The 105,397-nt window shown below is 34.7% G+C and overlaps 7 protein-coding genes and 2 pseudogenes across 9 annotated transcripts; 3 read left to right on the top strand and 6 right to left on the bottom strand.

The window, feature by feature from the left end:
• The first annotated feature begins 14,774 nt into the window (after positions 1-14,774).
• On the top strand, positions 14,775-17,762 carry LOC142523629 (uncharacterized). The gene is made up of 4 exons (XM_075627331.1): positions 14,775-15,217; positions 15,452-15,749; positions 15,866-15,993; positions 16,431-17,762. Exons 1-4 carry the CDS (start codon positions 14,942-14,944, stop codon positions 16,914-16,916), a joined length of 1,188 nt encoding a protein of 395 aa, XP_075483446.1. The 5' UTR covers positions 14,775-14,941; the 3' UTR covers positions 16,917-17,762.
• Positions 17,763-18,140: 378 nt separating this feature from the next.
• On the bottom strand, positions 18,141-22,506 carry LOC142524349 (eukaryotic peptide chain release factor subunit 1-3). 3 transcript variants are annotated; one of them, XM_075628297.1, is made up of 3 exons: positions 22,369-22,478; positions 21,782-21,879; positions 18,141-19,790 (listed from the first exon to the last, which is right to left on the bottom strand). In XM_075628297.1, the coding sequence occupies exon 3, from the start codon at positions 19,741-19,743 to the stop codon at positions 18,430-18,432; it is 1,314 nt and encodes a 437-aa protein (XP_075484412.1). In that variant the 5' UTR covers positions 19,744-19,790; positions 21,782-21,879; positions 22,369-22,478; the 3' UTR covers positions 18,141-18,429. The 3 variants fall into 3 exon arrangements, with proteins under 3 accessions (XP_075484412.1, XP_075484410.1, XP_075484411.1); XM_075628295.1 differs by lacking the exon at positions 21,782-21,879 and having other exon boundaries at positions 22,369-22,506; XM_075628296.1 differs by lacking the exon at positions 21,782-21,879 and having other exon boundaries at positions 22,308-22,474.
• A 769-nt stretch (positions 22,507-23,275) lies between these two features.
• Positions 23,276-35,626, bottom strand: LOC142525126 (uncharacterized). The gene is made up of 7 exons (XM_075629293.1): positions 35,415-35,626; positions 35,270-35,336; positions 34,868-34,951; positions 24,330-24,369; positions 24,009-24,077; positions 23,789-23,898; positions 23,276-23,547 (listed from the first exon to the last, which is right to left on the bottom strand). Exons 1-7 carry the CDS (start codon positions 35,422-35,424, stop codon positions 23,418-23,420), a joined length of 510 nt encoding a protein of 169 aa, XP_075485408.1. The 5' UTR covers positions 35,425-35,626; the 3' UTR covers positions 23,276-23,417.
• A 436-nt stretch (positions 35,627-36,062) lies between these two features.
• LOC142523695 (exocyst complex component EXO70A1-like) lies at positions 36,063-46,942 on the bottom strand. The gene is made up of 12 exons (XM_075627430.1): positions 46,662-46,942; positions 45,405-45,500; positions 43,508-43,713; positions 42,675-42,926; positions 41,042-41,180; positions 40,748-40,960; positions 39,905-40,110; positions 39,029-39,229; positions 38,847-38,946; positions 37,351-37,460; positions 37,103-37,249; positions 36,063-36,482 (listed from the first exon to the last, which is right to left on the bottom strand). The coding sequence occupies exons 1-12, from the start codon at positions 46,839-46,841 to the stop codon at positions 36,365-36,367; spliced, it is 1,968 nt and encodes a 655-aa protein (XP_075483545.1). The 5' UTR covers positions 46,842-46,942; the 3' UTR covers positions 36,063-36,364.
• Positions 46,943-61,507: 14,565 nt separating this feature from the next.
• LOC142524823 (U11/U12 small nuclear ribonucleoprotein 65 kDa protein-like) lies at positions 61,508-63,378 on the top strand (annotated as a pseudogene).
• Positions 63,379-63,543: 165 nt separating this feature from the next.
• On the top strand, positions 63,544-64,762 carry LOC142524952 (putative protein phosphatase 2C 1; annotated as a pseudogene).
• A 368-nt stretch (positions 64,763-65,130) lies between these two features.
• Positions 65,131-68,193, bottom strand: LOC142525300 (uncharacterized). Its single transcript, XM_075629551.1, has 2 exons — positions 67,216-68,193; positions 65,131-65,718 (listed from the first exon to the last, which is right to left on the bottom strand). Exons 1-2 carry the CDS (start codon positions 67,987-67,989, stop codon positions 65,503-65,505), a joined length of 990 nt encoding a protein of 329 aa, XP_075485666.1. The 5' UTR covers positions 67,990-68,193; the 3' UTR covers positions 65,131-65,502.
• Positions 68,194-69,536: 1,343 nt separating this feature from the next.
• On the bottom strand, positions 69,537-70,437 carry LOC142525514 (LOB domain-containing protein 12-like). Its single transcript, XM_075629829.1, is given in 3 exon segments — positions 69,537-69,821; positions 70,186-70,292; positions 70,295-70,437. Coding segments are annotated over 3 exon segments (444 nt in total). The 5' UTR covers positions 70,347-70,437.
• A 10,045-nt stretch (positions 70,438-80,482) lies between these two features.
• Positions 80,483-84,336, bottom strand: LOC142524951 (protein DOUBLE-STRAND BREAK FORMATION-like). The gene is made up of 4 exons (XM_075629111.1): positions 84,112-84,336; positions 83,553-83,696; positions 81,537-81,678; positions 80,483-80,961 (listed from the first exon to the last, which is right to left on the bottom strand). Exons 1-4 carry the CDS (start codon positions 84,334-84,336, stop codon positions 80,801-80,803), a joined length of 672 nt encoding a protein of 223 aa, XP_075485226.1. The 3' UTR covers positions 80,483-80,800.
• Positions 84,337-105,397: the final 21,061 nt, after the last annotated feature.

Here is a 105,397-nt window from a genome sequence, read left to right as displayed (position 1 = left end):
AACCCTCAGTTCGGAGGTCTTCGTCAACATCTATCAATGGAATAATCGCGAATATACAAGGTACATGATATAGGCTATCTCACATAAAAAAGTGCAATAATTGATGTTGCAGCGAAGCTGAAAAGAGAAAAACTTCCAGAACAGTTGTCAGAGTGACAAGACATGTCCTAAGGAAGCACATGCAAATGCAACAAAAATTATTATTGAGTCTTCATGTACGATCAGCGGAGCGCCTATAAATACCAGACCAAGACCATTGAAGACAACAACACCAACATTGACAACAACAATAATACAAGTGTGTGAAAAAACTAATGGCACGCTTATTTCATATCAGCTTACCAGAAGCAACTAGCACAGCTGTGTGAGAACACCTTCGTGTTGTACTGATTAGATCAGTTCTCACACATTCACACACAATCTCTCACATATACAGAGACTTGAGTTCATTGTTTAGCTGAGTGATTCTTGCACAAAAACGTTAAACTTGTAGTCTTTAACACATAGATGTTAAACATGTATTAGCTGGAAGGTGCTACCTTCAGTCTAGACTAGGAGTTCAATTAAGCAGTAGCGCAAGTCCTAAGCTGATTGGGTTTGTACAAGGTGTTGTGTAAATCAAAGTCTTGTAATTGATCATACCCGAGGTGGTAGAAAGGGTGACGTAGGAGCAGTTGAAATCTCCGAACATCCATAAACATATCTTGTGTCCCTAACTGTTTAACTATCGTTTTAAAACTGATTTGATCGGTTCAGCTAATATCAGCTCAGTTCTTCCCATAACTGAACTGATGCAAGCCAGAATTGATCCTTCTTACCTCAGTTATTCAGTTTAAACACAAGCTAAAAGTTTTAAACTGTTCAGTTTCGTAGCAAAGGATTATTTCGAGTATCTTACGCTTGGTTTAAAAACCAAACTCAATTTAATCCATCGATGTATTCATTCTTAGAACATAAGTTATTGCAGCTTATGAAGAATATTGTGTTTGAAGCACGTTCAAGGGTGTCAGAACGATCATACATGGTAGTCACTCAGATCAGTCCCTTCCTCCACTTACACATTATTTTCAAAAAAAAAAAAACATATCATGCATAACCCAATTCGTATAACACATCATCAGCATAAACATAAGCATATCTTGGTTTAGGCACTGAAGTTCCTCTACTTTCTATGGTTTGCTGATATCAGTCCCTAATTCTTACTCCTCTAAGGGGACGAGGCCATATAACGATTACAATCTCACTGTGTTAGAGCCATAAAATTATCGTATTTGAGAATCTCACTCATATCCAGTTGAATCCTCACAGTACCAAACAAAGGAGCATCGTACCACAAGAAAGAGAATAATAATAATAATGCTCGACCAAAACTTTCGAAAATTAAAAAGGCATAACCGAAATTATACTTTTAAAACAACGCCACTTACTTTATATCTTGAAGAAAACGTGAAGAACTATTTCTTCGCTTGGCAGATTTCGAAATCCTCTTCGGACGTAGAATGCGACAGAGCTAGTGTAATGCCCAGGATTTTATATATTATAATCTGAGATTAATCTGAAATGAATTATGGATTAATTGATGTGATTATAGACGAAAAGTATTAGACCGGGAAAGAAGAGAAAAGACGCAAAAGATGTGCGAGGATAGTGTATTCGTGTACATGCGCGACTTGATGCGCGACTTGATGCGCGACTTGATGCGCGAGCCATGCGCGATCTGGCCAGAAGACCCCGCGCATATGCGCGGAGTGAGGGCGCGCATATGCGCGAGGTGTCCAGTAGCATTTCCAGAGAGTTGGGCGCACATGCGCGGAGTGGAGGCGCGCATATGCGCGAGGGGTAGAATGCACGAGACAGTAGGTCTCGCGCATATGCACGAGCCGTCCAGTAGATTTTCAATCCGACTTCAGTACTGAGTTCCTATCGACGCAGGCTACAACTGGACGTAAGTTTTGTTACGTTTAGACATGATTTGAAATTATGATATTGTCAGAATTAAATATGAATCATATATGGTGTTTCTGATATCGTAGACATCGTATAATTGAAGTCAGATTGAAGAACAGACTGTGTATGTATTTGTTATGATTTTCGGAGTTGATTTGATTGAGATTCGATATCATGGTTGTATTGTTAATGATTATAAGTTGTATCGATATTGATTATGAATTCTGGTATTATATCTGTGATGTTGAGACTGACTGGGTTATCGAGGCTGTATTGTGATACCGTCGAAACATCAGTGGATTGATATTGATCAGATTCAGTAGCGACTTCGATTATATTGTGATATCGTCGATATGGATCAAATTGTATCTTGATTCGATATTGATCAGATTATGTTTGATTTGAGTATTAATCAGACTAGATTTTGAATTGAGTTGCATATTGAGATTGTGCCTATGTGATATTGTATTTCAGATTGATATGGACAGATTTGACTTCGAGACTTCGACTTCGTCAGACCGAGAAGATAAAGGTATAAATTAATGTTGAGTTGGGATTGCACAACTCGAGTGGGGTTTGACTCAAGTTTCCCTAAATCACATACTTTACCTTATTGCATTGATATTTGCATGGACTTGATTTGATATGCTTGTTCTATTGATTTATAGAGAGCGGGTATTAGATGAGTATTAGACGAGTGATCTTGTGACAGAAGTGCCTGATAGTGGTGGGATCGCCACGGGCACATTGCACGATGTCACAAGATAGGAAGTTGGTGAAAACGCCAAAGTCTGTGACAGTTAGGTCAAGACACTGGATGTTTGGTTATATCGATGTGGATAGAATTGGAGTTTCTTCTATTACTGGTGATCGATACCATATCGATGTGGATAGAATTGGAGTTTCTTCTATTACTGGTGATCGATACCATATCGATGTGGATAGAATTGGAGTTTCTTCTATTACTGATGATCGATATGGAATGCCAACGTCTGGAAACCGAGATCCCTAGACTAGGATTGAGTCTAGTCTAAGTCTGAGAGTTACGGATAGTGATTCATTGATTGATGTTGATTTATGTTCCTAATTATGGTTCATGTTTAAAGTATGATTTATATTGTTTTGTGTTCCTGATTATGGCATAAGGCTAGAGTATGGTTTATTATTGATGTTGATACATGTTCGGATTTGGATACATGTTATAACTATTTGTTATATGCTTTTATATTGTTTATATGATTGCATGTATACATGATTTATACTGGGAATATAATTCTCACCGGAGTTATCCGGCTGTTGTCTTGTTTGTATGTGTGCATGGCAACAGGCGGGGCAGGATCAGGGTCGAGAAGATGAGGAGAAATCGTGATAGAGTGGAGACTACGGACTTTATTGTAAACAGGATTTGAACACTTGATATTTAGTTGTTGAACCTTAGTTTTATTGAATGTAGACCGTACAGGACTTGTACTTTATTTTATACGAATATGTATATTAGTTAATTCTATTACGTTCCGCATTTAAAGAAAATTTTTTTTATGACCCAAATTCCTTGATTAGTAAATTGATCCTAATGATGATTAAGAATTGAATTAGCGTCCGGGTCCCCACAGCTAGATACTCGGTAGAGCTTAGAGAGCAAGAATTTTAAAATTTGAGAGCACCTTGAGAGAAAATTTTCGAAAATATAGCTGAAATTTGGTTGTGAATTTTCGAATGACATAGGGTGGTATTTATATTTGGTGTGAAAATCTTACAATAATTTAATTGATATTTTTTTTCCATAATTTTAAGATAATTTTTCCATACTTAATACCATGCCAATTTTTTTAAAAAAAACTTGGTCACCAATTTATCATAATTTCGAAATTATATAATGGACGGAGTATGAATGTAGACTACTTTTTTGTGCAGATTCATAATGTACATATACCGCACTGAATTTGCTAGCTTTGTTGTTGAGCAAAAATTGTATTGCATGTAATATTTTCTTCCACTTTGATTGATATCTTAGCCTTAATTTTTGTGGGGACCCGGACGCTAATTCATTCCTTAATCATCTTTTAGGAATAATTCAAACGATTATAATAAACAGGGTCTAAATTTTATTTTTTTAAAAATACAAAGCGGAAACGTAATGTAATTCAATTCAAATTACATATTAAACATAAACATACAAATCTTGTATTATCTACAAGAATTCAACTAGGTTCAACTATATCTCAGTGCTGAATCCTAAGTTGCTTCGAAGCCCGGATCTCCATGCTATCTAGTCCAGCCTCTTTCTCTTCTTGACCCTGATCCTATCCCACCTGTTGCCATGCACACATACAAACAAGACAACAGCCGGATAACTCCGGTGAGAATTACATTCTCAGTATAAATCATGTATACATGCAATCATAAAAACAATATAAAAGCATATAACAGATATGTCTAACATAGTATTCAAATCAGAATATAAATCCATATCAAGAATAAATCCTATTCTAAACATGTACCATAATCAGGAACATAAATCATCATGTACCATATTCAGGAACATAATCAACGTAACTCAATATAACTGTCAATTAGACTCATGACTCCACATTTTAGACTAGACTCAATCCTAGCCTAGGGATCCCGGTTTCCAGAAATTAGCATTCTCATATCGACCAACAGTAATAGAAAAGACTCCAGTTCTATCCACGTCGATAGGGTATCGATCACCAGTAATAGAAGAAATACCAATTCTATCCACATCGATATGGTATCGATCATCAGTAATAGAAGAAGCTCGTATTCTATCCACATCGGTATAGTATCGATCACCAGTAATAGAAAGAACTCCGATTCTATCCACATCGATATGATATCGATCATCAGTAATAGAAGAAGTTATGATTCTATCCACATCGATACGGTACCGATCACCAGTAATAGAAGAGGCTCCGATTCTATCCACATCGATATAATATCGATCATCAGTAATAGAAGAAGTTATAATTCTATCCACATCGATAGCCAAACATCCGGTGACAGACTTTGGCACTATCGCCAATACACTATCTTGTGACATCGTGCAATGTGCCCGTGGCGATCCCACCACTATCAGGCACTTCTGTCCCAAGATTACTCGTCTAATATCTGCTGTCTATCAATCAAGAGAACAAGTACATCAATCAAATCAATACAATAAGGTAAAGTATGTGATTTACGGAAACTCGAGCCAAACCTCACTCAAGTTGTGCAATCTCAACTCAACATTAATTTATACCTTTATCTTCTCAGTACGACGAAGACGAAGTATCGAAGTCAACTCTGTCCATACCCAATCTGATAATGACAATCGAATAGATACAATATCAGTACATAACTCAGTTCAAAACCTGTTCTGATTAATACTCAAATCAAAACATAATCTGATCAATGTCAATCGACATATGATACCACGATACCATCTCAATCAATACCGAATCTGATCAATATCAATTTACGGATGTTTCGACGGTATAACAATACAGTCTCGATAACCCCGTCAATTCCAACACCACAGATATAATACCAGAACTCATAATCAATATCGGTGCAACTCATAGTTTCAACGATAATATAAATCTGATATCGATTTTCAATCAAATTGACTCCAAAATTCATAACAATTCCATAATCAGTCTGTTTCTTAATCTGACTTCGATTCTATGATGTCTAACATGTCAAGAACATCATATATGACGTGTATTCAATTCCAACAATATCATAATTTCAGAACATGTCAAAACGTAATAAAACTTACGTCCAGTTGTAGCCTGCGTTGATAGGAACTCGTTACTGTCCTTGGATTCAAAATCAGACGAACGGATTTCTCGTAAATCGAATTCTAAAATCAAGAAGTAAAACTTCCCCTCAATTCTCGATTTATCCTTATTACGTTTGTATGTATATATATATACATAACTCGTGCATGATAGAAACGTGGCATGTTCTTGTTCTGCATGACTCGCGCATATGCGCGACTCCGAATGGCGCATATGCGCGAGACCTACTGGTCTCCATGCTCGGCTTCGCAACTACTGGCGCATATGCGCGCCTCAATCCGGCGCATCTGTTCCAAAACGTTGGCTTCTGGACTGCTCGCGCATATGCGCGACATCACTCGGCGCATACGCGCGAGACACCATTTCTCGGCGCGTGTGTCTCGGCATCTCTCGCGCATATGCGCGCCTCACCTCGGCGCATATGCGCGAGGTTCTCTGGACAAAGCATACTATAGCTCGCGCATATGCGCGCAATCACTCCGCGCATATGCGCGGGATCTTCTGCCCAACTCGCGTACAGCTCGCGCATTACGTCGCGCATGTGCGCAAGTGGCACCTCCCTCGCACTTGATTCGTGTCTTTTCTCGTCTAGTCCCGGTCTGATCTGTTCCGTCTTTAATCACCTCAATTAATCAAGAAATCATCCCAGATTAATCTCAGATTACGGTAAATATACCCAAATCATTTCCGATTACGGTAATCAAATTCTCGGGCCTTACAATTTTCGAAATTAATACATATCTTGTACTGAATTTTGAATTTTATGTATTTATTAGGTTGGAAATTTTGAATATCATGTATTATTTAAATTAATACCAAGATTTCTAAGTATTTATTCTATTATTACCTATATAAACGAGCCAATGTTTGAGGATTGTGCATTCCTTTTTAAATCCTTGATTAATTAATTATTAATGTTAATTCAAGAGTATATATTATAATTAATTATTAATATTAAATAGACTTTAAATAATTTAATCATATATATAAATATAAATATAAATATAATATACATCTTAATGGATTATAATTAATTATTAATATTAATTCAAAAATATATAATCTATTTATTTGTATTACCTATATATTGGACTTTAACTAATTCAATAATATATATATATAATACTATTATAAATATATGAGTTTGAATTGTGAGCTTACCTTTTTATCCTTTTATTTACTTTATAATTTGTCATGTTCCTTTGGTTTTTAAGTAATTTCTTATGTTAATTAATAGTGTACTTAACTTTTATTTGTGAGTTTTCTTTTTTACCCTTTCATTTGTTTTATATTTGTCATACTCATGGGGTTCTTTAAGTCATTTTTCATGTTCATTTAATATGATAATTAATAATGTACTTAACTCAATCAAATCTAATACTATTATAAATATATGAGTTTGAATTGTGAGCTTACCTTTTTACCCTTTTATTTACTTTATAATTTGTCATGTTCCTTTGGTTTTTTAAGTAATTTCTTATGTTAATTAATAGTGTACTTAACTTTTATTTTTGAGTTTTTTTTTTACCCTTTCATTTGTTTTTTATTTGTCATACTCATGGGGTTCTTTAAGTCATTTTTCATGTTCATTTAATATGATAATTAATAACGTACTTAACTCAATCAAATTAATTATTATTTTGATTTTACTTATAAATTTATCATAATGTTATACATTTAAAAAAATTGCTAATATTACTAACATCTATTTTATTTTATTTTTAATATGATAATTAATAGTGTACTTAACTCAATCAAATTAATTATTATTTTGATTTGTAAACTTACTATTTTACCATTTTTGTTTTATAATTTGTATAATGTTCATGATGTTCTTTAAGTTATTTTCTATGTTAGTTTAATAGGATTATTAATAGATCACTTAACTCAATCAAGCTATTTATTATTTTAATTTTACTTTTATTTTTAAATTTAAATTTAATTACTTTAATTTATACAATGACATCAAATTAATAGAAAATCACTCTCATAATGTTATACATTAAAAAATTTATTAATATTACGAACATTAAAGTAATAATAGGAAGACGAATGGAGATTAGTGACATTGAAAAAAATTAAATAATTAAAAAATATTAAGGTCATATAAAACATCTTCTTCTCATTTACAGTAGAGATATTTTAAGACTACTTATGTAACAACAAATATATGTGATTGAGAGAAAATATTTGTATGTAGGTGATTTCAATATAAGCATTTAAGCCATTTAGTCAATTTTCGATATATGATGTTAAATAAATATTATTATTTATTAAATATATGATTTTCATTTGTAACCTTACCATTTTTTGTTTTACAATTTATCATGTTCATGATGTTATTTAAGTCATTTTTTATGTTAGTTTAATAAGATCATTAATAATGTACTTAACTCAATCAAACTAATTATTGTTTTAATTTACTTTTAAATTTAATTTTATTTACTAAATTTATACATTTCCGTCAAATTCATGAAAAATATCTACCATATTGATGATAGGTAATAATGGGCAGATGAAGGGTGATGACTCGGATTGAATAAAAATAATTTATTAATAAATATTAAGGTTATATAAAACTTCTTTCTCCAATTTAGAATAAAGATATTTTCAAACTCTTTATGTGTCAATAAAGATACATGATTGAGAGAAATGTTTGTATGTAAGTTATTCCAAACACTATTTTTAAGCTATTTAGTCTATTTTTTATATATGCTGCTAAATAAATATTACTAAATAATATGCTTCATTTGATCATTTTGTGTTCTTGCAATGAGATGAGTTTTTTAACATAGCATTAAATGTTTTGGTGTTATATGTTGTTTGTATTGATAATGTTGTGTTTGGATTTCTTATGTGATTTGTTTGTTCACCGAAAGAAAATATAAAACAAAACCATAAATTCCACAAAAATGATTATTTTAAATTTTTGTTACTTGATATATTTTATTAATTCTTAAACACATAATGCATGTTTTCAGTTTGCTTAGATTACTTAGTTTGAAGCGAATTAGAAAATATTAAAAATGATGAAATGTTTCTTCGTTTTTAGCTTATATATCAGAATATAAAGAGATATTTTTTTATATTGGGACAAATGTATTTCCAGACTTCTGTCTATAAATTAGTATTCAAAATTTTTACAACATTATTATATTCTCTATTCAAATTTTTTTATTTAAATTGATTGAAGGTATTTGAATTTGAGTTTTTATGTGCTTGATTATATTATTTTTTTTGTATTATTTATTGTGAAATTAATAGGTGGACTAAAAAAATTAGTGGATCTATGAGTCTTCTGGTAGACGACAAACATGGATAAATTGTTAAAAGAGATAATATCAAGTAGATTTTTGACATACGATTTTGTTCTAATTAAATGATTATGCATTATTCTAAATTTTAATTGTATCACAAGTTAACGTATGTTTTCTCGTTGCCAGATATATTTGTCAATGGTCTAATATTTTTCTTTGATTTAAGGAAAATTGTGTGACTTCGTATTATATTTTTATTTCTTAAGGTTTTATTAAAGGATTTTTCATGATGATTTGAGGCACCATTTTTTCCTTTGTGTGTTTTTTTAAAAAGTAAAATATTTATGAAACCATGACGTTAATAAGACGTCTTCTCTTTATTTGAAAAAAAATATTGAAAAATTTATAAATTTTTTGAAAAATATGAGTTAGTATTTAATTCGAAAGTGATTTATGTTTTTTGTTGCTCGTATATACTTCAACTTCTTTGTTATTGTACTAAATAAATTATTTTTGAACTTTGAGTTATCATTTTTTTATGAAGGTTGTTTGTGTCAAGAATTTTTAAATTCATTTTGTTTAATATTGTTGACGGCAATTGATTTTTCTGATATTCTATTATTTGTCTTGTTGTTTATATGAAAATATGTATGAGAGTACACCAATCGAAGCCACATATTTTGGGCCTTATGTTCTACGAAGAGGGTAATATATGCTTTCTGTGAATTATATGATTTATTGGTTCTACATACATGTAGTTAAGAAATGAATCAAATTTTGAACAAAAATTTTATGACAAACACAGTGGATGAAAAAAACATGTTAAAAAAAATAATATTGCGTATTACTATGTCCCTATTTCTGTATGATACAATTCAAACACAGTTTTTTAGATATTTGAAATTAGGTATAACTAAGTGACATGAAACATATGCATATATATTTGAAGGCGTATTTTAAAGCAAAATATTAAGATAAAAAATTATTCATATTTAAATTTCAACGCAACACAATGAAGAAGAAATTGGAAAATTTTATGTGTAAACCTTTAAGGTTTATATAGTGATTATGTTGTTACTTCATGGTTTGCAATATACTGAGCCATATAAAATATCAATATTTCTCAAAGAATAAATAAAAAAGAAAAATTCTTAATTCAGAAAAAGAAATACATGAAAAAAATTGTGTATAATTCTCATTCTATTTTTAATTATATGAGAACAATTCTAAAGCTTTGTGGACACAATAGATCAATTTTGTGCATTTTTAGTAAACTGGGACATTGAGGGTATCTCCAAGGCTGCCTCTCCAATGGCGGCTGTGCTATTTCACCAAAATAGCGCAGCCCCCCTCCTCTGCGCCAAACCCCTGCGCCAAATTTGGCGCAGGGGTCATTTTTTTTATTTAATTTTTAATTTTTTTATTTGTATTTATTATGTTTATTTGTATAAAAAATTATAAATATTATTTAAATAATAATATAATATTTATTTTATTTTTTTAATAATTAGATATTTAATCATAAAAAAAATAAAAAAACTAATTGTTGATTTTAAATTTTTTTTTATTTATGTTAATTAGTAATATTTAAAAACTAATTTGATTTAATGATTTTTAATTAATATAATTTAATAAAAACACAAAAAATTAACATAACTTAAATATATTAAATAAAATATAATAATTAATATATGTAAAATAAAAAGAATATTTTGAGAATATTATTTTTGGTGTAAGATTTGAAGTAAATGAGTTGGAGATGTATGTTGTATTTGGTGCAGAAAACGCACTATTTTAGTGTAAAATTTGCACCAAAATAAATTTTGTGGTTGGAGATGACCTGAGCCGGTTGCACTTTATTTCTTCCAAAATTATCTCGATAGATTTCGAGGTGGCTAAGAGGTTGTTTTTGTCTATTTTTTTAGTTAAAGTGGCTAACAAATTAATTCATGAGATATATGATAGTAACATAGAGAACTACTCGTCAAATAAATTCAGTAGCCGAATAGTGAAATTCAAATTGAATTATACAATATTTCATCAAATTATTTTTGTCTATTATAAGATGCTCATGAGATCTAAACAGTTGTATTATTAGATGAGATGTTGAATAAGACAAATACTTTGATATATATATTTGAATGATATCTCATATACATATCTTAATTACGTTATCCGTGTCCTTCTCAAGATTTTTAAAATACAATAATTAATTTTGTAAGTCATTCCACAATATATAAAATATTATAAAATAAAATGTAAACTCGATAGAATAAAATTTGTTTTGTTTATGAAATTGAAACTATATCATCCACATGATATGATGCACGCAATCATTGTTCAAAATCTTCTAACAAATGACGAACGAAATGACTTTTCTGAATTGCGTCAAATTAAACGATGACACAATTCTATGATATAGTCATTTGAAAAGATTTTCAAGTTTTTTCTCACACTGATTGAGAAATAATTGTTAAAAATTTATTAAACTTATAGCTATATGTTGATAATATCGATACTAAATATATAAAAATGATATTACAAATATCACGATGTTTGAAGAAATTACAGCACCATTCATTGATTATGTTGTTGAAGAATATATAGGGTATACATACTTTTAGTCACAAGTAAAAACCAGTCACGACTAAAAACAACATTTATTCTTATGAGTTATAGTTCATGATTGTCAAAAACTGAAAAATCATTCAACAGTAAAATAAATATTTGGAAAATAAGATTACTGGATAAAAACAATGTAGAAAACCGAAAAAACATCCTGATAGAGAAGTAAACTACGAGCATGTCAGATCCCAGATGAGGGTTTTAAATAACATAATAGATGTTAAAGACGATCATATACTTGCTGAGTATACCAAAATGGTTATATGTATATTATAACAAACTACGACAAAGAGTTGTTGAGTTATCAAAATCAACCAAGAAGTATATTGAAAAGTGTGTCATGTGCATAAGATAACTTCTCCGATTCATATACCGTCTATGGTCATGATTTTTGATTTGTGATTTGGTTTATTTCAATTAATAAATGTCATTAGCCATATTTTAATTCATTTAAATATTATCAAAATTTCGTACTTATATTTCCAGCAATTTAGTTGCTCACGTGCAACGCACGTGCACTTTTCTAGTATATATATATATATATATATATATATATATATAAATCTAATATATATTTATATATCTTTATCCTTTAATTAATTCAATAATATATATATACATATAGTTTGTCTTTCTTCATTAATTAATGGACTTTAATTAATTCAAAAATATATAAATATAAATCAAATCTAAATCTATATAATTTTAGATATAAATTCATGTAATTCTCTTCATTAAATTAAATAGTAAAATAATATCCTTTTCAATTGTTTTGTGTGTATTTTCTTTATTAATTAATTAATGAATTTTAATTATTAATTAAGAATATATAAATATAAATATAAATCTAAATCTAAATTTATATGAATACATATAAAAATATAAATTACATGAATGTTGTTTTATTTATTATTTATATGTATATCAGTATATGTATTCTATGGAGTTGAGTAAATGACTGATGATTTAGTGATGTGCATGACACTCAAGAGTAAGTCAAACAATATTTAATTCTGGCTCATCGAGTAAGAATATAATATAATAATAAACTATTTGTCCAAATATTAGCTTTGGATGATATTTGAATGAAATATATTTTTATTTTTTCTTTCTAATTTCAACTTATGATTAGCTTGTTTTCATCTAACTATTTTACACACATACCCTAATGAGGTATTTATTTAAAAGTGTAAGTTGATTTGTGTGTCGCAAGAATTGTCCTTCCATCTATTAATTGTGTATTGGTTGTAATGCCCCAAATAATAATATAAGATTAATGGTAATTACTGGGTCAAATCAAAGTTATAAGAAAAATGTGCAGTAGAAGAAAATAAGGACTTTGACCACTAAAGTGTACACTTTGACCACACAATTAAAAACTACATATAGCATACCTACACACACACCCAAATTTACCATAAATAGAGAGAGAATGAACAAGGACGAAAAAAAAAGAAGCCATTTCCAAACCCAATGGCCAATTCTCGTCATCACTATAGCAGCTGCCGTAGAATTGTCATAACTCATCTGTCCGAACTCAAAACTTAAAAAATCTTGAATGGATGTGTTCTTAACATCCTAAGCTTCGATTCAAGCTATAAATCAGTAATTTTGGACAAGTATTCAGCTGGATCGAAGATGCTGTTTTTTAGCTCGTTTCCCAGCTTGTTTCAGTTAGTTTCTGGTGAGTTTATAGCTTTTGCTTATGGTTTTTGGGTTTATGTGTATTGTACACTAAGAATCTCGACTTGTGGTCCAAATATAACTTGTATATCTATTTGTCAGATTTTTGTAGCCGCTAGAAAAATGGAATTCCAATTAGAAACGGATTTGATATAAATTTTCTACCAAACGGTGTCACAATCGAACTATGTGTTTGAGCTGTGTAGAATAACTACTATAATTTGAGGTTATGACCTTTTTGCAATTGGATTCTGGATCTTTGGTTAAATTAGAAATTGTAGATCTATGTGTTATCTTTGGAATGACACTGAATCGTTAAATTCCATTAAGAATTGAATAAGTTATGCTCGTTTTACTGAAACTGGTCATTTATAGAATTCTCTCCACGAATTTCGTGAGTAGCAGCTTGTTCTTGTTAATTCTGGGATTAATATATTAAGATTATGAAAATAGTTTCCTCTAGGAAAACTTAGAAAATTGAGTTTCCTTTTGAACAAAAACGACTATGTTTGGATAAATAATCCAAGTTCTTGACTTGTGTATTTTAATATTCGGTTGAAGTATCGACTTGGATTGCCTCAGGATTATTTATTTTAAGAGTTTTGGTAGCGAATCGAGGTTTGTTTATCGGTATATCATATTTTTAGTTGGTTTTGGGTCGAATTCTTGGATGTAATAATAATTTAGTTGAGATTGTATTTTGTTGATATTATAGTAGACTTTGGGCGGTTCAAGACTTCTCAACCGCACCTTTCGATCTCTTTTTGGTAATATTCGAAAGGTTTGTTACAGTCGGTAACATACGAGGTAAAAGTTTCATTTTTATTTTAAATTATAAATTCTATGGCTCGATGAATAACAGATGGTAGAGGTGGGGACAGTGAAATGCAATCATTATTTACTTTGAACTTCTTTAAGCAAAAGAAGTGAAACATAGGGTGATGTTTTGGATTTTCCCATATCTGGAGCTTGTAAGCGACTTCTCCCATTTGTTCAATGATTTAAAAAGCAACTCTTAACTTTTAGATACATGTCATCGTCAATGAAGTAAAGCAACAAACAACTTTTAAAAATTCTTTTATATTTGTACAACGGTCAGAATTGACTACATTTTGTTCTGTTTCCATATCTTTGTCCTCAAGGTAGCACCACACGAGAACTTGGACAGTAATTTGGAATAGATGGGAATTATAAGGAATGACAATGACTTAATAAGTGCTCGAGTCTTTTTCTATTTCTAAGGGACTAATTGAATGAATTTTCAAAATGTGAAAGGTTCGAAGAGAAGCTGAATAACCTTGAGTCGAAGAACAGTTCCTCGTCAACAGGCTTTTTCAATGGCCCCAAATAAGTTCCTGTCTGGGCGCTCTAGATCCATTATCCAGGTATTTATGTCATTACAGAGTGTGCTGGACTTCCATTTTTTTTTATTTGGTGCCTTACAAAGTTTCTGGTGCTTGTGAATGACAGAGGAGTTATAGCGGGCATATGTTTGGGGACAGTAAGATGCATGTGGTAGTAAAATCTTCTTAACGTAACTCAGTTCCTTGCAAATCCCTGATTTTGAACCTTCACTTGTGTTTTCCATGTGACTCATAGGATCTAAATAGCCCGTCATTTCTGAAGGCGATGACAAACCACAAAAATCACTTAATGAGAAACAATATCATAACAGCATTTTGTAACATGGGTAGCGTAGAACATGCAATTCGCATTGTTGAAGAAATGAAAAGGGAGAGACATCAACCCTCTACGAGGACATTAATGCCTATAATTCTAACTTTTGCTAGAGCAGGAGAAATGAGAAAAGCTTTAGAAGTTTTTTATTTTATGAGGAAGAGCGGCTGTATTCCCACTGTGCACACGTATAATGCACTTATTCATTGCCATGTCCAGAAACGGCAGGTACATCAGTTATGAAAAAGGCATTTTTAATCTCTTTAGTTCAAAGTTAGTGTGTTGTTACATTACATTAGAACCATTCTAATTAAAAATTGTGTACTTGACCATATATGCTTTGTTGCTTCGTGTGTTTTAGTGATCACATTTTTCTTTTGAATGGAAAGATTGAACATGGTAACTCAGACTTGTAACTTTTTTGTAAATGGTTATATATTCATGATTATTTATTACTTGCAGATGGAGAAGGCTGTGACTATTTTAGAAGAAATATTGCATACGAGCATTAATCCCAATGAGCACACAAACACTATCATTATGGATATTTACGCATCGTTGGGCGATACTGGAAAGGCTTTTGAATACTTCTCTAAACTGAAAAATGAAGGGCTTGAGCTTGATGTATACACTTACGGGGCTTTACTCAAGGCGTTCTGTAAAGCAGGAAGGATGCTAAGTGCTTTAGAAGTAACGAAAGAGATGAGAATTCGAAATATCCCAAGGAACACATTTATTTACAACATATTAATTGATGGGTAAGATTAATCTGCACTCTTATGCGCTATATTTCAGCATCCCCCAGGAACTTCAGATATTCGCTAAGTTGCTCGTGCATATCTATTCTTGATTTTATAGTTTTTGTTCAATGCAAACGGGCTTGCCGAGGTGATGTTTGGGAGGCTGCAGATCTGATGCTACAAATGACGCAAGAAGGGGTACAGCCAGACATCCATACTTGTACATCTTTTGTAAACGCTTGTTGCGAGGCAGGAGATATGCTGGTAAGTTTTTTGCACTTCATGCAATTTATTTTTCACTTCTGTTACTGAGATATCGTGTTTCAACAGGGTGTATATTAAAACAGAGTTTCATTGTTCCTTTTTCGCCTGATTATATTTTTAATAATGAGATTTCTGCCGTGTGTTCTCTGTTTGAAATCAGCATTACAAAACAATTTCTCTTGCTTTTCTGTACTTGAAAATATTTGAGACAGTATCATGAGCTAGATTTTAGACTTCATTATGCAACCAAATTTGAAAGAATATATCTGATAATTATAGATGGAACCTTGAAGTATATTAAAACAATTGCCCCATAGTGAATCAAACTGCCGTACATTCTTCTTGCAGTTTCTGGTTGAATCTATATTTTCTAGAGATATCCTGACAACTTGGTATCTATTGCTGATGTAAGTGGAAATTTTATCTTCTGTCTGGAGAGAGCAATGAAAACGTTAGAAGAGATGGAAGCACTCGGAGTGAAGGCCAACATCAAAACCTATACAACACTAATACGCGGCTGGTCGCGGGCGTTTCTCCCTGAGAAGGCTTTAAAATGCTTCATAGAGATGAAAGTTGCCGGATTAACACCAGACAAAGCTGTATATCATTGTCTAATGACGTCTTTGTTATCTATAGCAACTGTCGCTGAAGATTACATTTATAACGGAATTCTTGGCATATGTGAAGAAATGGTAAATTCTGAGTTAACTGTTGATATGGGAACTACAGTTCAATGGTCAAAATGTTTACATAAGATTGAAAGGAGCTGTGGTGGAATTACCGAGGCCCTTCAAAAGACATTCCCTCCCGACTGGAATTCGTACAAAACTCTTGATGCTGTTTCTAGAAGTAGTGATGAAGCTTACGGTAGTACATTGTATGACAGTGATTCAGATGGTGAGGATGGAAGGTTCCAGTTTTAACTTGATTGTATAGGGGTGTGTTGATTTTTGCATATTCTTTGTTCTGGGCTAGCTTTGATGAGATTATATTATCTCTTTTTGAGTTCTTAGTTGTAAATATAATCTCGATATATTTCGAGTTTCTATAGCCACTCGCTGCAGTGTAAAAGAAACATACACAATGGTCTGATGGAGAATTATTTGCAAACATTCTGGGTTCTTTCTTCAAGTGTCCCATTTGGTAGTGATGTAAAATGTGATAAAAATGGAATACCTCCATGTGACAAATAATACTGAGCGGATGATGAGCTGGCCTAGCTTTCATGAGAGCCCATGGAGCCTGAAAACCCCGAAGAAATCGGTTAGAGGATGTTGGGTTTTCGCCTGGGCTTATTACCTCCTACGCCAAGACAGGATCCGAGAAAGGAGAAATGACTGAGGGAAGAAAAAAAACTCTGGAAGTGTATCTCAATTATGTGACACATCTGTGAGTGTCGAATTTTGTGGGATATTTACTATTATGGTAACATAGTAGTCGACTGGTTCCAGAAGTCTGAATGAGACAAGAGGTCTCAGGCCGAAAGGAGATATGAAAAAATCAATCTAGCCCTCTGTAACAATTGTCCCGCGATCGAGAAGTGAAGATGGGGTTGTTGGATGATGATATTCGTCAGTATTGTGTTTCCTGAATAGATAAATCGGATGGAGTATGCCAGTTCTCCAGTCATTTCTAGTATGAGGTCGAACAATTATCTTAGGAGGCATCACTCTTGTAGTCTTGTTGAGTGAATTTTCTGAAGGCTTTTTCCTTGTTTATTATGTGTGGATACAAACTTGGTTTGTTCTAAGAGGTTACTGTATTATTATTTTGTCATGCAAATGAATGATTCCAATATGATAAATTGATGATCAATAATCTTGAAACTGTTTTTGATAAAAGATGGTGTTTCCAAAAGCACGTAGGCATCCATTGAAAACTGTCATTAGGGTTGCGAAGCCTGAAAATATACCCTTGCAACTACATTATCAACTCTTTTGAAAAGATCAAAAAATAAAAACAGAAACCCCATTAATCAAAAACATCAAACCAGCTGATAGCAACAATCGAATCTCGATGCTAGACATCTTTCCATTTATACTCCAAAGACTAATTAGAGCCCAAATCAAGGATTTCAAGGAGTTCAAAATTCAAAGCGAGTCTATGACATTCAATTGACCGTTACCAGTGCCTTGTGGGACTTAAAATGTAATATAAACTTTTCTAAAAAGTGCAACTTCTTTAAAGCACAGAAGCTCATAGAACAAGCAAGATACGTTACTTTTTTTTCCACACACACACACTGGTGTGATGTGATGTACCAAATGCGACTGGGAAACAAACTGCTCTATTAATAAGTAGTGAAGTCCATTCAATGCAAAAATAAGAAAAGAAAAGATCCAATCCAAGATAATTTATATAAAAAAAAAAAACTGACAACAATTTCAAGCAGTGGCTCTCATCTTGTCATCACCAAGTACAGGTAGAACGATTGCTTTAATCTGAATCCTCGTAGATTTCCCCTTCGTCGGATGGCTCATCAAAAGATCGCATGTCCAGCTGGTAGCGAAGAACTCCTCCAATGCCACCAAAGCCTCGGCAGAACTGAGAGCCTTCTTGAGATCTATTTGTCACAAACTCAAGTGAACATCCAAAATTTTTGTATTCGTTAGCAAACCACTCAAGCAGAGGCATTTTGTCTTGAACCTCTAACTCAGCAGAGGTAATTGAATCCTTGAAGTTGCTCTGATCAGTTTCTTGATCCTTATTAAAATATTTTATGACAATCTCACTGGTCGTACTGTTTTTGAGCACACAACGGTTGATATCCAAGTTTTCCCACACAATCAATATTTCGACAGCTCCCATCTCCAAAGCTTTTATAGTGTCATCCACACCAAATACATATTTTCCAGTGTCCTGACTGATTTCTTCAAAAAATTTCCCTATCAGACGCTTTTCTTGAATGAATTTCACATTGGACAAAATTTCAGCAGACAATTCGATGGCCTGATTGAAACCATTTTCTCCACCATATGAGACGTCTACCACATTTAGTATCTTGGCCTGGAGGCGAGGATCAAACATATCAGATTGACTCAGTTCGGTCTTGAAATCAGCTGAACCAGCAAGTATTAGACCTGATACATTTGGCTGGCTGGTAGCAGGATTAATAAAGAATTGGGTAGCAAGCTCTGCAGTCTTCCTCACATAGTTGTGGCGCTTCTCCATTCGCAGACGAGCAAATCGAAGAGCTGATTGTCCACCTCTTCCATGTTTTTTTGGAAGATCAACCGTGAACTTGTGAAGTACTTCCCTAGTGTTACCACTCAAGGTCCCAAAAAGGGTTCCATTTCCATCCATGACAATAAATCCAAACTTCTCATCAGATTCTAGGAGTTGAGTAAGAGGTTCAGTGTGAAATTTATTGTCACAAAGGTATAAAGAAGCATTTATGGGCTTGAAAGGCATGAAGTCAAAAGTCACCTTTTTTTCTTTTCCATCATCAGTTACTATAGTTCCTGTATAAAGCACTAATCCATTAGGGGGTACCTTGTTATACAGTTTAAGCCTTTGCTGAGCAGATGTGATTGCACCCAACACAGATTGACGATTCACCCTGCTTTTAATATTTGAAGCCGTCCCATATTCCTCAGCAAGCATTTTAGTGATCCGGGATATTTGATCACCTGGTGGAATGATAAGGGATATCATGCTGGTACCATTTCCTCTAGCAGATTCAAGAGCCTTAATCAATTTCTTTATTTTCCATATTTCAATATTCTTATCGTTTTCTTGACCATCTGCCATTGTGATTTGTGAATAATGTTACCGCTTCGATCAGGTACCGAATGAACCTAACAAGATAGAAAATAGAGAGACTTCATAAAACAGTTTTCACAGTGATTATTTAGAGCTCAATGAAATGACCAATATGCTTAAAGTTTAACAACGCACAGAACAGAAAACAGGATATATGAAGCTTATAAATTGATAGTAACTAAGGTCGGTCGAAGAAATCATTTGATAGTACAATATCAAAAGGCTAAACATAAAGGAATTGAAAAATTAGCTTCCTAAGAGCAGACAGAGAAGGAAATTAGCATCACAGTTGCAGACATCAGAGGACTTTAAACAAGATTTTAGACATTTTACAACAATATTATGATGTCCAATCCTCAGCAAACTAAACAATTTCCTTAAATGTAGCCTTTCCTATATAGACAGCCCGATAAGTTGATTAAGCATTACGAATACTTCATCTAGATCACATTTCATCATCCACTATAAAAATTTTCGATACTTTATTCAGATTGAGATTTCAAATTTTTAATAGATTCAAAGTTGAAAATGAGTTGCTCCTTCAAAGTCTTTTCTTCTCTTTTTCACTTTTCGATTAGTAAGGTTCATAATGTCCATTTATATTTTATTATTATGTTCAAAAAATGCATGCATTGTTGCTTCCAATATTCTACCACTATCAAAGGAATCATCTTTTAAGTAGTAAAGAAATTTTTTTATTTAACTTGGATAGAATATCCAAAGGTAAGAAACTTAGGTTGAAAGTTGTAAAAAAAAATATTTAGAAGTACAAAAAATTTCCACAATTCGCAAAGTCTCTGTGGATGGTAGCAAAAAAGATGTATTCAAAGTATTTAGGATTCGCCAATAATCTTACTACTTATTTAAAGTTCTTAATAACCTCTTAGTTCCTCACATGGGTTGAAAAATTACCTATAATTAAATCATAATTCATTGGTTAAATGTTTCGACCATTTCTTGTGGTCGGTGCCAGTACAACTGTACAAGGAAATATTTTCTTTCCCATTTCTTTCCCTACCAAACCATTAGATAAAAACAATCCAAGTTAACATTGTTCCCCTTGATATAGTTGAAAAGGTATCATGTCAAAGGCAAACATGGGAATCTTAATCTACAAAAAACAACAAAAGCTCCAAAAATTTAAAACTCACGGCATGACATTTAAGTTGATGTCTTTACCTTGACCTTGTAGAATGAAAATTATAAACACACTTTCTCGGCAACGAATATAATTACATTCTTATCTCTAGAGATAAATGTACAGCACTCACAATAGAAAGCTGCTAGATTTAAGAGAATATAAATGCAACCATAGATAATGACAAAAATCTCAGTTCCAATCTTCCTATAAATTAGAATTGGCATTTAGTTCTTTTCTGCTCATCTTATGATGCTTACTAATTCTGTAACTTATTGGTAATTCTTCTAATTCTTTCCTAACCTATGTCAGATTTAAAAATTTAATACTCACATATGGCATGGTTGTCTGATGCCAGATAAAGATTACTGCTTGTAAAGTAATGTGCAAGAGGATTCTGAACCACGTTATCGGGTAGAAAACTCTTGTACTTCAAGTAATCATCAAATATTGTCCTTGACTGTTTTTAGATTTAGCACCAATTCTTTGGACGCTGAAATGTGCCTCAAAAACAAGTTAATGTCAACTGACACCTTCTAACCTCAAATTTTGTTTTTGTTTTATGGCATTTTGCTTGCTGAGGAAATTATTTAAAGATCTTTTGTTGCCTCTCGGAGTTCTTTTACTTAGTAAGACTCTAAATTGCTCCAATAATCACTTTGCTTTTCAATCTCTTGCTTTTGTTTGGGCACTGCAAATAGGAAATTATTCAATGCTCTCGATTATATAAACCGATTCATTTTTAATACTCACATGAGAACAACAGTCAGTCAGAAAACTCAGTCATTGCCATCACGGCATCACCATTAGTTCATGTAGTCACTAACTGGCAATTTTATTCATTGACTGCCTTTCAACCTAATCTTGATCCCCAAACTAAAAACGCACCTTAAATCACCTCAAACTTACAAAGCTTTCCACTTGAAATCATTGTGCTTCATATAACTGCGAAACTGTCCTTCTCGGGTTGAGAAATATCCCGTCCACTAAAAACAATAAATTTTCATTATCTAGAGAAATTGGAAAATATATAAACCCAGACCACGAGAGGTTTACTTACTACCATTCATCATCACTCCCATTAGACTTGTACAGTTAAATTACAAAAATCATAGTCCATTAAATTTTGGGTTTTCATCTCCTTTTCACTCCTCTGACTTTTTCTTTACACCAAAATCTTTATGAGGCGGGAAACATCCGTTCACTTACCCAATAACAGTTTGTAAGCAGCACTCAATACACACACACACACACAGAGAGACAAAATTCAGAATCCATAAAACCATATGCAATCCATGATGGGCAAGCCTACAGTGTCAATTACTTCGAGCCACAATAATTAATTAAGAAAGAAAAAACAAAAACAGAATTTTAGACGACAATCATATCATAAAGAACAAAATAATGAAATTACATCGTTAAAATCAAGAAAATCAAATCCAACAGAAGAGAAAAAGTGAAGAGAGTCGCTTTACGGTTTGTGGAAAAGGGTGCGCAAATCGTCCAAAAATTTAGAGATTTGAGGTCCAAAATTTTGAGGATTTCCGAAATGGATTTTGACAGCATAGGTATTTATTTTGTTCTCTGGTGGCGTCCGGAATTTGTTCTCTAATCAACTGACAACTGTCTTTTTTAAAAAAAAAAAGTTTAATTAATTAATTTAAAAAATAGACAGTAAATGTAATCATTTTTTATAAAAAAAATACATGATTTAGATTTAGATTAGATTTAGATTTAGATAAATCGGATTCCTTATTACAATATTTTTTTTTATTTTCATCTTCTTATATGGAACTGTACAAATATTTATTTCGTTCATTCATTAATTTTATTCATTATTAGTTTAATAAACTTGTGAAATTGCAGCAAAAAAATTTGAAATTTAACTTTTGGAAATATCTTTACTCGTCATAATCATAATTACTTCGTTAAAAGTGCGGAGACAGAGTCTTCATTAGATAGAAAATTTTGGATTTCAAACTACTAAATAAAAACATTTACATGTCGACTAAATTTATTTGTCTAATCTTCAAATCCAATCTCGATCTTGAACAATATTCTTTCAATAATACCAAGGCATTTGAAATCATTTTTAATTATAGAGTAATTAAATCCGAACCTTCAAATCAATTTATGAAATAAAATCACTCAATTCAAACGCAGTATAAATTAATTCATTAAAAAATATATTGACTCAATATTTCAATTGATGGAATCAGCGACAACATGATATAATTAAATGGAAAAAAACAAATGACTTCAAGATGCATCAAGAAGAGTTGAAGAGGGTAATTTCAAAATAGTGGGTTTGGTTGTACAAGTTGCAAAATATTACCAAGAAATAAATAAATAATTGTAAAGATTATTTGACTCCACAGGCCATCGAGTGGAATATCTTTTATTGGATACATATACATACAACAATGATCCATTTTTATTCTAAGAAACATCATTCCACTGAATAATACACTGCCATGACTTCAGTAATATAAAGTTGAAACCAAACTTTGGAGGAAATAAGAAATTACACAGCCGGGTCCTTCCCGAACCCCATGAAAGCATGAGTAACGAGCATAGATGCTCTTTTCCCAAACTCACTTATGCGGCCAACGAATGGTGAAGTCTCTTTATTCGACAAAGGTTTCTTATCCCACCTGTTACAAATTTTGCCAAAGCTTTCATCGATCAATATAGACTAGATGAAATATATGTTTTGCTTATTCAGACAAGTAAAACATTAAGTGATGTTCTGTCCTGACAAAAAACAGACATGTAGTAATAAGTATTTGAACTATGCTACACACATGGACATCATGGGATCATCTATGTAAGAAGCTCCACATGGACAAGGATTTCTGCGCGAACCAGAAGTAGTTACAAAGTAGATATACATACCAGTCTTCGTGACGGACAATCTTCCCATCCTCTGTGTACAGCTTGATGAGTGATACCACATTTATGTCTTTCCCGCAAAATTTGTAATACTGTTTGTTGTCAATTAGTATCTGGATGACCAAACTAAGTATGAATAAAACGACAACTAAACAATGTAAAACCCAGTCCATATGAAAACGTAAATATGGATTTGCTGTGAAATGAAAGATGGACTTCTAACCTCCGTGTGTCCAGGTGAAATAACATTTTCTTCAATATTGTAGTCCACAATTTTTGATTCACGGAAGACCTGAAGTATTTAAAGGCGACATTTCAATAATGAGCTAAAACAACAATGTATTCATGACAATATGACGAAATGCAAGATAAAAATAGTGGCAGTAGTTTCGTCTAATCGAGTACCATAAAAAAAGATTCTATGCAAATCAAAACTTATTTAGAGATGAATTGGAACATTTGCAATGTCTATTTATCACTTTGCGCAACTGGCTAAGTTAATAAATAACAATAAAACATGATAATGCATGTAATATTATACAACCTTGGCTAGCGAATAGAATGCTGATTTGATCTCCTTTACCCTGCAAGTAACAGATGAGAGCAAATGTTAACCAGATTTCATCATGCTAGTTGAAAAATGGTAAGCATGATACTCGAATAGGAATGCGAGTTTCAAACTAGTTAACATAACCTTTATTTCTTTCTTGCTATCAAACCTTCTTCATTCTTGGGGTAAGAAAGGATATCCAACCAAAAAGGAAAAAAGTCATCAAAGTGGAATATGATTCTTCAAATTTCAACAATAAACTAAAGTTCATCAATGGTCAAGCAGTTTGTCAAGTAAGTTCAGGAATACAAGACAAAAATTTGATTGATAAATTTTCCTTGAATTGCCCCAATAAAGTCACTGTTATAACTTTATACCTTCCATTAAAGTTATTGGACACTCAGAACAACCTCAAAGCTCAACACGATTTTAACCCGATCAAATTTTAATGCTCATCACCCTATATATTTATTGTCATTGTTATTTTCATTTTATTGTCGGTATTGTTTACATAAGGGTCCACTTCCGTTGGTTCTGCGGCTCAATGTCATGTAGTAAGGCCTTCTTCCAGTAGGCCTTTGATTCTCCCTTCGTTTTTAAACATCCTAGCAGTGTGTCTGAGCCTTCTACCCATGCTCGATCTTTAGTTGAGCCGAGTACAGCTTGGGCAGCTTCCCCTAACCAGAACAAAATTTCCCAGTAAAATCATGACCACTTTGGCTAGCCTGGGTTCGATGGACGTGGCTATATGCCTTATCTATATCTATATACCTATAAAAGTATAGATTATGAGCTTGTTTTTCAATTGTGAAACGATAAAAATGATCTCTTTATTAATACAAATCCAAAAACTCCATAAAGATATATACGTAAAATTCTAATTGCTGCAAAGGCAAAAATGGAATATCAAAATTTTATATTTATTCCACCTAATATATAATTAATGGTTAATGAATTATCACTACAATATACATTGATTGTAGTAATTTATATCACTTTAAGAATAAAATTTAACTCCTATCTTAATTTTATCAAATATTTAATCTATATACTACATTTAAATATTTTATCTTTTTAATTTTCTCTCTATGTGATTTTTTATAATTTTAGTGCAATTTTGTAATTATATTTTTAGAGAAATTTCAAATTAGTTAATAAATTATAGTATCACAAGAAGATATATGAAAAAATTAACTATATATGCAACAGTAGAATAACATGATAAATATAAAATAATATGATAATATTAAGTTTAATACTAACATATTTTATGGTTTTTTAACTAATAATTGAAAGTAAAGAGTTTAGCTCTATTTATAGGCGTTTTCTCATACCATCGATGAGTGTATCGGGAGCCGAGATTCAGAAGAAGAAACGTGTACGCATCTCATTTTTCTAAAGTTGAGGTTGCGTACGTAAGTTTCGTCAAAATATGTAGGCAATGGCCGTCGCCAATTCCTACACGATACTTCCTTTAACATGTGTCATATTTTCTTACATTCTCCCACTTGACACATATATCTCATTTACCATAGGAGAAAACAAAATACATGAATCCTGGCGATAGGTCATCTTAAAACGATTATTATCTTCCATATATTACAATGTATTATATCTCTCAAATAACTTAATGAACAAACCTTATGTTTATTCGAGGTCCAACTTTATTGATATTTCCCGAATAACTGAATGTGTGCACAACATATATGAGAAAATATCACATCATAGTTTCATTAATTTGTTCTTACAACAAATATTACATAAAGGAACTAAGTCACATTCTTTCTGTATGATCCTTAAATTTCAATGGTGGCATGCCCTTGGTCAAAGGATCTGCAATCATCAATTCAGTGCTAATGTGCTCGATTAGTAACTTCTTATCTTTAACACGTTCTCTTATGGCTAAATACTTAATGTCGATATGCTTGCTTCGACTACCACTTTTGTTATTTTTAGCCATAAAAACAGCAGCTGAATTGTCACAATATATTCTTAATGGCCTAGATATAGAATCCATAATTCCAAGCCCTGAAATGAAACTCTTCAATCATACACCATGTGAGGTTGCCTCAAAACAAGATACGAACTCAGCTTCCATAGTGGAAGTAGCAGTCAATGTCTGTTTTGCACTTCTCCAAGATACAGCTCCACCAGCTAGCATGAAAATATATCCTGAAGTGGATTTTCTTGAATCAATGCAGCCAGCGTAGTCTGAATCAGAGTAGCCAATTACTTCCAAATTCTCAGTTCGTCTGAACATAAGCATATAATCTTTGGTCCCTTGAAGGTACCTCATAACTTTCTTTGCAGCTTTCCAATGGTCTAAACCTGGATTACTCTGATATCTTCCCAACATCCCAACAACAAATGCAATGTCAGGTCTAGTGCAAACCTGAGCATACATCAAGCTTCCGACAGCAGAAGCATAAGGAATGTTTTTCATTTGTTCCCGCTCTAGATCATTCTTTGGGCATTGGCTCAAATTGAATTTATCGCCTTTCACAATGGGAGCTATACTTGGTGATCAATTTTTCATCCGATATCTCTCTAAAACTTTGTTGATATAGGTTTCTTGAGACAGACCTATAATACCTCGAATTCGGTCTCTATGTATCTTAATGCCAATAACATAAGATGAATCGCCCATATCCTTCATATCAAAGTTTTTAGAGAGGAATTGTTTCACCTCATATAGTAGACCCTTATCATTGGTTGCAAGTAATATATCATCCACATATAGAATAAGGAAACAAATCTTGCTCCCACTGACCTTCTGGTATATACATTGATCCATGGGGTTCTCAACGAATCCAAATGAAGAGATAACATCATGAAATTTCAAATACCATTGACGGGAAGCTTGTTTCAATCCATATATAGATTTCTTACGCTTACAAACCAATTGCTCACCATTACTAGAGAAGAATCCTTCAGGTTGTTTCATATAAACCTCTTCTTCTAGTTCTCCATTGAGAAAAGCCGTTTTCACATCCATTTGTTGTAAATCTAAATCAAAATGTGCAACTAATGCTAGAATGATGCGAAGAGAATCTTTCTTAGATACAGGAGAAAAAGTCTCCTTGTAGTCGATTCCTTCCTGCTGAGTGAATCCTTTAGCTACGAGTCTTGCTTTATACCTTTCAATGTTGCCTAATGAATCTTTCTTTGTTTTGAAGACCCATTTACATCCAATGGCTTTTACACCATCAGGCAACTGAACAAGATCACAGGCTCCATTAACTGCCATAGAATTCATGTCTTCTTTCATAGCATTAAACCATAGTTTTGACTCATTACAACTCATGGCTTGTGAAAACGTTTCAGGATCATTTTCGGCTCCGATGTTAAAGTCCGATTCTTGTAAATACACAACATAATCACTAGATATAGCCGATCTTCTTATTCTAGTAGATCTCCTTAGGTTGTTTGATTGATCAACAATTTATTGTTGTTCTTCATTAATAACTTGATCTACTGGATTTTCATCAGCGATATGTGGAACTTCAGTAATCGGTTGCCTAACACCCATTTGGTCTTGAGGAGTGTGAATAACGACCAATCTATCATTTGAACAAGAGGGTTGTGAATTAATGTGATCTTTCTCAAGAACTATGTCATTTGAATGATCAATCCTACTAATCAAATCATTCTCAAGAAATTTTGCATTTCTTGATTCCACAATTCTAGTGTTGTGAGATGGACAATAGAATCTGTACCCTTTGGATTTTTCGGCATACCCAATGAAATATCCACTTATAGTTCTTGGGTCCAGTTTCTTTTCATGTGGGTTATAAACTCTTATTTCAGAAGGACAACCCCAAACGCGTATATGTTGCAAACTCGGTTTCCAACCTTTAAATAACTCAAATGGCGTCTTTGGGACGGCCTTAGTTGGAACTCGGTTTAATATATACACAGTTGTCTTAGGAGCTTCAGTCCACAAAGATTTAGGAAGTTTAGAGCTACTAAACATGCTCCTCACCATGTCCAATAATGTTCGGTTTCTCCTCTCAACTACGCCATTTTGGTCAGGAGAACCAGGCATAGTATATTGGGCAACAATCCCATGTTCTTGTAGAAACTTCGCAAACGGACCAGGTGCATGTCCATTCTCAGTGTATCTACCGTAATATTCTCCACTTCTATCTGTTCTCACAATCTCAATATGTTTTCCACATTGCTTCTCCACTTCAGCCTTAAAAACCTTAAAGGCTTCTAGTGCTTCGTTTTTGTTATGAAGCATGTAGATATACATGTATCGTGAGTAATCATCAATGAAAGAGATGAAGTATTTCGGACTTTGCATGTCCATATCTGGACAACAAATATTTGAATATATGATTTCTAATATTTCTGTACTCCTCTTGGCACCCTTTTTAGACTTATTGGTCTGCTTTCCCTTAATGCAGTCCACACAAGTCTCAAAATCAGTAAAATCTAAAGTACTAAGTACTCCATCATTCACTAATCTTTTAATCATTTCTATGTAGATATGTCCCAATCTCATGTGCCACAATATAGAGGAATCTTCATTTATAACACATCTTTTAATACCTCCTTGAACATGCACAGTGGTGTTATTATTTTGTAAAGAAATAGAGAAAAGACCATCAACCATTGTACCATTTCCAATAAGATTTGATTTATAAAACAAATTTATTGATTTATTCAAAAACTGAAAGGAATAACCAAAAGGTACAAGTTGTGATACTGAAATTAAATTCCTAGAAAAACTAGGAACATAAAAGGTCTTTTTCAATTTTAAAATATAACCACTATTTAATACTAGGCAGCAAGTCCCAATAGCCTCCACATGCGAAGACATCTTGTTTCCTGAATAGATGTTCCGCTCATTTTCTATTGGTTTCCTTAGGTTTTGCATACCCTGCAAGGTATTTGTAACATGGATTGTAGAACCAGAATCAATCCACCATGTGTTATAAATCATATTAACCATATTAGATTCATAACAGAGAAATGAAGTAGGAATACCTTTCTTTTTAAGCCAGTCCTTAAATTTATTGCAATCCTTCTTAATGTGTCTCGTCTTTTTACAGAAGAAACACTTGGATTCTTTCTTGATGTCAGGTTGGGGTTGAATTAATCATTTCCCTTTTCCCTTGACTTTGGCTTGTTTTTTATACTTTCCTTGTGTGGTCATAAAGACATTATCACTTGTTTCCATCAACAGCCTTCCTTCCTCTTGAACACACATGGTCATTAATTCATTAATTGACCATTTATCCTTATGTGTGTTGTAGGAAATTTTGAAGGGTCCATATTGCTGTGGAAGAGTGCATAAAATGTAGTGCACAAGAAAAGTCTCAGACATTTCCACTTCAAGTGTCTTGAGCTAAGCCGCTATGTCCCGCATTTTCATTATGTGCTCTCGCACACCTCTCACACTGGTGAGACTTAATGAAGAGAATTCCATAATTAGGGTGCTAGCAAGCGCTTTATTTGAAGACTGAAACTGTTCATCAATAGCCTTCAGTAATTCTTTGACATTATTATGCTGATCGACAGAACCACGCATACCAGCAGAGATTTTGGTCTTTATGAACATTACGCAGAGTCGATTAGATCGCTCCCATTTTTCATAAAGATCAACATCATCCGGAATGCTGTTTTCAGTAATAGCAGATGGTTCGTCTTTTCGTATAGCATAATCAATATCCATCCACCCTAATTGAAGAAGAATTCTTTGTTTCCAAATTTTATAATTATCGCCCTTTAGATCGGGAATGTCACATTTCATATCAGAAAAACTCGCAGGTTGCATAACTGCACAAAATATCATATGCCTAAAATTTTGAGATAATATCATGCTTTACCAATGTAATTCATGTTTTAAAAATCTAGTGACATAAAATTTGCCTGTGGGCTAAAATTTTAATTCAATAAGATTTTTCTGTAATTTTATGATAAAACTATCAAAATGTATTTTCCTTAATTCCTGTGGGTAAATTAAGAAAAATATATATTTTAACCTAATTAGTTATATAAATATAATAAAAATTCATGTGGGGTAAATTTTATTATGTTTATATAATTAATTACAATTGATGTCCATTATGTGATCCAAACTCACTTAATGCATAATTTTTCATAATTAAGGATGTTGTGGCTATTCCTCAATTATTTAAAATTATACGGTTCACCGAAAAAAATTTTGGCTTTACTTAATGCTTTATATAATAATTATTTCGCAATCAACACTTTCCAAGAGTGCTCCCAGGAAAGATAAGTAGTGCTAAGGCCCTTTAAATACCCAACTCCTAGACAGAGCAATGTTCATCAGGGAGACCAGTGGCTAGTCAAGGCAGTTTAAACCGGTCTATGAAAAACTCCCTCAGATCATGTTTTCTTACGTCACCTTATAATTATTATTCAACTTAATTATCCACATTTATGTGAATCTTTATAAGCCAAAATTTTTCATATTAAATAACTTTATATTCACATTTTTACTTAATATGAACAATTACATTCCCCATCAGTTTTTCTCTTCAATCAGAGTAGTGATAAAGTAAGGATCACATTTACATAAAAATGTGGGCTCCTCATCAATTTTTCTCTTTTATCAGAGTAGTGATAACGTGAGGATTATTTGTTCATTTGTGAATATCTGAAATATTTTATTATATTATATTCACATCTTACTTGATATGCTCATCTCAATATAATTTAATATAAACATAATGTGAATATTGATTTTCAAAATATTTTTCAATATAACTTGCATTTAAATTTCAAGAATAAATGCAAACACAATATTAAATTTGCGTGTACAAATCAAACACTTATCCGTAATATTTGACATTATCTAACATGCAAAAATAATTTCTAAACATGTATTGAAAATTGCACTGAATTAGGAAAAATTTTAATGTGTACAAATTATTTAACCAAATGCTATATGTATACTAAATTATACATATAACTTAATAACACATTAATTATTTATTTATTATTATAATTACAATAAAATAAATAAATATATATATTCACATATATTTTAACCGACACATGCATAATCAATATATGTGGGTCCCTCGTATAATATTTATTTATTTTTTTATTTAAAATAAAATTATATAAACTGCATGCAATTAATTCTTCACGTGATATGTTTATCATATTAAATGCTTTGCAGCGGATGCATTTGATTTCCATTCTTTTATATCAGCATCATCTTCAACCTTTCGTTAGAAAATTTTCTGAAACTTTCGGACTAAAATTTTATTTTCTCAAAAAATTTTCAAAATTCAGAAAACTGTATACAATTTTTCAAGATCTCTTCCGAGAACATTCGAAGTGCAACGTGAAGAAATTTTCCGAAGAAATTTTCAGATACGTAAATTTTCTTAAAGTTCATATCCAAACTTCAAGCTTCTTACGCAAATTTTAAAATTCTTTTTTCTGAAATTTCATGATATGAAATTAAATATTTTCAAGGCAGAAGTATCACGGCTCTGATACCAAATGTTAGAGATTTTTCTCAAAATCATGTTTTCACGTATATATAAACATGATATAATATGCGGAAGCTTAAATCGAGTGTTACCTCCGGCCATTGAAAATTTTGATTTCTCTGATTTCTTCTCGTTTGATGCCTTCTAAGCACTCCACCCTCTCGATAGATGGTGTATATTTCTTTATGAGGTGTGTATGCTTAGGGACCTCAATCGCTCTATTTATAGGCGTTTTCTCATACCATCGATGAGTGTATCGGGAGCCGAGATTCAGGAAGAAGAAACGTGTACGCATCTCATTTTTTTAAAGTTGAGGTTGCATACGTAAGTTTCGTCAAAATATGTAGGCAATGGCCGTCGCCAATTCCTACACGATACTTCTTTTAACATGTGTCATATTTTCTTACAAAGCAATCAGTCCAGAGGGAATTCTTCACAGTCATATCAGCTTAGATTAGAAGCTTATTTCCCTCAGTGTGTGAGAACATCCTTGTTCAGTTCTCGCACACAATCACTCTCACAATCTTGAACAAAGACGTTAAACTTGTGTATGTAGTAGGTTTGTACAAAGTGTTGTATAGATCAAAGTCTTCTAGTGGATCCTACCCGTGGAGGTAGAAGGGGTGACGTAAGAGCAGTTGAAGTCTCCGAACATCCATAAACACATTTGTGTATTTAACTAATTAACTATTGTTTTCAAACTGCTTGGATCAGTTAGAGTATCCATCAGTTCAGCTGTCACCATAACTAAACTGATGAATACAAAAACTAATCTACCCTTTTTCAGTTATTCAGTTTACATGAGTTAAATTATTTTCTAAAATAACAGTCTTCTTCACGAAGGATTACTTCGAGTTTCTTCCGTTTGGTTTTAAATCAAACTCGATTTAATTAATCGGTGTTAACATTCTTAGAACACGAGCTATTACATCTCATTGGAGAATATAATGTTCGAAATGCCTTCCAAGGCACTAGCACACTCGGTCCTTCAAATAAAAAGCAAATGATTTCAAAGGTTTAATATTACATCCTATTTAATATTAACAAATGGATCATCGAAAACAAATAGTTTGAAATGTCCAATGTACATACGTAAATAATCTATAAGAACTAAGCACACACAAATATATAAAAAAAAATATGTAACAATGATTTTTATCTGAAGTTTTGATTAAAAATATAAATTATATATTTTTAATAATTTTTAATCTAATGTATATGAAAATTAATTGATTGTAAAAAAAAATATTTGCATCTATTATTTCTTTCATGTGAGATAATAATTATCCATATGAAAATTTAAATGTAATACATATATAATTTTGATTTTAAAATATAGTAAAAATTCAAAAAAAATATGAAAATTTGAAAAAAAAAAATTATCTATAACAAATTTATATGTTATATGAATGATTATTTTATTAAATTGTATGACTAAAAATTTACATGCATTTGATCATCAAAATCAATAATCAATCAAAATCTTAAATATGTAATGCATTAAAAGACATTTTAATGAGCAATTAAATAACACAGAAGTTATTTTTTACTGTAAAAACAAAATATGACATAATCTTTCTAATAAATATAATTATAATAATCATTGATTAGCATTTGTCAAAGTATTAAAACTTTTACATATGATATTTTAATATCTTGATTAATTATTTTGAAATCAATTTAACTAATTCAACAAATACAAAAAAAAAAACATTTTTTATGAAATTTTATATTTTTGGTGATATTTCAAATTTTAATAATGAAAATCATACCAATAGTTTAAAATTTTATATTTAATAATTATTATATAAGTTTATTTGATACAAAAAAAAATTATGTCTTAAATATTATTTAAATTGAATATTATGAGTCATATTTTACTATCAATATTATTATTTCATTAGTTTTGATATTTTTTTGATGAGTTAGTCGTGAGGATTTTAAATTGATAATTATTTGTTCTTAGTGTGCTTCTATGTAAAATATAATTTATGCATTGATAATTCAACAATTTAGTTGATTTTTAGGTTATTCTGTCTTATACTTGGTGTTTGTATATATATATATTTTTTTAAATTTGTTTCTGTTCATTTCGTTCTATATATTAAGCTCATTCTCATTTATTATATAAAATAAAATCAACAGCTTGAATTTTAATTTGAGAAACAATTTGAAAGTAAATTATACAACTTTTTAATTAATTTATTCATCTAATATTACAAGAGATTAATCCCAAATAAATAACAAAATGATTCAAATTGTTTTCTTAGAAAATTAGATTTTTTTAATTTTTATTATATAATTGGTATTTGGGTGCATTGTACGTGCTTCATGCTAGTTTTCTAATATATCAGTAGAGGATAAAGAGACTTGTAAAATTAATAAAATCCCTTCTCAAGTCCCCTCAGCTACTAGATGGGAAACATATGCTAACAAATCCTTTGTTAACGAGCACATCAAAATCAATTAAGAACAGGCATGAGAATTCAGGAGCCGAAGAAGTCAAGGAATCGGAACAAGAGATGAAAATGGCCTCGAGTTTTCACCTTGACATAGATCTGTTGATGTTCCCATCTTCAATTATAAATACCCGTTTCCATAAAAGGAAATATAAGATTTAAAATTTCTGAACTCCTTCCCATATTACCTAGGAGTGGTTCCATGGATTATCTTTTGGATTTTGTTATGAAAAATAGCGGTAATCGGAGAATCACACGTAGCAAAGCCAAGAAACGAGGAATAAGTTTTAAAAAAATTCCATAGTACAAAAATAGGAGTTAATAGATAACAACACTTGTTCGTGATTACATGGATGAAGCATGGACCATGGTAATTGCCACACACACACCTTATGAGATATACAAATGGATTTCCACAACCATAAGGCATAAACAATTAATAAAGTTCAAAATCAAATGTTAGGAGTTTTTTATGAACTTACGCATCACTTGTATTATTTTGAATTATATAATTTATTTTCCTTGTATTTCAATTATCTGAAAGGTAACATTTTGTTCACACAATGAGTAACCATTATTCTGCAAAACAAATGCATACCCTTGTGCCCGCATAAGTGGGTCTTCAAAAGTTGCATGTGGAGCATAGATTTCAAAATCTTGAGGAGTTGCACGGGATGCATAACTGAAACAATCAACAGAAGATGCTTATATCAAAGACATCAAGTTTTCTAAAGCACTCGAAACTCATCAAGTTTAAAAGGCAACTCCAAAACCAACTAGCACCCGTCTAATCTAAAAATCCCAAAAATGCTTGAGCTATATACAGTTTCAAGAAACAAAGAACGATGGTGACCAGTACAACACAAAATCATCATTGAGAAGCTTGATTTCTTCAAACTAACTTCTCGATAAAACCAGCTATAATAAATTAAATCTTGGTTGAGTCGAATTTACATTAACAAAAAATCTTTGGACAAACAGATCAATGATAAACACTCACAGGTTAAGAATACGAGGGAGAATGATATCAGATACAGTTTTGGACAACCCGGCGCCCTTCATTGCATCTTCACAAAGACATCACATCAAACATCAGAATTAATACTTAATTTAGACTTCAAAATCAATCGAAAATCAGAGTTTACCTTTTTCCATAACAAAAAGCTTTGCTAGAAAATTGTAGAATCATACAGCGCGGCCTTTGGTCGAGAAGGATATTAATTGACGAAGAAAATTCGAGTCTCGACCTCATAAGGAAAGAAATGGGACCGAGTGCGTGTATGCTTGGTAGCCATGAATTTTTCCACATATATATAGAGAGAGAGACACATATGTATAAAACTTTAATTACATGAACAAAAATTAGAAATGCTTTTTTAGAAATGTTTGGAAGTTTAAAGATCCATGGTATGTGTCTCTAATATTTTATATACAAGTGGATGGTGGTATATTTGTAAATAAAATGAAATGACATGTTTTTAAAATTAAATCTTCACTCTTATTAAAAGTTATTTAGCACACTAGATTTAACTTTAATTAATTATATATTTATATTACGTTGATAAATTATTTGCTCAAGTCCTTAATCCAAGGACGATCTAGGTAGACGAGTAAAATCGATGTCTTTTAAAATATATAATTTGAAGCATATAGGATTCAAACTAAGTGGTTGTAATCCACATCATATTTTGTAATTTGACAGTCATTCATATGATATCGTGTCATTTGGTTCTTTTATATTAACGTTATTATGTAAGTTTTATAAAATTATTATTTTTAGAGTTAAATATATGTATTTCATATAATTATACATTTATTTTAAGGGGGTCTTGTCGCTGCCAGAGAAGAAGTGCGACATTATACATTAGCAAGTCATGGAGCTAAAAAGTGGCATATCACAAACTTCACTACACAATAATAATACAACACAAGTGATTAACTAGGACTTATTACACGCCAAATGCTTCAAACGTTTTTATTAGCTTCATCCTGTAGGAAAAAGAATCTTACAAATGGAACAGAGAACCCTCCTGCGGCACTGAGATGAGAATAGTGGCAACATCGAAAAGCAAGGACAGCATCGATCAAAAGTCTACTACCGCTTCGGCTCATTTAAGGTCTTCCCCTCGAAAAATTCACCAAGCATGTGTTCAAGATCCTCAGGTGTGTATCTGATGTACTTCTGGGCATTCTTACCATTCTCAACCAAAGGCCTGTTAAATGTCGAAAAGGGTTTATCTGTTTCACCAGAATATTTATTGCTTTTGAGAAAAAAAAAAAAAAAAAGTTGAGTAAATTGTTCATCTATATTGATATTCCTTGTAGTTTGACTCTGGCTGGCGCACTGGCGTACTTTAATGTATAAATTACCGCAAATGCTACCTCCGTTAAGTAAAAACTAAGAATGATACTTAAGGTCCTCATTATTCAAGGGGGTGCTTATTTAATTACTCAAACTTAGGGTGTCTGTAATAATTCAAATAATATTCAACATCTCAAGGAGTGCAGTTATGCTAACTATATTGCTTACATCGATACGCACGGTTAACAAGCTCCTACGAAGTTTCAATAATTACAAACTGCACATTTAATCGAAATAACCATAAATTTGTCTGTTAAGGACATGAGATGTCCTATTTACTCAAACCCCAGGTGATCTTGGTTACAGTAGTTTTGAGCAATTGATATTTGATATCACTATGTTACGCAACTTGCCTTCTCATTTTGTGTTTGACCAGATATTTTACACGGTATAGAAAATATGGAGAAGGATAATTTCAGATTTCTAGCATAACGAATGGATGGTTAAATCACAAGTGAAGTGCAGACATACCCAAACCGTTTAATGAAAGATCGATACGCCGGGAGCAAGACTTCAGCAACAGCAAGCCTAAGAGATTCTCGGAGTTCAGTGTCTGGAACGGTCCATTGAGACTGTTTTTGATGAAGTTCTTCAAATTGGATATTAAATGTTTTCAATCTAGATCATAAACATTAATTTAGTCAAATGAGTCATGGCACATCTCAAAAATTTAACAGCTAAAAGAGAACATTGTCACTATTTGAAACCTTGTATAATACCTGTCTTTGATAATTGCCCGAGAAACTCCGCTACTGTTTCCTCCATCAACGCTGACAGAACTGCCACCACCAGAGGATGTCAAGCCTTGAACAGATAGACACTGCAGAATCTGTTGGAAAAAAGGTAGGTTCACAAATTATCCCCTGTGACATTGTTTTGTAAGAAAACAGTCAATCGACAGGGTTCAGACAGACACCAGTCGGTACATATATAGCTGAAACTCAAGTACATAGAGGGGGATAGAACCTTACCACTAGCATAATACAAATATAAATAAAACCAGATAATTCATAATGTGGATAGACAAAGTAACAAGAAAAGATGAACCAGGGGATGAAGGAGAACGATATTGAACCTACTCATGGTTATGCATAGGGATGTAAACGAATTCAGCAATTTCGCGAACTTTTCGAGCAGGCTCGACAAATATTTGATTTGTATTCGAACTTATTGAACTCGAGCAGAACTCGAACATTTTCGAAATTTTTTCGAGCTGAACTCGAGACTAAATTATTTTGTTGGATAGTTTGCGAGCTGCTGCTCGCGAACCTTAATATTTTATATCATAATATTATTATATATTAAATATATATACATTTCGAGTCTTTCAGATTTTTCGAGTTTTCGAACATTCATTCTCGAACCTTAATGTCTGGGAAATAGTTCAAATATCTCGCGAATATGTTCGAACATTTCAAGCCGAACTCGAACACAAACATCATTTCAAGCCCAATTCGAGCAAACAAAATTAAAATTTCGAGCTTGCAATCGAGCTCAAACTCGAATATACTTAATTCGAGCCCAATTCAAGCCTTAAAACTTTACTAATATTTGACTCGATTCGATTCGTTTACACCACTAGTTATGGCCCCAAGCCTCACAATCAATCTTCCGACTGAAATGCCTCCTAATCTATCATTTCAATTATAACAATATACATAGATATCTCCTTAAGAGAATGATACCACAGAAATTTCAGCTTTAGCATCAGCATTATTATGCATGAAATAATCCATTTATGATAATATTGAAATTTCTGAGGCAACTAAATATCAAATGCCTACCAAGAGTGGCATAAGCTTATGAATTACACAATGATCCTGACTTCTACGAAAAGGGAAATGTTTCCAGGATCATTTTGAGGTAATGTAATAATTAACCTAAATTTCTGAGGCAACTAAGTAGAATCACATCATAGTATTAAATTATTTTAAAACTTTAGAATAATACCCCTGACTTAAAACATAGTATGATAATAGAGTATTTACGGGAATTGGTGAAAGTTTTAATGTAATGGTTATAACTGGAGATGTGAAAAGTTGAAAATTATGTTGAGAAGAGAAAAAAAACAAAATAATATTATTTTTTTATTTTATTTTGGAAAATAAAAAATATTTCTGGTTAGTAAACCAAAAAAGCCCAGAAGTCCTGACAATAAACATGAAATCAAAATGGAAAATATTGGTTAACAAAGGCCACTTTAAAGAAACAAGACCTTTGCCCATGCAATCCTCTTATATTGGTTTGCATGTTGCTGCACAATTCTCCGATGTCTTTGAACCCAGTCATCCCCCAACAAGTCTTTGGCTTCAGACCTAATAGAAGCCACAATATAAAAGATTTATTTTAACAAAGCACAACCAAGTAGCAATTCATAAAAAATGAGCATTTCCTTGCCTTCTGACCGATCTGACCATATAATGAATGTTGTTCATAAGAAACAAATGAGTCAGAGAGACATCTTTATACTGCTTAGATTTTCCATCCAAGTTGGTTTGAAGAGCCTGCATGATTCGCATGGTAACAGCTGCAAGCTGAGAATGAGAGTCGTCTCCGCTTACAAATTCTTGAAAAAGCTGCTTCAATGTTGATTGATAGCTGAAAAATTAAGGGAGAACATAAAGAAGTGACAGGCATTTAAATGCAGAACGACATACCTACCACACCAGTGATATCATCAGTCTTTCGTATTGTTCCAAGTCAAGACATTTTTAGAACATCACAATAGATTTCGACGCAGACAAGTTGACATAATTAGTAATAATATTTGATAAGCAAAGAGATTCAGCTGACAATCACACAAACACAAACAAATACGCATATGAAGCTCTTAAAACTTTTTCTTGGTATGAGCTCCAAGAACTTCTTACTTGCAATAAGAACCATATAAGAAAAAGAAAGTAAATTTGCTTTGCCGTATTATATTCACTATGTAAAAGTCATTGTAGCTAGTGACTTTGATGTTATATTAACTGTCCGAAGAAATTATCTCAGCAAATAATCTATCATCAACATCAAGAGAAAAACACATGTTTCTCATGCAAACATGGTGAACTAAATGGTCCAGTCTCTCAACGAGTATATAAAGTTGCACACAATCCACAGTGCGAGAATGTAGACTTGTAGACTCTGTTCTTGTTTGTTTATGGCTGATATTCCCAAGTTTTAAATTGCAATCTCAGAAAAGAAGGGTTTAAATGGAACAAAAGTGGTAAATGAGATCTAATTCAAAAGCATGAAGTAAAAAAGCAAGGATAGAGCTAGTTGACTTACTCAAACAAGAATTTCACGTAGTTAATCACATAACTTGTCAATGGATGGACAGTTCCATCTGCAACTGCAGTTTTTGTGGCATCTTTCTCAACTGCTTCTTCAAAGTCACCAAATGTCTCTTGGGCAGTTTGAGCAAGCCGCTTTGTCAATCCCAAGGCAGATTCTCTAATTTCACTACAAGATTTACCTCTGAAAAGTGCCTCAATCTGCCGAAATGCAATAACATTGACTTCGATTCAAATGCCTTTCTAAATATTAAAATTGTGATTGAACCTTAAATAAAACTAAAGAAAACTGATGTAGCGAATAATAGTGGCCGTCATGATGGTAAGGAATGAGTCTATACTAGATGTGTCTAGCCAATAGAGAAGTTTGTATTTCACAGTCAACGTGACTATGGGACAAACAAATAACTGTATCTTCTAAGGAAATAAATAATAAAGTAAGAAGCTCCTGTCCCCTTCAATCACATTCAGTAAATATGAGTATAATAACTTGGAAGGGACTGCACCAAACTTTCTGCATTTCCCATCAACACCCACATCTCACCTACAGACCTAGAACAATTGGTATTCAAGAGGAAAGATGTTGCACTTTTTCAATAGAGAAAGTAATTCTTGGGGGTACCGTATCCTTATGAAGTTTGGGACTGATTGACCATCTCAATAAACAACTTCTAGATAACAAAATAATAGCAAGAAATACTCTCAAATTTAAGTAAAGACCAGAAATTGAAAAACAATAGTCATGTGAATGTTAAATGGGCAAATTAGAGATCATCCACCAGCATGGTTCCCCCGTTTCTGAAAGAAAATTTGTACTTAAAAAAGAATTTCCCCATACCTCAGAGTGAAGTTCTCGCATTATTTCATACATATCTAAAAGCACAAATAACTTTTCAGGGGATCTCTTGCTTTTGGCAATCGCATCTCCAAAGCTAAGTAGCACCGCAACACTTCCATTGGTAACTTCAGCAAAACATTGATCCATGAGATAATCAAATCCCACAAAAATTTGGTCACAAACTTTACGCTCTCCAGCAAACAACAATTTGACCTGCTTGGTCATGATTAGTTTAATCCTTGAACCAAAATCTAATCAGACCATGAAGTTGCATCATTAATAAGGAAAACCTACTGCAATTCGCATAAAATGAATCCAATTCCCAATCTTAGCTTCCAAAACTTCCCACTGCATCTTTTGTACATCATCTTTGCTAAGCTTTTCCACCCCCAATTTCTGGAGACTTTCTTCCAAGACTGGAGAACGGATGTCCCTACAGAGAAGAACTAGTAAAACTTGAAGAACTGGTATAGTTTTATACAATGAGAAAATAAGAACAATTGTTCACATCGAAAGAATTTAAAATCAATTCCCACACATATCTGATGCTTAGTTGCTATACAATATCCATTTAAAGCATAGCATAGTACAGTAGCAGTTTTCCTGCACAAGATGGATGTGAAAGTTAAATGGTTATTGCAAGCGCTCACGACATGAATTGGATCAGCTCAGAAAGCTTTGTTGGTTCAGACTTCACCCCAGGAGTGAACTTCGAACTAGATCCTCAGATACTTTTCAGTCCACTTAATTCCTGAATCTTCTACAGGTTTCGTATGTATCTCTCTCTCAAATATCAAAGTCACCGAAAATACATTTCTTATGATTAATCCCTAAATAATTTTGAAAATTAACGTTGTTAATGTGGTCCTACACTCCTACCTTTATTGTTTCTACAAGGAACTCGGAAAGAAACATGAAATCACCGAGGGTTCTTCCCTTTCAAATTAAAGTTGTTCTCAACCCGGACCAAGAACTGTCACAAAGGGACCAATGTTGAGTTCAAGCCACTCAGGTGAAGTGGTCTGGGACAAGCGAGCCATGGAAAATATAGTTTTTGCCAAAATCAAAGCACAAAGATGGCTAGCAGCCAACCATTTATTCATATCTGGATGATAAGGTTCGTACAACATATCTCCTGAATTCAAGTCACATTATGTCTTCACATGTGAAAAATAGTGTAAAGATGGTAACACACTATCGCAACTGAGAACCTGCAGTTGGACATCTAATTGCAAGAATAGAACAAATAAAAACACAGGAACACTTGCCGGAAAAGAAGCTCGGTTCCTTCAGAAAATTAAAAGAGTTCATAAAGAAAAGGGATGCACGGTTGAAAAAATGGGAGGCAAAGAATCAGAGTCGGATCACATTGAAGTGGAATGCAACCACAAATTAATGCATCATGAACTTCCACCTCACAAACATTTTTGTCCCCAATCTCCCGAATCAAACTCATGAATAACAGGCATTTCTTATTATTATTCCGAATAAAGACACAAGTTGTTCTGCACAATAGCTTGAACCAGGGACTTGAAATTACAGGGTTCACTGGATTTGTATCATAATTTAGCTGTTGAGTTTATGAATGAGCTTTGTAATATGATTGATATTTTTTCAACAAATTGATATTATCATGTCAATGACTACTAGAAATTATAACTCCACAGGCATCACTGAGTACCACCAAACTGATCTAGTGTATACCGAGTATTGCAAGAAAATATTAATAGCGTTATAGCATTTGTCCAAAGGCCAAACAGATTAGACAAACCAAACACTGAAATAGCTAAGTCTGACCACATAATGATTCACTCTTCAACCTCCAACCGATTTAAAAGTTTCTTATAATTGCCAATAAGGTCTTCTGAAAGAAGAACAAAATTGCTTGTTATCGTATGGCTCCTGTATGGAAAACAGATGGATTTACCGGTATATTCTCTGTAACTGTTGTTGATTCCCAGCTTGAACCATCTGTTGGGCTAAATCATGCAACAGGGGCAAAATTCGAGGGGGAATTAGGGTTGGCGTCGTGTATGCCGAATTTTCTGTGCCATTGTTATGATGTTCTGAATGGCTTTTGGATGATGGAGTCTTGCCACTGGAATCTCCAGGTGATCCTGATGATGGTCTCATAGAATTTGGGAGGCACTCAAAAAGTCGTTCAGGTTCAACAGGTTTGCTGGAAAGAAGACAAAATCAAGTTAGAGAATATAAAACAAAATTATATGGCAGGTATAGAGCTATACTGGTCCATTTATAACAAGTGATTCTACATAAATTAACCAGCTCAAATAGTCAAAAATCTAAGATGTAAGGGGGAAAATGGAAAAGCTAATGAAGTCTAACAAGTCCATGTCATCAGAGAAAAAATCAACAAATCATACATATATAGTGATTAGTGATCCAAAACAAAAACTTTACATAACCCAACCCCCCACCCCCTCCGTCTCCCTGCCCTCGCTCTCTCTCGCTTTATGTGTGTGTGTGTGTGTGTGTGCCTCTCTGTCTCTATCTTATAACATGTGTGATAAAGATTAATCAATCTTGTTTTTTCTTTCAAAAACAGCTATTCACAAAATACAAACAATCCATCCCAAGATGGGTAGAATAATGAAATAAGTCAGAGTCCATTTGGAAAACTTACAGACCCAAAAATGATTGACAAAATAAGCTCTCGTAAAAAAATAACCAATAAAATCCTCTAATCTGACACCCATTTTCAACCTATCAGTATAGTTCCACAGAGAATGAGAAGCAAACCTGTAGTATGACAAAAGTTGCTTAAACTCCTCTTCCAGCTTTGAGATTGCCTTTGAAAGTAAATTGTTTGTATGATTGATCACTCCATCACTACTCTTGAAGCTTTTGTTGTTGCTGAAAAATTGAATGTTATTCCTAAGTTGCTCAATTGCTTGAAGATAACTTTCCAGATCCTCATTTGGCCCTTTAAGTATTTTTGCTTCAGCCTAAACAGAATCGATGACAACAATATGAATAGATGTCACCAAAAATAAAGAGAAATGAACATAAACGTTTGTTGAAACATTGTCTCCAGTAAAAAAAGGGGAAATTGGATTATATTTCTAAATCGCTTGCTCCTTAGAGCCGGTTGACATTAACAATATACAGATGACTGACAGAGCAGTTGTAATGTAACAATATTGTCAGATGATCCAAAAGTTAGCCACTAAGAAGCATAAGTTCTCAGCTCATAAGCAACTGATCTACACTCCACCTGGAATATTCTTGCACAACTGGAATATAACAAATACATATACGGGCATTACGCTTCAAGAAGGTATCATTGATCACAACAAATTGTAGAAAACACAACCAATCCATTATTCTATTTCTCAACGGCCAACTTGAAGAGTATTTTAATAATTGGATTCTAGTGCTTATTTCAAATTAATCCATCAGTCATTTTCTGTGTTGAACTCAAAAGTGGTAAATTATAACACCAACACCAAGACACCTTTACATGAACACCTTTCGAAATTAGTTTAACCTTATAGAAACTCTTCCAATGTCATCATATTTACGTGATCAAACTAAACCTCTTCACAAAAAATAAAAAAAACTAAGAATCTCAATCAGAAACACCGAGATTCAAGTCAGAGTATGTGTCAACCACACCAAGTAGAATAGTTCATGATCACATACAATTGAAGGTTAAAAGAGACCTTAAACATGTCAAGCTCCAAAAGTAAGCAGGAAAAAACATACAAATTAACACCGAATTGAGAAACTTCAGAAGGAAATTAGTTAAATTTACAGTATTGAATTCAGGATACAGAAATGACCAAGCTAGGTGGAACCAAGCTAGGTCGAACATAACTAGATCTATGGTTTGGACAGAAATTGGAGAACCGAAAATGACAAAACTAATATCTAGAATATTATCAACCCTTAAATGAGGCATGACATTTAAAAATGAAATAATATATCTTATGCATTATATTATATTAAATAATTATGCCTAAAAACGACCCCACAGTTCGACTGTTGTTGACCCTACAAAAGAAATAGATATGCATAAGGTGGATGCTCGAGAACCTGACGGCCATATCTTCTCGTAATATGAACAATTCATCGTGAATGCTCATGCATTTTTTAACTTGATTTTGACCTAACAGTTAGATTTTGGTTGACCCTACGAACAAAGTTAGATACCCGTAAGGCGGATGCTGGAGAACCTGAAGCTCAACTTCCACTTAAGATGCACCACCCTCCCTCTCTCACTTGTAAACTTTCTAAATTTCTTCTCTAATCTCCTTCATTCAGTGGTGAGCAGCACGTTTTTAATTTTTCCTTTTTTTTATGTAACCTAATAAGGAACTACTGTTGTGAAGTCTGTGTCCCTGCCCCATTTTATTTTTTCCATCTACAGATTTCTATTTTATGATAACTAGAAAAACCTAAGTAATTGTCGATTTCATGTCATCCAGAAAAAGTATGCAATGCCTATAATAAGACTGATCTAGCCAGTAACTTTAAAGACATCCAACTCTCATACAGAAATGTCTCTGGTGTACTTTGTCAGACCAAGCGGCAAAAATTCTGAGTAACCTATCTCATTTTACAGTACCAAAAGATGTAAATAGAGATGATCATCAGAATATCAGTGTCTTAACATTATTTAAAAAAGAGTTCTTACTTGGCGTGAAACATCAAATTGAGCCAATATGACTTCAGCAGCCTTCAAAGTTTTATCAATGTTTTCATGAGCTCTCCGAATAGCGTGTGTTCTAATCTGAAAAAGGTAAAGTGAGTACCAAATACAGAATAAGGAGAGACAAAAACGTAAAAAATGTGATTCCAAGTTCCAACAATGGACAATTTGGAAATGGCAGCTATTCATCAAAAAGAATAAAATATCAGTAACTTACTAATTCATTCTTCATGCTTCTCATGGTTGCGTGAATCACAAAAAGCTAAGAAACCAATTATGGAAACCACTCTAAACATTATAGATTTTTAAGGTTCCTACTCAACTGTGCTTCATTATTTGTGCAACTACTGAAATGCAATTTTTAAATGTTTCCATCTAATATTGTTTTGCCAAAAGTAGCAGAAAGCATATCAAAAGTTCAAAACTTGAGTAACTAAACCGGCATTTTTCTTCTAGTGAGAGGTTTCCAAATTTTTATCTCCCAAAACATCCCCGTAGAACTACCTTATCAGTAAAACTTAAGAACCATGGAATTCAAAAGAAAATATGATTGGTCCAAACCTAAAATGCATACTCAGACAAGATCGGGAGATCTTAATTTAAAATGAACAAAATTGAAACTAATAAGAGGAATTATAAGTAAACATGTATATGTGTATGACACTAAAGAAGCAGCTTATACGATTTGGTTCTCTTAGCTGCCCCTGAGTGTTCTTATTCAGACATACATTCCGGGTCTCATTGTCATTTAATCGTCAAATTAATCAACCAGTGAATTTGACGCAGGGGTGGAGATCAGTATAAGAAAGAACTGAGAGCCAGTAAACTAAAATTAGTAACTTAAACCGGGAAAATCCATAAATAGAAATTCAAACTTTGAATTTATAAGAGATAATACATTAAAAAAGAACTCAGAAAAAACCTTTCAAAATGAAAGTTAGAATCTTAGAGATGAGGAAGTTAACTACTTCGCAGCCATTTCTGAAGTTTCTTAAGAGTGAAAATAAAGCTTTGATTTCTTCATTGCCCCCAAACAACCTTCTTTTGAAACTGGGAAATTTTTTACTTTCCAAAAAACAGAAGAAAAACTGAGAAAGATTAATGAAAAAACAGATCAAGAAATCAAATTTTCAACCCATCTTCTCCAAGTCACTCTAAAGATCAAAACTTTAATTGCATCCCATCAAATTTCCAGTTTTCTCTCAAGATCCATACATAATGTACAAAAGAAAAGATTGTTACTTGAGTGGGGCGCATAGCAGTTTCAAGAGCGGAGAGGCGGTGGTCAAAGGAGCCCAAAATGGAGACCATGTTGTCTGTGATGGATTGGTTCTTCACCAGAGCCTCTCTCATCTGTGCTGCTCTTTCACTCAAAGCATCCACTCCGTCGGCGCTGCCGCCTTTTCTTGACGGAATTCCCATCTCTTACTGTTTGTTTGTACGGTGGATGTCTTGTCGGAAGAAAAACAAAAAACTATGGAGAGAGAGAGAGTCCACGGTCAGACAGATGTACATGGAAAAGTCAAGAGAAAATAAATTTTGTTCCGAAAAAGAAAAAATTTACGGTAATAACTCAAACTCTCAGAATTTATCAAACTACACACTTTATAATATTTTTCTCTCTACTCAATTGTATCAAATCTTTACAAACAGAGACCTATTTATAGGATTTCTTTGGAAAACAATCCAAAAACAATTTCATCATTACATACATCATCACACTAATTTTCAATATTCAACACTTAATTTTACCTAATTTTCAATATTCAACACTTAATTTTACCTAATTTTCAACATTCAACATTATAATTTTCAACACAAATATTTTTCATATTTTCAACATTCCCCCTTGTGATGATGATCATGATACGATGATGTCTTCATTACGTGATTTTGTAATGCCTCGTTAAAAACCTTACTAGGAAAAACTCATTGGGATAAAAACCATAGTAAGGGAAAAAGAGTGCAGTCACGTAAACTACCCCTCATGTTGACATGAACAATTCTTCACAAATTTCGTAGATTGCGCATCCCAATATTATATACGTGCTTTCTGAATATTGTCGTAGGAAGTGCCTTTGTGAAGAGATCTGATGAGTTTTCACTTGATTGAATGTGACGAACATCAATATATTTATTCTTCTCAAGCTCCTTGGTGAATGCGAAGAACTTAGGAGGAATATGTTTAGTTCTATCGCTTTTTATGTATCCTTCTTTCATTTGAGCTACACATGCAGCATTATCTTCATATAGTATCACAGGCTTCTCGTCGAATGATAATCCACATGAGATTTGGATATGTCGGCTCATTGATTTTAACCACACACATTCACAGATTGCTTCATGTAGTGCAATAATCTCGGCATGATTTGATGAAGTTGTTACAAGCGTTTGTTTCTGTGAACGCCAAGAAATTGCAGTGCCTCCACGAGTAAATACATATCCAGTTTGGGAACGTGCCTTGTGTGGATCAGATAAGTATCCAGTATCGGTATAACCAATTATACTTGGATTATCATCTTTTGAATACAAAAGTCCCAAGTCTGTCGTTCCTCGTAGATAACGGAATATATGTTTAATTCCGTTCCAATGTCTCTTTGTTGGATATGTGCTAAATCTTGCCAACAAATTTATGGCAAAAGATATATCAGGCCTTGTACAATTTGTAATATACATAAGGGCACCGATAGCACTTAGATATGGTACTTCTGGACCAAGAATATCTTCATCATCTTCACATGGACGGAATGGATCTTTTTCTATATTTAATGATCTAACAACCATTGGAGTACTTAAAGGATTTGATTTATCCATATTAAAACGTTTAATGATCTTTTCTGTATAATTTGTCTGGTGAACAAATATTCCACATTCTTTTTGTTCAATTTGTAAACCCAGACAATACTTGGTTTTTCCAAGATCCTTCATTTCAAATTCTTCCTTCAAGTATGACACAACTTCTTGAATTTCCTTATTCGTTCCAATGATGTTTAAATCATCAACATATACAGCAATAATTACGCATCCCGATGTTGTTTTCTTAATGAAAACACAAGGGCATATTGAATTATTTACATATCCCTTTTTCATCAAGTGATCACTTAGTCGATTATACCACATTCGACCGGATTGCTTTAACCCATATAATGATCTTTGTAATTTCACAGAATAACATTCTCTGGGTTTTGAACTTTGTGCTTCAGGCATCTTAAATCCTTCAGGGATTTTCATATATATATTACTATCAAATGATCCATATAAGTAAGCTGTAACAACATCCATAAGACGTATTTCTAAATTTTCAGATACCGCCAAGCTAATCAAATACCGAAACGTAATTGCATCCATCACGGGAGAATACGTTTCTTCATAATCAATTCCAGGCCTTTGAGAAAAACCTTGCGCAACAAGTCGAGCTTTATATCTTACTATTTCATTTTTCTCATTTCGCTTTCGAATAAAAACTCATTTGTATCCAACAGGTTTTACACCTTCAGGTGTAAGGACTATAGGTCCAAAAACATTAAGTTTATTTAGCGAATCCAATTCAACCTGGATGGCTTCTTTCCATTTTATCCAATCCTACCGATTTTTACATTCACCAAAAGATTTTGGTTCATGATCTTCATTATTATTTATGATGTCGATTGCCACATTATAAGAAAATATATCATCAATTTTTTCTATATCTTTTCGGTTCCATATTTTTCCAGTATTAATATAATTGATAGAGATTTCATGATTCTCGTCAGTTTGTGGTTCTGACAGAACATTTTCATCATCATGTGTTTCTTCAGGAACATCATTCTCTATTTTGTGATCATCATGTGTTTCTTCAGGAACATCATTCTTTATTTTGTGATCATCGTGTTTCTCTATGAATTTTCTTTTTCAAGGATTTTTATCCTTGGAACCGACTGGCCTTCCACGCTTCAGGCGTTTAATGACATCATGAGTATCTTCAATTTGTTTCTTCGGAATTTCAATTCGAGCAGGGGCATTTGCAGCATGTATATATGATTTAGTTGCCCCTTTTGTGTCTGCAAATGCATCTGGTATTTGATTTGCTATTTTTTGCAAGTGCACAATTTGCTGTACATCTTTTTCACTTTGTTTTGTTCTTGGATCCAGATGTAACAATGATGATACATACCACGTAATTTCTTTTTCGGTATGTTTCTGTTCTCCCCCTAACATTGGGAAGATTTCCTCATTAAAATGACAATCAGCAAAACGTGCTGTGAACACGTCGCCTGTCTGAGGTTCAAGATATCGAATGATTGATGGACTATCATAACCGATATAAATTCCAACCTTTCTTTGAGGTCCCATTTTCTTTCGTTGCGGTGGTGCAATAGGCACATACACCATACATCCAAAAATTCTCAGATGAGAAATGTCTGGTTCTTTACCAAATGCAAGCTGCAATGGGGAGTATTTATGATATGCACTTGGTCTGATGCGAATTAATGAAGCAGCATGTAAAATTGTATGTCCCCATATAGAAATAGGGAGCTTTGTTTTCATAATCATTGGTCTAGCAATCATTTGTAGACGTTTAATCAATGATTCAGCCAATCCATTATGTGTATGTACATGAGCAACATGATGCTCAACAATGATTCTCATAGACATACAATAATTATTGAAAGTTTGGGAAGTAAATTCACCAGCATTATCAAGTCTAATTTTTTTGATTGTATAATCGGGAAATTGATTCCTCAATTTTAGTATTTGAACAAGTAATCTTGCAAATGCAACATTTCGAGTTGACAATAAACATACATGTGACCATCTGCTGGAGGCATCAATCAATACCATAAAGTATCTGAATGGTCCACATGGTAGATGGATTGGTCCACAAATATCACCCTGAATACGTTCAAGAAACATTGGTGATTCAGTTTGGATTTTGGCTGGTGATGGTCTTATAATAAGTTTTCCAAGAGAACATGCTTTACATTGAAACTTATTATTCTGAAAGATCTTCTGGTCTTTCAGCGGATGACCATGTGTATTTTCTATAGTTCTTCGCATCATTGTTGAACCAGGATATCCTAATCGATCATGTCAATTGGTTAATATTGAAGAATTATCAACTACCATGTTTGATTCAATGGGACTTATATGTGTATAATGCAATCCAGTAGGGAGCATTGTTAGTTTTTCAATCACATATTTCTTTCCTGATTTATATGTGATAAGACACATATACTTCTTATTCCCTTCATTCATTGTTTGAGTATCATAACCATGGGAATATATATCATTAAAACTCAAAAAATTTCTTTTCGATTGTTGTGAATATAAAGCATCATTGATCAAAAATTTTGTACCATTAGGTAACAAAAATTGTGCTTTACCACATCCTTTAATCAAGTCTACAGGACCTGATATTGTATTCACCATTGTTTTTGTTGGTTTTAGTTCCAAGAAATATCTTTTATCTCGGAGGATAGTGTGCGTTGTACCACTATTGGGTATGCAAACTTCAGCTTTGCTCATACTATTTTCCATATTTAAACTTCAAAAAAAATATGCAATGAAATAAAATTACTGACAATACATATGTAAATATAACACATATCATAATTGTACAATAAAACATTATTATATGAATACATGAAAAATAAATTATTGTACATTTATATTCTACCATTATATTGTTCATTTTCAGAGAAATCATTGAGAAAATATGTAGCATCAATATTGTTCATTTCTATCCCACCAACATATTGATCATTTCCAGAGAAATCATTCATAAAATCAGCAGCATCAAAATGAGTTGAATCACTCAAACGGTCACTTCGTTCAGTGAAGTTGGTCTCTTTTTCTTTCCCCTTTATCGATTCTTTATAGAGCTTGCTAAGGTGCTCAGGGGCTCGACAAATACGAGACCAATGTCCTGGAGTGCCGCATCTGAAACAAGAACTTTCAAATCTTTTCGAGTAATTTTCATTAACACTCATGTTCTCATGATGTCTTTTCTGTGGATGGTTCGTGACGCCCTTTTGAGATGAGTTATAAAAATAACTATCTCTATTGTTTTCAAAACCACGGCCTCGACCACGACCACGACCACGACCACGACCAATTCCACGTTCACGTCCACGACCACGACCTCGACCTCGACCAAAACCTTGTCTCTGGATTTGATTTTGGTTTCCAAGTTTAAATTCATTTTTACTCACAACATTTACTTCTGGAAATGCTGTTGATCCAGTGGGTCAGGACTGATGATTTCTCATTAATAGCTCATTGTTCTTTTCCGCCACAAGAAGACAGGCGATGAGTTCAGAATATCTCGCAAATCCACGCACTCTATATTGTTGCTGTAAAGTTATATTTGATGCATGAAACGTGGAAAATATTTTTTCAAGCATTTCCGATTCTGTAACCTCATGTCCACAAAATTTTAGCTGCGAGATTATTCGATACATCGCTGAATTATAATCACTGACTTTCTTAAAATCTTGGAATCTTAACATATTCCATTCATCACGGGCGGTCGGAAGTATAACTTCCGTTATATGTTCAAATCTTTCTTTCAATCCTTTTCACAGAGCCATGAGATCTTTTTCGTTGAGATATTCACATTTTAAACCTTCATCGAGATGTCGACGCAAAAATATTATACTTTTGCTTTTTCTTGTGATGAAGATATACCATTTTCTTTGATGGTCTCGCTTAGATCCAATGACTCAAGATGCATTTCTACATCGAGAGTCCATGGCATATAATTTTTTCCCGTGATGTCTAGCGCAACAAATTCGAGCTTTGTCAAATTTGACATGGTGGTACTAAAAAATTACGATGCATTTTATTAGTTAATGAATATTACAATACAAAGTAATGGATAAACAACAAGTACAAACATTTGTAAAAATAAAGAAAACAGACGAGGATGATATTCTCCGATAAATAAAAGACTCGTGAGTATGATAACCAAAATAATTAAAAATAACCTTGAGAAAGCCATCTTCTTTTTTTTTCGAAAATTTGATGAAGAATAATTTTTAGAGAATAGGAGAAAGTTGGAGTGATTGAAAGAGTTTGTGAGATCATATTTATAGGGCAAAAACTAGCCATTTTGTTACCGTTTATGATCGTTGGTGTACAAAAAAATAAATGTATGTATTTGTATAATTTTATGGTAATAATATGGTGTATATAATATTAGTCATGTTTAAATAATTATGTATATCATATCACATTATTATAATAAAGTGTCATAAGTTATTTTGTTTAAAAACCTTATAGGCTTTTATACTTGTCGTATCCCTTACTGGGAGTGTGGGATGTCGTCTTAACATCCTCCCAGGATTTATAACAAGTTTTTGAAAATTTATTATTATTATTTCTAATAATAACATTATATTATATATTAAATATATACACAATAAATAAATAACAGTAAAATAAATATTATTACTTTTGTTACATTTTTTTTCTGTTTGGAGCTTGAAAAAGTATGGAGGACTTTTAGAGCTTCGTACTGATAACGTGTTGTGAAAAAGTAAAAATTTATGGTAAAAATTAAAAATCTCAAACTCTCAAAATTTACCAAACTACACACTTTATAAAATTTTTCTCTCTACTCAATTGTATCAAATCTTTACAAATGGAGACCTATTTATAGGATTTCTTTGGAAAACAATCCAAAAACAATTTCATCATTACATATATCATCACACACTAATTTTCAATATTCAACACCTAATTTTACCTAATTTTCAACATTCAACATTATAATTTTCAACACAAATATTTTTCATATTTTCAACAAATTTGTTTTTTTTAAAAAAAAAAAACTAATTTTTGAAGTCATAATTTTGAGATTTGAGGTAAAAATGATGGTTTTAGACAAAACCAAAATATTATTAAATATAAATTTGAAATTTACAATGTTTTTTATGAGAATCCGATCGAATTGAAGATTAATACAATTTTCATTTTGTTCGGAAATGGATTTTCAAGTTTATTTTTAAATTAGAAAAAAGGAAAAAAAAATAAAAAATACAATTTACAAATTTGATTATCCCATCCAAAATACATATTAAATGAGTTTTTTTAATACCAAAAACCTATTCTACTAATTTCATTTTTGTTTTTTTTCCTCAAACTAGATTGGTTAATATATTTTAGAAGTAACTAATCCAATCATAAATCAAACAACTTTGTATTAAGCAATTTGATTGTGTAATTTTTCCAAGTCATAGTCTATTCGCTCAATCCTTAAAAGTGTCTGTAATATATCAGCAACCAATTCTCTACAGCTAAGCATAGTTGGAGAATCAGTTAAAACAATTTCAAGTTAGTTGGATAAGGGTGAGTGGTTAGGACTTGCACTTGATTACCGAATATTGCCCTCAAGAGGATTGCCTCAAGGACATATATAAAAAGGGGAGTCATGCAAGGATTAAAATTGTTCTCTTGTATACTGATTCGATATAGTGGAAGCACCCCCGTGGATGTAGATCATATTCTTGATCGAACCACGTAAATCTCGTGTATTGTGTTTCGATTTCTTTATGTTTGTTCTGAGCAAATGATTCTCGTTCCAAAGAAAATTGCTTTCGATCGTAAAGTAGACTAAAGGATCTGGAATCAAGTTTTGAATATACAACAACTGGTATCAGAGCCAGGTTCTTGGCTATTCAAGATCACCAGAATGGGTTCCAAGATTGAGGTTGATCGCTTCGATGGAACTGGCGACTTTTCTCTATGGCGTAGAAGGATGCATGCTATTCTTGTCCAACAGAAAGTTGCTAAGGCATTAGGTGGTGAAAAGTCACTACCAGAAACTCTCACCGAGGATCAAAAGATGGATATAATGGAAACAGCATTCAGATCCCTCACACTTCACCTAAGTGACAAAGTTCTTCGGGAAGTAGCCTCAGAGAAAACAACCGCAGGGATCTGGGCAAAACTTGAATCCTTATACATGACAAAATCGCTGCAAGATAGGATCTATCTTAAAGGTAAATTTTTCGCCTTCAAGATGAATGATTCGAAATCCATCTGTGAGAATCTTGATGAATACAATAAACTCATTCTTGATTTGGAAAATATCGGAATCGAAATAAAGGAGGAGGATAAGTCTATCATTCTTCTAAATGCTCTCCCAAGTTCTTATTCAGTATTAGTGGATACGATGAAATATGCAAAAGAGAACATGATATTTGACGAAATCCTGAAAGTTCTGAAGACTAAAGAATCTCAAAAAAGAGTTGGAAAGAAATTCAAAGACTTGGGAGACAGTTTGTACATTAAGGGAAAATCAGAAAGGAAGGGAAATACAAACAAGATGAAGGCCAAATTCAATCCCAAGTCAAAGAAACTGAAATGCTTTATATGTCACAAACAAGGCCACTTTAGGAAGGACTGTCCAGATCGATTTAAATATGGTGACAAGAGAAATGAAAATGGAGAAGCATCTGTTACACAGGATGGCTATGAAAGTACAGAAGTTCTATGTGTTGGAGATCAACAAGTAAATCAAGATTGGATCTTAGACAGTGGATGTTCTTTTCACATGTCACCAAACAAGAATTGGTTTGTGTCTTTCGAAGAAATAAATGGTGGACAAGTAATTCTGGGTAATAATATGACTTGTCAAGTTCAGGGAATTGGCACAATAAGACTAACCATGCACGATGAGACTGAACTCATACTTAAAGATGTGAGATATGTCCCTGAGCTAAAGAGAAATCTGATCTCCTTGGGAAGTCTCGATCAGCTTGGTTACACGTTCAAAGCTCAAGATGGAAAGATGACAGTGTACAAAGGATCCCTTGCTGTAATGAAGGGTGTTAGATCAAATGGACTTTATATTCTTCATGGAGGTACTCACATTGGATCAGTTAGTGTTGCTGAACAAATCCTGGACAACTCAATGATGTGGCATCTGAGATTGGCTCATATCAGTGATAGAGGAATTCAAGAACTCCAAAAACAGGGCCTTCTTGGCAACAGATCACGAAAGGCTCTTGAGTTCTTGAGGATTGTATAAAAGGCAAATCTACAAGAGTGAAATTCAATAAAGGAATACATGTGTCCTCTGCCCCTTTGGAATACGCTCACTCTGATCTTTGGGGACCGTCAAGAGTTATATCGAAGGGAGGGGCCAGATACTTTATGTCTATCATCGATGATTATTCTCAAAGAGTATGGGTCTATATCTTGAAAAACAAGCACGAAGCACTAAATAGATTCCAGCAGTGGTTGAATCTGGTTGAAAATCAGTCTAACAAACGACTAAAGAAACTCAGAACAAACAATGTTTTAGAGTTTTGCTCAAAAGAATTCAATGATTTTTGCAAAAGTAAAGGAATATCAAGGCATTACACTGTACCATACACTCCACAACAGAATGGGCTGGCTGAAAGGATGAATAGAATAATCCTTGATAGAGTGAGATGCATACTGGGACACTCAGGAGTTCCAAAGAGCTTCTGGGCAGAAGCAGTGACTACGGTGTGTTTTTTGATCAATAAGTCACCTTCAGTTCCTCTAGGATTCTTAACTCCCATGGAAAAGTGGTCTCAAGAACCACCACGCCTAGATGATCTAAAGGTTTTTGGCTGTGCAGCATATGCACACGTAAAACAAGGAAAGCTAGAACCTAGAGCAATCAAATGTATTTTTCTGGGATACCCTGAAGGCATCAAAGGCTATAAACTTTGGTGCATAGAACCTGGAAATCAAAAGACAATAATTAGCCGAGATGTCACCTTCAAGGAAGACTACTTTCCTTATAAAACTGAAACTGAAGCTGATAAGTCCCCATCAATACAAGATGATCCTTACAATAATACAAAGATTGAGGTGGAGCTATCAGATAAACTTCAACTGACTACTCAAAAGGACACATCTTATGATACAGAATCAGAAGGGTCCTCAAATGACAGGGATAACTTGAGGCATTATCAGCTGGCAAGGGACTGAATCAGGAGGGTCATTAAACCACCAAAAAGATTAGGACATGCAAATCTTGTCTCATATGCATTCTCAGTTGCATCTCAAATCAATGATGATGATCCAGTAAGCCTAAAAGATGCCATGAGTTCTGATGCTAAAGAAGATTGGTACCAAGCTATGAAAATCGAAATGAATTCCTTATAAAAGAATAATACATGGGAATTGGTACCAAAACCAAACAATCAAAGGATAGTTGGATGTAAATGGATATTCAAGAAAAATGAAGGCATTCCTGGAGTTGAAAAACCAAGGTACAAGGCGAGGTTGGTCGCTAAGGGCTTCTCACAAATAGAAGGGATAGATTTTCAAGAAGTATTCTCACCTGTTGTCAAACATAGATCGATAAGGTCCATTTTAGCTCTAGCAGCAAAGGAAAACATGTAGCTTGAGCAATTAGATGTTACTACAGCTTTTCTCCATGGTGAACTTGAAGAAAAGATATACATGCAACAACCACATATGTTCGAAGTCAAAAGTGAGCCTCAACTGGTATGCCTACTAAAGAAATCTCTTTATGGTCTTAAGCAAGCACCGAGGAAATGGTATAAATGTTTTGATGACTTCATGATAAGCCATGAGTTCATAAGAAACAACTATGATTGGTGTGTATATCGTAAGATGCTAAAATCTGGAAGTAACATGTACCTACTGCTCTATGTGGACGACATGTTAATTGCTTGCTCAGATACAGAGGAAATTCTATCATTAAAAGCCGACCTGAGCACCGAGTTTGAGATGAAAGACCTTGGACAAGCTAAAAGAATTCTGGGCATGAAAATCAAAAGAAATAGACAGTTGAGAGAACTGGTACTGATGCAACAAGGATATGTGTTGAAAGTGTTAAATAAATTTGAAATGCAGAATGCGAGACCAGTATCATGTCCAATGGCTCCACATTTCAAACTCTCAACAAATCAAGCACCAAACTCAGAAGAAGAAACAAAATACATGAAGAAAGTCCCATATGCCAGCGCAGTAGGAAGCCTAATGTATTTGATGGTCTGTACTAGACCAGACCTTGCCTATTCAATAAGTTTGGTAAGTAGATTTATGGCAAATCCAGATGAAGAACACTGGAAAGCGGTCAAATGGATTCTAAGGTATCTTAAAGGAACGACAGACACCGGATTAATCTTTAAAGATTCAAGAGAAGTTGACAACTTGATAGCAGGGTAAGTGGACTCAGATTATGCTGGGAGTGTTGACACTAGAAAGTCTCTAACCGGATACATCGTCACGACCAATAACACAGCAATAAGTTGGAAGGCAAACCTACAGCCAATAGTAGCTCTTTCTACCACAGAAGCTGAATATGTAGCAGTCACTGAAGCGTTCAAAGAAGCTAAGTGGATGAAAGGTTTTATGGAAGAATTAGGATACAAGCAAAAGTCAATGACTGTGTTTTGTGACAATCGAAGTGCCATACACCTATCGAAACATCAAGTCTTCCACGAGAAAACAAAGCACATAGATGTAAGGATACACTTTGTTCGTGAAGTAATTGAGACTGGAGATGTTAAAGTCCTGAAGATAAGTACAAATGATAATCCTGCTGATATGTGTACCAAAGTAATAGGGACATTCAAATTTGAGAAATGCAAGGATCTGGTTAATGTAACCAGATGCAGGCTGCCTTAAGATGAAAGGCAGGAGTAGGTGCCTTCATAGAAATCTTGGTTGCAGATAAGGTGGAGATTTGTAATATATCAGCAACCAATTCTCTACAGCTAAGCATAGTTGGAGAATCAGTTAAAACAACTTCAAGTTAGTTGGATAAGGGTGAGTGGTTAGGACTTGCACTTGATTACCGAATATTGCCCTCAAGAGGATTGCCTCAGGGACATATATAAAAGGGAGAGTCATGCAAGGAAGTAGAACAACGGATCACCCTAAAAGAAGAAGAACAAGTAGCAACAAAATTATTCACACAAGGCACAATAGTTTTTTTTTCTGTAATTCATAGAAGAGAGGGACTGTGGAGTTGAGTGATTGTTATTGCAATTAAAATTGTTCTCTTGTATACTGATTCGATATAGTGGAAGCACCCCCGTGGATGTAGATCATATTCTTGATCGAACCACGTAAATCTCGCGTATTGTGTTTCGATTTCTTTATGTTTGTTCTAAGCATATGATTCTCGTTCCAAAGAAAATTGCATTCGATCGTAAAGTAGACTAAAGGATCTGGAATCAAGTTTTGAATATACAACAGTGTCCAAACATGTATGCCAAACAAAGACTAGCCAAATGATATTTTTTATAAAACTCGAAAGAAAGAGGCATCTAAGCAGGACATGGGTTCTATTTGGCGGCCATTAAATGAAACCTCTATCAAGACTGTTATCTGCAGTAGATGCAAATTGAAACAATATTTGGTTAACAAACTGAGAACCCGAGCAAGCTAGTTGTCTGATCCCTTATAATTTGAAACCAAAATTTGGCTAAGTAATAAGATGAGAACCCGAGTTGGCTTGTTGTCCGAGCCCTTGTAATTTGAAACTAAACTTTGGCTAAGTAATAAACTGAAAACCCGAGCAAGCTGGCTGTCTGAGCCATTATAATTTGAAACCAAATTTTGGCTAAGTAATAAACTGAGAACTCCGAGCCCTTATAATTTGAAACCAAAATTTGACTAAGTAATAAACCGAGAACCCAAGCAGATAGGCTGTCCGAGTCCTTATAAAGAACCATGGTATACACTTTACTAAGGAAAAAGATCAAATAAAGAGCTATTGAGCATGAAACCCCCCAACGCTTCTGAGCGTAAGATCAGGCTTTTGGTCGATGGCTGATTTTTAATAAACTTATGAATACTAAACTGGTCGAGCTTTGGTGAATGCCACTTTCATGGACTTACATTGTGATGAGTTAGTTGGGTTTTTTGAATGCCACATTCTGGACTTACATAGTGTCGATCTAGTTGAGCTTTTGTGAATGCCACATTCGTGAACTTACGTAGCTGGTCGGGTTTTTGCAATTTATTGACTCAAAAAATGATAATTTTTATTATAACAACTTGAGATTTGATTGTCCATGACAATAGAGATTAAGAAACTGAAAATAAGCATAATAATGTATTTCATAACAAGACGAGTAAGCTTGATACTCATAGATAATATTTCTTCAAGTGTTGAGCATTCCAATGTTGTTTCCTTTTCTTCTCTTCTACATCTTCCACATAGTAGGCTACCACCCTTGCTTTTCCAATTATTTTGAAAGGTCCTTCATACTGGGATCAAGCTTACCTTTTTCCCCATGATGCTGAATTTTTCTCATGACTAGGTTCCCTTCATCAAAATACCGAGGATACACTCTCTTATTATAGACTTAGATAATCCTTTTGCGATAAACCATCACTCTTACGATGGCATGTCCTTTTTTTATTCTACTCCTAAATATGGATTCATTTCCTGCAGATTATTATTATCAGAGTTGTATCTGACTATTCTCGCACTTTCTTGTCCTATTTCGGTGGGTAACACTGCTTTAGTTCCATACATCATGCTATAGGATGTCTCTTTTGTTCCGGTCCTGAAAATAGTTCGATATGACTAGAGTACGCTCGTAAGTTCATCTGCCCAATTACTCCGAGATGTACCTAAACGGGCCTTTAACATTTGCACACTCGATCTGTTTGTGACTTCAACTTGTCCATTACCTCGTGGGTAGACCGCAAAAGTGAAAGCCTACTCAATCTTCATTTCTTCATAGCAATCTTGGACTTTAGACCCGCAGATATGTCTTCCATTATCATAAACGAGTTTCCAGGGTATCTCGTATCGACAAACAATATTCTTCCATAAGAACTTCAACACTTCGATTTTTGTGATTCTTGTTACGGGTTCGGCTTCCACTCATTTAGAAAAATATTCTACAGCTACTAATATGAATTTTCTCTGACCTCGGACAACTAGGAAGGACCTACCGATGTCCATTCCCACTGGTCGAAGAGGCACGGTGCCACAACAGCTTTAATGAATTCGACGAGCCTCGTTTGGAAGCTCTCGTGTTTCTGGCAATTATGTCAAGATCTGACCAAAGTAGATGAGTCCTTTTGGAGGGTCGGACAAAAGAACCTAGATAGGAGAACTTTGCGAGCTAGGACCATACATCCCAGATGATATCTGCAACACCATTCACGTATTTCCTGGAGAACATAGATGGCCTCCTCTTTCCCAATGCCTTTTAGAAATGGTTGAGATAAAAACATGTTGTACAATCTATCTCCAATCATTATGAATTGGGCTCTTCTCTTGGTTTCTCGTGCTTTCTTTTCTTTATGTGGAAGTTTTTCATATTTCAAGTACTAGTGAAGGTCATGCCTCTAATCCTTTTTGTGTATACCATCTACTATTGTGTTTACGTATTCTAGCTGATAGAAAAATTCATGGCCCATCAAGTCGAGCTTGTTGGGTCGGGCAAGAGAGCTGGCCAATTTGGCGAGCCGATCTGCCTTCTCATTATCAGAACGATGTAGTAATCCAGAATGAGTTCGAAAAATTCTTCTTTGGCCTTATCAAGTGCCTAAGCATATTTAACCATTTTACCATTCTACACATCGAACTTCCCATTACTTTGTTGTATAGCCAATATAGAGTTCGAATATAGAACAACTCGAGAAATTCTCAAATTGCGGTCCGCTTTGAGCCCTGACAAAAACGTCTCATATTCAACTTCGTTATTTGATGCTCTGAATGCTAACCAAACCAAAAACCTTGTCTCTTCTCCCCACGAGGATATGATCACCACGAGGATATGATCACAATGCAGACTCCACTTCCCATTTGACAAGAAGATCCGTCCACATATATCTTCCGTTGTTATTCTTGTGGTAGTTGTACAGTCTCTGTAAGGAAATCGACTAGGGCATGTGCTTTTATTGATGTTCGAGGCTCATACTTGATATCATACTCATTGAGTTTGGTCACTGATTTGATCAATCTTCCGAAGCATCTGGGTGGGTAACAATTCTTCCCAGGGTGCTATGTGTGAGGACCGTGATGGAGTGTGACAGAAAGTAAGGCCACAACTTTCTTGTTGTAATGAACAAAGTAAGAGTTAATTTTTCTTGAGTGGTGTAATTGAGCTTCGACCCCTTCAAAGCGTGGCTAACAAAATAAACAAGCCGGTGGGTTGTTCCCTCTATCCTGACGAGGACCGAACTGGCAGCTCGGGGTGTTACTGATAAGTAGATAAGCAAACCTTCTCCCCGAACTAGTTTGTTGAGGACCGGTAATTATTTTAAGTATGCTTTTAGTTCTTGAAATGTTCCCTCACTCTACTCATTCCATTCGAAATTTTTGGTTTTGCGGAACATTTTAAAGAAAAAGAAGCTCCGATCAACCGACCTGGCTATGAATCGTGCCATGATAGCTATCATTCTTGTTAAATTTTGAACTTTCTGAATATTGCAAGGAGAGCTCATCGAGGCTAAGGCCTGCAATTTCTCCGGGTTGGTCTCTATTCCTCTAATTGTACCATATATCCTAAGAATTTTCCTCTTTGTACACTCAATATACACTTGTTTGGGTTTAGCTTCAATCTATATTCACCAAGTGTATGAAAAATCTGTTCTAGTTCGGGAATGAAGTGATCGATCATCTTAGTCTTGATCATAATGTCATCCACTTATATTTTGATATTCTTTCCGATATGCTCTTTAAACACATGATTCATAAACTTTTGATAAGTGATCCAAACCTTTTTGAGTTTGAATAGCACGACAAGGTAACAGTACGAAAAACCGGCCAAACACCATCATGATTACCTCTGCTCGGCTCCTTAGCAAGCTTATAAATTTTTTTTGTGAAAAAGCTTATAAATGTTAAATTTTTTTATATTTTGTTATTTTTTAATTATTTAATTAAAGAAAGTAAAATTAATTTATTTGTTTATGTAGGTGTGAAGCGGTTCAGTGGCCTAATTGTATCCTTTCCGGATGGCGGAGCTGATAGAAGAAGAAAGGGCGGTAACCCTGTTGGTTCGCCATCTTCCTGAGGCAATTCCTGATGACATTCTTTCGAGACTCTTCTCTCATTATGGTGCTTCTTCTGTCCGCCCCGCGAGGTTGGTCATTGATCAATCGTTTGCTCTCAAGTTTTCCAGTTCAATGTCTTGATTTCTTTCTGTAATTGTTTTCGCAGGGTGAAAAATTTTGCTTTTCTTGATTTCAAGAACGAATCTTTCGCGTCTCAAGCTCAGAAACACCTCCACGGGTTGCAGTTTTCTTGGTAAATCTTTGTCAGTTGGGAGAGCTCGCACGGTGGCTGAAAATACCGACATTCAACACGGCAGGAAGGAAGTCACTTATACTCTTTCCCAAGGTTCTTCTGATGGGTTTAGACGGCCAAGCGAACCCATTGCTGAAAAACTTGGTGTCGACTATCCATTCCTCCCCACTTCGAGTATGTCGCATTTTCGACATTCCTGTTTAGTTTCATGTCACCTTACAGTATATCTTCTAGTTCTAACCATAGCTCCTCTGGGTTCGCTTAGATATGCATACCCACCACCTGATGGTCATATTCTGACAAACATTGTCAACGCTTTCATTGCTGTCCCCCGCTTTAATACACAGGTCACATGTAGTTTTACGCCTTTTTGTTTTCTTCCTTTTAATTCATATTCCATTTTGCATTTTCTCCTGCTATTTATCCTTTTTGATTCATCAATACAGGTGTTGCATTTGATGAACAAAATGAATATTCCTGCTCCATTCCGAAAGGCACTGCCTGCTCCTCCTCTACCAGTGTCTGTGCCTGTTCCTCCTCCTTCACCACCACATTACCCTCCTCCTCCTCCATTATCCTCAGAAACTAACATTGAAGATTTATCAGGCAGCGAGTCAGAAATGGAGTCCTCAGATGAGGTTATACTCTTGTCTGTTCTTTTTATATACTTTCCAATTTATTGAGTTTTATGTAATCGAGAAGAGGTTTTTGGGCTATCATTTACTGCAAAACACTTTTGGAAAGCTTAAGATTAAGTTTAAATATTCAAATTAGAATTATTTTTTTAATTGAATTAAAAAAATTCAAGATAAATACTCTTGGCTAGTATTTAAACTTTTATTTTTTTTTCTTTTCCATATTATGCCATATATATATATATATATATATGATATATATATATGACAGCTTAGATGGATGGATTTCGAGCCGCCTAGACGAGTGATTAATGTGACAAGACCTAGAAAGTGTTGCTTTTCCACATCACCACAAGAACATTATTTCGACTGTACGTCTATACCAGTCGAGCTCGGAGGCTGTCGATCAGACGTTTCTTGATGCCACGGTATCATATTCATCCACCCGTCCAAGAACATCTTCTTGTTTTCCTAGACAAATTGACCTTATATTCCAATATTTTTCTCAAAATGCATCATATTTCTTAGTCCTGACACATTTTTCTCTTACCTGATTATGTTAAATTACAGGTGACGAGCATCGAGTTAATGGAAGCGGATATGGTTGTGATGGGCTCAGATGGACTCTTTGATAATTTTTTTGACCAAGAAATGGTTTCAATAGTTGGCTCATGTGATAATACTTCCGATGCTGGTACGGTGAAATACAGTTTTTCTTCCCACGAATTTAAAGCTTGGTCGGGTAGTTTTGTTGTGTTTTGATTGATATATCTGGATGGTAGCAAAGGTATTGGCTAATTTAGCTCGGATACATTCGAAGGATTCTAGTTTCGAATCCCCTTATTCGCTGGAAGCTCGAGTTCATGTATTTCTCTCTCTCTACAACTACATAATGTCCTTTCTTACATGATTGATTGCATGGGAACGTTGTTTCGTGATCAGGGTTTAGAAGTTCCTTGGTGGAAGAAACTTTTGGTAATGAAGTTAACAGGCAAGAGTTTGATTAATGCCACTGACCGACTGGTTAATTCCCAGTGGTTTTGATACTTAAATCGAGATTTACCTTGTGGAAATTGTGCAGGTGGAAAGCTTGATGATATTACTGTAATTGTTGGGCAGGTGAAGAGCTCATTGAGCTAGCTCGCCTTTTTCTCAGATTACCATTGATGATAGCCTAATAAACAAGGTTTGGATATTTTTTCATTCATGGGCCAGTTGGTTTCGTTATCTCTTAAATGATATTTTCTCTTCAAGTAGAAGAAGCATGGACGATGAACCTTCAGGGTGCGTTTGGCTGGATTAATAGCTCTCCTGATTGTCGAACGAATCATACATGTGATTTCATTTTACTAATCACTTTGGAATAGTACTCGATTACTATTTTTCTTGACTATGAATCCTTCTGAGGAGAGGTGTGATTAATTATCTTCTTACGTACGTAGAACATTTTCCATTTTCCCCCGTCTGTGGCCTACGAAGCTTGGATAATTATTGTGGAATCTGTGTTTATTATTTGGCAATTATTGTATCGACTCTATATCATTTGCCAAATTGATTACAATTTATATGAAATTATAACATTTGTTATATTAATTAAAACATATCTTATTTGACATAATTTGTTCCATAACCAAACATTCTATCATATCTCATTTTGGGCTAATAACCAAATATTTATCACATCTCATTTTGGCTCAAAAAAACTATTCGGATGATGCATGATTTTGTAAAGCACATGCGAGAATTAAAGCAATCATATACAACAAAAGGTTTCCACTCCTTGAAAACTAAGCATATCATGATGGTCTTAATTGGGCGATGAGATCAATGAAGCGGACTCGGTATGCATTTAAGTTACAAGTTCAAATAACATAAAACCTCATGTCAGGATATAAAATCATGCATGGCATGTAGGAGCAACAGTTGTATATGATTTCAAAAAGTAATGAGAAATTTACCCTTCTAAAATTACCAGATTATTGCATCTGTGAAGCAAATGCCGATTACAACACATAGTAAATAAACACGGCGCTACATGAATGGCCGCCTCTAAGATTCGTATGAATGGCTGCCTCTAAGATTCGTATGAATCACATCATTACTCCAAAGAATTCCATCAAATCATCAGCAAGCAGTTCTTTCCCAAAGAAATCCATCCCCTGGCCATATTGCTTGCCATGATCATACATGGTATCTACCGAGAAGGAAAAATAAAATAAAGCAACATATCCGCCCTTTCTCAAGTCACGTTGCCCCTTTGGTTGGTTACGTTTAATTCTTGGAAAAAAGATTTTGCAGCTTCATAAGTGGACCAACATATCGCAGCAGCTGGAGCATGGAAGAGCATTCTAGGCATCCATCCTCTCATGAGACCACGGTATCCATCTTTCTCTACTATCGTCCGAACAACATCACGGATTGAACCACTAATAAATCTATCACATCCACAGACACCCTGCAAAATGTCAAAAGATTAAGAATGAAGAAAGTAGTTTAAAAACTCAGACAGAAGATCAAAGTGCAAGGCATGTGCCAAACTAATCTATTTTAGTGGGTATTTGAGGTTGGGACAGACGATTGCTCTTGATGTGGGTATTAATTCAAAAAAATAAAACAAGTTTCACTGGCCGTTCCAGTAGTCTTATTTTACATTAGGTACCTATCGAAGAAACTCGCATAATTACAATTATCTTGGGACCTTTCTAAACAAGATAAAGTGGTGAGTTGAAAGAGACTGAAACAAGCTGTTTCCACATATCTCAACATTCAATACATCATTTTGTGTGATTGTACATCACCCTTCACTATCTAGTAAGACCTAAGTTTTTTAGTGGACAGTAAAGGAGTTGTACTTGTTTGGTATATGACAAGGAACTAAAAACCCAAAAATCAGTTTGGTTGTTTAGAACCAAGGATATTATAGCAACAAAGAGGTTAGAATTGAGGGCTTCAAGCAAATCAGCAATGTTCCACACTACAAGTTAAAATTATGCTTTTGTCTTTGATGATGATGGTAATCATCATTACAGCTGCTAAACTACAGTCTCCAGCAATTTAATAGGCATTAGCTTATAAATCGAGTTGTGCTTCATGTAAAGTATGTGGAGGTCACCAACTGCTTTTATCTTTTGTTTATCTTTTCATATCTTCTTTAATGTTTATAATGCTCTTTTTCTACTCTAACTGAATACAAAAACCTGTGAAGAAATTGATATGATATGTATCCATTAGTTTGCACATGTCCTTGAATATTTATTGAAAATTTACACATCAGAGGGACTTAAAAAAACATGATTCATGAGCCTCTTTTCATGTTGCAGTATGACTAATGCTCATGACATTATTGCTCCTCAAGCCTTCAACTATTATGTTCTGAACTATGGAACATAGCAAGTTTGATCAAAGAACTTAGCCAGAAGTAATCAAGAATATGCATAGTACCAAATATAATCAATAAGTTCCTCAAAATTTAAAAAAAAATCAATAAGAAGAATTTGACAATAACCAGGTAGTTAATATTCATTACAGTCACTGCCTTATTTTCTTCATTGTGCACTAAATCCAGAATAGGTGTAGTGCATCTCAACAAACTTGGCACTAGGCTCAAGAAATCTTTTAGTAAAAGAAAAACAAACTTACATAAAGTAACAAAAAAGATGACCGTCTTCCATCTATTTTTTCAACCTACAGATTATATGTCGATTAACATCAATATCCTTTCATCCTTCAAAACCATGGTTTTTATCAACCAAGATTCGATGGAATGCCCAAAATCACAAATTCGGAAACTAACACAAATCAACATACTCTGTAGTCAAATTAATCAATCATCAAGTTCATATCAAAACTAAAGTTAGAGCACATTGCAAAATTTACAAAGAAAATATGCCTATGTGCTCATACCTTTCATCAGTCTAACATTTACATAAGAAACGAGAGCAAAATTAAATACCTGGCACTGTAGCTGAGTCTTCACGACATCAAAAGGTGTGGTAACGGCTGCTGACAACGCCCCTGCCGCTGCTCCAGCTGTAGCATGAACAACCAACCGCTCATCGCTCACACTCTCCGGTGAAACCTCCATTAAACCTCTTTTTGCCGCCTCATAGGTAGTAAAATGCACAGCCGTGAAAGGAGCATTCATTAGCACAGTAGTTCTGTAAGATGCATAGAACGCCTTAAAACCCTCCTCCCTCAGCACCCTCCTCACGCAATCCGAAACCCCGTGATAAGGGCTGTTACTCAATTGCAGCCTCTGCTTCACCATATCCATCGGCGTAAACACTGCATCGCTAGCAACAGTGGCACAAACACCCGACAGGGCATGTGCCGCCGAATTATTAGGATTCCCTCCAGAAAAATTCTTCTTACAGAGTTCATAAACAGAGAAATAAACGGCATGCGCGGGGCCGGCACCAAGCCCCATGGCGCCAATGCCGCGGTAGAGGCCTTTAAGGCCATCCGATCTCAGAATAGATTGAAGGGCCAGCTTAACACTAACAGATCGAATTGGGCAGGATCCGAGGGCTTGCATCTGGGTTTTAACCGTGTCAACCGGGAACATCGCCATGTGCTCAACCATTCCCGCCACTGATCCCGCTATCATGAACTGCGAAAAGTGAAGCCCGTCGTGCGCCTCCGCGGCGATCTCCGAACGGTATTCCTGTGGCTGCGTCATCTGAATCAGGTCGGGCTTCTGAAACTTCGGGGAGGCGTCGGTTGCCATTGAAAATATCGTACACCGAAATCAGTCTAGGGTTGAAGAGTGAATTTTTGGTGCAACAAGCTCTCTCCATACAAGGGCTTAGAAACATAGATGGGTATTCATGTGGGCGGTGAAATGGACATAGAAGAAAAGTCAGAACTGGAAGGTGTTCAATGTAGAAGATTCGGTCGCTGTAAAAAGTGGATTTTTCAAATTAGGGTTTCAACAATTGGGGATTTCGCGGTAACTCATGCGTTACTCATTAATTGCGATACTACAACAGTAAATAATCAGTTATTTGCCTAAGGTACAACAAAACATAGATATTTATAATAATGTGACTGTAGGTAATTATGTTTATATTTATAATAAAATATAATATTTTTTTTATAGATAATTCGTGCACAGAATTTATCGTGTGTAACAATTATATAGTGAGATTTTTATATTATCTTGTATTAAATTTATCATAAAAAATTTTGATAAATTTAATTTTTATATATATTTTTTGGTATCATAATATTTGCTGTACAAATAGAATGATTCTTTCCATTTTCACTTCCTTTTTTTGGTTTTTTGTTTTCAGATCTCACTTGTCATTTCCCACGAGTCATACTCATGACCACATTAAAATTTCCAAATCGAATTAAATATGATTCATTAGCATTCGGTCCAATTCGTGGAAATAAATGGCCCAATTTACAGCCCAATCTATAAATTTGTCAATTGGTGCAGTTGTGCAAAAGATTTTTGATCAAATTAATAAAATTCCATTTATAAGATATTTAGACCATTTATTTCTGCTAATATTAAATAAAAGTGTCCAAATTAAAAATCTTAAATCGAGCCAAGTAAATCCACAATTATGAAGGGACTCTCCTAATATATATTTTCCAATTCATAAAACTTCATTAGATCGAGGACTTCTCAATATTTAGTCACGAAGAAATTCCTTCCTTTCTATTTTAATAAATAATGTATTTCAAATTTTCCCGTAGAATTCATCAATCAATCTCTCTCTCAAATCTAAAATCATTAAATCCAGTCGCAGCCTAAATGAGATTGTTGCAAAGGGCCAGACCAAATTTTTATTATTAGTAGGTATCTTGTGAGACGATAGATCAATGAGACGTGCTCATATTTATAATAATAAGTAATATATTTTCATGGGTCACTCAAATAGGATATATGTCTCATAAACTTGACTTGTGATACCGTCTTATAAAAGTTTGTGTGTTTTATTTTTAGTAAGAATAGATTATCTTTTGATGTAAATAATTTGAACCATGTTGCCTCAATAGTAACTCAAACACAAACATTATGCCTACCTATGTTTTTTAAAAACAAACCATTTGTCAACTTTTTTAGTAACTCAAACACATATCTATGAATATTGATTTAGCCGAAGATGAGTAATTTTTTCCAAGGGGATGGGGACCAAATGCATTTTAGCAGCAAAATTTGTAAATTTAATTTGGCGCACGCGATCAATACTAAACGGACTCTCTCTTGAGAGGGTCTTGCATGACATGATAATTAATCGTAGTAGTAGCAAAGCTATGGCAGTTTTAAAAGTCGCAAAGGTTAACGTCGTCGTCGGAAGAAGCTAAGAGAAGAGATTTGTCATAATCTGATTGAGTCTGCGGCACCGCGGGTTGCTCTCCATGTTGCATCTGATCAATGCACATCAGAATCTCAGCTTCAGCCACAGCTAACTGCATCTGCAGCCTGGATACTTCACTTTGCAAATATGATATTGCCCCTACACATCCGTATACCGGATCCCTCATCCTTGCATTCGCTTCATACACTAAGCTGCTCACTGTATCTGCTCGCTGGTGAACTGGAACCTCCTACAAAAATTTACAAGACAAACATATAATATAGGGTGTTTAAGTAACATTTATAGGTACTTCATACCATTTTCACACTATAGGGTTTGACTAAAGGGTGGATTCAATGCAGAACATATACTCCAATTGAACTTTGGGAGGATATTAAATACATCTTTATATGATTATGACTAATTGATTGACCTGAAGATCAATATTTGAACTTCATATACTAATATTGAGAAAAATAAACATGATATATATGAGAAATCTATCACCAAATCTTGAAGTTTTGATCTCATGATTCCTTTTCTTTTCCCCATTCGGGATTTGGCAAACAAATTAAAACTTATACATTTGAATAAAGAAAGAAAGAAAGAGATACCTGCAAGATCTTGCTGACATTGCTGGCACCAAAGACCTTGTGAACCATAGCAAACTTTTGAGGATCATCTGGGGGGAAGTAAGGAGCAAAGATGCAGTCCTTCGAGCGCGTCGCAGCAGTTTGCAGGAAGCACAGGGTCCTCCTCCCATTTTAGATCTCATTATTCATGTAAAAGTAAAACAACCAGTTTCATACATGTATATAGAGAACACTGATCTTGTATGTCAATTTATTTTATAGAAAAAAACTAGAAAGGACTCCATACAATCGAAAGATTTTGAGGACAAGCTGTAGGGGTGATGAAAGACTTTTTATAGTCCTGTGCATGAAATTTAATTATATATATATATATATATATATGATACCCCATGGATGGGCCCATTACCCTTGGCCCATCCCTAGCCCAAACGGAAGACAAGCCCATCAAGGGCCCATGTATTCTCCTATAAATACCAGGTTTGAGTGTTCAGTTATTAAATTCAATATATTGTTTTCAGCAGCACCCTTAGCTGCTCCCCCCATATATCCTCAGTCACTGACTTGAGCGTCGGAGGGGCTACGCCAGGACACCCTCCTGGCCCCCTTTAACGGTCTTTTTCGTGATTTCAGGCTCAGGATAATTTCAAAACCCTGCGTCTGTACTAGTGACACTTGCTGGGAGCGGACCCTAAATTTCCCGTGAGTATCACTTGACGCCGTTTGTGGGAACACTTGAGTTGAGGCGTAGAGATGGTAGGCAAGAAAGGAAGTAGAAGAGCTACCTCAGCATCATCGCGTCCTCGGAGGGGACCCGAACAATCTCATGTTGAAACAAGACAGGAACAACCGCGTCTTGAGACGAGACATGAACAACCTCGTCAAGAGACAAGAACCGAGCAGCCCCTTCACGAGACAAGGGTCGAGCAACCCCGTCCCAATGAGAATGTGGGGAACTTGACCCTAGAACAATTGGGACAATTTATCACCCAGACAGTGGATGAGGCCATAAAGAGAAATCAAGAGTCTATGTTTGCAGAAGAGCAGGCCGCTCGCCAGGAGCGAGAGGAGAATGTGGAGGGTAGTCAGAGTAGGGTAGAGGAGATGCGAACCCTCCCTAGTGAGGAGAATTCGGAGATGAAGGAGATGTGGAGGGAGATACGGATGATGAGGCAGCAGTTGGGAAACAGAGCTGCAGCGCCCAAGAAAGGAAGTCCTTTTTCCCTCGCCATTTTGGAAGAGGGGCTTCCTCCAAATTTCCGACAGTCAAACGTTGGAGAATATGATGGACATACGGACCCCGAAGAACACTTGGGGAGGTTTGAGAATGCGGCTCTGTTGCACCAATATTCGGATGGAGTCAGGTGCAGGGTGTTTCTGGGCACGTTGGTGAGGTCAGCCCAGCAGTGGTTTAACACTTTGCAGCCCAGCTCTATACGTTCTTTTGAGGACTTCTCAGCTGCCTTCTTGCACCGATTTGCTAGCAGCAAGAGGCACCAGAAAAATTATTTGAGCCTGTTCGTGATGAAACAGCAAGAGAATGAAACTTTGCAAGAATTTGTCCAGCGTTTCAACAGTGCAGCGCTGGAAATACCAGCGGCTACCCCTGACATCATGATAAGTGCCTTCACACAAGGAGTGAGGGGAGGGGAGTTTTTCAAGTCGCTGGTCAAGAAGCCTCCGTTGAGCTATGATGATCTGTTGGCTCGAGCTGAGAAATATGTAAACTTGGAAGATGCCCAACGGTACAGAAGGATGGAGAGCCGGCCCGGAGGAAGTAGAGTTGAGGGAGCGGAGAAGGGAGGAAGGAAGAGGGGTTCGGGGGAAAGAGAGGAAGACAGAACTAGTAATAGAAGACAATTCTCATCCCATGTTCCCCTAGATAGGAGTCGGGACAAGGTGATGGAGGCGAGGGAGCCCGCGGGGAGGTGGGAGAAGTCGCGAAGGGTTGGGTGCAGTGCTAGATTGCCTTCACGGGATAGACGAGAAGGATCCTCATTAAGGAGTCGACAATGGTCTCGCTCGCCCCCTAGGCGTAGTCAAGGCCCTCCATGGATAAATCAGAGGATGGGTGAGCAGAGAGGGAAAGTGGATGTCAAGATGTCCCTCAGGAGCTCGTGGAACCGAGGAGGGGAATGAATGTGGATAACCACCCTACGAGAGGAATGATTCATATGATCTCGGGGGGTGCTACTGATGGAGACTTTGGGCGAGCTCGGAAGGCACATGGGAGAAGGTTGAAGAACTTTGAGATATCTAGGGGTGCAGACTTACCACAAGACCCCGTCATCAGCTTTGGGCCGGAAGATCTCCGAGGCGTTGTGACTCCACATAACGATGCCTTGGTGGTAACGATCACCATTGCCAATTATGATGTGGCGAGAATATTTATTGATAATGGAAGCTCCGTGAACGTCTTGTTCAAGAGCACGTTGGATCAAATGAAGATGAGAGGATTTGAGTTTGAGCCGGTATCCACCCCGCTGTATGGGTTTGCAGAACACGTCATCTTGCCTTTGGGTCAGATTGTTCTTCCCCTATCCTTGGGGACTGATTCTCGGCGGGTAACAAAGATGATAGCCTTCACTGTAGTAGATACCCCGTCAGCGTATAATGGAATTCTAGGACGACCAGCCCTGAAGGATTTTAGAGCAGTAGCTTCCAGTTATCATCAGAAGCTTAAGTTTCCTGTGGGAAGAGGAGTTGGAGTCCTGTGCGGGGACCAAAAAGGCGCACGTCGTTGTTATGAAAGAATCGTGAAGGAAGAAGAAAAGAGAGGTCACGAGCATTCGCATGGAAGCTTGAGCTCAGTCTTGCAGTTGTAGAGTCATTCGGAGAAGCTTCTAAATGGGTAACTTTGTCATGTGGAGGTACAAGAGGAGCTGAGAGGAAAGTTGGAGAATGCGCTGGGTAATGCTCTAAAGAGGCATGGGAACGCTTACCACCTTAGAGAATATCTTTACTTCATTTTTGATGTATTTCGTTCCTGAATTTGTCTTACGTTATCAGTTGATATTTAATAAAGCCAAGTTCTTATATTAAGTTCGTGGTTGTTCTTGTATTATGAGGATTATATGAATTTTATTTTACCTACTTAGGCTGCGCCTAGTAGAGGAGAAGAGTGGGGGGGAGAAAAGTTAAATTTTTCCTGCTAAGGCATCGCCTAGCAGAGGAGTAGAGGGTGAGGTGGAGAATATTTATTTTCCTGCTAAGGCATCGCCTAGCAGAGGAGCAGAGTTGGGGAGAAGAAAAAAATTTTATTTTCCTGCTAAGTTGTCGCCTAGCAGAGGAGTTTGAGGGTGAGGGTGGAGAATATTTATTTTCCTGCTAAGGCATCGCCTAGCAGAGGAGTTAGAGGGTGGGCGCGTTGAATTTTATTTTCCTGCTAAGGCCCGGCTTAGCAGAGGAGTTATGAGATGATGAAGTGAGAGTTTGATTTTTCCTGCTAAGGCCCGGCTTGGCAGAGGAGTTAGAGGGTGGAGGTGTTGATTTTACTTTCCTGCTAAACCCTGCTTAGCAGATGAGTTAGAGGGTGGAGGTGTTGATTTTATTTTCCCGCTAAGGCCCAGCTTAGCAGAGGAGTTATGAGATGATGAAGTGAGAGTTTGATTTTTCCTGCTAAGGCCCGGCTTGGCAGAGGAGTTAGATGGTGGAGGTGTTGATTTTACTTTCCTGCTAAGGCCCTGCTTAGCAGAGGAGTTAGAGGGTGGAGGTGTTGATTTTATTTTCCTGCTAAGGCATCGCCTAGCAGAGGAGTTAGAGGGTGGGCGCATTGAATTTTATTTTCCTGCTAAGGCCCGGCTTAACAGAGGAGTTAGAGGGTGGAGGTGTTGATTTTATTTTCCCGCTAAGGCCCGGCTTAGCAAAGGAGTTATGAGATGATGAGGTGAGAGTTTGATTTTTCCTGCTAAGGCCCGGCTTAGCAGAGGAGTTAGAGGGTGGAGGTGTTGATTTTATTTTCCTGCTAAGGCATCGCCTAGCAGAGGAGTTAGAGGGTGGGCGCGTTGAATTTTATTTTCCTGCTAAGGCATCGCCTAGCAGAGGAGTTAGAGGGTGGAGGTGTTGAATTTTATCTTCATGCTATGGAGTCACCTAGCAGAGGAGTCAGAGGGTGGAGGTGTTGAATTTTATTTTCCTGCTATGAACTATTTTAGCAGAGGAGTCAAGGGCACAGGGGAAGTGGAAACTATTGCCCTTCAAAAGCTTAGTAGAGGACCTTGAAGATGTGGGCGAAGATGGCATACTGTGTTAGAAAAATTTATTTCGTTTGTCGTTAACGAACAATGTTTGCCGCTGCGAAAATTACGGGGATCGACCTGCTCGGTTAGGTCGTGGGGGTGTGGGGGCAACGCCCCCATAATTTTTTCAGAAATCACACAACCATTCGCAAGGGAATATATCAAAATTCTCAACGTACTGGACGAGCGCTCGATGCGTTGGGCGAGCGAGTGGCTGCGGGCTGAGCGGGTGTGCGAGGCGAGATGGGGGGCGCTGGACGAGCAGGCGCACTTGGGCGAGGGTGGAGCGGCGTGAGGCGTGCTAGGGGCGCAGGGCGAGCGCTTGGCTGGGCGAGCGTGGCGCTCTGCGGGGGCGAGCGTGGCGCTCGGAGGGGACGAGCGCTTGGCTGGGTGAGCAGGCGTGCTGGGGGCGCCGGGCGAGAGCTTGGCTGGGCGAGCAGGCGTGCTGGGGGCGCCGGGCGAGAGCTTGGCTGGACGAGCGTGGCGCTCGGCGAGGGCGAGTGCTTGGCTAGGCGAGCGTGGGCGCTCGGCTGGGCGAGCTTAGGCGAGGGGGCGAGGTGGCGAGGGCGAAGCTTGGGCGAGGTGCTGGCAGGCGAGGGGGCAAGGAGGCAAGGGGCGAGCGTGGCGAGGGGCTGGCGCGTGGGCTTGGGCGAGCTCGGCTGGGCAGGGAGACGGCGAGGCAGGCGAGGCGGGCGTGTGGGCCTGGGCGAGCGTGAGCAGGGCACCCAGCAGGGCGAGCGGGAGGATGGCGAGGCGCGGCGCGCGGGGCTGGGTGCTTGGGCGAGCGAGGGGCTCTGATGGGCGATCGGCAGGAGACGAGGGGCAGGGGGCTCGGCTGGGCGAGCTCGGCAGGGCGAGCGGGAGGATGGCGAAGCGCGGCGCACGGGGCTGGGCGCTTGAATGCGTGGGGCTGGGCGAGCTTGAATGGGGTTTCGGCGAGGGTAGCGAGGCGATGACTCAGGCGTGGGGGGGGGAGAGCTGGTGAACGAATTGAAGAGAAAACTATAACAAGATTGCGATATGATTTAATTTGTTTCCAAATCTTTGGAGACTGATAAACGACCGGAAGAAAATACACAACTCGTACCCGGTGACCCGAGGACAGCACATCTAATCGAACTTTGAACCTACGATTCAGTTCGACTCGGGAGGAGGAGACTGGTGATACCCCATGGATGAGCCCATTACCCTTGGCCCATCCCTAGTCCAAACTGAAGACAAGCCCATCAAGGGCCCATGTATTCTCCTATAAATACCAGATTTGAGTGTTCAGTTATTGAATTCAATATATTGTTTTCAGCAGCACCCTTAGCTGCTCCCCCCATATATCCTCAGTCACTGACTTGAGCGTCGGAGGGGCTACGCCAGGACACCCTCCTGGCCCCCTTTAACGGTCTTTTTCATGATTTCAGGCTCAGGATAATTTCAAAACCCTGCGTCTGTACTAGTGACACTTGCTGGGAGCGGACCCTAAATTTCCCGTGAGTATCAATATATATTCATGAAATGAAATTGAAATTATATATATATGAAAACAATTAATTCACAATCATATATATTAATTATAATATATATGACCACATGCATTAGATTGTGCTTGCTTTTTAAATATATATTTATTCTCCGTTACATGGGACATCAAACAAAAATATTCATTTTACTATTTACACACACGTATATACTCCATATATATTCAATGTTAAAATTCTCACCTAGCAAAAATGGGTTCCTTCTATTTATTTTTTATTTTTGAAAAAATTATTTTTTATAGCTGAATAATATCCTAAACACGATTAATTACTTTTAATATTTACTTTTTTTTTTGGTGGAGGAGAACCCGTTGTACTACACCAGTCTGGTAAACCGCAATTGAAAAGCCATGTACAACAGATTCGATTGAGAAAGTGTCGATAGAAAGAATTAAACTCGTGATCATTTGGCATCGTATTTACTATTTTATCAACTCAGACATCCGGATACTTACAACAAGTCTCCCTATTTTAGTAGCTACCTATATATGCATCAATTAATTAAAGTTGTCATCATCTTGTGGTTAATGCATCGATAGTCCAAGATTTATTAAGAGTGGGGGAACCCTAAGCTGGAATCTCTGAAGCTCGGATTTAATGCACATCACATGATTTCGAGCCTCTAATACGCCATTCCAAAGAAATTGTAACAGCTCTCTTCCCTACCAATTCTATAATGTCTACGATATATATATTAGGTTCATATTTAATTAACTGCCCTATTATTGCACGAGCTTCTGATATTTTCATTTTAAAAATAATTTTTGAAACTTTTTTCCTTTTTTGGGCTCCTACGTAAGATTTAGAAAGAACTGATGTAATTACCCATAAAGTCTATAATTTAAGGGAGTAGCACGAGTGAGTCAAGCCCTGAGCTCGATGTTTATGGAGTTTGAGATTTGAGATTTGAGATTTGAGATTCATAAGATAGGTCGAAGCATTTTGAACAAACTCGATAGTTTGTTGTTGTTATTGTTATTATTAATATCTAGTACAATGATCCGGCACGTGATCTCTTGCTCTGGTTTTCATTTACATTGTGTGTCAATTTCTCCGAAAAGAATTCAAAAGAAGAGGAAAAAAAACTTAAAATTTAGAAAATTACATTTAATCAGAGAATGGAGGAGCTATGAGAGACAACCTTGTAGTCGGCGGTGACAGTAGGCGGCCGACAAGAGCCGATGGTGTTGGAAGAGTTGAAAGCGCAAGTCTTTTAGGTTTTGAGAGATGATTGGAGCGAGAGGAATACCAGAAGAGTTTAAAATTAAAATGGGAAAAAACAGAGATCTTCACCTTCTTAAGACAAAAACAAAACGTGAGAGCTCCAATGCAACTACATTAAATGTGCTTAGTGACATGGAAGATTCGAGTATTGGGATGTGGATGTTTTTCAACTCTAAAACGGTGGGATGGTGAGCAATCTTTGACATTAATTAATTGTCATAGCTATTATTTTAGGGTCGTGCAACGAAGATTATGTATTGAGTTACAAAATATATTTGAAATGATAAAATTATCTTACATATATTTTTGAAAAAGTTTTTCAAGTAAAATGTAAAGATAATTTTTTGTAAAGACACCAATTCTTTTTAGTTTTCTTTCCTTTTAACATCTTCCATCACATTCATTTTTTATTTAACTGATCTTCACAGTATCTAGAAATAACCTTAGTTTTATTTAAAAAAATAAAATTATTAATATCATAATAATGTATATCCAATAAACTATATTTTTTACCCCAAAAAATGTAAACTATATTTTAAATTTCAAATGTATCCAATCCATGCATTATAAAAAAATTTATATATCTCCGACATAATATCACCATCAATATATTATATTCCATGTTAGATCACGTTTAAGGTAGAAAAAAGAGTACATCAAATAATAAAACAAAAACACATCATATTTTTAAGTACATTTTTCAGAAAATATTTTTAAAAAGTGGGTCTGAAACAAAAGTAGACACTAGAGAGTGTTTGGAAATAAAAGTAAAAAACAAATATAAGCTAAAACTTGAATACTTTGAAAAAAATTATTTACAAGCTTACTTTATAGTAAAAAAAATAACAATATTCTTAATATATATAATATTTATCGCTTTTAATTATCTAGATTTTGACACTCATATTATCAACAATGTATTAATATATTTATTATTACATTTAAATAATTTGTATCGAAAATAATTTATCTTGTTATAACATGAATGTTTGAAAATTTATATAAAATTAATAATTAATAAAAATTATAAGAAAATTGCAAAATATTGTTTTTAAAAATAAATGTTTGTAATAAAATATGATTGAAATTTTATGAATTTCATTAGAAACACATAAAAGTCATATATAAATAAAATTTAAAATTTAATCTCCAAAAAATATTTACGAAAAAATGGACGTGAATTTGAGATAAACGTATGTTAAAAAATAATTGTAGAATATGATATATTTTTTAAGGATATAAATGTAAAATTATAATTTAAAATCATTAACAAAAAAGTAGAAATAAAAATTCAATTTTGTTTCTAGTTTTTTTATTAAAAACTACATAAGTTGAAGCAGGTATCCACAACACTCCAAAACACTTCCACATAGCTAAAATATAGGAAGTGTTCCCTAAAACTTCTGCTAATAGAGATGTCAATGAGGCGGGTATGGGGTGGGTATAGCTAAACCTAAGACCCGCTCCATGAAAAAAACTTTGACCCATTACCCGCCCTACCCCGTTAAATATTCTTCGGACCCGCCCCACCTCGAATACGAAATGAGGCCGGGTAGACCCATGAAACCCGTGAGACCCGAATTTTTTTTAAATAAAAAAGTAATCTTTCTTCTCACATGACTGAATTATGAAATAGACAAACCTCTAAATACAACATTGTGGAAAATTAATTCATGTCTTTGACCACACTTAATAATAACAGACAAATTATTTTCACGACATAAAGAATTACATAAAAAAAAGAGTTACTAGCTAGCTCTCCAAAAAAATCTTGACATCCCCAAAAATAAGTCATGACGTAACTTAAACAGATCAGTATAAAATCAGTGAGTAGGCAATATTTCAGACACATTCTTCGGGATCATCTTCCTCTTCATCAAGAATGATGGGACAAGTTGGTAAACTACTTGAAGAATTAACTACAAAATTAAAGAGAGAAAGTACATTGAAAAAATAAAACTGTAATTTCAAACTGTGAAAAAATGTAATTTAAATAGAGAAAGTACAATAAAAAATTTAAAATGAAAGTACAATAACAAAATAAAACTGTGATTTATTTATCTTTGACCTTACCCCACAACTATCTTCGCGAGCACATCAATGCCTCCAAAGTCGTTGGATTAAGTCTACTAAGGTGAGGACCAACTATTCTTTCACTATTGCTAAAAGCAGATTCAAATGCAACAGTTGACATAGGAATAGCTAAGACCGTTATGGTTGAGGTAAGCTACTTAAAAAATGAAAATTAATAAAACTAAAATCCAAAGTATTTATATTCACATACATGGGGCGGGAATGAGGCGGGTATTATAGGACCCATGACCCGCCCCATACCCGGACGGGTCTGAAAAATTGGACCCTAGACCCGTCCCATGACCCATTTAGTCTGTCCAAACCCGCCTAGGGGTGGGAAAAAATACCGAAATATCGAAATACCGAAAAATCGTACCGAAAAAATACCGAACTTACCGAAAAAACCGGTATACCGAAAATTTCGGTACGGTATTACCGAAATTTTCGGTATCGGTATCGGTACAGAATATTTTTTTTTCGGTATTTCGGTATATACCGAAAATAGTTATTATTATTATTTTTTTTAAATTTAAATTCGGTATACCGAAAAAATGTCGGTATACCAAAATGTGTCGGTATATCGAAAACATTTCGGTATACCGACATTTTTTTTGGTATACCGACAAAATTTTCGGTGTCGGTACGGTACCGGTATGAACTTTTTTCATACCGAAAATTCGGTATACCGAATGTGCGGTATACCGAATTTCCGGTATCGGTATCGGTATGGAAAAATTCCATACCGATATTTTCGGTACGGTATACGGTACCGTAGTTCGGTACGGTCTAAACCCGCCCTATACGCGCGAGTCCATTGTGGGTCTGGGTAAAACCCGGACCCATTGACATCCCTGTCTGCTAATAACTCCCTTGCTATGTCAAATATGGTATGCTCTTTAATATTTCCAATTCAAACACCATATAATGAAATTATCTGCCATATGCTACACAAACGAAGTCAAATTTGGAAGGATGAGATAAATAAAACAATTTTTCACAATGCTCATTTCATGCAGCAAAAAATTCCCTAACGAATTGAACTTCAAGTTCTAAGAGGGTCAGGGTCAGGGTTATACCAAGACCATGCAAGGGGGCTAAAAAGAGTAATCTAATCACAACGTATTCGAACTTTTATCCAATGATTAAGTTTAGTTTCTTTGGTTAGCTAAAATTTCACCTGCACTTTCTTCCTTTCGCCCCAAATCATTCACACGTTGAAATTTTGTTTAATTCTCTTTCCAATGGTTAACATTTGAATAATCATCTGCCAAGTAACTAACAAATATTAGTCTACAGTTCGCTACGAATGATCAGATTCAATAAATTCTAAGCTACAAAAATGGTTATTTTATCCATACTCACAGGAAACATCTTGACATGTACCCCAATCACATGCACAAGAAAGATAAACTAGATGACAAGACAGCCAAATAAACAAAGCCTTAAACCTGCATAACATAACATGAGGAATGAGGAACGGATCTTCCCCTAACAAAATAATTGAAATGAAAAATAAAGAGACCAACGGCAGTAGAGAAGTAGATCAAATTTGAACTTCTAGCTTTCAAAAAAGTCTCATAGACTCTGGGAGTGTTTCAATCTATGAAAATTACGTTTTCTGATCTCACTTCTAAACCTTGAGCTTCCTGAGAATTGCGTCCCAATAAACGTTATAGTGTGTTGTGTGCTCTCCTCGACTGTTTTCTGTTTTAGGCACTCTGCTGCCTTCGCCTGGACTGAATAATCACAAACATCATAATTGTATAAATCCATTATCATTAACTTTAAATAGTGAAACAAAATTTTCAAGTTATTCAATTGTTCGAGAATTAAGCTCAGTCGACTCAATAAGACAGTTTCTGTATTTCATTTAGACGGCTTTGTGTAAGACAGCGAAGTTCATCATCATATCAGGAGCACTTTCTTTGTATTAGACATTCAAATAAGATATATGGAAGTAATGACATCCATCCATTAAGAGGCTAATTTTTAGATATTGATATTGAAATAAGATTAGTAGAAGTTCAAATTTCAAGTGAGAGACAAATGGAGTGTTAATCATCATCATCATTATATCTCTGAAATTGGAGCATATCTTTATCGTTGGTAATGAAGGTAATTGAATGAATGATTGGGAGGTTTTCAGGGGTGAACGTTCATGATTTGCAAAATGGGGAGAGGCCTGGTAATAATAGTTAGAGTTTTCGGCTTGAAAAAGATTATAATTTACTCTTTTATCTATTACAAAAAAAAAAATTGCTGATTGCTGGTGATTTCTATTTTGAAACATCAAAATACATAATTTAAATACCAGATTGTGAAGACATTGATAGTACAGCTGCATCCTTTAGTCCCTTGATTTTCTTGATGGCATGCACGTCCTGTAAGAATTCTTCTGCTTTAGAATCTGCTGCTTGATACGCCTTGAGGCTAATCAGAGCTTTGTCGCACACCTGCAATTAAAAGACAAAAGCTAAAATCACCTGGCTCTTAACTCTCTGGCTACAGCTTCTCAGTAAGAAGTTCAAATGAGTCACACAATACCAAACAATAGGAACTGAATGAATCAGATGCTTAATGTTCAGCATTGAAGAAACATCTGTCCAAAAGATGAAGTGAGAACTAAGTTTAAAATACGAATTAACTTTGAGGTTTATTTAATTTTTGGTCAAAGTCAGTGGCAGCACTTAATATTCTTCATCCTCAGCATTAGGTTTTTCATTTTGATTAACACTATACCAAGGCCATAAAGTATGGCATTTAAGTAGAAAAAAGGAACCTCATGCCTTCCAGCCGACGACAGCAACATATTCAGCCTAGTCGCTCAGAAAGCGTAACCATTTTGCAACAAAATTGAATTTAAGTTTTGTTTGAGTACAAGTAAAAACAGAGTACGACGAGCCAGCTATATATACTGAAACTGCACAAAATTATATTCTTATTGGTAAACAGGCCTCCCAGCTGCAAGGGGCAGCAGATTCTGATTTTCAAGCCAAAAACTTGAGTAACAAAGGCACTCCTGATGCAAAAAATTTATCTATATTCATTTTGAATTCATTTGAAGATATATATATCTAACATACATATAAATATATGACTTTTAATTGTGAATTTTCTAATATATCCTTATTCATTTAAGTTAGTAAATTCAATTAATGGTTTTTTTTATGGGTTCTTTTGGTAATTCATTGTATATCTTAAATGATTTTGGACATTAAAGCATATCGAATTCATAATTTACCAATTGTTTTTTTTTTTTGTTGCTACTAAAATTGGTTGCTAAAATGAGTTGGTTTTTTTAATGATTGCTAATGAATATTTAATGTTTTTATCTTATCTTTTCTTTTATTTTATATATAAATATATCACTTTTATAACAAGTTGATTTTTAAATATGAATTAAGAAGCATAATATTTTTTTATTTAAACATGTCATTTTGTTTTTCTGACACTATTTTTTCCCTATATATATTTTTTAATGTTTGCGGGTGTTTTTGTGCTTATTATTTTTATTTAACATTGTTTGAAATATTATATGCATATAAAATTTAAATCATAATGTGTCTACACGCGTTTGCAAATTTAGGATCAATGTTCATAGTCTGTTTTCCGTGAAATGTGTCAACTATACTTGTATTTACAATAATAATTAATATTTTTGTCATAAAAAATAATATTTTTTCATTATTGAATCAAATAAAATATTCGTCTCACAAAATGATTCGTGAGCCGTCTCACAAAATTTTGTGAGTTATCTTATTTATATATCTATTTCATTTAGCAAAATCACAATTGATATTTAATTGTGTGTGTGTGAAAAGCACATAACTAGTCAGTCAAAACATAATCCTAACTATAATCTGTTTACCAGGGACACTGGTCTCTAATCTCTGCAGTCTGCCCTAGATCCATTCAATTGCCACATTCTCTTAGGTGTCTGAGTGTCTCTAGCCCAAAAGTTACTCAATTATTTTGTATTTCATTTATAATACATGGACGTAAATTTTGCAACAGAGTGATGACACACCAATAACTGGACTCAAATATTATGTAATGGTGATGTTAACTAGTCACCAATCTATGCTATTTTAATTTTCAATAAAGATTCCACGTTTGATAGACATATGAGCCGTACAGTTTTAAACGTGAAACAAGGAAGCACATTTAAAAAATTTTTGGAGCAATGAGTTAGAAACTATTATGTCAAAATAAAAAGGATGGGTAATATCTTTTACTTCCAATAGATTTGGTAATGTAGTGTAATTCTAGTGACTGATGCTACCTAGATTTAGTGTTCCGATCTCAAGGATTTGATCATACCATATACCTTGTTTGCAACAGAACAGGAGCCCTTTTCAATCATATGTTCAGCCAAGGTCTGCCATTCTTTTGAAGAAACTTGAAGCCTGGGGTGAGTCGCGGTCTTCTGTTCTCGCATAACCAGAGCTTCATATCTCAATGCCAAGCAACTCTACAGAAAATCAAATTAAAAAACACCAAAAGCAATAATTGAGCCATTGATCCAAATTCCAAAATATAAAGCATTTTTGAAAGAACAATTATTACTTAATGTGCAACCCCTGCACATATCTTTTGTGCCGCAGCAATAGAGCGTGTGAAAAATGATGGAACTAAAAAACACCCCAAATTTAAATAACTACTCTGCATCACTCCATGTCAATAGTGGCTGTACTTCATTGCATGCAACTGTGGTTTGAAAAATATTAATATTGTCAAGTGTTGCCACCGTATGAATTCATAGTAAACTGAACGAATAAGCCATTCGAGTATCCTGTATACATGTTTTTATTTACGATTCAATGGATTAGTTTCAATTTTCACCACAATAGTTGTGTGGTAATATTGCTAATCGATTGATCAATTACCTCAGCGTCACCTATAAGAGCAAAAACACGGATTAAGAAATCAGCGCAAATAAGCTTCCGCTCAACAGGCTCCTCCGCGATTTCTCGAACAATGGATGGAGATTCAGATCTCATAAACTGCTGCTTCAAGGCAGATCTGACTCCAATAAGAGATTCAACGCCCTTAGAGGCTAAAATCCATTCCAGAATACGAACAGTTTCGGTGAGAGCCCAGCCCAAACACATTCCCCAAGCCCGGCCCAGTTTGATTAAGTAAATAAATAATAATAAAAAAAAAAAGAAAAGAAGAAACGAGAATCTCGTTCTCTCTCTCCCCGTAACTTCCGCCAGCTTCGTTTTTCATTCTTCTTCAATTTCGAAGCTTTGACCTTCGATTTTAGCCGCTCCGGTCGTCGAAAAATTACAGTAAATATATATTCGGAATCCTCTCGACGAGAGCTATCCATTGATACCACTCTTGCTAGGTGAAATCGTGATTTCCGAAAACCCGTCTAAAAACGCCGCCGGCTTCACCGTTGAAATCGTCGTATTCCGTCGCTCAAAACTAAAAATTGATTGAGGGGTTTTGTTCCTTATGTCGTAAGCTTCCTGTTGGTACTACTTTTGCAAATTTTCGAGAACAACCCGTCGGCTCCGTTTTTCTGCGTAATCCCGGTCATCTTCTCCGGCGAGTTTGCCGCCTGTTGCCGGTGAGCTTCGGTGTAGGCTTGATTTTAGCCACGGTTGTTCGGATTACAAGCTACCTCGGTGCGAATTGTTGCCCACGTGAATTTAATTCAATTTCGACTCAAATAATGTATCATTATTGATTAATTATTGGGTTATTGTTGTAGGTTCCAGAATTGTGCAAGTTGGAGGTATAGTGTGGTGAACCTAGAATATATCGCAGTCGCTTAAGTATTAGTTTAGCGTCATTTAAAAGCTAAAAAGAATATTTTGCGACGATAAAATAGAAATAATTGATTTTAGGTATTTTAGTCGAATATTGAGAATTTAGAAATTTAAAATGCCTAAATTGTTGAAATTGAATTTTTAGTGAATTTAAATGGTTCTGGAATTTTTATATGATGATAAGACCATTTAAATTAATATTCAGGTGATTTGTCTGAGTTGGCATTTACCCGACTTTCTTGAGGATTTAAGATATTTTGTGGTAAATTAAAGTTCAGTTGAGGTACGCATGAACTGTTTTATTATGACGTCTATATGATGTGAAATGACGTTAAGTACTTTGTAATGAGTTGTGGCGTGCCTTATGTGTTTCTGTGAATACGTGATTGCATTCACGCATTTATTTGAGTTGATACTATTGTGGCATAGCATTTCGAGCCTTGACTCCTTTGATTAATATTAATATTGATCTATCGAGTTGTTGCGTCATCGATGGAGTGGGTGGGTAGGATTAGCACTCCTGGTGACTTGAATGAGGGCTGAGCGGGTCGCTCCCGTACCCTCGATGCTACGTGCATGGATGAGCGGCGGCATGATATTACGTTGCTGTAGTCCTGGCACGGGTGGCCACTGTTACTGTTGCTGATGCGTTTCATTTGGACTCCGCTTTGGTATCCATTATTTTGTTGTTACCGACACGCATTGTATTGCATTTCATTGCATTTTACTTGATTTTATTTCATGTCAGTTATATTTGTCGTAATATTACTGGTTCGTCGTACTGGGGCCCGACCCCTCGTTTCTTTTTATGCTGTGGTTGTTTTTGATGCCATAGCAGGTTATCCAGGAGGATTTGACGCGTCTGGTGGAGCGTCAGGTAGTGATGCCCAGTCGTCGAGTCACGTTTGAGAGTTCCCAGATATATATACTATATTATGGAGTCATACATTTACCGGGGAGATGCCCCGTGTAGCTGTACTGTTATTTTTACGATATTTTGTATTGATAGTTGTGTGATCGAGCCTTGCCGGCTCTATATGTGTTTAGTCCTGGCCAGTGCGGCTATAGGGTTGTGAATTGATGTTATAACTTTATTTCGAGTATATAAATGTTGTTTGTGTTGTTTGGAAATTTTTGGGATGTCCTACTTACGGGAAGGTCATGTCGAAATTTCTGTAGGCCCAAAAGGAAAATTTTAATCGCTTTCGCTGTTTACATTAATAAATCCTGGTTGTTTTGTCATTAAATATTAATCAGGAGCACGGGCCCCCACAGTTTCTTCGTCAAAACTGATACACACCCGATTCAAGCGATTATTACAATTCGATCAACGGAGCTGAAGTCAAATAAAATCTACAGAGTAAGATCAGAGCGAAAGATAATCTGACCTTCTCTTATGAATTTGCGAGCGGAAGAAGGTGATTTGCTGATTCACATGAGTAGCGTCTGCCATTTGAGAAAATAGTTGCCGTTGAAAATTTGAAGGGGGCCTCGTTAAATAGCCCACAAAACGGACTATCTGAATTTCTGAACCCGAACCGAAATATTGGTCCGACTGAAGGGGTGTTTCGATTTTTCTATCAGTTCCGGTTTTATCGAATAAAAATGATACGACTCATACTAGTAACATATTTAATTCAATTTTAAAGATAATTTACCTTTTGTGAAATTTTAGGAAATTATAATAAACAGTATTAAAATGCACAAAAACTCTTGTGAGACGGTCTTACGGATCAATTTCGTGAGACGAATATCTTATGTTGGTCCCACGTGCGAAATTTGAGATAATAAAACCCGAAAATAAAGAATAAACTGGATACCGAGATTTACGTGGAAAACCCCTAAAAATTATTAGGGTAAAAACCACGGGCAAGATGAAAAGAATTTCAATATAATATTTTGTGGTGTACAACTCACTAACTGTGTTTCCAAAGAGAACACACACTCTCTTAATATAGGAGAACAAAACACCTCACAAATATTATAGAACTAAGCACTCAAATGCTTATAAGATGAGAGAAAACTCGAAGAAGGGATGATTTCAGAATGAAGGAGGGAGCTCTATTTATAGAGCCCTTTGACCGTGTGAAGACTCGTATAAAACGCGTCTTCCATCTTTCCACGAAATTTCCTCTGAAATAGCCAACCCACGTTTTTTTTTTCTCTTCAAAGAAAGCAGCAAAGCATGTGATCCCTACAACACTTATTGCCGACATTTCTCCCACTTGGAAATTTGATTGAGAATCAACATATCTCCACACATCCTTTCAATCTTGCTATTCCCTGCTGCTTACGTTTTCGCTAGACCACTTGAGAATCTACACCACTCAAACTTATCAGTGCTTACTGGCTTGGTCAGAAAATCAGCTATGTTATCCTTCGTATGGATTTTCTGCATATCCATGCTTCCTTCTTCTACTACTTCCCGCACAAAGTGAAATTGTACTCCAATGTGTTTAATCCTAGAATGAAAGGCTAGATTCCTTGCGATGTGCAAAACACTCTGACTGTCATAAAACAAAGGAACATTCTCTTGTTTGTGTCTGATCTCCTCCAATAACCTTTTAATTCATATTGCCTCCTTGCAACCTTGAGTAGCTGCCATGTATTCTGCCTCTGTTGTAGATAACGCCACAACTGTCTGCAGTTTTGAAACCCAGCTTACTGCTCCCCTCGCAAGTGTAAACACATAAACAGTAGTAGATTTCCTCTTATCAGGATCACCTGCATAATCTGAATCGACACAGCCCCTGAGTGTAAAATCCGATCCTCCATAACATAATGCAGCATTCGAGGTACCCTTAATGTATCTAAGGATCCTCTTAACAGTGCTCCAATGCTCTCGTCCAGGATTGGCCATATACCGACTAACTGCTCCCACTGCTTGGGCAATGTCCGGTCTTGTACAGATCATAGGGAACATCAAACTTCCCACTGCTGATGCATACGGTACTCGAGACATCTCCATCCTCTCTACTTCACTGCTAGGACACATCTCGGAGGATAACTTGAACTTAACAGGAATAGGGGTCAAAATTGGCTTACTATCTTGCATGTTGAAGCGTTGCAAGACTTTCTTCAAATAATTTTTCTGGGAAAGTCAAATCTTTCTGTTACTTCTTCTCGATGAACTTGCATCCCTAGAATCTTGTTTACTGGTCCCAAGTCCTTCATATCAAATTCCCTAGCCAATTGTGCCTTCAATCCTTGGACCTGATCTTTGTCGGGGCCTGCTACCAACATGTCGTCCACATACAACAGCAAAATGATATAATCATCACCGGACCTCTTGAAATATGTACAAGGGTCTGCACTCAGTCTGTTGTATCCAAGGCTCATGATGTAGGAATCAAATCTCTTGTACCAACACCTCGGCTCCTGTTTGAGACCGTACAGAGATTTGTTCAACCTGCAAACCAAGTTCTCTTTGCCTATTTCCGCAAAACCTTCTGGCTGGAGCATATAGATTTCTTCTTCAAGATCTCCATGAAGAAATCCCGTTTTCACATCTAGCTGTTCTAGATGTAGGTCAAACACCGCACACAATGCCAACACTACTCTGACTGTTGTAAGCCGAACCACAGGAGAAAATATCATATTGAAGTCAATGCCTTCTTTCTGAGCATACCCTTTTTCCACCAACCTAGCACGATACCCCTCCACTTGGTTATTACCATCACGCTTGATCTTATATACCCATCTATTTCCAATGGCTTTCTTTCCTCGTGATAGTGTAACAAGATCCCAAGTTTTATTCTTGTCTAATGCCTCCAATTCTTATTGTATTGCTATCATCCACAAGGATACATCCGAGCTTTGAGTAGCCTCGTGGAAACTCGATGGCTCACCATCCTCTGATAATAGACAATATGCAATACTGCTTTCATTGACATAATCTGAAAGCCAAACTAGGTGATCTTCTGTCTCGAGTTGACTGCCTCACATTGGAAACCTCAGACTCAACATGTTCTTGTTCTTCGTGGTCTGGTACTGCTTCACAAGAAACTTGACCTTCGTCCGTATTATTTTCCACCTAAAATATAGTAGTTTCTGAATTCGGTGTGCCTTTGTCTCCCTTTACTTTATCTTCCTCGAGCTTGTGAACAGTAGGATCCCACAAGCGAAACCCCTTTACCCCATCAGCAAAACCCAAGAAGATACATTTTTTGGATTTCGAATGCAACTTTGATTTTTCTTGCTCATTGTATAGAACGTACACAGGACTTCCAAATGTATGCAAATGAGAATAATATGTCGGCTTCCCAGTCCACATCTCCATCGGAGTCTTCAGATAAATCACCATTGAAGGAGAACGATTGATAATATAACAAGTGGTTTTGAATGCTTCCGCACAAAATGTCTTTTCTAGACCTGCAGTCCTCAACATAGCTCTTATTCTGTCCAACAAGGTTCTATTCATCATGCTCCGACACTCCATTCTGTTGAGTGTGTAAGCCGTCGTGAATTGTCTTTTGATGCCCACATGTTGACAAAATGCATCAAATTCGTCACTGGTATATTCTCCTCCATTGTCAGTCTTCAAACACTTGATCTTCTTTTCTGAATCAAGTTCAACTCGCGCTTTGAAATCTTTGAAGACTTGGAAAACATCTGATTTATTCTTGATTGGATACACCCAACATCTCCTAGAGAAATCGTCAATGAACGAGACAAAGTATCTCGCTCTTCCTAGGGATAGAACCGGTGCTTGCCAAACATCCAAATGAATCAGCTCCAATATGCTTTTGCTTTTGGCAGTAGAAGTGCCAAACTTTAATCTGTGTTGTTTACTGGTAACACAGTGCTCACAAAAGGGTAGTGACACTTTTGTAAGTCCCGGCAGCAGCTTCCGTTCTGAGAGAATTTTCAACCCACGTTCTGACATATGCCCGAGCTTTCTATGCCATCACACTGTTAATTCTTCTCATGAACCAATTGATGCAACAGCTAGTTCTGCCTCTTTGTGTGTTTCTCCCAAAAGTACATACAGATTTGCAGCAACTTTTTTCGCCTTCATAACCACAAGCGTACCCTTCAAAATTTTCATGATCCCGTCTCGTTACGAGTTTTGCACCCGATATCATCCAATTGCCCCAAGGACAAAAGATTCTTCGTCAGTCTTTTCACGTGTCGTACCTCCTGTATAGTGCGAATGGTGCCATCGAACATCTGTATTTTGATAGTACCGACCCCAGCGATTTCCAAGGCATGATCATTTCTCATGAATACATATCCTCTTGAGACTGGTTCATAATGATCAAACCATTCTCTCCGAGACGTCATGTGCCATGTCGCTCCTGAATCCATAATCCATGTGTCACAAAATTTGCGTCTGTCTTCTGCAATTGTTGCTGCTTCGCTGAATAATATTTCACCACTGCCTGAAGTATTGGCCATATTTTCTTGAGAACTCTTCTCGATACTCATACACTCTTTCTTGAAGTGCCCTTTACCGCCACATTTAAAGCAGTAAATATTTTTCTTCTTACTTCTTGACTTTGATCTACCTCGTCTTTGGCTCCCACTGGAGTCACGGTCCATGAATCTTTCTCTTATCAACGGTAACGCCTTTGCCTGCTTTGATGTTACCAACCTATCTTCCTTATTCTTGCGCCGACTTTCTTCTCCGAGAACCGCAGTTAAGACATCGTCGAATCTTAGAAAGCCCATCAGAATATTGTTGGTTACGTTGATGATAAGTTGATCATATGAATCTGGTAGACTTTTAAGTAGAAGCTCTGCACGTTCATTTTCCCCTATTTTATGCCCCATGGAAGTGAATTGGGCAAATAGATTATTTAGTGTGTTGATATGGTCGGTCATCGATGAGAATTCCGTCATCCGAAGAGTATAAAGCCTTCTCTTTAGGAAAATCATGTTGTGTAGCGACTTGACCTCGTACATCTTTGTCAGAGTATCCCAAATAACTTTGGCTGTTTTTATCTCAGAGATACTTGACAAAACTTTGTCTTCTATAGCCAAGTGTAAATTGGCAACAACATTATCATTCATCTCGTTCCACTTTCCATCATTTGTAACTTCACCGGTCTATCTCTAATAGCCGTCAAACAATTCTCTTTTCTTAAAACTGCTTGTATTTTTATTTTCCATAGCATAAAATTGCTTCCGTTGAATTTTGCCATCTCGCACCTTCCCGCCATTATGTCTACAACAATTTTAGTAGACTGGACAAAATAATCCCGTCTTAAATAAAAAATCTCAAAAAGATTTTTTTGATGTGGAAGATCAGTCTAGGCTGTAATCACAGAGCATACTCAGAATTTTAAGAAATTTTAAACCAAGGCTCTGATACCACTTGTTGGTCCCACATGCGGAATTTGAGATAATAAAACCTGAAAATAAAGAATAAATTGGACACCGTGATTTACGTAGAAAACCCCTAAAAATTATTAAGGTAAAAACCACGGGCAAGATGAAAAGAATTTCACTATAATATTTTGTGGTGTACAACTCACTCATTGTGTTTCTCACAAATATTATAGAACTAAGCACTCAAATGCTTATAAGATGAGAGAAAACTCGAAGAAGGGATGATTTCAGAATGAAGGAGGGAGCTCTATTTATAGAGCCCCTTGACCGTGTGAAGACGCGTATTAAACGCGTCTTCCATCTTTTCACAAAATTTCCTCTGAATAGCCAACCCACTTTTTTTCTCTTCAAAGAAGGCAGCAAAGCATGTGGTCCCTACAACAATTATTACCGACATCTTATTTGGGTCATTCATGAAAAAGTATTACTTTTTATGCTAAAAGTATTATTTTTTATTGTGAATATCAGTATGATTAACCCGTCTCACAAATAAATATTCGTGAGACCGTATCATAAGAGATCCTACTCATTAAAATGTTGGTTAAACAATATGCATGTCTAGTTAATTCGGTTGACTGGCCTTTTGTAAGATACCATAGTAGAATACGGTTGTATGCATGTACAATTTCATAATTGTTAATAGTCTTAGATATAATACGAGTAGAGATTTTACTTTATTATTCTTATTATTTTATGACGGAAACTCACAACCGCTATTATTCGATGCGCATTCAACAAACATTTACACTAGCGCAGTAGTATGTAAACCTCATTAGCCAGATAATTCACACTCCACAAATCTTATGTGACAAGTTTGTCTGATAAGATGTTAAAACGGAGGAATTAAACTCACATTATTGCTCCAAACATAATAATACACTCACTACAACAATAAATGGCTATTGTGACATTTTTTTGTAAACACTTTTAATTAAATGTTGTTACAAATACTTAATAATGACACTTGTAAAAAATTAATAATGTGTAAAATAAAAAAACATATTAGATTAGTTATCCTGACATTTTTTATTGATGTCATTATTTATATGGAATGAAACAATTATTTTCCCTCCTCCAATATTTATCAAACCCAAATATTCCCACCTTTATTTTATCTATTTTTCTCACCAAAATCTTCATCATGTCGTATAATAATTTTTTTTATTTAATATGGCACACCCATTCATGAGCGCTTTTAATATTATTTTAGCTCATACAAACAACGGCGTGCAAAAAATACACGTCGTAAATAGTTATTTCAACGGCGAGCTATATGTATGCTGTTAAAATTTAATATTTTCGACTGTGCGCTGTTAATAGTCTTATAATTTTTTTTAATAGTAGAAAATTTATTTCGTACAGCACACGATCAACGCTGTTGATAAAGATGGAATAATTATACAGTGCGCGCTCTTCTCCCAAATCTCTCGCGTCCTTCTTTTTTACCCTCATTCATTCAGCCCCGCCCCTTCTTTTTTTCCCTCATTCAGCCGTTATCGCCACTCTCATTCATCTAGTGCTATAGATTTATTTCCATCTGCAGAATCCTTCTTATTTCTATTTTCTAGTCAAATCTCTCGCGCCCTTCTTATTTCATTCATTGCCAAATCTCTCGCGCCCTTCTTATTTCTATTTTCTAGCCTCACGGTTTCAGATTTGTCTTTTCATCTCCGGCCGGTAAGTTCCAAATCTATCCCTTTTTTCTCAAATTCGTGGTACTAAAATAATAATCTGTAACAAATCCTTTGTTTTCTGGATGATTGAATGTAATGTAGGCTTCTGGCAAATAAGTAGAAATGAGATGTGCATACTCTAAGCCGTAGAAACTCTATACCAGGAGATGTCGCTATGGTTTTTAATCTTATTAGGGAATTAAGAAGAATAGTATGTATAAAGTGATTCATTGATCATTAAATTGCCCTGGCACTCCGTACTTGGTATATCTTGATGTTGTAGATTACAGAAATAGGGAAATAATAGAGAAGAATTCACTTAGTAATTGGTTGAGTTTTCTGCAATTGGAATCACCTTCAACTGTCAGTTTTTAACTCAGTTTGCTTTGCCGAATTTAAACTTTGTTAAGTGATGGAGTCTGCTTTACGTTTCCTCTAAGATTGTAGAAAGGTTTGCATCATATTGATCTATGAATGATTACTGGATCTTATAGAAAATTTTCATATTGATATTATTTAGATTTTTCCTTGTCCATGATGTTAAAGCTGACATAATCACTTTTCTGTGTTACATACCTCAAATGGTGGTGGGTTGGTAATCATTCACATCCTGGTTTTGGGTGTTGGCTTTCTGGTGTTGACATTAATACTGAGCAGGTTTTGCTCTTCATCAGACATCTCCTTGCAGCTTCATCGAGTTCTTGAGGTCTTTTAGTACTTGCACCTGCTTTAGTTTAGTACACATAGCTTAAGAAAGATCAACCTAGTGCAGCAGTCTAAGTAATTGAGCCAGGTAATACAAATTAATATTAACATATTAATCATGCTTATTGTTTCGTAGGATTTGTTTTATATTTTTATTTATAATTATAATTTACATTTATTAAAAATAATTTAAATATATTTATTAGAAATAAATTTGTAAATATGCATTTATTTTAATAATTAAAATATCAATAATATTTTGAACGTTAATATTAAATAAAGTTTAGTAATAATTACAATATTATTGTTTTTTTAAATAATTATAAATATTCTTAAAATAATTTGATAGATAATTAAATAGATCTTTTTACCAGAATTGTGATGGGTGATGTCTGATGATATATTGCTCGTGAAAGTGTTTTGCGTGAGTGTTAAGCTATTAGGTAAACTACGGCACTGCAACATGTGGATTACGATTTACTTGTCTTACAAAGTGAAAACTAGTAGGTATGGCAATGTAAGAATGAGGCATGTGAGGGGCATTATATATTTGCATTACTGCTGGAAGGATTTCTTATTTAGCTGATGCCTGAATGTTACACGAACTGATATATTTGCATTACTGCTGGAAGTAATTTCTGATTTCCGATAACTAGAATCACAGTCATTGTAAAATTAGTACTTTTCTTTCATGATCAATGCTCTTCTTGAATGGCTTATGTTAAATTCTTGAAGTTGTGCATATATGTATTCTTAGCTGCTAGAATCAGGCCTCAATTTGAGATGAATTTGAGATGATATCGTAGAATTTTATAACCTTGATATTATTTATTATTTGATGTGGCATAATGAGTTGGAGTTTGCTTTTTTTTGTAAGCTATGTTTTGTGTGAGCTTATAATTATCTCGAGTTAGTCATTTATTGATTTAGATAGTATATTTTTGTTGAGAATATATATTACATGTATATTTGCTGTCATGAGTTAACTAATTTGAATGGTGTTTCTTTATGTTTTTTTTTGTTTTCTGGCTAGCTGGACATACTCATTAGCATAATGTTTGTTGATGATTGTACTTTATAATTGTTTTTATCAAAATCTTCTCTTTTGCACTTCACGTAGATTGAATGTTATGTCTCAATAAAAAGTCTATTTGATTCGAAGAAAATTGTGGCAAAAGGAGTGGTTCGTAGCATGGATCCAAATATCGAAGTAGGAAGACAGACGTTGGGACCAAATTGGTGTGAAATAAAAGTTCTAGTTGTCCTAGAACGGGAAGAGAGTTTGATTAGGCCATATGATCTTTACAAAAGGTTGGGGATATACTTGGAGGAATGATAGCTTGGCTTTGTCATTTGGTATGATATTCAACTTTTCAATTAACTAGTATTTATTGTTATGTTCGTCATGTTAATATTTTTTTAAACCAATATCAATTATAATTGCAGTTGACAGTTCATGAGGAAGATTTCTACTAGGTGCATTTGGATAAATAATAATTTTTCAATTTATCATTTGGTATGATATTCACTAGTTTGAATTAAATTTTAATCTCTTTATTTTGTGTTTCTTTAATTTTATTCAATTAATACAAATATATGAATTTTTATTGTAGGTGAAAAGAATATTGGATTTTGATTAAGATGAGATGGTTGAATAATGAAGATGCGTCACAAGTTTGCTTATGTTTTGTTTTACAAGACTTAATTGTTTGTTAGTTCTTAAACTAAATACATTGGTACATTTGTTGGGATATAGATGTTTTTCGAGATAACAAATTTGTCGGTCTTATACATTAATGATTGCAAAATTCATCACAATTATTGATTAGCAATTTAATTTCTATTTTAAAATTTTGTATTTGTATTTATGTTAATTTGTTATATCTTTGAATATTATATCATGAAAATATTGAAAATCGATGACATTTCATAAAATATAACATTTTTTATGTCACAATAGAACATTAAATCATGTACATAAAAAATGTCATTGTAAAACTCATATGGAGACATTTCAAAAAGTCATTATAAACAACTATTAATAACAATTTTCAATATCTTTATATACTAGTATAGAAGACATTTATAAGTGTCATTACAGATTACATAATGAGACATTTTAAATTAACCTTATAACATATCATTAGTGACATTTTTTATTGTCACTATAAATAATATTCACGACACTTTTAGTTGTCATTATAAATTATGTTAACTGACATATAAATTTGTCATTATTGTTATAATAACAAGGCATGTATAAATATCTTTAAAACATGAGTTTTCCTAACTATTTAAAATTGTCATTATATGAATAATTAGTAACACGTATGAACTTGTCATTAACATCTTATAATGGCATTAAAAAATGTCAGAAAGTTTAAGACGACATTGGAATAGACGACATTTGTTGGAGGTGTCACTAAAACTTAAATGTCACTAAATATTGAATATGTTGACATTTATGAATGTCACCATAAGCATTTATTCTTGTAGTGACTAACATATGTACAGAAATGGAAATGAAATTGACATGAAGTTGTAGTGCACATTACAAAAAATTGAGCATGTAACATATAAGAAACTTAGATATGGAGACAACTACGGACAAGTACTGGACTTGTCAAGTGGTTTTTCTGGATTCTATAAATTGAAAAGAGAAAAAAAAAATGCTGTTAATCGAGATTCAATATATAATTACAAATGTGAGTTATGTTAATCGAGATTCAATATATAATTATAAATGTGAGTTATATTTCATTCTTTGTATTAGAAATCTGATATGTTTCTAATTTATAACTCAAGTGCCTTAAAAATACAAAATTATATTACTTATATCCAATTTAAGTTGATTGATACTCATTTTAAGTCATTTGTTGCCAGAAATGCATATTTGTACTTTAATTTCAATAATATGTAACTTGTTGACAAAAAATTGTTAACATTTCATACATAAAAATTATAATTATATATTTTATTTTATTTAGTTGATATTTAAATTTTGTACATTCGTGCTATAATATCAACAATATGTACTTACATTTATTCTTTTAGTTTTTATCAAGGTTGTAAATGGTGGGAGGCGGTGGCGGAGCAGTCGATGACCGCCTACCGCCTCGGCCGCCTAGGCGGTTGAATTTTTTAAGTAATTTTTTTTATAGATTATCATAGATAATCATACAATATAATCACAAATAGTCATCATTTTTTATGTAAAATGTGCAAGTAATTAATGTTTAAATAAGCACAAAAAAACTTCTATTGTAGGGAAAAAGATTTGTCTTGTGGCTTTGATTTTGGTTGGTTCTTCTATTTGATGTCCTTTCACTGTTCTTAACTTTTAGACAATGCCTTTCACTAGTTCGTGATGGTGGGAAGAGTTTTTAATTTTTTTCCTTGCATGGATTTGTTCCCTGGCGGGAGACTAAGAGGTAGGTTGTTCATTACCCTGAGCAATACCTTTTTTCTCCATTCTACGTCGTTTTAAGACTAGTGAGGAGTTCTTTAGTATGGCCTGGGATTAATTGGAGCTGTGTTAATGTTTTTATAGAGGGAAATGGATATTCTCCAAATTGCTGCAAATGGTAAGTTGAACTTGTCAGTTGAGTTGCTTTCTGAAGTTGCATAATCATAATCTCTCTACAGGCAGTCCATTTTGTGATGTCTTCTTACTTATTACAGATTCCTGACATTAATGTCTAGATCTAAAATGACATGAATTACTTAAAACTCTATCTGCTAGTAATCGAGGAACTATTATCGTCAACTACCTTATTTGTCGTGGGCGAATATGAGATTTGTGGATTCCATATTTTTATGATGTGGATGTGACTGAATCAAGTTACTTGTTCCTCAATCCATTGGTGAACCAAAAACTATTCTTCTTATTGCTTTCACCTCTTTTTTGTGAGCGTCATATGAGATGACTATTGAGCCGCTTATTTAGGGTTTTCCCTGTTGGATCTGGGTTTTCTACACGCCCAAACGCAGTGGAAGTTTTAAAAATTTTTATTTATTTTGACCATCAAAATATGTTTTGCTTTGGGCGCTCGTATGATTATAACAAAAACATACATAGGATGTTAGAATCGTTATACCTTTGGTGAATTAATCACTGGACACCAACCAATCCGATATAGGCGGATCTAGCTCTTGATGAATCCCTACGAACGATCTTCAAAAACTCTTTCCTTCAATCCTTCTAATTAGGTCCACGACTAGGAGATTTGTTCCTCTTTCAAATAGCACTATAATATTTGGAAGAACTTTTACGTTGAGATCAAATATTTGAGAGAGGAATCAAAATTCTTTTTCTTGAAAAAGATGGCCAAAAATTTGGAGGAATTTTAAAGTGATTTACGTGAATCACTTTTTGGGAGAAGTGGAGGCTAGGTTATTTATTTTGCTTCCTTAAAAATAATATCATTAACCTAAATTCTATAATTAATATTAATAGGCTTGATTAATTAATTGAGCTAGTCCAACTAGTTTAATTAATTAATCAAAGTCCATTAATAACTTTAATTATTTAATATGTTGGACTTGTACTCCTACAAGCCCATTAAACATACTTCTCACTATATTTAATTTAATATTTAATAAACTCAACCTTTGAGCTTAATAAATTAAATACATTATAAATTCAACATTTGAATTTAATATTTAAATTATAAATTCAACTCCTTGAATTTTATCACCTCCAAAATTTAATATTTAATAAACCCAACTTTTGAGTTTAATAAATTACATTCTCAAATTTTATAAATTCAACTCCTTGAATTTATTCTCTCCAAATTTCATAAATTCAACTTTTTGAATTTACTATATCATAAATTCAACTCCTTGAATTTATTTTCTCAAAATTTAATTATCATAAATTCAACTCCTTGAATTTACTATATCATAATATAAATTCAACTCCTTGAATTTATTCTCTCAACGGGAACAAACGATCCAGTGCTTGTGTGATCCTCAATGGTTCAGGGATACAGCTAGCCGTAGGTTCACAATTCTTTGTGATTCAGGACATAATCTTGAATCAAAAAGACTGATGAAGTGCCATTGACAGATAATTATGTGAATCAATTGAAAAGCATAGGTGATTGAATTGAGTGGATTTTTTAGAACAATTAGATCATCTTAAAGATGTTCCCCTACACTTCACTATATTTTGCTGAAAGACATTGATGAGCCGGAGATCTATGAAGAGGAAATGCAAACTAATTATTCAACCAAGTGAGAGTGAGTTTCAACACAAGGAAGACATTGATTAACTGAGATTTTCTCTCCAATGGTTAAGTTAATCACTATGAGGGTTGTACTCGGATTAGTAAAAAATATTATTTACATTTGGGGCAGTTAGATGTAATAACGGCGTTTATTCATTGCGACGTAGATGAAAAAATTTATATGAGGCATTCACGGGACATTGAAGTACAAGGAAAAGAGAAAATGATGTGCAAACTTCATAAGAGTTTGTACTGTCTCAAAAAAGCTCCACGACAGTGGTACAAGAATTTTGATGGATTAATGACTAATAATGGTTTCTTGTGGTGTCAGGATTATCATCGTTGTTATGTGAAGAAGCTTTAATATTTCTTATATCATTCTATTACTATGTGTAGATGATATGTTGATAGCAAGAGCTTGTTTAGAGAAGATTGATAAACTCAATAAAGAGTTATCAAAAAAATTTGTTATGAAAGATTTGGGTGTTGGAAAACAAGTCATTGGAATGAGACTATTTAGAAATCGGGTGAATGAAATCTTGAAGTTATCTCAAGAAGAGTATTTGAAATAGGTGATTAGCTGATTTAATATGAATGAAGCTAAACATATGAGTACTCATTTAGCTAGTCATTTCAAACTAACCAAAACACAATCACCATCGATGGAGCAGACGTAGGTTTACGTGAACAAGGTTCCTTATGCTTCTGTTGTTGAAAGCCTCATGTATGCAATAATATGCATAAGATCAGGCATAGCACATGCAGTGGGAGTATTCACATTAGGTGGTACGGTAGTAAGCTGGGTATCCAAGCTGCAAAAAATAGTTGTGTTTTCGCCTATTGAAGCTGAGTATATTGCAGTTACATAAGCTAGCAAAGAGATGATACGGATTGAGGTCATTTGAAGAGGAATTGGGTCAGAAGCTAGAGAATAACACGTTATATTGTGACAATCAAAATGCTATTCATTTAGCAAAAAATATTGTTTATTATGTTAGGACAAAGCATATTCAGGTTCGATACGATTTCATCGTATTAGTTTTGGAATATGAAATCTTGATGCTTGAGAAGATTTTTTGATGTAAAAATCGAGCTGATATGCTTACGAATATCGTAACCATTGACAAACTGAATAGTTAAAATTCAGTCGGACTGTCAGTATAAGAGAGAATAAATGAGTTGTTGCATCGATGTCTTCAAGTAGGAAAAATGTTAGGCGGATGACATGATCGGTGAAGAAAATTTCAAACACACACCAAATCTTTTTTTACTAAAGCTACCGTATTTGATGGAAAATTTTGTATGAGTTCACATCATGGTTAATTTGCACCATTAAATAGGCAGCTTACCACTTCATATATAGTATCACATGCTCAAGAGAGCAACTCAAATTAAAAGAAAAATTGAGTGTTATATTTCAGTGAGTTTGAGGAATTATTTTCTAGGTTATATTCGAGTTGAGATTGTGAAATATTGAGTATTTTATATATTCTTGTAATTTTTTCTTTATAATAAAGATTTGATGTGGCTCCATAAACATAGCCTATATTGTTTGAACCATGAAATCCGCAACAAAATAAGAGAAATATTCTTGTTTTCGAGGTAATTCTGGAAATGGGATATTGTCACACCACAAAAGGTCATCGGTTTTTGCTCAGAAACGAGAGAAGTTCGATCACGGTTCTATTGACATCAGGCCTGAATTGTCCATTTGATGCAGGCCAGATTCTGAACGCAGGGAACAACTTTAACCTTTTCACCAATGTTAGCTTTAAATAAAAGCCGCTTGGACGCTGGTAGCTGCTCCTGCTGCAAATGGATAGAATTGCTCACCATAAGTTTGAAGGAATGGCTCGTCTCCAACATCAATCTAACTTTACATGAGCAAATTCAAGATAAAGAAGCTGTTAGGATCGGTTAGGGGGGTAATCATTGAGCTACAATAGCTCGATTCTTGAAATATTGAACACCGATGAATTAAATCGAGTTTGGTGTTCAAACCAAGCGAAAAATACTCGAAATAATCCTTCGTAGAAACCGAATAAATATTTTGTAAACCATTTAAAATATATGCACGTTGAATGAGTAAAAATATTTTGGTTGAAGCATTTTATCAAATACTTGGTATGCAATATTTTGGTATTTGAAGAACACATAAAATGCTTCAACAATGCATCTTTAAAAACAGTGAAAATGATAAGCAAATGCAATAAACAAATAGACACGAATTTGTTTATGGATGTTCGGAGATTTCAAACACTCCTACGTCACCCCTTCTTCCCCTTGGGAAGGATCCACTAGAAGACTTTGATTTATACAACTACTTGTACAAACCCATTTCGGAAGGGCAGCACCCAACTAGAACTCCTAGCACTCAAGATTGTAGGCAGCACCTTACAATCAGCATATTATTTAATGCCTCATATGCAAAGACTACATACACAAGTTTATTGTCTTTGTGCAAGACTCACTCAACTAATCTTTGAAGTTCAACTCTCTTGTATATGTGTGAGTGATTGTGTGTGAGGAATTTATCATTTACAGTGTATATCTCAAATGTTTCCTTACACAAGGGCTTGTGCTCTCAACTAGCTGATATCTTCATGCTAACTGCTCATGCTTTAAATCCACTTCAAAGCTGTTGTTTGATCTTCAATATGTTGTATTTATAGGCTCCAACACTGATATATACGTTAGACACAAGAATATGACCGTTGGAAAGTTTATGTACTGTTTTTGGAATTGCAACGGTCAAATTCATTTTGCTGGACATTTTCTCGACTGGTCAACTCTGGTCAACTGGTCAACTCAACTGGTCAATCAGTTCAACTGGTTCAGTTGGTCTGGTTCAGTTCAACTGGTTCAGTTGGACTGGTTCAACTGGTCTTCAGCTGGTCTGGTTCAGTTTCAGCTGGTTCAGTTCAGCTGGTCTGGTTCAACTGGTCTTCAGCTGGTTTGGTTCAGTTGGTCAGCAGCTGGTTCAGTTCAGTTGGTGGGTCAGCTGGTCAGCAGTTGGTTTAGTTGGTTCAGTTTCAGCTGGTGTGCTGAAATCAGCCTAGCTGATTTCAGTTTGTGCAAAACCAGTAACTTCATCGTCATTTATCAGCATCTTAAGCTCTGATTCAGACTTTGACTTCTGAAGATGATTTGTAGATCATTGTCTTATCTTTCCAACGCATACTGAATTGCTTCATTTCGATGATCGAGCTGAGAGATATGACCAAAATAATGCAGCTGCTCAAACTCAACTGATTGCTGTTTTCATGTGATCAGTTCGGTAATTGAGCGATCAGTTAGACCATGATAACATCCGATTTTGCCCAACTGACGTGAAGTACGATTTGTTCCAAATTGAGTTTTCTAATCAGTCCAGTTGGCGGATTGTCATTTGGATAATCCAGTTGAGAGATATCATCAAAATATCAAAGCTCGCCAGAAATTCAGTTTGTGCAAAATTCAGTTTCAGCTTGCTTCTTGTGTTTGCAACTTCACACTTGAGTAATTATTAGAAACACAATAACAAGTTTTGTTAACATCAAAATCAAGATTGCGAACTTGAAAAGTTCCAACAGAAGCTAAACACATTCAATACGATGCTTTAGCCATTGCAAATTCCTAACAAGCATGGGGGATACGGAAATGAAATGAATACAATAAATGTCCCAAAGTGGATTCGATTAATCCGTATGGATAAATAGGATTGTTGGAAGCTCAAATCCTGAACACAATATCAGGTATAAGTATACAACTATACACACTCTTTGTTATAAACAGAAAAGCACGGATCATAGCCAAGTAAGAGATAAACACAACATTTTAATTAGTTTTCTGAAACAAAAAAAATGGCATCACTTGCGTCGGCCGAAAGGTTGGGAGTAACTCGAGATATAATCTTGAAAGTTTCCATCACAAAGAACTTTATGGACCTATTTCCACATAGCTTTATGATCAGAAATACTGCTTAGTTACTCTCAAATATTTTACTTCAGACCTATCTTCCGCCATTTCATCCCGTAATCACCAATAATTGATAACTAAAAATCAAGAAATCACAGAATGCATGCTCTCAACCCACTCAAGTGCATGACAAGTCAGGGCACAACAACAATTAAAAGCAAGGGGGGGATGCGATGAATTACTCACTCGATAAGGACCCTGGAAGCGCCATCAGAGACGAAGCTGGTGAGTTACATGAAAATTGGAACCGGACAGTGACTCGAGAGCAAGTGGGTCTGCGTCACACAGCTTAACTATTGCAATGTTGTTTGCTCTCAGTAGCTCCACCACTTTCGGCGGCAACAGCTGATTTCTAATATTCTACCACCAACTTGATTTTCTCATGTTAAGAAGTAGGCATGTCCGTTTTTAGGACTAATTTGGGTATGTGTGTCAAGTGTTTTTACAATTTTTTTAGTTAAAAAGCACATGAAATTATAGTTTGAAGAGAAAAAAAATTTAATCTGAACACTTAAGATCACGACGGATATATTAGAATGAAATAAAGTAAAAATATAATCACTTTTGGAATTGAATAAAAATAGGAATTGAATTATAAGTTTATTACATCCAAACGATTGTTATGAAAAAAAATAAAACATGAATGAAATGAATTTTTTTAATTATCATATAATTTATTAATTAAATTTCAAAATAATAGGTAATAAAAAATATGTATTATTTCATTGTCTCTTATTTGCCGAAATGATAATATTTTATTTTTATATTTTACAATAGCACTCCTCTAAATTATATAACGATGTGAAAAAAAAATCATAATAAGACTTTAATCCCTTGATATATTTATATTCCAAACCATACTTCTGTTAATTAAATTTTAGGTTTAGTTTGAATCGAAGAATTTAGGTGGATTCGACTTCAATTTCACAGTTCTAATTCATTGTATCAATTTGGTTCAAAATTATAATGAATGATTTGAAATCTTTTATGTTAGTTGAGTGCATTTTTATGCTTCGATTTCAAATTCACTCTTTAATATAGTAGTTTTAAATTCATTGATTTGACATCTACAAAAAATACAAATCCATAAATTCAAACACAGCCTTGACGTATTTTAAACACTTATTAAATATATGCAAACTTTTTAGTGTTTTGAAATTAAAGTGAAGTTGATTTTAATGGAAGCCTTTTTTTCAAAGAAATAATTCGGAATCTCTTTTTCTGTATATACCTAAACTAAGATTTGAACCAACTCCATCGCTATTAAACCAAAGATTCGTGTGGCTGAACTACTGAAGTTTTCAAATGAAGACCGCTGGGTCAAAAAAGCAACCGGGCCCCACTTTAGGTAAATTTTGTTGGTGCTATTAGGGCACCCACAGTTGGTTGGTTAATGGGTGTTAATAACACCCATTAATTTTCGCCCACCAATGTGGGCGCAAGAATTAATAATCTTGACTGACATGGCAGCCAAGAAATTCATCAGAATGAACGGCGTTATTTCGAAATTTGCGACGGTTTTTCGTAAACCGTCGCAAAGTGAAAAGCGTCTGTTTTTTTTAAAAAAAGATCGCTATTTGCGACGGTTTTTTAACACCCGTCGCTATGTGCGACGGTTTTTGACCGTCGCTAATTATCACCAACGGCTATTTTCAAACGGCAAAATTATGCACCAACGGCTATATTCGAAATTACTCACTATATATACTAATCAATTTCTACAAATTCATCCCACAACATTTATCTTTTCATATTTTTAAGCCAAATGGATGACAATAGTCAGAACTCACAAAATCGACCTCGATTTGTTTCTTCTACACAATATCCACCACAATTTCCAAATTGGCCGTTTGTTTCAAATTTCCAAGGTTATGAAAATCCTTCGAATCATCCAAATTACACCTCCCGAGCTCCCAACTTTTTTTTCACTTCTTAATAATATTTTAATGAATATTGGAATTAAGTTATTTTTAAAATAATAATACTATTTATTTTTAGTAATATTTGTTGTAAAATTTTAAAAATATTAGAAAGATATTGAAATATTAAAAATAAAAAAAATGAGTAAGTGGACAGTGGGACCCATAAATAATGAAAGTTGAAATTAAATGAATGTGGGTGTGTGTTAATAATGGGAAAGTGTTAATGTAATGAATATGTGGCTGGTGGACCCCATCATTTTTGATGAGATGGAGAGTTATTAACATGGCTGACACGTGGCTCTTTAAGCCAGTGTTTGGATGCAAGGATTTGGACGGATTAATAAGGATCTAGATTTATAAATCCATGTTTTAATCGTTTGGTTAATTAGATTTTAAAAATGAAATTAAATTTTAAAGGATTTGACTGAATTTTATTGTATATAAATAAATCTTCTCAAAACTCGTCAGATTTAATGGGATTTAGATTTGGATTTGGATAAACCAAAAAAAATATCCATAACAAAAAATTTAATTATTATCTTTCTACCATCTTTACATGTCATGATTAGATAGAGAGTAG

Source organism: Primulina tabacum, chromosome 14, assembly GCF_025594145.1.
Source record: "Primulina tabacum isolate GXHZ01 chromosome 14, ASM2559414v2, whole genome shotgun sequence".
In the NCBI taxonomy this organism is placed as follows: Eukaryota; Viridiplantae; Streptophyta; class Magnoliopsida; order Lamiales; family Gesneriaceae; genus Primulina; species Primulina tabacum.
This window is presented reverse-complemented; position numbering and strand designations above follow the sequence as displayed.

Excerpts from the sequence above, each read along its gene's own strand:
- LOC142524349 (XM_075628295.1), bottom strand. The coding sequence starts at position 19,743 with ATGGCAGATGGTCAAGAAAACGATAAGAATATTGAAATATGGAAAATA.
- LOC142525300 (XM_075629551.1), bottom strand. The coding sequence starts at position 67,989 with ATGGCAACCGACGCCTCCCCGAAGTTTCAGAAGCCCGACCTGATTCAG. Across the intron at positions 65,719-67,215 it reads AGACTCAGCTACAGTGCCAG|GGTGTCTGTGGATGTGATAG; the intron begins GTATTTAATTTT and ends GACATTTTGCAG.
- LOC142524951 (XM_075629111.1), bottom strand. The coding sequence starts at position 84,336 with ATGTGTTTGGGCTGGGCTCTCACCGAAACTGTTCGTATTCTGGAATGG. Across the intron at positions 83,697-84,111 it reads CTCTTATAGGTGACGCTGAG|AGTTGCTTGGCATTGAGATA; the intron begins GTAATTGATCAA and ends GATTTTCTGTAG. Across the intron at positions 81,679-83,552 it reads CCTGTTCTGTTGCAAACAAG|GTGTGCGACAAAGCTCTGAT; the intron begins GTATATGGTATG and ends TTTTAATTGCAG.
- LOC142523629 (XM_075627331.1), top strand. The coding sequence starts at position 14,942 with ATGACAAACCACAAAAATCACTTAATGAGAAACAATATCATAACAGCA. Across the intron at positions 15,218-15,451 it reads GCCATGTCCAGAAACGGCAG|ATGGAGAAGGCTGTGACTAT; the intron begins GTACATCAGTTA and ends TATTACTTGCAG. Across the intron at positions 15,750-15,865 it reads CAACATATTAATTGATGGGT|GGGCTTGCCGAGGTGATGTT; the intron begins AAGATTAATCTG and ends TTCAATGCAAAC.
- LOC142525126 (XM_075629293.1), bottom strand. Across the intron at positions 34,952-35,269 it reads CTCCCTCGTATTCTTAACCT|TTATGCATCCCGTGCAACTC; the intron begins GTGAGTGTTTAT and ends TGATTGTTTCAG. Across the intron at positions 24,370-34,867 it reads CCACTTATGCGGGCACAAGG|GGTAAAGGAGATCAAATCAG; the intron begins GTATGCATTTGT and ends TGTTACTTGCAG.
- LOC142523695 (XM_075627430.1), bottom strand. The coding sequence starts at position 46,841 with ATGGGAATTCCGTCAAGAAAAGGCGGCAGCGCCGACGGAGTGGATGCT. Across the intron at positions 42,927-43,507 it reads CAACTTTTGTCATACTACAG|CAAACCTGTTGAACCTGAAC; the intron begins GTTTGCTTCTCA and ends TCTTCTTTCCAG. Across the intron at positions 40,961-41,041 it reads TTCATTTTATGCGAATTGCA|GTCAAATTGTTGTTTGCTGG; the intron begins GTAGGTTTTCCT and ends ATGACCAAGCAG.